At 38.5% G+C, this 109,576-nt stretch overlaps 1 protein-coding gene, 1 non-coding gene and 2 pseudogenes across 9 annotated transcripts; 1 reads left to right on the top strand and 3 right to left on the bottom strand.

Moving 5' to 3' along the window:
* Positions 1-8,179: 8,179 nt before the first annotated feature.
* LOC118528808 (EKC/KEOPS complex subunit TPRKB pseudogene) lies at positions 8,180-8,768 on the bottom strand (annotated as a pseudogene).
* Positions 8,769-25,463: 16,695 nt separating this feature from the next.
* On the bottom strand, positions 25,464-25,657 carry LOC118528819 (U2 spliceosomal RNA). The gene has a single exon (XR_004913813.1). It is a non-coding gene; the product is annotated as a U2 spliceosomal RNA (small nuclear RNA).
* A 2,680-nt stretch (positions 25,658-28,337) lies between these two features.
* GUCY1A1 (guanylate cyclase 1 soluble subunit alpha 1) lies at positions 28,338-89,541 on the bottom strand. Of its 8 annotated transcripts, none has more exons than XM_078069350.1 (10): positions 89,346-89,540; positions 88,894-88,967; positions 57,640-58,008; positions 53,997-54,058; positions 49,664-49,722; positions 47,620-48,329; positions 45,781-46,317; positions 42,089-42,232; positions 38,602-38,756; positions 28,338-30,074 (listed from the first exon to the last, which is right to left on the bottom strand). In XM_078069350.1, exons 3-10 carry the CDS (start codon positions 57,892-57,894, stop codon positions 29,873-29,875), a joined length of 2,124 nt encoding a protein of 707 aa, XP_077925476.1. In that variant the 5' UTR covers positions 57,895-58,008; positions 88,894-88,967; positions 89,346-89,540; the 3' UTR covers positions 28,338-29,872. The 8 variants fall into 8 exon arrangements, with proteins under 8 accessions (XP_077925476.1, XP_077925483.1, XP_077925477.1 ...); XM_078069357.1 differs by having other exon boundaries at positions 45,781-46,266; positions 89,346-89,537; XM_078069351.1 differs by lacking the exon at positions 89,346-89,540 and adding an exon at positions 89,110-89,286.
* A 19,916-nt stretch (positions 89,542-109,457) lies between these two features.
* Positions 109,458-109,576, top strand: part of LOC118528805 (ragulator complex protein LAMTOR3 pseudogene) — a 521-nt pseudogene continuing 402 nt past the window's right edge.

Below are 109,576 nucleotides of genomic sequence, written 5' to 3'. Positions count from 1 at the left end.
TCTAAAACCCTCAGTTTGTTTCTCAGAGTCCATAGTCTCTCATGGTTCATCTCTCCCTCCAATTCCCCCCCCCATTTTTCCCTTCCTTCTCCTAATGTCCTCCATGCTATTCCTTATGTTCCACAAATAAGTGAAACCATATGATAATTGACTTTCTCTGCTTGACTTATTTCACTTAGCATAATCTCCTCCAGTCCCAACCATGTTAATGTAAAAGTTGGTATTCATCATTTCTGATGGCTGAGTAATATTCCATTGTATATATGGACCACATCTTCTTTATCCATTCATCTGTTGAAGGGCATCTCGGCTCTTTCCACAGTTTGGCTATTGTGGACATGGCTGCTATGAACATTGGTGTGCATATGGCCCTTCTTTCCACTACATCTGTGTCTTTGGGGTAAATACCCAGGAGTGTAATTGGTGGGTCATAAGGTAGCTCTATTTTTAATTTTTTGAGACACCTCCACACTGTTTTCCAAAGTGGCTGTACCAACTTGCATTCCCACCAACAGTGTAAGAGGGTTCCCCTTTCTCCACAACCTCTCCAACATTTGTTGTTTCTTGCCTTGTCAAATTTTGCCATTCTAACTGGTGTAAGGTGGTATCTCAGTGTGGTTTTGATTTGAATTTCCCTGATGGCTAAAGATGATGAACATTTTTTCATGTGTCTTAGCCATTTGTATGACTTCTTCGGAGAAGTGTCTGTTCATATCTTCTGCCCATTTTTTGACTTGATTATTTGTTTTTTGGGTGTTGAGTTTGAGAAGTTCTTTATAGATCTTGGATACCAGCCCTTTATCTGTAGTGTCATTTGCAAATATCTTCTCCCATTCTGTGGGTTGCCTCTTTGTTTTGTTGACTGTTTCCTTTGCTGTGCAGAAGCTTTTTATCTTGATGAAGTCTCAAAAGTTCATTTTTGCTTCACATAGAAGTTTTTCTTTCATCTTGTTCTATGTCCTAAAAGCTTGGTTTTTTCACCAGTAAGAATATTCTCTTTGGTCTACACCCTTCCGAGAATGCACTTATTAGGGTGCACTTTGATGGCCAGTCCAATGGACTGGGGCTTGGGGTCTCTCTGTCCTGCTGTGCCAGCTCTTAGGGGAGTGTCTCAGGAGAGGCAGGAGCCCATAGGAACCTTTGTCGTCTCAACCTTCACTGTTTGTTGGTGCTGGAAAATTTTCATCTCACTAACACCAGCCTGGTGTCACAGATTAGTGGACCTGTGACCAGACATGTCTCATGTTTTCATGGAAAACCAGAGATACACCATCCTTGTTGTCTTATTAGTATAATGTCTAATCTTAGGGACTCCCTTGACAAGATAAAAGAACAAAAATCAAACTTAGGACAAAAATAAGTGTCCTTATCCAATGTAAAATCCCCTTCTTAAAATCCAGCCTCACTTCCCTAGAAAATTTACAGAGATCACTTGGGCCTAATCTCTAGGTATAAAGTATACAGGTTGTTCATGTAAATGCTGAAAGCCAGAAATGAATTTAACAAAAGCACCCAGACTGGCCATAGGGCTTGCTTTGTGCCTACCTTCCAGGGCTCTTGCAATCAGGCTCTGCCAATTTCAGACATTATTACTATGCAATATCCTTTATAGGTGTATCCTAGACCCCCACCGCAAAATAATTTGTGTCCCCTGGACAGCAGCAGATCTTTTAAATTATAAAGCCCTTTTACCTCTACTTTCAAAAGATTCTACCAGATTTAGAAAGATTATTTGGCTCTATTCACAACCTTCCCTTCAGAGAGGAAACAAGATGACCAAAATTTTTCATAGGTTCTCCTACAAATGGTCAGTGGAAGGCCAATATTCAGGAGCTGATAGAAGCCAAGATTGAATTATGTACCTAGAAAAAAAAGGCTTTTGTTAAAATACATTATACAGACTTCATAAAGGCATAGATCTTTTGGTTCCTATTTTATTTAAAAATTCTCCCTGATATAAAGAAGCAAATTCTGTTAAAAAGACTAGTTTGTCTCTTGATACTTAGGCTGTAATCCAATTCTTTGGGGAATTAGAAACAACTGTTTTTGTCTTACAAATTTATGCAAAACCAGAACCGCAGCTCTAGAAGCAAGTCAAAACCCACCTATCTTTATCAATCATTAAAGCTCACCTATTCCTATCAAAATGTTTGTGGATATTATAAAAGATCAGGATATTGGAACAAAATTGTTCTGTACTTAAAAAAAAAAAAAAAAAGGTAAATTTTAAATAGCAATTACCCTGAAACTCTAGGGAAAAATTTTTTAAATTACATTCTTTCTCTGTCCCTTCAAATTATAAATCTTACTGTATCTTTTAAATGTAAACACAGCCCACAGTTGCCTGAGACTGAAGAAAGGAAAAAAAAAAAAAGAGAGAGAGAGAGAGGAAGAGGCCTTTTTAAAATACAAACTACAGAGTCTAACACCTCAGATAATGGACAGATATATTCCAAATATCCACCTTGGCAAAATCTTGGGTAGTCTGTCTATGCTTTTGTGATGTAAATTTTCTACCCCCACATTCTCTAGGAACTAGAACCTTTCTTTGAAATGCAAACTTAAGGGAGAAGTTTTTCATCAGAAAAAAAAAAAAAAGAGTAAGGTTTTTTGAAAATTGAGCCTATAATATCCTCTGCACAAATATTAGTAAAAACAAAAGCTGTAAGATTTTGTTTGCATCTTGTCTGTGTATTTTTAAAATGTGTGTCCATGTATGTTGTAAATGTGAGATATTTTTTCTACCTCTGGATGGTGTTGCTAAAATTAATTGTAAAAGGGCTCTATTTAATCAGTTTAAAGGCAAGCCCTTGTAAGAATTGGGTATTCTAAAACTCAGAAAGATAAGAGCTAACCCAGATGTTTTCAGGTTCACATGATCTGGGAAAATATTTGGTATCATAGTTAAGTTAACGTCTTTGGTTTAATTAAGATATACATGTCTATCTTTAGAATTATCAGCATTAAATATAAAACTTTTATTCTGCTTGTGTTGACTGAAAGTCAAATAAGGTCATGATATCCCTGTTGCAATTTTTTTTTAGAAAAAAAAGCTTAGAATGGCTGAATGTGTTTAGTGCCTCATTAAGTTTTATTGGTAGTCTAAACATAATTGTTAAGAACAAATAAACTAAATAGATGTAAATAAATGAAAAGATTTGTGGATAAACTTTTAAATAGCTCCCAAAATATTTGGTAATCTAAAACAAAGTTCTGTTAAGTTAAATGATGAGTCAAGTTAAATTTGTTGACTATCTAGGTCATTTCCAAATGAGATAAAATAATGAAGCATTAAGTACTAAACCTGGGTTTATCTACTTTTGTCTTATTACAGAAAAACTAAAGATAAATTTGGGTCTTTTCGTAAATATGCTTTATGCTTTATTGAAAAATTATACTGTGAAAAAGTTTCTAAAATTATGAAATATATTAACAGCTTTGCCAATCTAAAGAACTCTTGTTGGGGCAGCTGGGTGGCTCAGTCGGTTAAGCATCTGCCATCTGCTCAGGTCATGATCCAGAATCCTGGGACAGAGTCCCATGGTAGGCTCCCTGTTCAGCGGGGAGTCTGCTTCTCTGCACCTCCCCGGGCTCCTGCGCATTCAATCTCTCTCTCTCTCTCTCAAATGAATAAATAAAATGTTTTTTTAAAAAAAGAACTCTTGTGTAACAGACAGTTCACAATTGCTCATTACTCAGCTTTCACGAGAAAATAAGGTTTCTAACCATTACAAAATCTAATCGATATAATGAAGACTACTGGAAATGATAAGGGAAACAACTTTCCATGCAAGGAAAGTAAGATTTGTGATTTCAGTAAGAAAAAGTATAAAGAATAAGAATATGGTTCTGTTTGGGGGAAAAGAAAGTGGTTTTGTCCTAAAGTGAGGCTGGTTATTTGGGGAGGGAAGACTGAGGACAAAGTCTGAATGTAAACAGTTTGCAGGTTTGCGGAGAGGGAATCTTTAGAGAGGAGTTACATGTGTGATCAATGTTTGCTACGATTAAGATAAATTTAAGTAAGCAAATGAGTTCTAATACCAAAAGCACACTAGTGCAGGGGCCCCTGGGTGGCAGAGTCAGTTAAGCATCTGACTCTTGGCTTCAGCTCAGGTCATGATCTCAGGTTCCTGAGATGGAGCCCCACATGGGGCTGTGCTCAGCCCTGTATCTACTTGGGTTTATCCCTCCCTCTCCCTCTGCTCCCCCACCTCTAAAATAAACAAATAAATCTTAAAAAAAAAAGTACACTAGTGCAAAATATTTGTGTTCTCTTTATTAAAAGGACAAAGATTTCTTGAATATTGGTTTGCTCTTAATAAGAAAATATAAACGAAAGTTTTTCTTTACCTTTTAAGTTATCTACCTAAGAAAAAAGGATTCCATGTTTTGCCAAAATAATTTGCTATGTTCATTATATATAATTTATTGTTATATGTTTGCCCTTGATTACGTAGGAAAACTGAGTGCTGATATTGAAAGAGCTAAGTTTTGCTCACAACTATGTAACCTACTGTATTTGCCTTTGAAATCTTTTATTGTCACTTTGATTAAATGTATACTTCAATATTGTTTCATAATGATTTCTGTTCATATTTAATCAAATATTCAAACCTTTTGATATTTTTTGACATACTTCCCAAAATCAAATTCTAAAATAAGGCCTTTGGACCACAATCTAACTGAAATTTTCCAGCGGGCCCTTGAAACATTTCCAAAAAATAACATTGTGAGAAATTAAACTAATTAGGCTTATTTCATATGTTAAACTACATGGGAAGAATAAGTGATATTAAACCCTCTTAGATTCTATTTCTAGAGATACGTTATTAAAATAAGTTTTCTAAAAATTGTACAAAACTCCTAGAAACTAATGATAATAATCAGGTATGTTTTTATCTTGAGGTGGTGTGTGTTCAAAATAATCAGATTTCCTTATCAACTGCATTGTAATTAATTCGAATCAGCTCTTTAAGCATGGCCATTTTTAAGTCTTTTCTCATTTACAGACAGTTACACTGTTACTCAGATGCTCTTGTAAGAGCTTCCTGAAGATGTGTTTCAACTTCAGTGAGATTCATGGAAAGAACTCTGAGTACAGGTTTCTGATAGCCTTAAGATCATAAAACTGAACTAGGTAAAAATCTCTGGTTTGACTAGAAAAACTGAATTCAAGCAGAACAAGAATTAATATCATGGGACTTGAATAAACTAAGGAAGATAATTACAAATTTTACAACTTATTGTTTGTAACATTGCTGACTTTTTAAAAATGCTTTGTTTTTCTTGATTTAAGAAAACTTTTTATTTTAAGCAAACTGACAGTGATTTGATAAAATATACCTTTGTGAATAAATTGAAACATTTATGTTGCTCCCTGCCTGAACCCTCTAGAACTCAAAAACTCTCAGGTAGTATTCTTAAATTTTTATGGCAAAATATTTATTTGCATAAGTTCAATAAGAATCCATATTTCTTATGACAGGACACACCTGAACTCATTGGTTATATTACTAAAGCTTTGACTGGAACGTGTTATTTGAGAGAGACATGCATACACTCAGATATGACCAGCTTTGAGGAACTCAGGTTGGCTTTATGGAGTCAATAAAGCCCCTTGGAAATAAGAGCCTGGTACCTTGCTTACAGACTTCCCAGAGCCTTGCCAGGTAAGTAAAGAAGGTCATTCCTAGCAGGTGCAGGAGACAATACTTTGAGGACCTCGAGAAGAAAGGAATTCACCCAAATCTATAGGTATTGTAGGCATAGTCTGATGACAAGTATTTGGCTTGGGTTCCGGCCTTCAGAGGCTGTTAAAAGTTCAGTCTAGAGATTCCTAATGAAAATTCCAGTAGAGTAGTTTTTAAAGAATCTATATGGTTATTGCAAGACTTATGAAAATCATCAGGCCAAGTTTTGTTTTTGTTTTTTGAAACTAGCCTTATTTTGCAAATAGTGTTAATTTGGCTATCTTTGGTAGAAATGAGAGCGATTATAGAGAGAAAATTTGTTTCAATAGTGCATTTTTGTAGATATTTGATGTGGATACTATTCATTATAAACTGGACTAAATCCTGGTTTATTCTAGTCCTCCAATGCCTGGTTACAACTCTCTAAACTAACATTTGATTGTTTTCCCCCATCTTTTGACTTAGAATCATTTGAGAGCTAATACTACCCTTTTTTCTAAATCCCTTCAAACTGAATATAAACAACTTGATGTAAACTGCAGAGAAATTACCACAATAGTTGATGTATAGATGATCTTTGTGTCTATTGCTCTGTGGGCCACTCCAAAAGATCCCCAGACATTTAAACTACAAACCAGGACAATCGCTCAGATTGTCACTGCTTGCCCTCACTCTATCTGCAGATGCTTGGGGCCTGACATCTAGAAATCTTGACTGGCTACCTTTGAGAACTCAGAAACAAGTTTATAATTTGATCCAATCATTAACTGTTGTTTTTCTTTTGTTTCCATAGAAATACTTTTCATTTAATGCCTGACTACTGGAACCATAAGCCTAACTTTTAGAACACAACTGCATCACTTCCTCATGAAATGAACTTAACTGAACTGACCTATTGTTGGGAGTAAGGGACTAGTTCAAGGACATGAAACAGTATACCAGGTCACCTTCCCTGAAGTTTCAGAGGAGGGAACTGTAAGGCCCAAGGGCAGGCTGCCCCTAGATGAGCCACGTGGCATGCAGACTATTTGAGCTGAAGGCAATTGAGACCCTACAGTTTCCTGAGAAATTTTTCTCCTCCCTTAACTGCATGGAAGAATCTAAATTGGGGATTTTTTCCAGATTAAGGATTAATAGCAGACATAAATATTATCTGAGTGACCCATCTGTATGGCAGGGCAAACATCTAATTATGAAACATCTGCTCTTCTTATTACCCTGTGAATTGTATTCCTTTCCTCTCAAGTTCCAGACCAATACCCCCCCCCCCCCTTAGTTCAGGATGACAAATATTCCTCATTTTCCTGACTGTCTTTGGAATTCCTATGTCTGTGTAGATTTCCTGTACATACTATTAAATTTGAATATCTCCTGTTAATCTGTCTCATGTCAATTTGACTCTTGGTCCAGCTACAAGGATTCTTGAAGGGGAAAGGAATTCTTGCTCCCTGATACCCTTTTCTCTGTATTCCCCATGCTGAAAAGAATTGGTTATGTAGGAATAGGAGGAGCTTAAGGAATTGCTTAGCCAGCCCTAAAGTTAACACTGTTTGAAGATCAGTTCAATTCATGAAAAATAAATAAATAAGAAGGCAGTATGTGGCTTTCAGAAATATCAGCTGAAATGACTGACAATAAGTTAGTTTAGTAAGTTAAATATTAAATGTATTTTAACCACTGTTTTCAAGGCTTTTCCAGAGATGTGAAAATAATAAACCTTAGGTTGGTGATAAAAAGAAACACATTTTTGGAGGATGTTCTCAGGTCTGTGCATGTGTTTTTCAAGTTTTGGTGTTTAGCCAGTTTTTCCTACCATGGAATCAGGGTTTCTATTTTGGATCATTTCATGGAGCAGTATGTTCTTTAATTTCAACAATTCTGATTTGATTTATATTTGTATGCTTCTTAATCTGCATGGTTCAGAGCCCAATTAATATTTCTTCGTGGAGCCTCTGGTACTTGAGCTACATGTATCCATTCCAAAACAGTTCACTATTCTTAAAAGCCTCTACATATTTCTAGTCTATGTTCAGTTACATGACTGAGTATTACTGATACAAAAGGAAATAGGAGAGAATGAGCTACTAATTCATTTGTTTGAATACTTCTCTTTTTATCTTTTCTTTATTAAAAAAAAAACAACAACGATTAAAGTCAACCCTGAGGACAATATGGTAAAGTAGTTAATTGCATAGATTCTTCAGTCACACTGCTTTTCTCTCATGATTTAGTAGTGGTGTAAACATTGGACAAGTCACTTGAGTTCTTTGAATACAGTTTCATCACTTATAAAATCGGAAAAATAGTAGGTCAATACACTCCAGTGTTGAGAAGATTAGAAATAGTACCTACCTCATAGGTTTATTGTGAATAGCAAATTGTTAATACAAATGTGATGCTTAAAACAAGAGTGGCACCCATTATGCACTGAGAAATTATCAGCTAATATTATTTTTGAGGTTGTTGCTGTTATTGCTCTTTTTTTTGTTTTGTTTTTTTAATAAATGCTTAAAATTTTTAATACTTCTGTCATTTCACAAAACATCTTTTGTTGACATTCTACAAATGATACCATCCAATAATGTTCCAATACTTTCTTCTTCTGAATATAGTTTATATATCTTTTTGACTTCTGTAATATTTGTTATGTCAGGAAGGTTTTTTAGAGAAACTTGATGAGCTTCAACCTGAGATATGAGGTCTTCTTGATTTCTTTGTTTTTCTCCCTCTTCAGTGTAAACAATAAGAATTGAAGAATCATTTGCTGAGATACCAAATTTTTTCAAAGCTGAAATATTGTTATTTGGGGAAAGGTTGAAAATAATTTCAGTTGATAGAGTTCTTGTCTTTATTTTTCCCAATTTGTAGAGATGAACTTCTTTGTTTGCTGCCACAAGTATCTGAAATGGATCGACAATCACCTTAGGGTTTATTAATGAACCATCAATAGCACCTTCCATGGCCTTTTTTCTCAAGTCTCCAGCATTTTTTACATCTTTAAATAACAGAAGGGTCACCCTGCATTCGGGAAATAGGTCCAGCTGATATGTTAACTGCATTTCATAGACAAGTAGGATTCAGGGCGCCCAGGGCCCCAGGTCCAGGTCCCTCTAAGACGCGCTCTTCGGCCCTTTCACGACTTCAGGGAGCAGGCGCCTGGCCCTGCTGTGCTGCGTTCCGGGGCTGGCCTTCCAGGCCTCTGCTGTTATTGCTGTTTTTACAATCAACCTTTAACCTGACTAAACCCCTTGAGTACCCCCTACAGAAATGTAGGCTTAGCCAGCCCTAAAGTTACCTGGCAACCACTGGCAATGAATGCATAGCGAAAAGAGCAAAAACACAGCAATTGGAAGATCTGGATCAGACTTGTCAGTTACTGCTTGGCAAGTTAACCTGAGTCCCAAATTCCCCATTTTACAATGGTGATAACATTGCCTGGCCCACTTTCCTAAACTAAGGTACTAGGAGAATCAAATGAGACATGTTTGAAGGCTTCTCTTTTAAACCTTAAAGAGCTACCCCACTCTGTTACTAATTGTATGGAATTAACAATTGAATAAACCAAAGACTCATGTAAGAAGCATTGAGTGACAAGTGACAACTATCTCTTGGCTATGTAGGGGCCAAGGGCAGGCTGCCCCAAGATGGGCCCCTTTGGTGTAAACATTGTTTTGAGTTACAAGCAAACACAGCCCAGCAGATTCAGAAAAAGCTTTCTAGGCTCCCCCTCAACTGCCTGCAGGTACCAGGACGAGAACTATTAACAGAGATTCCTCTTTATCCAAGAGACTTGTTTGTATAATAGTATGCAAACTATTTGTTTTGTCTTCCAAACATCTCCATTCACCCTCCTCCTAATGGTCTTTCTCCTCTATATCCTCAGATTCTTACCCCTTTCCTTAGCTCATATAAGCCTCATGTTGCTTCACTGTCTTTGGAATTTCATGTCTATGTGGATTCCCTATGTGTATGAAATTCAGTTTGATTTCCTCCTGTTAATCTCTCTCATGTCAATTTGATTCTTAGTCCAGCTAGAAGGATCTTGAGGGCATAGGAAATTCTTTCTTCCCAACAGCTGCATCTACCTTTGACATTCATATCGCTGTTCTTTTCTTTTTTGTTGAAAATAAAATCCAAACATAACTAAATGATACAATAATGTTATGCATTTTCTAACACGAGTAAAAATAATGAAAAGGAAGTAAATTGTCCATTGATCCATTTGCATAGAGCATGAGGTTCTTTTTTTCTGAATGGGAACTTTATCAGCAACATAAAAAATTAAAATTAGCCCATGCCAATATGATAAAATAATACTCATTTCCAATGACATTTACAGCAAAACAATTTCATTGAATGTAATCATGAATATGTTTACAAAACATAAGTATTTAATAAAATGTCATTTAGAATGCATTTTGAAGGATCTTTATGATTTCTGCTGTCTCTATATGATGGCTCCCCACATGGCAAAAAACATCAAACTGGAATGCAGAAACAAAAAGTCCTAAACTGGTTTAACCAGATTCAAAGAGCTGGTAATGAGGTTTCACTTGAGAAGCATCAATACCCTATTGAAAAGATTAGAGTGTGAAACAACATTTGCTCTACTAGAATGATTTTAATGCTGTTCAGTTAAAAAAAAAATCTTGCCTCTAAATAACTTTTGCAGTTTACCAAGTACTTTCATACATGTCATCCCCTTGTTTATGAGGGAGAGGGTTTTGCTTATTTTAGATGTGGGGACCCAAGGCTCAGAGGAGTGAGGGACTCATACAATGATAAGGGTCATGGCTCTACTCATTCACCCAGGAGCAGATCATTAGATTCCAAACCTATAGCTCCTTCCTTAAGACATCATTCTTTTCCTTTATGTGTCTGGAGAAATCAACAGTTGGTGTTTGTTTATTATAATGCATGATAGAATAAAAAGATATCAAAATAGAAGTTATCTGTAATGAGCTATGTAAATCGGAGGGAATTGACATAATCTTCACTTTTCTTGTCTTTAAACCAAAGACATTATAGATAGTAACTTTTATACCTTCTGTAGGGTTTTGGTAAGGATCAAGTGAGTAGATACATATAAATGTATTTTATGTACAGTACAACTTAATGTACATTGGATTTGCTATCTTTATTATATGGTTTTCTGTCTGAATTATATGAATTGTGAATGTTCTTGTGAGAAAATATCACAAAGGAGATATGAGAGTGAGCTACATAAGACTTTTGACCTTTGGCCCTACTATGACAAGCTACTGAACTGTCTAAACCTGTGAAAGTAAGGCAACTGTAAAGAAAAAATATGATAATTTATGTAAATGACATAGTACAGTGTTTGACACACAGTAAACACTCATCAAATGTGAATTTACAATCTATTTAAGAAATGTATTCATAAAAATGTAAATAGTCCACTTTAACATGAGGTAAGATAACACTTGAATCTTAAATGACATTATAGAGAATAGAAGCCATGGTTTCCTGATCCCTTCCTCTATCACTCCAGCCCCACAGATAGGAGCTAAAGTCAACAGAATAAAGCAGCTCTAGATTCATTCCATTTTATTATCCTAAGGGAATGAAAATCAAACCACCCAGGGCTATGTTTTTATTTATCTGCCAAAATAATGTGCATTCATTTTATTGAACTCATCTTCCTTCCTTCTTTTCTTCCCTCTTCCCTCCTTTCTTCCCTCTTCCCTCCTTTCTTCCCTCTTCCCTCCTTTCTTTTTCTTTCTTTCTTTCTTTCTTTCTTTCTTTCTTTCTTTCTTTCTTTCTTTCTTTCTTTCTTTCTTTCTTTCTTTCTTTCTTTCTTTCTTTCTTTCTTTCTTTCTTCTTTCTTCTTTCTTCTTTCCTTTCATTTTCACCTCTGCCAAGAGACCCATTAAAAAAAGGCCATAAATAAATGGCCATAATTTCCAAGACTACTCAGACCTACTTTCTTGGCCTTCTTTGGAAATCTGTGGTTTCTCCAGTGTAACTTGGGTAAAGGTGATTTTAGTGAAGCCAAGAGTTGTCCCATATGAAAAAAAAGTGGTACAGTAGTGTAGTGAGAACTATGAACTAAATAGGGAGTCCTGAGCTGTGATGTGGCTGTTCTCACATATGTAACATTTGATATGTTGTGGTGGACAGAATCATACCCTCCCCTCCCCATCCTCTTCCTCTCCTTGAGATGTTTATGTCCTAATCCCCAGAGCCTGTGAATATGGCAAAAGGGACTTTGTACACATGATCAAGTTAAGGATATTGGTATGTGGACAGTATCTTGGATTTTCTGAATAGGCCTGATATAATCATAGAGGTTCTTATAAGAGAGAGACAAGAGTATCAAAGTCAGAGAAGATGTGGTGATAGAGGCAGAGGTGGGAGTGATTCAAGGAAGGAGCCATGATCCAAGGAATGCAGGTGGCCTCTAAATACTGAAATAGGCAAGAGAATGGATTCTTCTCTAGAACCGCTAGGAGGAATGCAGCCCTGCTGACACCTTGATTTTAGGACTTCTGACCTTCAGAACTGTAAGGTAATAACCTTTTGTTTTAAGCCACTAAATTTTTGGTAATTTGTTATAGCAGCAATAAGATACTAATACAGTTTTCTCAGTATCCTTTCTTTTCAAATTCTGAGGTCTCTTGAAGACATTGTTAAGGACTGAATATTTATGTCCCCTAAAATCCATATGTTGAAGCCTTTTCCAATTCCCAATGTGACAGTATTAGGGCCCTTGGTAGGTGATTAGGTTTAGGTGAAGTCATAAGGGTGGGTCCCTAAGAGGGGATTAGTGTCCTTATAAGAAGAGGAAGAGGCCAGCCATGTGAGGGTACAGCAAGAAAACAGACATCTATAAGCCAAGAAGAGGGCCCTCTTCAGGAACTGAATCTGTCACCACCTTAATCTTAGACTTTCTAGCCTTTAGAGCTGTGAGAACTAAATGTCTGATATTTAAGCCACCAGTCTATGGTATTTTGTTATAATAGCCCAAGCTAAGACAGACCTATAAATTATATTTCTTTTTTTTCTTTTTAAATTTTTATTTAAATTCTAGCTAGTTAACATACAGTGCAATATTGGTTTCAGCAGTAGAATTCAGTGATTCATCACTTACATACAACACCCAGTGCTCATCATAACAAGTACCCTCCTTAATACCCATCACCCATCTAGCCCATCCCCCACTCACCTCCCTCCATCAACCCTCAGTTTGTCCTCTATTGTTAAGTCTCTTATGAATTTGTTTCCCTCTCTCTCTCTCTTTTTTATAAATTATATTTCTATGCTAATCTTTCAGAGATGTCAGTAATAGTAGCAAATCTCCCACTCTATTCCTTGCATATCCTATTACTATATGTATCGATCTCTTCTCCTGTTGGCTCTGTTGTGTTTCACTGAGAAAAGGATCACACTGACATAGCTTATAATTAATCTAGGATCACGGGCCCCCCTCCCATGGTTAGCCACAGCCTTCTTTGAAAGAATGATCTTTCCCCAGAATTAATTGACACAGAAATTGTTGGTCTCTCCATCAGTCAAAGTTCTGCATTGCAAGCAACAGAAACTAGCTGTGGCTGACTTAAACACAAAAGGAAACATATGAATACTGAGTAATTCACAGAATCACAAAGAAGACAGGAAAAATAGTGGGAAAAACATCAATTACATGTAATTCTATTTATTTCCTGCATGAGAAGTGATCCAAAAGCTATTGATTTGAGTCAGTTGTAAATATTACATAAGTATGTAGATTTGGGGAGTTTTCCTTTTTACAAGAAGATAGATGGCATTATTTTACAGTTTTTGACTTGGGGAACTAAAAAATTATCTTTGCTTTTTGTTCTGGTAGGTGCCTTACAGGGTCTGCAGGTTTTTCCTGCCAGTCTTCTCAGAGCTAGAAACCTTCCTTCCACCATTACCAAAATATTTGGTCTGTTTCCCAACACTAATTAATTTTTCTATTTTTTAAATTGCATTTCAACATCAGGAATACATAGAGAGAGGTAGTTCACCCTGAGAATTGAGAATGAGGCTTGAGAAAAAGCCAGCAGTGAAACTAGAAGGCTGGGAAAAGAAAAGGGGAGCAACATATGAAACTAATCATCTTGGGGTAGGGAAAAATTCTGGAGATGAGTCACATTTCAGTGATGAGTGTGTGAATAAAAATCAAAAGGTTATTTATCAGGGATTACACTAAACATACTGATTATACATTTGAGAATAAATGCAGTGAAACCCCTATAAACCAATTGATTGGCTTTTATAGGTCTGAATTCTACCATTTTATCTTCTGGTTCATGGTTTCCTTGGCACAGATTCTTAGTAACTGTCATTTAGTCTTTGTCACAGATGTAACCCTGTGTATGGTGTATGGTCTGGCATTTTGGGGTCTCTTTTACTCTAGACTCAGTGTACTAGACCGTGCATATCATCTCCCTAACCTACTGAACCTTGGAGAGCTAGGAATAAGCAAGATAGAAGGAATCCAAGGAAGCTGCATGCTCCTTGCCTCGGTAAATCACTATGGTACAGGAAGTAGGGGACCTGTGGGTTGAAATGCTTACCAAGCAATCCATGTGGTTAGAAAAATATTAGTTGTTAGCACATCTTGCCACCCAGGGGTAAACCTTAACAGTTACCCCAACCCTTTGGGAAGAACTATAATAGATCACTGGGATTGAAAATGCTGATAAAAATTTCTTGAGAATTTTGTGCAAAATGCAGATCCCTGGGCCCCAACCCTGCTATTCTAATTGTTAGGTCTGTGATTGTTTCCCTGGGATTCTGCAATTTTAACAAGCATCCCATTCCTCCAATGATTCTAAAGCAAGTGGTCCACATTTAGAGGTCCACTGTCTGGTTCCCAGGTGAAGTCTAATGCATGGTACTCTTGGGCTCCTCTCACTTGGTATCAGGGTTTAAAAAGGAATGACACCTAATGCTCAGGGAACACCCTGTAAATAACTACAAGAGATTCTCATGCAGGTTGCTTCAGCTGCAAGAAAATTCTGTACAGACTCTTTCCAGCTCCGGCGGCAATGAGCTCCTATTAACAGATGTTCTGCAAGATTTCTGCTCTTAGTGCAAAACTTGTCCTGGAAAAAAATTGCGCTCAGTGTGCAATTGGTTGGGTGGGAAGCAGCCAGCATGCAAGATATGATTGGCCAGAGCATCTGATTAAAGGAGAATGAACCCCTCCAGCATTCCTTCATAACCCATACTGTAGCCAAAGAGTGGTGATGCCCACTATCCACATAAGAAATCTATGGATCAGAGACATTTCCTTGCCTTTGCTAGGTTATAATAAGACTTATTATTATTACTATTTCTTTTTTAAGGTTCCTTACCTCCCTCACCTGGGAACCCCCCAGTTTATAATAGGGAGGGTGTTTTTTGCTCTTCACTCAGATGCATTTCATCTTTCCCTGGAGATAAACGGTTCTGGGCCTTGGTCCAGTAGGTTCAGCAGATGATGGACAAAATCCAGAGAGCATAATCAACATTGTCCTGTTCTGAGAGAGGGGAGAGGGTACATCGTGCTCTTCCCCTGGAGGCTTACATGCGTTGCCACATTAAGATTCTACCTTCATTGCAAATGGCAAGATTTCATTTTTTTAATGGCTGCTATGGTGAGCGCTGTGAATTGTGTAAGACTGTTGAATCATAGACCCGTACCTCTGAAACAAATAATACATTATATGTTTAAAAAAAAAAAGATAGCAGGAAGGGAAAAATGAGAGGGGGGAAATCGGAGGGGGAGACCAACCATGAGAGACTATGGACTCTGAGAAACAAACTGAGGGTTTTAGAGGGGAGGAGGGTGGGGGCATGGGTTAGCCTGGTGATGGGTATTAAAGAGGGCATGTATTGAATGGAGCACTGGGTGTTATACGCAAACAATGAATCATGGAACACTACATCAAAAACTAATGATGTAATGTATGGTGATTAACATAACATAATAAAATAAAATTAAAGAAAAAAAAAGATTCTACCTTCATTGTCACCTACTCTCAGTGCCACATTGCTTCCAGACCTGAAGATGGGCCTGATGAGGCCAAAAACATTCAATCTCCTGACCATGTGGGACTGCCAAATAACTGGTGGCACAAAGCGCAGAACACTGCCCAGTACTAAGTATGTCCTCAATGAATCGTTATGCCGGGAACTGCGCTGGTCACTCATGTGATCAATTTCTTCCCCTTCCTTGCAGTGAGGCTAGCCATGTCACTTAGTTGAAGCTAACAAAGTGTGAACAGAAAGGACACATGTCACCTCTAAGCCCGAACATAACAACGTGCCGTACAAACATTCCCATTTTCTTTCCCCTTCTGCCCAATGGGTATCTATGCTTAGGGTGTTGCTGAAGATGAGAGTTTTGTCTGTCCAGGCCCTGAATGACTAATGAAAAGTCACCCCGCCTCCCACCCCCCATTTTGTAAAAGATAAACAGCTCACGCGGGCTACTAACACTTTGGGTTTTGTTTATTTGAGGGTTAGCCTACCTTAAATAACACAGTACGAGCTGAGGGTTTGCAGATTGCATTGTTCGCGTTAGTAATACTTCTGCCTCCTGTACCATGTACCACCTTTGCAGGACAGGAAGCTGAGGACATTATTTGCCCTATACTCTGTCCATCCAAATGGGTGTGGGACTCTGGCTTGCCCTTGTGTTAAGAATCCAGTTTTCCAGTTAAGAGGATTACTGTTTCCGTAAACAGGAAGCAAAGGTGTAATCTGGGACTTTATCTGGTCTCAAAATCATCAGGCAGAAAGTTTGCCATGAGTCATAATGTTCGAGTTATTGACACAACCACTCTCTGGGGACTGAACCCAAAACTATTAATGTCTGTACTACTGGGCCAGCTCCAGGATGCAAACCTACCACCCTGTGCCATCTACAATTTAAATAATGACACACAGCTATCTCATATCAGAAGTATGAGAGCAACAGTACTAACGTAAATCTCACTTTATAGAAACTGTATTCTTGACAACTACATAACAGTTCTGAAGATCATAAATCAGATCACTTTTAGATGTATCAAGGGTAGATATTTAATGAAATCCTAATATGAGCTATGAGTTATAAAGGAAAGACTCTTTTGATACAGCGAACATTCCATTTTATCATAATTTTCATAAAGCAGGTTTGCTATCCTAGAGAAATACGTAAGAGCCACAATCTCTAAAGCCCACTGGGTTGGGTAGGTAATAGAAGAGTGATGAAACAGATTGGGTACATTTAAGACAAAAGGGAGTGTTGGGGAATGCAGTGAGCCAGTGAATATTTTCCCAGCCCAAATGAATATTTTTCCAGCCTTTCATTGACAGGATAGATTGTGGGCCAGTAATGCTAAGTACACTGAAATTCCTTAGTGAGATCTATGATCTGAATTTCTATGCAGAATCATCTAATTTTTAAATTTTGGCATTCTGTCCTAACATTTTCCTACTTGCAAGCTAAAAAGTTAGCCTGAGGCAGTTCCAAGGGTGCTGGCAGAAAATGTCAGACTCTTGGGACAGTGACTTAAGGACTGTATTACTCACAACAATAGCAATAGCCAGTTTCCTGAGTCCCAATTCCCACAGGATAATGCAAAGTGGGCCAGGAGGCACCTGTGCATGCAGTGGGTTATATTATAACCTAGAAACCTTGACCTTAGGGAACCTGAGTCTTTTATCCTGGACTGTAGGTATGCCTTCCTTTGCTCCAGAGGGAGATACTACCTGTATCTTCCAAGGTAGTTTGCTATACAAACATCCTTGAAAAAGATAGCGTGGGAAAAAGGCAGTCAGAGACTCTAGTCGTAAGACATGCATAAATATGAGGTGTCCATGGAAAATTATTTCCCAACAATATTCATCACTAATTTTACGCCATCTTGGCTTCTGGTGAATTTTACAAGTATAGCACCCTGATTAATCTGATTGAAAGAACTGAGTCCAAATCTGTTCAATTTGGCTCATACAGCATTTAATTATAGCTAGTATCAACAGCACTCTGGGCAGCAGAATGAAGCCATGCTGAATACTGACCTCAACCTTGCCCCAGAATCCCAGACCCAAACAGCTGAACAAGCCCCATAAACCACCAGGTTTAATTTCGAAGGCCAGGTGGCTTTCTCCTCAAGTTTCTGTAGTGACTTCTGCCCTTGGTCAGGTTAGAGATTGCATAGACTCCACCTTGACCTGCAAGGGGAAAGTCTAGGGCAATTTTATCATCATTCATAATCACCCAGACCAGCAAACTGAAGCTGGGTGTGAAGCCTTCGAGGGCTTATATGGTGACTTTGACTTCAGCTAAAGTTGGGGGAAATTTTATTGCACCTTAGTCTAACCGTATGACTCCCATCACCAGGACATCTGCTTGCAGTGTATGCATAAATAATTAGTCAGTTATCCCTCCAGGAAGCTTCCCTGGGTAATCAAGGATGATCCCACTCTGGAGAGATCTCTGTACTCCTCTGCAGGCGTCTACGCTTGGCATTGCATTAGACATTTGAAGGTGTCATATTCCTTCCTTATTACTCCATACCCTTACAGTACAAGTCACTGAGTTTTCAGAATGAAGAAAAATTAATGCTGTGCTTCCACACAAGGAGTATAGTCCCAGGTGGCATGTGGTGCCCCAGAAAGAAAATCGTTCTGTTTACCATTCTTGGGATCTCTCAAGTAGAACCTACTTTAGTCAGGGGCAACAGGTTGATAATGCCTCCTCTGTTGCTTCCCAGAAAGCTAGTAGACAGTGGGGTTCCCAGTTCAATTTGAATACATGAGTCTATTGTTTGTTTGTGGAAGCACTGAGTACAGTTGGCCCAACCTGTCCTAAAGATCCATGCCACCAGCCAATGGTACTTATTAGGTCCACGGAATGACTGAGCAACAGCTATAGGAAGGGGGTGGGAAAAATAGTTTGTGTAGGATACACATGTGCTGGAGCCATCCCGTGTCTGATAGATTCAGTAATGCTGAGGGAGTGGTAATTAATTCACGTTCAGAGTTGTCTCATCGGAAATGGCAGGCCAGTGGTCAGCAAAATTTAAGGCATTTAATACAGTTTGGAACCAAACTAAAGCATCTTCTTTTATGAGGAAGGATCCAGGGATGATAAAGATATTAATACTCTCCCCTCTGCCACATTTCCTGGCGGTCAATATGTTTCCTCTCCAGGGGCCAGGGTTGTTGCTTCTCCTTCATCACCATGAATCTGTTTTAGTAGCTGTAACTTCACTTTTTTTGTAAATTTTCCCCTATTTTCACCCAGACCATTCACCTACAAAGGCTAGATGGTGAAAGACAAGGGCATTTTTATTTAATTTAAAAAAAAAATTTTTTTAAAAGATTTTATTTATTTATTTGAGAGGGAGAGTGAGCGAGCAGAGGGAGGAGCAGAGGGAGAGGGAGATGTATACTCCTCACTGAGCAGGGAGCCGGATGTGGGGCTCGATCCCAGGACTCTGGGATCATGACCTGAGCCAAAGGCAGATGCTTAACCGACTGAGCCACCCAGGTGCCCTGACAAGAGCATTTTTAAATAAAATGCAGAAAAATTGATTGAATTCCTCCCTTTGGCCTATGTGGGGACTTGGTAAAAATTATACTCAATCAAGAGATCATTTTATGATTTAGGACCGTGTTAACCCAACAAGGGAATCCAAGCGGCAAATTAAGTCTGCATTTTCTAGGTCCCATGGTATCTGGGCTGCCAACCCAGAGGCTGGAAAGCCATGCTGGCCTGGGATTTCTGTTATGAACAGAAAGAAGATCATGCCCAGGAAAAGTCAGAGCAAAGTCCTGAAGTTTTAAATTAGGTCTATTTGGCAGCTCCTTATCCCTTTCATTCTGTTCATTACTCAAGAAGCAGCCTAGAAGAGATGATTCCTTTCTTGAGACAACTGCATTCAGTAATCAAACTTCTTTATTAAGGTGTGTAAACCAAGAAGAGGTGATGGGAGTAGAGTCAAAAAAATTTTAGTCAATTTTTGAGAAGTTCATTCTAGTGGTCAATGATACAAGTACTTGAGGATGCTAGGAAGCATGGAGTTGAATAATTTGAGTATCAGCACATTGTTGAGTAGCTTTTGCAATTAAACGTACACCATTGTTAGACTGTAAATGTTCCAAGAAAGCTAAAACAATACAGAGTTTATTTCCAAGGGCTACAATAATGTAACAGCAATGAGCTGATCCAGCTGGAATGCAACACTGTGATCCAAAAAAAGTGTCAACATTGGTGATGTACCACTGATAGTTTCACGAAGGGGTCAAAGGTCTGAACCAGATTGTGGTGCCTGGCCTGTGATGGTGAGTGTGTTGCTATGTTCACCACAATGATGGATCCAGGGTAGTGACGGTGGAAATGTGAATGGTGCAGTTTCATCCAGTCTCTGCATTCCATTCCATATCTTTAGAGAACAGGTCCTTATCGCAGGCGTTTACATGAATCATTCAGCAATTGTGATTTGTTCTGACTGTTCATGGCCCCAGAGAGGGGTATCTTTAGTTTGCTAATATGTAATTGTTCAAAGAGCTAGGACATTAGCAACAACCCAGGAATAAGTAAAACTATACTAGGGCACCACTGGGTTTTAGTTTGGCTGAACTGTCAGTGAGCCAGGCTCGGACATGGAGGAAACCTCTGTGGACCAAGGCTCCGCAGAGCCGGGAGCTGTGCTGTAAGCAGCAGAGTAGGGGATGAAGTTTCTCTACAGTGATAGCTGCCACTTTCCCATGGAAAGCTGAGATGCCACTGGGGTTAGGCTGGCTGCAAGCTTGAACATCCTGTTTCTATTTACCAAGTGAGGCTTGTGAGCCATTCCCACCTTGTTAATCACTGAGTCTGAGTCAACCTAGTCTGAAGTGGGAATATCAGGCTGGACGGTCTCAAGACCGTCATGGGTAAGGCATTCAGTCTGACAAGAGCCTAGTGGCAGACTAATAAAGGTTTGATAGTAAGAGTTGTTTAGTAGCTCTTTCAGGGAGGCAATAAGTCTAAACCTCAAAGAGGACTTCTGGGGAAGGCTGACTTCTCTTACCAGAGGCTGTAATCACTAAAACTATCAGAGGAGAGACTTGTAGCTCAGAGATGTGGGTAAAGTTGCAGGGCACCAAAGTTACTAGCATTTACCTACATGCTGCTCTTACTGATCAGGAGAATTCCTTCTGGCATTTAGGGAACAGGGGAATATGAGCATATAACACATCAGTTCCTAATATACATTCAGATATTGATGTGACAACAATGCACTGAATTAACCTAAAAGGCCCTAAACACAAGGCACATTTGCTTCCCTTCTCCACTATGATTCCTGCCTAAATTCTATTAATTGAATTCACTGCCCCATTCCAACAAGGCCACGTAGGATGGTGACTTGTGTACAACATAGGTATAACATTCTGATTTCCTTCCTTACCCCTCCCCAAAGGTCCCCACCCCTCCAACATTTAGATAGGTGCTTATGACCTTTGATTCTCCATGGGTGCAGGGAGACCTTGGTGTCACTCGTAATTGTCTTTCTCCTTAAAGCTGCTGAGGTCAGAGTAGAGAAGAAAGGATGGGTAAAGGGGTAAAGAGAGCAAGAATGGCTCTAATCCACTAAGCAAGGAGCATTTGCTTTTAGTTTGTTGCACATAGCGGCATCTCATGGTTTAACAAAATGGGCTTCCGAAGTCTGACCTGCACAACACTAGCAGGTGGGGATACCCTGACTCAGCAGACATAGCAACACTGTATTCCAACTGGGGGCATGGGGTTTGCTCACCTTAGCTGACAAGCGATTGACGTGGACAGCAGCAACTTCTTTTTAAGGAGATCACTTTAATCTGGGGCCAATTGTTTCACCATTACTAAGAAAATATCCTTAAATTCTTGCCTAATTTAAGTGCAAAGTCTAGAGGAGTTTTCTGGGGCTGCACGTCTGACTTCAATAATTCCTCTATGTCAGCCTCTCATTTTCCAGTGAGCCACTTTGGTCAACAATGTAAATCTAATTCAGGGTAAAGGTCCCAATATAGGTTAATGCCTATATTAGTTGCTAGGATTGTTGAAACAAGTATCTAGGTGGCTTAAACAGCAGAAATTTATTGTCTCCCAGTACAGAAGACTAGAAGTCCAAGATCAAGGTGTCAGCAGGGTTAGTTCCTTATGAGACTGTGAGGAAGAATCCGTCCCATGACTCTCACTTAGTTTCTAGTTTTTCTTGTCAATAACTTGTATCCCTTGACCTGTAAAAGTATCACCTCTATTTCTGCCTTCATCTTCATATGGCATTTTCCCTGTCTGTATCCAAATTTCCCCTTTTTATAAGGATATCAGTCATATTGATTAGGGGTCTATCTGCTCCAATAGGACCTCATTTTAACTAATTATATCTGCTCTGACCTTTTTCCCAAATAAGGTCACATTCTGATGTACTGGGACTAGGACTTCAACAGATGAATTTAGGGTAACACATTCAACCTGTAACACTGTTTTACTATGGTTTCCCATGAGAGTTTGTCTGTTTCAGGGAAATCCCCCCAAAAGAACCAAGCTCCCCTATGGCAGCCAAGACTATTGAAAAGAACTTCAAGAACTTTAACCGTCATCTCTGAGAAGATCTCAGGTTAGCATGAAAGCCTGTAGGAAGGGCTAAGTCTTAAGACTTCCCAGCAGCTGCCATTCTACCTTAACAAGCATTGTGCATCTAGCACACTCATCTCCCAAGTGAACTAACTGAAATTTTAATGATTCACCTGATTCATGCTCATAGGGCATGCAGATTTCTTTCCTTTGCTTTGAATGTAAATGTACACCTCTGTAACTATTGTCTAAAGAGGGTTGTAAATTTCCTTTAACCCAGGACTGATCTTTGCATCAGTTTGGATAATGAGGTAGACTTGAGGCTGGCAGCCTGATTGGGAAAGTCTTCTCACTTGGAGGAGTACAAGCAACAACTAAGCCACTGTTCAGGCAACTGGCTTTGAACCTCCTTTCTGATACTTGACATGAAAAATCCCTCCCTAATTCTTCCTCACTAGCAAAACAACAAAATGGAGGACCATTTATCACCCTGCTGAACATATGATTTGGTCACCATGCTTGTCACCGATTCCCACAGACTCTTCCCTCAAATCCTGTTAATCAGCCCACAAGACCTTCATAATCCTTCTTCCAGGAAGCCATGTCTCTGTCAGCATCCCATTCTCATTGCCAAAACTGTCAATAACTATGAGGAGTGAGATTTTACTTCAGTTGCAAATTAACAAGTTAAACTGCCACAATTTCATGGATGCTGGTAGAAGACACAAAATTCCTGGGTCAGAGATTAAAGACTTCATTTCTCACAACTATGATAGCAGACAGAGAGTATCAGCTTGATCTTGCACTGGTTCCCTGGGCCCCAATTTCTTTCTTTCTTTTTTTTTTTAAGATTTTATTTATTTGAGAGAGAGAGCGAGAGCTTGAGAGAGAGAGCACAGAGGGAGAGGGAGAAGCAGACTCCCCACTGAACAGGGAGCCCAATGCAGGGCTCCATCCCAGGACCCTGAGATCATGACCCATGCCAAAGGCAGACACTTAACTGACTGAGCCACCCAGGCACCACTGGGCCCCAATTGCTGCACAACAACGTGAAGAGAACCAAGTGACCCCTGCACATAAAATGGGTCTCATAGGAAAGAAGCCCTGAGTTTAGGAACACAGATTTTTATAATGGTCACTAAATATGCCTGCCTTTTTGCTCAAGGGAAACGTCATCTTGATTTTCTAAAGTGGTTTCCTATACAAACATCCTGAAAAGATAGTGTAGACCAAAGGCAGTCCGTACTCCTGTTTCTCTACAAAATACAAAGGCAGTGATGGAAAATTGCTTTTTTAGTAGAATGTAGCTGAGACAAATTGTCCCCAGAGCTTGTACTACTAACCATTACACTTGGATAGGCAGAATGCAGTTTTATTCTTGTTTAGGTTATTTTAAAAAAAATTTTGACTTCATGGGTGATTTGAAAACCTTGGATATGAGTCTTATTGAAAATAGGAGCTTTACATATCTAAAGAAATGTATTTTGGTTATGTTAGTGCCGTATTTGACAGTAATTTTTGAAGAGGGATAACAGTTGTTGGTCCTGTTTTTCCACACTGTTGTGTTGGAGGTTTCTTATATCGGTAGCAGCGAGACCTACAGCAGAACAAATGTGTTTGCATGACTTGGAACAACATTGCTTTTACTTGACTCGACAGTTCATTTTTTTTCTTTTTAAACAGCACTCATTTTAAATTTTAAAAAGATTTTTATTAACACTTTTATTACAATATTTCTGTGGCAGCAATATCTAACAAGCTTAGACACAGGATAACTTTTTGATAGATTTTGCAACTCTGCCAGAAGCAGAACTCAAAATAAATGTGTTATTTAAAGCAACTGTGACAGTAATAATGAAAGGAGTGTTGTTAGTATCAAGGAAGTTTTCAATGCAAGGTCCAACAGCTGATTCTATTTTACATAGAAGAAAAATGAAAAGAAATATTTAAATTAGAAAAAAAATGAGATACCTGTAGCAATGCACATTGACCAAAAACTGGAGAAAAATAGGTTGATATGTTAAAAATTTGCCGAAAAGAAAACTTTAGTTGCCTGGATGCGAAGCCCCATGAATCATTCCAGAGAGTAGGACCAAATAAACTAATTCCCTTTATTCCTCAAAAATCAAAAATGGTTACACCTAAAGCAAAAGTTACTGATTTTTCCCAGTTATACACTTTGCATTTCAAATAGTATTTACATTTTTTCCTCTCTTGATAATAAGTTCTGAAGTTTGAGGGTTATGCTACTGCCCTGGGGTGTTCTAGCACTAGAATCCAGGGAGGCTCCGAAACTCTGGAAATACAGATAAGTCTTAGGGTATAAGGTCATATGCACATTTTAGGATGGGTGATGCTTTGTACTTTCATCTTTTATCCAGTTTTTATAGTGATATGTGAAGTGAAAATGAAGACCCACTAGCTTATTGTAGCAGTTTTCAAAGTAAAATATAAAGATGATTCACTGGGGCTAAGTGAAGAAAATACTAGAATTTTTATTTATATTCGTGCTCATTTAAAAAATAAAATAAGTTTTACCACTATATCATAGTATATTAGATTGAGGGCAGCACATTTTATTTATCATAAACCTTAATAATATTTACATTTATGCTTATGTATTTATAATAGAGTGTCAGTGTGTTAAAATATTTTACTAATGGTGTGCAGGAATCCAAAGATTGAAGAACACTGCTCTAGATGAGTGAATATCAAGTTGCCATAAGATTTTGCAAGCCATCTTTAATTAACATGTGGGAGGAGGTGAAGGAACAGTACATTCTCAAATACTAATATATTTTTATTCACTTCAACTTTCCAAGACACTATTTATTTGGGGAAGAAGGCAGCTAATTGTGATTGAACAGTGCCTAGATGCTGCATATCCCTGCTTCACTGGGCATCACTATTACTGAATGCATAGAATTCCGTGACCACTATCACTATAACTTTCCAGAAGGCTTCAGTTTTGCCTCCTTTATTCTTGCTGTGTAATACATCGGATTGTCCAGCTGCTGTAGCAACATTTTTGTTTCGCTTTGTTTTAATTTTCTGTGAGACTACCTCAGAGTTCTTTCTTTGATACAAATGGATTTGGCAACATTTCAGACCAAACAACCATCTTAGCAGATACTTTAAGATTTGGACATTATGCAAAGTCATTTCTTGCCAAGCAAATTTCTTCACAATCTGTAAGGTTTATTTGCAAGGTAATATTTTGACATTAAATACTAAAAAATTGAAAGGCAGCACCACCTTACCCAAAATCTTCACCAGAATACCTGGGAAGTCCTAGATCTGCCATCTAAATTTTGTCCTGATTTTTATCCCAGTGTTTAAATCCAAAATATTAAACTGATAAGAACAGATACTACACTTGATCTTAGCCAAAAGGCCGAGAAGCGATATTAACCTTTTCCTGAAACAAAGTTCATTATAGTGGAAAAAGAGTCTGCTCTGATGATAAAAGGAGCCTGGCTTTTAGAATATCACCTTTTTTCTCTGTTTGCTTAGTTTATTTTTATTTTTATTATTTTTTGAAATGAGAATCTATGCATTTATGATCCTATGCTATTTAAAAAAAATAGTATTTATTTATTTATTTTTGCAGGCACTGAATAGAAGAATTGGGCATAGGTAAGAGAATAGCTCTGGATGAAAAAGAGTAGATTGTGTGAGATACAGTCAGAACAGATGCAGGTGTGGCAGGTTAAGAGCAAAGCTGCTTCACAGGAAATCTATAGATGGCAACAAAATGTAAAATGTTTGAAGTGGATGAAAGTAAGAATACCAAATGAGTGCATATCATCAACATAATAAAAGGAGCACTTAAAAGGAAGCTGCACTTTGTCTAAAATCTGGAAGCAAACATACTAAGAGCAAAAGGAATCTGAGCGCAACAAAGACGATGAAGGACTAATTACTTCCATAAGCTTATGCTCTTCAGGACAGGAGTGATTCTTCCCTGTAAACTTTGATTAAAGTATATTTTAGTGTTCTCAGCTTAATAAAGCGAGCTGGCCCTGCTTTTAGCTTGTATTTAGACAAGGGGATTGCACTTCTCTATGGTCTCTGCAGCATTGTGTTCTTGCTTTGCAGAGGATGGTAAGTCCGTCAACATAGGAATTGTAACACCTCTGGCCTAGCTCCTTCCAGTGACCGCCCTCCCATCTCACACACCCATCATATCCCCCAATCCTTCTACCTTTCAAATCTGCCTTTATTTAACTTTCCAGGTCCAGCATCTAAAGAGTGAAGTAGCACTAAAGTGTGCAGTCAGGCAAAACACACTTTATGCTTTATTATTCAGTAAAGGTTCACGATCCATCAAGCCACCCCAATGAGGATGTGTGAGAGATTCCTTTTCACTTTTTAATAATGATTTATCCAGGTAAAATCCATGCACTTAAAACTACTACAATAATTCATTAACCCATTCTTTTTGGGACTATTAACTGTTGTTTTAACAGCAATTTGAAAGTTACTTTAAAGCATTATATAGCCCCAGACTTCACTGGGGCTCTGCGTGTAAAGCTCCAGTTGGGCACTTTCCCATTTGGGGAGTCTCAGGGAGCCATGTCTAACCCCCAGACCCACTATGTGGAGTAAACAGTCCCCTTTGTTCACCTCATTCACTTGCTAGACCCGCCATAGAACACCCTTCCCCATTCTATGACTGCTTCTGACCTAACCATAGGACATGCTTCGAAGGGTCTGCCTGGGCATGACTGGCAATATGAAGTATTTGGAGGAAAGGTTAGTAAAACGTTAAAGCAACTTTTCCTTCCTTCCCACCAAAGGATCTGAAGGACTAATGGCCTTTAGATAATATGAAATTCCAATACCAGATACGCCACCTTTATGTTCATATCTGTGTGTTCAAACTCAGGAAATAGCACGAATCATTTTCTTTTGAGATATAGAAGGAACAAGAAGCCATGGATGGAAACAATAAGACCAGAACAGAAGGAACAGTTCCTGGAATTCCGGGGAATTAGGAAAAACAGGCTGATTGGGAAGCACTCTTGGGACCCACATTACTTTTTCAAAAAGTTAACCTGGCAACAATATTCAGAACCCTCAGCCCCCAACCCTGTCATACACCCTCCCTGTCCATTCTTTCCTCCATCCTCAATTTCACTCCTAACTTCAGAGCTGCTGGTTTGATCTCTTACTTTCCTTGAAAACTTACCCTCTAGGCTCTCTGTCCCTGGCTACCATCAGTGGTCTGGATCTGAAAATGTCTCCATAATTGCTACCCTCCAAAGTGGATAAGCTAGAGAGAAAAAAGGGTTTCCTTAATTTTCTTAGCATCCACACTGTCAATTTTGAATACATTCTATCATGGAAATGTATGTTCATTGTAAGATCCCTAAAGTATTCCATAATTAATGAGCCTTTGTAGGCTGGCCTAGAGTATCTATCACAGAAGATTTAATTTCTCTGTGAAATTACATTTTTGGTAACTTTTATTTAGGTAAGATTTCAAACTTATGGAATAGTTACAGCAATAGTACAAGGAGTTCCTATATACCTTTTACTCATGTTTACATTTTCTTCCATTGGTTCCGTATGTGTGTATACAGAGAAAATATTTTTTGAATCTTAATTAACTTACAAACTTAGAAGACAAATTATTATCAAACGGGGTCTGTTTAAATATTTGATAAAGAGACATTGTGTTTTATGCTTTTTAATTTCCTTTAATTCATATCATTTTTGTTGTAATAAGGGTTCAGTTCCAGAAAGAAAAATGTATTTAAGTCTTTATTTTTCTTTAAAATGTTTTTATTAACTTCATATAATTGTGAGACTATAACTCTATTTTCCCAAGGCCTATGGTACTTTCCAATGATAGGATTGGTATTTAATAAGATACAATCAGTGCTTCAAGAGGTTGGGATATCATTCACTAAATTGTTGTATCTGTCATAGTAAACTTGGGATACTAGAGGACAATCAGTAATCACTTTTTATTCCTGAGGTCACCAGGCTGGTGTATCTATGACTCTGCTAATACTGATTTAAAAATTATAATGTTCATCTTTCTCCTCTTTTGAAATGGAGCTCTTTTTAAAATCAGATCCTTTTTTTTTTTAAAGATTTTATTTATTTAACAGAGAGAGACACAGTTAGAGAGGGAACACAAGCAGGGGGAATGGGAGAGAGACAAGCAGGCTTCCCGCCGAGCAGGGAGCCTGATGCGGGACTCGATCCCAGGACCCTGGGATCATGACCTGAGCCAAAGGCAGATGCTTAACAACTGAGCCACCCAGGTGCCCCTAAAATCAGATCCTTATCCCAAACCAAACTCTGTAGGTTATTTAGTTCTTCAGAGAGCTTACACTAATATCATTAAAAATAGAAGTTCCAGCTCCAAAAAATGTTTGAGAATTTTCTTAATGAAATCATAGCATCATTTTCTTCATCAATACTAACATTCTCTTTAAAAAATATCATTGAGATCATTCAACTAGAATAAAAACATTCACAAATGTGTACTTAATTAGAGAAAAAAACTTGATGATTCTTAAGACATATATACACACCAAAGTGTCCAACACAAATATTTAAAAATAAGCTATTAGCCAGAAGAACAAGTCTTAATTCCCACTTCTGAACTTAGATTTTCTTATTGGAACTTTATACGGCTCAGCATGGCAATGCAGGATGTCTGCTGAAATAGATCTAAATTTCTGTGTGTGTGTTTAAATGTTTTACTTCTGGACATTATGGTATATCCCCTGGATTCTTTCTCTCATGTTGCTTCTATAAATTAAATTAGAACGATATTATTGCATTTTAATATAGGCTGTAACCCTCTTTTATCCTGAATGTTATGATACAAAAATGAATTAATAGGAATTAAATTGTTAATATGAATTAAAATAGCCTTTACCAAAGTGCAGAATAGAAAAATGTCAAACAAAAGGCAGTATTTATTGATATGACACATTACGTTATGGCAGATATTTTTATAAAACAATCTTTGATATTTATAGAAGAACTACTTTATATTCATATTGCATCTAACCCATAATTGCTTATTTTCTTAAAAAAAAAGAAAAAGAAAAAGTGCAACAGAAAAAATATTCAACCTATTTTGTTATATACACCAACAGTGAAATGAAGAAATGTAATAAAATGCAGAGCTGAAAGGTTCAAAGAGCTTATGGTATCAAAGACTCTAATTTCTATTTGAAAAGCTTTTTGGAGGTCACACTATCACAAATGCACTTTTACAACCATGGCATTCCACCATGACACAAGACTGCGCGGGTCATTCCATCAGGCTGTGCGGGTCAGGACACTGCAATTACCTGATAGATGTACATGTGCTGAATTGTGAGTACAGATAATAAGTGTAGTGGGTATAGTAACAGAAATAAACCCCAAATGCCATTTTTGAGGTTTCTTTCCTTTTTTTTTTCCCCTCTAAAGACTTGAGTATCGAAGTAAATACATTTTTGTCATGTTAAGTGGAAGAAAAAGTAGGTCGTGACTTAGCTCCTGAAATTTTAATACTGTTCTTAGTCATCTGCAATCGTAAAGTGCTTTTAGAGATTCCACCCATGCTCACAGGAGTCAAAACTCAAGGACTAATAATCAGATATATATTTTGCTAATCTATTCCTGAGGCTTTGCCTAAGAAATTGGCATTGCCATCTTCAACCTCTTTCTTCTGGAACCATGGTTTTGAATTTGTTACTGGTTGATAAGCTTCCAGGAAATGACAGATTCCAGGAATTTCACTGGGGAAGTTTGGTGGAAGTTCTTCCCTTGATCGAGGGGTAAACACAAAACCAGGGCAGTCTTTGAGTAATCTGAAAAGATTAAAATAAAAATATTAATAAAGATTAAAATAAAAATATTAATATTAAAATTTAATACTGATATAACTGTCTATGCAAGAAAAAACAACCAACTAAATCAATATTCCTGAGAATACAGATCTTCCTTGACTTATGATGGGGTTACATATTAATAAGTTGAAAATACCATAAGTTGAAAATGCATTTAACACACCTAACCATGTAACCTACGGAACATCATAGCTTGACCTGGCCTGTCTTAATGTGCTCAGAACACTTAAAGTAGCCTTCAGTTGGGCAAAATCCTCTAACACACAGACTACTTTATAATAAAATGTTTAATATCTCATATAATTTATTCAATATTTTATTGAAAGTGAAAAACAGAATGGTTGTAAGTGTATTGGTTGTTTATTCCCCTGATTGCGAATAAGAGTGTCATGTGGCATATCTCTAGTTAGGGAAAAGATCAAAAATTAGAATTCAAACTATGGTTTCTACTGAATGTATAGTTTTCCCACCATTGTAAAGTTGAAAAATCATTAAGTTAATCATCAAAAGCTGGGGAATCTCTGTATTAATAAACCAATCATTTTCAGTGTGATTGACAGAACGATCATAATGATTTTTAAAAAAATCTTTACAGAAGAACAATGAAGAATCAATTCACAATAACAAAAAAAATTCTACCAAATAATATATTTCACTCATATTAGGAAAAAAATTTATAAAATATTTTTGTAAAGATATAACCAATAATTCATATAACAGTAAATTCACAATAGTGGGGAAAAAACCAAAATAATCCCAAACTCTAATAATAGCAAAAGACCCCCAAACCCATGCATAAACATAGTTTTATAGAATAAGGCTTCCTAAGTTGAAAGAGAAAAGACATTGTCCATTTATTGATTCATTTATTTCATAAATATTATGGAGAAGTAGTCAAGGGCAAGAAGTTGTAAAAGAGAAGTTCTATATAAGATATATAGATATAGATATATATCAATAAGATATATATATATAATCAAAGAATAACATTTGAATCTCTCAATAGAATTTTTAAGAATTCTAGGTTAGTATGACTAAAAGGAGATTTAATTGTACAAATTGACACTCTTCTTACTATCTGGTATTTGAAATATTTCTTCTTAAATGTATCTGTTTACCGCATTTTATTATCTGCTACTAACTATGTATCCATTATAGTAAACTCATTTTATTGTATTTATTTTTAGTTTATTTTTAAAGTTTTTATTTATATCCCAGTTAGTTAACATACAGTGTGATATTAGGTTCAACATTTCCATCGGTGCTCATCACAAGTGCCCTCCTTAATCCCCTCCACCTATTTCACCCATCCTCCACCCTCCTCCCCTCTGGTGACCATCAGTTTGTTCTCTGCGGTTAAGGGTCTATGTCTTGGTTTGCCTGTCTCTCTCTCTCTTTTTCCCCCTTTGCTCGTTTGTTTTGTTTCTTAAATTCCACATATGAGTTAAATTCATTTTAAGTTCCAATCCTACTGATGAAGTTACTGGCTCTTCTTTCTATTTGCTTCCCTAGCTTTCTGTCAAATGCAAACTTAATAAGCATTTCTCTAACCTATTATTCAGGTATATGTATTCAGGATGGAAAATGTTGACAGTTCTGGGCACTAAACCAGCTTCCCCAGAAAACCACTTATATCTGCCCAACCAGACCATGGCCTCCGACTCATCTGTTTGTGATGTCATGCCTAAATGTAATAGAATGATGGTGCTGCATTATATTTGGTACCGAGACACCTCTCTATGTACTGGAGAAACCAAAAGAATAGAAATCCAGGTTTCAAAAATGACAGACCTCAAGTAGAAAAGAACATGTGAATATTCAATTAGCTAATTTTTAAAAACTCATCAGTAAATATGTAATCTGCAAAATAATTAATGAAATGATGCTTTAGTCATGATCCATAAATATCTGAGTGTCTGTTATTTATAAGGCATAATATTGGGTAATATATAATGAGAAGTTACAGAATTCCATAGTATTAAAATTATAAGCTTCAAAGTCTGGTAGATCTAGGCTGGAATAGCAGCAAAGATGTCAGTTTTCTAGCTTTTAAGATGGAGTAATAATAGTACAGGTCTCTTCGGACAGCTGTGAAGATGAAGTAAATAGATTAAACATGATTGGTTAAGCATCAATTAATTATCAGTTAACACTCATCATATTGGTAACATTTAGGGAATAGAAACCTTCATATACTGTTGGTGGGGTATAAATTGGTAAGACCAATTTGGACAGCTAATTGATGCTTAGTAAAGCTAAACTGGATATTGCCTGTGATCTGGGAATACCATTTGTAGGTATCTTATAGATATACATGGCTTATTCATACTCTAGAATACATTTTATATCACATGCACATATAGTGAATGCTAGACCTGGCTCATACTGGCTTATGAGAGCCAACAGCTAAACATTCAGGAATTTTATGAGCCAGTTAACTCCATCTGTAGCTAAAACCTGCTGTGGTGGGAGTACGTACACCATAGAAATCGGTAAATGCAAAAAATCAAAGATTCTCCACTTTACTCCCAATGCTGGTTTACCTGCACGCCGCTGCATTAGGAATAGTTTAAATAAATGAACTAGGTTTCCAATTCATCAAAAAAAAAAAAAATCTCAAAAACATAATATGCAGCAGATTTAAGGCAAGTCGGGAAAGGATATGGATAGGTTGAATGGACATCTATTTTTCTCTGGTGGAACCTAAATGAGAGTTACACTCTTGGCTTCTCTCTGCCCACTTTCTTTCCTGGTAGTGAGTTTGGGAGAAGCTGCTGAGCATGCTCTTCTCAGTGCCTTCCTGCCTCTCTTTGGGAGCCTGCTTGTCTGCGGGAAATGTATGTTCTCAGCTACTCCTACAAACCCTAAGGGGCATAGAGTCCAACATGTCAGACAGTTGGGGGGGCTAGAATATTTTATTTTTTTTTTATAAAATAGGGATCTGAAACAAAAATGGTAATATACTGACATTTATTAAATATTAGTATTGGCCACATGGGTGTCACATTTTCTTTGATTTTTTTTCTGTAGGTTTAAAATGTTTAAAAATTAATTATAAAAATGCATAAAACTATAAAGCTTTGATAAATAACAATAATAAAATTATAGGTAATTAAGATCTTTCTTTTTTCTGTCCACATCAACCCAGCATCTTCTATCGAATATGGTAATTACAATATTAACCTTACATTTGAGTTTATATAAAATATTCAGCACTTAGAAGTGGCCTTAAAGTATACCATTTGAATTGAGGTGCCTTGCTCACGAAGGCACATCTGGAGAGCTGTGTTTAGCTGTACAGCATGTCTTCTGAATACAAATTCTATGCTTTAAGAAACTTACAGATAAACACAATTAGAGTATCATGAAGTTAGAAATGTTCATTAAATCATCTTCAAGAAAAAATCAGATTTTTAAAAAAGATTATTTATTTGAGTGACAGAGAGCATGCAGGGAGGAAGGGCAGAGGGAGAAAAGAATCTTAGGCAGACTCTTTGCTGAGTGGGAGCCTGACGCGGGGCTCAGTCTGACGACTCAGATCACCACCCTGAGATCACAACCCGAGCTGAAACTAAGAGTCAGACGCTTAACCGACTGTGCCACCCAGGTGTCCCAAAAAGATCAGAATTTTTAAGGAAAACGGGTTGGAAAAATAATACCATTTAGATAAAAGCCTGATGGAGGTCAGACCCAAGAAAAGCAACAGTCTCAGGGCAGATGTCCACATATGGTGGGAGTTTTTCTTTACTCTCTCTCAACCCAATACCATTTTCCCCAAATTGTTGCATTAACTCTCCTTTTTTCTGTCATCTCTCCATATTCTCTTTCTTTTCTCTGTTCCTTCCCCTTATAGAATCCAAGTCCTGTTTCTCTGTTACTAGGTTCTCAGATGTTTCTTGCAAACAGGAGTTCCTGGGTCTACTTCCCCACCCACACTGGGCAGTATCCATTTATATCCCCCACGAGCCATTTTTGTCTTTAATGATCCCTGGATCACCACATACATCTGTCTTATTAATCCACTGACCTGGAACTTGGACAATACTTAGTCTCGTCTCTGTTTTCTGCACTGCAGTAAGATCAAACAAGAAGGCAGAACATTGTCCCCGAAAATAAAATTCCTCATGACATTTAGAATAAAGGAATGTATAACTGTCATGACACAGCAACATTCTAAATTACTGATTAGAATTGGAAGTGAAAGGCAAGGTTTGAAGTTAAGGATTTTTTGTGCGCGTGGGGTATGTATTCTGTGTCCTGAATTTACAAGTGTTTTGTAAGTATATCAGGGATGTTACGTTTGATATTCTTTTATTTTTTGAGAAATGTCACCCTAGGTTTCAATGTATTACTAGTAAAGTTCTCCAAAGAAATAATTAGGTTTTATATTTGTACAATTTCTAATAGAGTCTACTGTTTGTCCCAAACTTTGACAGAACTGGAATTATGTCTCTATTTTACAATCCAGTTGTTAAATTTCATAAAGCATGGATTTTTGATTCAATTTAAATTATCTATTCTCTTTTAAATTTTCCTATTATTTGGAAAAAAATAAAGTAGTTTTTAAAAGAAAGCCTTTTAAAATGTGGTTAAACATATTTCACATTAAATACTTATTTCTTGCCTAAATAAAGCATTTTAACTACCACTTGCCCTTTAGAGAAGACATAAGTATTTCCTATATGAGAGTAAGAGGTAAGTAAATTGAAAAAGGAAAAAACAAATAAACCATACCATATTTGTTTACAAAAGATAGAAATAAATTTAGCAAATGCATTGATGTTCAGTATCGATTAAATTTTCATTATCATTTACATATGTGCATAAAAACACATACTAAGAAATAATGAAAAAAACACAAAAATGTGAATAGTTACTGTCTCTGGATCGTGAGATTGAGTTATTTTTACTTCCTTCATAACTTTCAGATATTGTAAATTTTCTAAAATAAGCATATATTACTATTATAATCAAAAATAATTGATTAAAAAAAAAGGTGACATTATGTATGGTGTAAAATCCTGTACGTGCATGCTTAGTAACATTGCCTATATGTCATCATATTAATAAATCCTTAGAGGATATTTTTTGTGGTGTCACAAAAAATAATAATAAATCTAAGGATTTAAGCTATGAGCCTTCTCCGGTTGCTGAAAATGTATATCAAAGTGTCATGATCCTCTGTTGGAAGACACGAGATCCTAAATAACATTTGGGGAGTAAAATGAGTAGCTGATATCAATGTCTCCTATCAAGATTTAAGACAACCAGACTTTGAGATATGAAACAAAGGAAAAATTTGGAAAAGTTTTGTCTTATACTGTCTGAAAACAATTAAAATAGAAGAAACAGAAAATACACTTTTTTTTATGCAAAGGTTTGGTTTTAAGGATAGATACACAGCCAAGGACTCCTCATGGTGCTCATGCATATATATTATGTTATTGAACGCGCAACAGCAATGAATGGATTAGCAAACACTCTTACTAATTATTACTCTCACATCTTCCAGAGAGCAGAGTCATATCCTCTAAGGATTTGAGTTCTTATCCCTGCCTGGCATATGTGGGAAGACTCCAGGGCTATTACCATTACAACACTCTCCAAGGACTTTTCCAATTCTCTCGCTGTCGTGACTCATTTTCAGATCAAAGAGTGGACTGTCAATCAATCCATCCTTATTGCTTTCCTACTGTGTTCCAGGCACTGATCTGGGAAGTGGGGCTATAAAACGTATATGCAGGAGGCTGACACTCTACAAGGGGAGGCAGGCAGCAAACACATAAAGAAAACACCGTTTCAGACACAGGTGTGAGCTAAGAAGATGAAAAAATAAAATAATGTGAGGTGTGTGGGACGAAAGTTGTTCCTCTAGCTACGGCTGTTAACTGACTAGTGTGTCTTTGAAGAGGTGACATTTGACTTAAGGTCTAATTCTGAGAAAGAGGAAGACGCAGGATGATCCAGGGAAGAAGTGGAAAGCAGAGGAACAGCCAGTATCCTTGATTCAAGAATGGGTTTAGCAAGTCTGACGAAAAAAAGGAAGGCCAGGGTGGCAGGGTATCAGCGAGCGAAGGAGAAAGTGGAAGAAAATAAAGTGACACAGGTTGTTGGCAGGACACTGATCAAAGAGGACATTTTAGTCTGTGGTGACATACTTAAATTTTATTCTGGCTGCAGTGGGAAGCCATTGGAGGGGTTTTAAGGCAGGAGTGACGAGATCGGATTTATACTTTCGAGAGACAATCTGGCTACTGTGTGGCGCGGATGGACGGTGGGGAGGAGGTGTACAAGAAAGCAAGCAGAAGGGTGAGGATGATCCTGGGTTGGCTCCGGTGGGACAGAGGAGGGAGCCTTGCCTTGGGGTGCAGTCCTGAAGGAAGTGAAAAAAGATGTATTCAGGATATAATTTGTAGGTGGATGTGGTAAGTTGTGGGGGGGGAGAAAGCAATGATCACTCTGAGATTTAGAGTCGAAGGAATGCGGTAGATGGTGGTGCCATTTTAAGAAGGTTGATAAAGCTAGTCTGGATGGGGGTAGTGGATATTTCATCAGGCTCTGGTATATGGGAAATCATTTGTTCTAAGATGATCGTGTTAATTTTAATTTGTCAATTAGTCATCCGAATAGAAATATAGAATAAGATACACAAGTCTGTAGCTCAGTGAAGAATTGTGGGATGGGCTAGAGATTAAAAAAAAAAAAAAACAAAAACGTGAGTCAATAAAGTCCAGACATAGAAGACAATGGGGACAGAGCTCCGGGCACTTTGAAGGTTTGGTAGGGAAAGAGTAACAACACAAAACACTGAGACGGTGAAGTCACGGGGTAATGAGAAAACCAGGTGAGTGTGGTGTCACAAAAGCCTAAGAAGAAAACGTTCAACAGAGAGAGTGGTCAAGCTATTCAGTTACCATTGAGATGTTGAGGAAGATAAGGGGAGAGAACTGACCATGATTTTCGCAAGGGACACCGATGACCCTGATAAGAGCCATTTCAATGGAGTGCAAGGGACACATGCCGATCGGTGTGAGTCAGAGAGCCAATGGGAGGTAAAAAAAAAAAATAGAGACGGTGAGCATGAACTACTCTTGCAACGAGTTTTGCTGGAAAAAGGAATAGAAATATAGGGGGGTAGCTAAGATACACTTGGAAACAAGGAATATACTATTTTAAGAGGTCTGATAGTAAGATATGTCTGTATTCTGATGGGAATAATCGTTTCACCAGAGAAATTAATCGTAGAGGTAGAGCAGGTATTTTCAGGAGACAAGTTTTTGAGAAAGCGAGCGATGTGGCAGCACTCAGAGCAAACCTGGGGGGATCGTCTGGAAGAGGAGCAGCGCGGAGGGCGGCACTGTCACCCCAACAAGAGCCTAAGACCAAGGCCCCCGGGGGAGCTAGGTTAATGGGGTCTGCCCTGGAGAAGGTGGTGATGTGCTTATCTGATGCATTTTTGTCTTCTCCTGTGAAATATGAAGTGAAGTTATTGACTTAGAGCGAGGGGTGTAAAGGAAAGGCTGGGGAGTTTTTTTTTTTTCCAAAGATTTTTATTTATTTATTTGAGAGAGAGAGAGAGCATGAGAGGGGGGAGGGTCAGAGGGAGAAGCAGACTCCCCGCTGAGCAGGGAGCCCGATGTGGGACTCGATCCTGGGACTGCAGGATCATGACCTGAGCCGAAGGCAGTCGCTTAACCAACTGAGCCACCTAGGCGCCCAAGGCTGTGGAGTTTTAAGGAGAAAGAAGATGCTATAAAATAGCTGTCTCTGAGAACAAGAACGATAACTTGCTTGGTACAGTTTGGTACATTAGCTACCACACGTATCTGGAACACGTTTTGTTATTCAAGCATTTCCGTTGTAATTGGATTCTTATTTTTTTTAAAGATTTTATTTATTTATTTGACAGAGAGAGACACAGCGAGAGAGAGAACACAAGCAGGGGGAGCTGGAGAGGGAGAAGCAGGCTCCCCGCTGAGCAGGGAGCCCGACCAAGACTCGATGCCAGGACCCTGGGATCGTGACCCGAGCCGAAGGCAGACGCTTAACGACTGAGCCGCCCAGGCGCCCTATAACTGGATTCTTAAAATGAGATGAAACGTCTCCCTGTCTGGCACTTGAGCTAAGGGCATGTTGAGGACCATGCCCTATAACTTGTGGGGACCATGCTAAGTCTGGGTGGCTAGTGCCAGGATGGTTCTGCTGTCAGAATAACCATCAAACTATGGAGAGCATTAATACGTGCTTTGAAAAGAATATTAGTGGGGGAAAATAGGATGTGTGTTAAGGGTTGCACCTGGGCTACAAATATCTCAGAGTCGTTCTCATGATGCTGAGTAATTTTAAAAAAGGTGAGGATAATAAAATTATTGCTTTTCTCTTTCTTGTCAGATTATCTAAGCAAGAAAATGTTATGGACGATAATATAAACATGACAACTGTGTTTAAATGAAAAGAAGAGATTTCAGGCACTCAATGCAAGCCGTACCTGTACGTTGTTGGGCTGACATTGATTTTCCGTGGTACACTGCAGGACTCAAATTTGTTCGCCAAGGTGACATTGTTTCCAAAAAGACAGTAACGAGGCATTTTAACGCCAACGACTCCAGCAAAAACTGACCCAGAGTGCAGTCCAATTCGCATCTGAAAGCCAAAAGTAACACAATGTCCTCGTCACTGGCAAAATACTTCGCGCTCGCTCGTCAGTACTGTATGAATGCCCTTTACAAGATTTTACCCTTCACTGTCACTACACCATTCCACGCTTCCACAAGACCTCCTGCCAACTTCCCTCTACTCGCATCCAATTAAAAATTACTAGTACAAAATCAGTCACACCTCTTAACTCTTCTCCACTATGCACTTAGGTCTGTTCCACAAAGCACCTTTGTTTCAGCTGTCTTCAATGTCTGAAACACATTTCCATGCATCCCTATCACAGTCACCAGAGTGACAAGGCGAAGCGTCTGTGGGCTGTTTACATGAACCTGCTCTGTCCATCAAGGGAGAAGAATTCCTGGCCCCCAGGGGTTGCTTCCCAACGCACTGTCAGAGAAGGGCAGGAGAAGCCGGCTTTTAGAATATAAAGGATAAAAAGAACTTTATGACAGATACTTCCCCGCTCTTCAATGACGAATGTGAAAGGAGAAAGGAACTGTGATGTTTAAGTAGAACACATCACAGACAGAGGAAGCAGAGCTGGGGTTGCTTAGACCTGCATCGCAATGACCACATAGACACTTTTGTTAAACCCACCCGAACGCAGGGAAAACCAGAGCGGTGCCATTATCTAGATATAAGGTGTGGTCTGGGATATGCTGGGGTAAAAGTTTAGGAATTCTGAAGGTTACCAGTGATTTGGAGAACAATTAAAACAATATTTTAAACTGGCATCTTCTATAAGATCTGAATTCTTGATGATCTCAGGGGATGTACAAATTCTGAAATTGCTGTTACAATACAGTAAGTTAAAGATACAGTAAGTTAAATTTAAAGTCACATATTTTATATGACAATCGGGCACCATGTTCATTCTTTTCAAGTCCTCTGTTCAGTTGACCATTTAAAAAAAGTTTCATTAGATATATGCATTTTAAACAAAGGCTAAGTACTCAATGATTTAATGTTGTTCAGAATTCAGAAGACTCCAGTTTAGCTTAGTTTTACAACTGATTTTAGGTATCTGCTAACAATGTTCCAGAATCATTTGCTTATAAGATGTCAAATCATGAATTTTGCACAATTTTCAAACAAAAGCACTATAGTATGAATCAGGAGACCTGCATTCGCAACCAAACTCTGTTAACAATGGATAGTCTGACTTTCTGTGAGTCTCTTTATGTCCCGTTCATTATTTCCTCATCTATAAAATACAGGATTGAATTAGTTTTAGAGTCCCTTCTTTGTCACATTTTCATTTTAATCAGCAAAGCTTAGTTATCCGTTATATCTGGTATTTTTTTCTTTAGGAAAATGTGGTTTTGCACATATACCATCTGATCAATATGAGCAAAAGGCTATCTTCTCTGTATAAATATCAAACACAATTTTAGCACGTAAGTTAGATCAGGCTGCTCTCTTTGGGCACTCCCCTGGTTAAACCCGTTTCTCTCTCTGTACTTAGTTATTCTAGCTTTGTCTCTGATAAATTTATGATAAAATTTTTTCTATTTCATAATCAGTCAGTCAATCAATCAATCAATCCAAACAAGGCAGATAAAGTAAATGCCCCTTGGTTCCTCCCATGCTGCTCTCCCTCCCTCTCTTCCCTTTTCCAGTTCTGAATTTCGCTCTCAACTCCACAGCTTTCTTATCAGGGAACTTTTCAAATTCACCAGCAAATTCACAAATTTCGTTTCGAATTCATAAGAAAATGATCCAAAGTTTAAGATGCGCAGCACGCCCTGAATGGAAACCTGCTGGGGAAGTCTTCCATTTGGGGACCACGTTTGCCACAGCACGTGTCTCATCATAGACGCCTTGGGAATTTCAGGAAGGAGGGTAACAGAAGTCTGTTTCCAAGTTCAGTTTGCGCTTACTGACTTTCCCTGCCACATTCAGCCCTCTGGTTTCTATCAACACTCCACCTGCAGCTTTCTAAGTCGGAGTGGGTGGATGCTAGTAAGGAAATCAGCAGTGATAGATGATTTATACATATGGCATGTTGGAGAAACACATAGAGCTTGAAAAAAAAGGAAATATTTCCTATTCTTTCACTTTGATTCTATTCCACTGGGTAGCAGGGTAAGAAGGAGAAAAAGGCTGGGCTCAACATATGGCTTCTATTATGAAGAGAGCCAAGGCTATGCTTCTAAGTATTATAGTTTTGTATTTTACATTTTTTTCTCTCATTTCTCTATTATTTTATAGCATGCCAGATAGGATTCTATATGACTTCAAAGTCCCACTTCTTTTTTTTTTTTAAGATTTTATTTATTTGAGAGAGAGTGAGAGAGAGAGCATGAGCAGGGGGGAGAGGAAGAAGCAGGCTTCCCGCTGAGCAAGGAGCCTGATGCGGGGCTCGATCCCAGGACCCTGGGATCATGACCTGACCTGAAGGCAGACGTCCAACCGACTGAGCCACCCAGGTGCCCCTCAAAGTCCCATTTCTGAAGATCATCAATTGAGAACTGTTCTATAAAAATTAAGTAGCAGATTCACTCAATTAGGACAAATAAAGGTAATCTTCTTGTATTCTATTAAACTATAATGCCTAGTAATTTTATCTTCTCATCTGTAATAAGACGTTATTCTGAGATAATCTAGAAATTTTAGAGTATTATGTGCTTTGGAAAATATTGGGGTGGATTAGCAGTCAATTTTCATTATAGTGTAATGTCCTCCCCTGCAGGGATTGGAAGACTAAAAATGACGTGTTCCAAACTCCCTTGCATTTTCTAGGTGCATTTCGGTTTGGTGAATCAGATACACTTGCAAGCGGTTTGGAAGCCAGGCTTTCGGCTATGACTGCACCTCTGCGGCTTCCAAGAGCAAGCAGCATGGTGGCAGCCTCTGGGTTTTCTACGGCATGCTTAGCAGAGAGCCCAGTTTCCCGTCCCTCATCTTGTGGAGGTCACGATGCGGGATTTCCATGTTACTGATTCAAATTATAAGTGTCGTTTTGTTCTGCAGTCAATAATAGAGGCAGCAGCTTTCTGAACATAGCAGTTTCCTGACTGCGGCTGAGGTGGTAGAGTTCTGGAGCCAACTGCTTGATCTTGGAAAAAAAACAAGGGCTCTGAAGAGCAGCTTTGGGAGCCATTTTTTGAAGGTTTCATTTATAGATGGCTTCGTTTGTCCTCTTGGTGATTCTGTGAGCCACTGGAGACCCAATCGTAAATGTTTCCCGGCTTCCACCACTTAAGAGATTTTGCTCTCTGCAACCAGACCCCGACTGATGCACTATTCTTTGGATAACTAATTAATAAGCATGTACTCTCCATGACATTTGCTGGGCAGTATATGATCTGTCTTACCTTGATAGGTTCTCCGTGGGGAGACATAACTTCATCAGAGAGCTCCATCATCTTCAGGGCCATCAGTGCTATCTGAACAGCATGGGTGTCACTTTCTTTGTGTAATCCCCCAGCCACACAGTATGCGTCGCCAATGGTCTCCACCTGCACATAACAGATTTTCCGTATTACAAATACAAGTTCGGAAAGAAGGAGAGTGAAGGTCATTAGAGCAGAAACCGCAGGGGTCAAGCCTTCTGGAAAATCAGAGTAAATCAGACACTCTCAGAAATGGCTTTCTCTTTCATGAAATTCATCAAGTTTAGACGCCTTTACATCAGGCGCTGCTCTGGAGGACAGTGTGGTCCTGTGAGCAAACGTCAGGAGGTGGCTTCTACTCCCAGACTAGCTGCTGACTCAACACAGCATTTCACCTTTTTTTCCCCCCCACCATGTAAAGTGGCTCTGTAGAGGCCAATGATGTAATGTAAATGATATCTTGTGTTTATAACAAATTGCTTAAAGATATCGGAATCACTTGCTGATTTTATATCCTCTTTGCGTGCAGTGTTTTAAACAGTCCCTGCTCAATCAATGTCATATGAAGTTAGCAAGAATGTGTGATATGAAACTAAGACATTATAGTTTTTCAAAAGGATTTGGGGATTCTCAGAGCAACTATAAGTAGGTCTCCATGAATATCAGTCACGAAGTATAGAAATCAAGATGTCAAACAAGGGTGCTTGGAAGGCTATTGAAAATCAAGCTGTTCTACAAATTCCAAGTGTTAATCATTGTCATTACATTGTTGTAACGGGATTTTTATCTATCCGTGATGCTGATGACAAAGCTACTGGTTAATTTAAATCCACAAATAATCCACCAAATCTTCATCATTGCATGTTTCTTCTCCTCTAAATATTTATTTTAACTTATTAGATCATATCACTCCTCTTATCCAAACCTTCTAGTATGGAGGGAGATGAGAAAGGAAAAAAGAAAGGGAGACAAACCTTCAGTGATTCTCCATTTCACTCAGAATCAATGCTGAAACTCTTAAAATGCCTCCAAAGTTCTTCTGACCTTTCTGCTAATCTCTGATTTTATTTCTTCATCCTCTCTCTTGCTCACTTTGTCCCAGTGCCATTGGCCTCCTGTTATCCCTCAAACGTACCAAACATGTTCCCATTTGCTATTCCTTTGGCTGGAACAATCTCCCGCAGAGAGCCACTTGGCGTGTCCCTCATTTCTTCCAGTGTCTGCTAAAACATCCCCACGTGAGAAACGCCTCTCGCAACTACCCTCTATAAAACAGCAATCACCCTTACCTTCTGCACTTCTCCTCCTCAGCTTTATCCAGAATAGCACACCAGTTGGAATGCTATAAATTTACTCATTGGTTCACGTTCCTTCTTTTCCCCAGTAGAATGTTAGCTCTCAGTTTGCCTGTTTTACTAACTCCTAACAGTGCCCAGTATATTTGCTACCAAGTGAACCAGGTGGCATGCCTCTTAGAAGATTTTCCTCAGCAACGAATATATAAGAAGTGCCTAAAATAATGGCTAACATATCTCATGTGCCCAATAAGTGTTACTTAATTAGAAGAAGTGGCGCCCTCACTCCTACTTGGTGTTAGATGCCTATTCTCTACGCTATCACAGAAGCCTGTGTTCTCAATCAGGCTTTCACCTTGTCATATGGAAATCTGGCAGTGGTCGGCCCCTCCCTCCTCTACCCCCACATATGAGATCTTTCCATTCATGCTGGCCAACCCTGGCTGACAGTAAAAATGCGCTAAAACAATCAATAAATGAATACTGAATAAATTGAAAAATGAACAAAAGACTAAAAGACAACAAGAAAATGAAATTAAATAAAGTCGTGGTACAAACAGGTCCTGGGAGGAAAAAGAAGCTAGACTGTTCCTTGGAAGCCACCACACTCACAGGCGAGCAAATGATTACACATTCTGTGCATCTTACATTTATCTCCTGGTGAAGACCCTTCCTGATTTATTCATAGCTATCTCCAGGTATTTTCATGCAAAATCAGAAGTGAAGAGAAGGTGGGAATAAGGACAGAGCAGATGATTCACTATCTAGCTTGGGTTGTGGACGGATTAACCACGGAACTGTGGCTACTATCCATGTGGTAAGGAGCACAGATTCTGAATACTTGTTGGAATAACTGAATTGTTTTAGTTTCAACAAGTAGAAATTTGTAGAAGAAGCCTACCGCCTCTGCTAGCAAGCACAGCAGCTGCAAGCGAGAGCGAGACTTTCTTCTTACAATTCCCAGAAGAGACAATGTCAAGATAGAAACTATCTACAAACAAATATAGTAAATTCCACAAGAGGCCATCAAGTTTAACCTAACGAAAGCCAATTATTTTATCAGTAATTATACATGGACCTCTTTTTTCCCCCCCCCCCAGGGGGATCATGGCTCTGTCTGGAATTTCCTGCTGGAAATTCTTAAAAGGAAGGTTTTATTTCGAGCGGCTAGATTGGAACAAAGCAGAGGCTTATGTATTCCCATAAATAATATTTGTCTTTTCCTCAATAATGTATTTATTTCATGTTGGGTGAATCTCTGAAACGCCAGATTGTATGCGACAAACTAAAAGGTGATTCAAGCCACACAGGGTGCTTTATTCTTAATGAGAAGGGTGCTTTATTCTTAATGCCAGTGGCGAGAATAATGTGAAAGACTTTAAATTAGTAAAAAATAGGCTTTAATTCTAGAAACACAGAACACAAAATCACTTCATTAGTTCTCTTATGGCTAATTGAGTTACATTTTAAAAAAAAAAGGGCTAGTACTCGTTAGAGACAATTACTGAGCCTCCCTGTGCCTAGAATGATGCCCAGTACGTGGTAGACACTCAGTAAACCCTGCTACATCATGAATAACAGATATTATTTACCATCATCTTGGTAATAGGCCTGTTCATGAAACATAATGTATGTTAGTCATGCATCTAAATTGTGTAGGTGGATATTACTTTCTGTTTTAGAAATGAGAAAGGCTATTCCACTTTCTCACCTTACAAAGCAAGTAGAGAACAAGATTTGAAGACAGGCCTCTCTTTGCACGGATGTCTCTGCCCTTGGCCTCCCTTCAATAATGCCTTAAGTCAGTGTTTTTTTCCTCTTAATCAGCCATACTAAGTATCACGTTAACTCCATCTTGAGTTAACCTATTTGAAGATAGTTTGTATACTCCTCTATGAAAAGATAGTTTGCATACTCCTACTATGAAAAGTAGTATTACTCCTCATGTTTCTTCTGTACTTTTACAGAGGATAACTTTTCCCCATGCAAGTCATACCTGGAATTATCTCATGCTTGATAATTCAACTCAGTTGCCACAGTCCAGTGTCACGTTCACTGACTTTTAAACTGTACCCGTTCACGGATCCTACACCCCATCCTCCACTCAGCCTATCACCCCTCCATTCTATGCTTATTCTTTGAGAAGACAATGGGGCAGTTCTTTCATGGAATCATTATCTCTGTTTCTGAGCAGATTCGGAGCTATTTCTGGCTAGAGCACACCCACATGGTTAACACACAATGCCTGCTCCCAGGACGTGGCTTGCAGAGAAAGCCTTTCATCTGCGCGGTAACTCAGTAACTCGGGGGTCCTGGCGGCCGTGCTTTTCCTCAGTGTCTTTTGCCTGTCAAATGGGCCTTGCCCTCCTCCACCCCTACCTTGTAGACATCCAGCTCGCCGCACTGCTGGTCAAAGCGAGTGTAGAGTGCATTGAGCATGGTGATGACCTGCAGCGGTGAGCACTGGGAGCAGATGGCCGTGAACCCCACGATGTCTGAGAAAAGCATGGTGACGTCACTGAACCTCTTGGCTTGCACAACTTGCCCTTGCCACAGCTGCTGCGCAACCTCGCAGGGAAATATGGAGCACAGGAGATCCACCGTCTTCTTCTTCTCCTCCTCCAGGGCTTGGTGGGCTTGCTCAAGGGTGGCCTTCAGCTTGCCCAGCCTCTTCTTCAGGCCATCTTGCGCTCTGGCTTGCTCCCCTATCAAGACTACATCCCTCAGCGCATTGTGAATTGGGATGTCTGAGAGGTAGAGCCCTCGTCCCGTAAAATCTTCTAATCTGTCCACACAGGGTGACCCCAAGAACAAGATTGCACTGGATTCAACAATGTAGATCATTTGGCCTTTGAGGTCCATAACCTGGGAAGCAAAGGCAAACCAATTGTCGTGGTTTATTTCAGTTTCCAACACCTTTTTGAGACAAAAGGAAAGGCAGAAGATACAGTTGTGATTCCTTTGTGTCTAAATGGTTTTTTTCTACCTGCTGAAAAGGAACAATATGCTTTCTTATAGTTCCAATGTACTGTGCATTCTAAAATGCACGTGGGCATTTGAAGAACGGACAGATTGGAATAACTCTACATAGAGATCATGATTTTCAATAAACAATGCAAAAAATTATTGCCTCAAGGCTTTCTCACTAGGGGGAATGCTGATGCTTCTGCTATTATATTCTTTTCATAGTAGCAGATAGCATAAAGGATTGTACCTAGGAAGCCTTGAGAGACGTGAGGCTGTAGGTGATCATCCTGGTTTACTGTATGAGTGAGAACAAATACGTATAAGTGTGTTCCCTGCAGCAAAGAGTAAAATCAACCCCAATGTCCTTAGGTAGGAGACAAGCATACAATGGGATTCTATACAGTCTTTGGAAAAAGGAAATAGGCCTATACCTCACGACATGGAAATGTGTTGTTTAGTGAGAAAAAGGAAGTTGCAAGTAGTATTTTGTTATGTTTCACACACAAAAAAATGTATCTAACTAACGTCTTTGATTTTTTGGCTGCAGTGAACATCTTTAAGTATTACCTATTTTGAGCATTTAGCTACATTGCTTTTATGATAAAAAGTGGTAAAACTGTTTTCATTTTGGGAACAAACTGCACATCTCCTGGAATTATGCACGTTTAAAAGTTATATGCATATAAGCCTGAATATTAGCTTTGCTTGTACCATCAACTATGATTTTGCAAACTCTTTCCTTGGACTAAATAATTACCCAAATTCTCTACCATAAGAACAACCCCCACAACATTCTCTAACAATTAAAAAGTTCTTGATTTTCCATGTCTATTAAATATTGATTAAAAAGTCCATTTAGTTGTCTCCTCTAAGAAACAAGTAGTTTTTGTTTGTTGCAGAATAATGCCTCTTGTTACTCCAAACTGCCAGCTATTTGATGATGATCGAAAGCATATTTTTATATAAATATTTATCTACTTTGGCTTATAAAATACTCTGAGAGGATTTTAAAAGGTAGACCGCATCCAATAAATATTTGTGAAGTAACGAATCAAGTAAGCAAGCAAATGAATGAAAGGATTTTGTTTTAAATTATGTCAGCCTTAAAATTATATTAGAATTGTCTCAAACATACCGGTGTTTCATCAAAACGTTTGAAGTGATGCCTATCTTCCTACCTTTTTGTTTCTAGTCCTTAAACAAGAAATAAAATCATTTCTCATATTCCAACTACTATGACATTTTCCTTACCCTTGAAGATTTCTTCACAGAGTTGTCCCACCTCCTCACTCGGATGACAAACTGCATGTTCAACATAGCCATGATTCCACTAAACGTTTGGTTGATTCTGGGAGTCAGAATCTCAAAGTACTCTTCAAAATTCGGCTTTCCTTGAAAGTCTCTCCTGTTCATCAGCCTTCGAATGCCATGGCCAAACTGCAGAATCGTCAAGTCCTTGTCAAACATGAAATGGAAAGGAAAGGTCTTACAGAAGAGGGAAGCGGGGATCACCAGTGAGGACTGGGGTTTGCCCGGGGACAGGGATGGTTTGGTGCTTTTGACGTGAAGGGAATACAACAGATAGGGCTGATTGACGAACTCGCTGCAATCATTTCGGAAGCAGGGAGGCAGGAGAGACACTTCGACTTCGGTTTCGTACAACACGCGCGCAGCAGCCTTAATGATGCCAGGAAGAATCAGGGACGTGATTTTCTTAGGGAAAAAATAGTATACATTTAAGAAATCCTGATCTTTATCCAGGCACAGAATGGAAGCGTCCTCAAACCCGCCTCTCTTTTCTGCTCCTTGGTAGTGGCCGCTCTGTTTCAGAAGGGTGCTGAAGCTATTTAAAAAATCTTTGAGGGTTCCTCCAACCACACCCAGGATGTGTTCGTCTTCCTCGTAACATATTTTGAAAAGCTCTTCCCCGAGAGATTCTTTGACGATTTCCACTGGAACTCCTGAAAGCAAAGAATACCTTTTCTGCCATATCAACTCTATCATTCCTGGAAGAGCTCTAGTACAGTTAACTACTATTTTTAACACCATTTGATGGGATGATCTGGTCCCCTTTATGTCTGGTAACAAGAGTTTCCACCAAAATTAGCCATCTATATTCAGATTATCTATGTCGGTGAGTTTCTACAATTCTGGAAACGCCAAATAAAAATTCCCCATCAGTTAATTACAAAAGAATGATAAATTAAGTATACTATACGACTTTTAATCTCCCTGAAGAGACCGTTCTTACAAAAGAACAATCAGTATTACAGAATCAGGTTCATTTCAGAAAAAGCTCTCCCGTCATTCTGTTAATGACAAACACAGTACATCTTGGCGAAGGGGCACTGTCCCCACTTGGAGGGCCTCCAGCAGTAGGAATGTCAAACAGGAATGAATTTAAAGTCACCAGTCATGAAACTCAATTTTGTCATTTTTTTCTTTAGAGATGATATAAAGTCATTTTTAATTTTTTTTTTTTAAGCAAAACAGCATTCTTGTTGTTTAATGTTACCTGAATATTTGTTTGGAATTTACTTCCTGTAACTTCTCCTTCCCTAATCTCCTTTATTCTTTAAAGTTTGTGTATCATTTTTTCTCTCATCTGTAATTTGGAAGAACAATAGTGCCCTTTCCATTGCACTGTTGTGATGTGGAGAGACTATGTTTAAAATAGTGCCCAGCTCCCAGGAAGGGCTCAGTATGTCAGCCATCACCATTATCATTAAATTCTTAGTATCTTGTATCTTCAGAAAGATTTAACCCATTGGTCCGTGTCCTCCAACTTTGAAAAGGACAGTACGACAAAGTTACTCATCTACTTGCTTCCCTCAAACTAATCATTAATATGAGAACTCTGCTAACCCTTTTTCCCAGGATTGCTTCCAACCTTCAAAAAAATTCTTTATTTTACTTTGTTGAATAAAATTTTTCATGAATAAATGAAGAATACTTAGTTAAGTTCAAGGCCAAAGCATGTAAATGTCTATGAGTCAGCTTCCCATGCAGCCTTATCTATGTCTTAGCAAATAAACATTATAAAGAAGAGGAAATGTTTTCGGTCAAACAAAAATACACAGCATGAAAAAAGAATTACTCTTTATGTTAACACAATACATAATACTGAATACTTCACACTGGAAGTCACCAAAAAATAAATATGAATATTTTAGGAGAAAATTTTAGTTCTACAGGTAAATGTTCCTACTAATAGCAAATATTAGTTTATAGGTAAAATATTAGTTCTGTAAGAATAATTACTCCCTAATTACATATACTTAAACAATTCTATTACCTGCTGCAATTGCGTGGTCTGTAATTATTTTTTCCAAGTCTTCTCTTTCCAAAGATATCCTGAAAATATGTCAACATCTTAAATTATAAACTGACAAATGAATGCTGCAACTTCTGATTATAACATACAGACATGACGACAGAAAATAGTTTGAGCTGCCTTTTCTGTAGAGGCAAATCGTGACTATCAAGTTTACAAGAAAGGAGCAATGACATGTGCAACCCCAAAATATACCTGATTTGTAGTGTTTCCTCATTTTTTTGAAGCATATATACCTTGTAAGTTAACTTTACCTAGGCTAATACTGTAGAGGTTTACACTGGCAGGGAACCAGTGTATGAAATGGGCAAGTAAGGATGGTAATAAAGCCGCCCAGGGTTTTTCTTTTTTTTTTTTTTAAAGATTTTATTTATTTATTTGAGAGAGAGAGAGAGGATAAGAGAGACAGCACGAGAGGGGGAGGGTCAGAGGGAGAAGCAGACTCCCTGCTGAACAGGGAGCCCGATGTGGGACTTGATCCCGGGACTCCAGGATCGTGACCTGAGCCGAAGGCAGTTGCTCAACCAACTGAGGCACCCAGGCACCCCCAGGGTTTTTCTGATAACACAACCAAGAAGAAAAATTTACATACTGATGGATTTCACTTTTTAAGTTCCACTATCTTTTTTCTTTTCTTTTTTTTTTTAATTTTATTTATTTATTTGACAGAGACAGTGAGAGAAAGAGAGAGAGAGAGGGCACAAGCAGGGAGAGCAGCAGGCAGAGGGAGAAGGACACTCCTTGTTGAACAGAGAGTCCGACTTGGGGTTCCATTCCAGGACCCTGGGATCATGACCTGAGCTGAAGGCAGTCGCTTAAGGGACTGAGCCACCCAGGTGCCCCCACTATCTTTTTTCTAAAACAAATACGTAGCATATCTTGCTTCTGAGTTTAAGGTTCTATATATTTAACTCTCCAGCATTATTACATTGAGCTATGTGTATAAAAATTAGTAACTAAAGAAATCTATTCTTTATTCAATTACTGCATTGGTTTTTACAGCACAGAAGTTGATAATATAATAGCATACATTTTGACTGATAAAAAGTTTTGGTAATTTGAGTAGATGACTTATTGATTCATGTTTGCCTATTTGTTTTTTGATGATTTCTGATAGTGATGACTTGTTATGACCAAATTACTAACACATGTTAAAAGACACCTAAGGTTCTATTTGTAGTTCAATTTACCATTAGATAAGCCAAGTTTACAAACAGGCAAAAATCTAAATTTTAAACAGGTTTCAATAAAACACAATACATGTAGAGAAGTTTCAAAACGAAATATTTTCAAGAAGGAAAACTGCTCAGTCCACTACTTTATCACATAAAGGTACATTGCTTATAACTGTTTAAAATGCTAGGTAGAAATATTTCCTTATCTAAATTGGTTGAGGTTCACTATCTAATTTTATATTTAGTGTGAGTCTAGATATCCCCAAACTTCTTGTTATATATTATTTTATGTTAATCTTCTTCAAATTTGCTTATTTTTCTCATTTAAGCAATTCCTGTTTTGTTTTCCTAAAGAATGAGAGCATTTCTGCTCAGAGAACCCTAATTCTGCCAATTCCCTGCACCCATGATATGAGATGTGAGCAAAACTGAGTGCAAACAGCACATAATGCAAATAAAAATAAGTTCTCTGTCTTGACCTTTAGAAAAAGAGACTAAACCTGCATATGTGCCCGCAAATGTGTGTGTGTGCTTGTACACACACACACATACACACACACATATACACATACACACACTCACACACACATACCAGCCATGCACAGATATGCTGATGTGATCAGAAGATCCCAGGAAGGGGCGCCTGGGTGGCTCAGATGGTTAAGCGTCTGCCTTCAGCTCAGGTCATGATCCCAGGGTCCTGGGATCGAACCCCGCATCCGGCTCCTGGCTCAGCGGGGAGCCTGCTTCTCCCTCTGCCTCTGCCTCTCCCCTCTCATGCTCTCTCTCTCTATCTCTGTGTCTCAAATGAATAAATAAAATCTTTAAAAAAAAAAAAAAAAGAAGATTCCCAGGAAAAGAAACAAAGCAAAAGCTCTCTGTGAAACCAACCCAGAGAGATATCACAATGACTGTATTAAAATTCATTCACTTAAAAGGTGGGGAGCAGAGGGCTCCAGTCTTCATTTAGGGACAGTTTATTGTTTAATATCTTGATTTTTTCTTTTCAAATCATATAAGATAATAAATAGTCCAAAAAAAGAGTTATGTTCAGTGGTTGGCAGGCTGAGAGCAGTAGAAATGGCAGCTGACTTTCCAAAATGAAGATGGGGGGAAAAAGGAAACAAAAAATATATCCAAGAACTAAAAAAAAGCAAAGCAGAAGAAGCCATTTAGCCTATCAGCAGGCAGTCATGAGAAAAAAGGTTTGTCATCTTATTTCAACAACTGAATAATTATCATTAGCACAATTTAAAAGTATGATCAGCTCTTTAAGAAATCAAGGAAACGGTAAAAAAAAGCTTTTCAGATTTCCAAATAAAATGATTTTTTTTTTTAAGTTTTGAGGTATTTTTAAAGAGATACACCACTGGGAATACATCCTAACTGAACCCCTGCAGCCTCTGGCTTGGAACATTTCAGAACACAAAGCCCTGAGAATCAATTTTGAGGCAACTGGCTGCCAAGGACTTAAGCAGACAGACACAGTAGCTAGCTACAATGACTGGTGGCTATCTTATCAGCTTGACTGAGAATTGAGGTCAGAGGCATTCTGGAATGCTTTTCCTATCACTTGTGTAAACAAAGCTTCTGTCAGACACAGAGATTCACACTCTCTCCTTCTGGACCCCTCCTGACCCGTTCTGGCTTGCCCGCTGTCTGCAGTCTGGGACCAGTTAGTCAACAGGGAAAATGAAGGACAGATAACCCACTCATGAGAAATAGGCAGATGAATGAATGTATAACATATTCCCGACAACGGTGTTGGTTTGCAAAGCTGCAATGTTCAATTCTGCAAATTTGAACCCAAGTATTTATTCTATTATTTACAAATGAAATAATCCTCGAGATTCCAAGGAATCAAAAACAAGGCCAATCAAATTCCACGCCAGCAGTAAATGTGCCAAGATGTATTTGAAAAAATTAACTCTAGAAAGCGGCTTAAAAAAAAAAAAAACGAACCATCTTATATATTAATCCTTTAAACCCTTTCTTTAAACAAATTTCAAAGACAGAGTTCAAGAAAAAAGTATAGGGGCGCCTGGGTGGCTCAGTTGGTTAAGCGACTGCCTTCGGCTCAGGTCATGATCCTGGAGTCCCGGGATCGAGTCCCACATCAGGCTCCCTGCTCGGTAGGGAGTCTGCTTCTCCCTCTGACCCTCTCATGCTCTCTCTATCTCATTCTCTCTCTCAAATAAATAAATAAAATCTTTAAAAAAAAAAAAAAAAAAAAGAAAAAAGTATAGATGGAACTGATACTCAGCCAGTGCCCACAAATATAACCAAAGGGGTTACAAAAATGTGGAAACACTTCCCTTAGGACTGATAAACAGCTGTTGCCTCAAGCCCCCTGAGTCAACCTCTCCCTTTCATTTATTTATTTTTAAAGATTTTATTTATTTATTTGACAGAGAGAGACACAGCGAGAGAGGGAACACAAGCAGGGGGAGTGGCAGAGGGAGAAGCAGGCTTCCCGCGGAGCAGGGAGCCCGATGCGGGGCTCGATCCCAGGACCCTGGGACCATGACCTGAGCCGAAGGCAGACGCTTAACGACTGAGCCACCCAGGCGCCCCAACCCCTCCCTTTCAACCACCCTCCCAACTTTGATTCTTTTTCAATCTCCTCCTGCTGCAGCAGCTGAAAGTTTGACGTGTGCGGGAGGTGCCCCCCTCCCCCCTCCCCTGCACTGGGACCCTGCTCCACCTTTTGACAGGAGTCTGTACTGATCATCTGGGATCCCTGCCTTACCTGTGAAGTATTGACATTACCTCTAGTAGGAAAGAATAGGCTTTATAGCTTGTTAAAAGCAGCAGTATATGGCAACATAGTTAAAATCATGGGCTCCTGAAAAACTCAGGCTTGAAACTCAGTTCTACCTTTTCCTGAACAGCTGTAAAATCCTAAACATTTTATATAAATCTGAGCTCAGGGATGTATTCAATGTGAAAAATAAATGCACTTACTTTCAGATTAGTGGCAGTTAAAACACTTAGTCCAGTTTCTCGAATACCACAGTGATTCGAAAAATGTCGACGCATTCACTGAGTGGTGTCTATTTGCAGTGATTATCAGTTAAGTGTAATGGGAGGTTCACACAACCTAAAGTGGTTCAGTTTACCTGCTTTCTTTTAGTTTGTGTTTCGCCAGTGTCCTCTGAAGTGCAAGGTTCAGCCGCTCCAACTAAAAATTGAGAAGAAAAGTTTTAAACGTTCCCTTCAACAATTTACTTGAAGATAGATATTTTAAACATTTGTCCTGGAAGTTTTTCTATCAAGCAGAAACATGATTACTTTACTGATGAGTGCGGTGAATTTACGCTTTGTAAACGGAGACTGATTTTCCATAAATTTCTCAACCCTGGGAAGAAACAATGAGCTTTGACTAATTTGAGTTTGGATGATGTGGACTGTGGCTCCCAGGCTTCGCACTTTGTGGGTGGTCTCACTGACAGCCACAAAACAAGGTCAGCCTGAATCGGAATCCAAATAGAAGACTCCAGTTGGTAATGCCAGGTCTTCCACGAAGGAATTGTGAGCACCACTTCCGCTGGGTCAGGAAATCCTCTTGGATGTGCTGCCAACGCTTCAATCTCAGCGTGGCTCGAGCCAAGCAAATTCCTGTTCTCTTCACAAAACCTACACCCGGCCCCCCTGCTGATTTTCTCAACTACAAATGCGAATTTATGTTTCATATTTCATTTACATGTCCTGGCCTAGAAAACTCTGGAGCTATCTCTGTCTTTCCCCTTTCTCTAATACCTTAAATCCAAGCTTTCACCAAGGTCAGTTGATCCCTGATTTGAAACAAATCTTGCATTTACCCAAACTTGTACTAATCTCCTTTCTTTGAACTAATTATTTTCATCAAATACTTACACGTTTACTCTCTTTTATTGATTTCTGAGTATTTCATGAGTTTTTCCACATTGTAAGTTATTTGTATATATTGCTTATATTTGTATATAAGCCTCCATACTTCATAAATACTTGACGATCTATTAATCTCTGTTAACAGCTTATTTTCTCTAACTAGTTGGTAAGTAGGACTTAGAGCGTTGGTTAGCAGGGCTGCCAATGTTTTGCATTCCATATAAAAACCATATGTATCTATAAGTGTATATATAACTGTTGATTCTTTCTATGGTTTGCCCAGAGGAAAGTAAAGAATTTTCTGGTTATGTTCCAAGTTGGGAAATTCCTTTTTCCCTAAGAACTATTTATATCCCTCTTACAGTTCCCACTGGTCAAGTGAGGCAGTGGAGTTAAGCAAAATAGAGCAAGCTTCTGTTTTAATAAAATGAGTTATGGAAAGAATTTTTAGTTTTAAAGTGCATATAGAGCTTAGGGAAAAAATCTGGAATTTATTGGAAAAAACAGAAATGAAAAGTTTGCATTGGATGAGCAATAACACCTTTTCAGGCCCTTTTATTCCACTACTCTGGAATGACATCTCCCCACTCTAAATCTTCTAAGGATACTTGCCCCCTCCCCTGCCAAAAAAAACCCAAACAAACCCAAAACACCATGACTGCAGAGTTAAATCTAATTATCTAAAACAAGAACTATAATGCTGTCAAATGCCGTTCTGAGTCTCTCCTTTAGGTTGCTGATAGAATTGAAACTAAACAGTAGGCTAAGCATTAAATCTGTCCACATAAAAAAGAATCAGTGAAAAAAAAAAGTTGTATTTGATCAAAGACATGCTGATGTTTGGACAGTTGATGAAGTGATCTACACTCATCACTACATAGTCCAAATGCATCCAGCAAGTACTGTTATAAGGCAAATGGTCTCAGTTGTCAGAGTTCTAGTCATTAATGCCAAATGTACCCCTTTTACCCCCTAGAGTTCCTACAGCTTTGCCTTCCCTGCTACATGACGCTCTAGTCAAATTTTGATGTTTATTCCTATGAGTTCACGAACAACACAGATTATTCCAAATGAAGAAAAAGAAAAAAAGGTAAAATATCATTTAGAATTGGTATTCAGAATGTTTTTAATATTTTTTTTTAATTTTTTGAAGACTTTATTTATTTATTTGAGAGAGAGCATGCACAAGCAGGGGGAGCAGCAGGCAGAGGGAGAAGCAGGCTTCCCACTGAGCAGGGAGCCCGATGCGGGGCTCGATCCTGAGATCACGACCCGAGCCAAAGGCAGACGCCCAACCGACTGAGCCACCCAGGCGCCCCCAGAATGTTTTTAAAAGAGATTCTGACGTGTATCTGACTTCAATGGCAGGAATTCAAAATTTATCTAACACAATAATGAAGCCAACATGGTAATGACAGGACCCAGGGAAGGCATGGGAGCCCTCCAGCTTTCCCATCCTCACCATCTGTTCATCTCTGTGTGTCTCACTCTGTTCTTGGAAATGAGAGTCCCAACCACTTCCCAGACGATGATGCCAACCAACTCCCTATGAAGTATGATGTCGCCCATCCCAGCCAAAGCTGGTTGCCCAGTAACTGGGGTGGGGTGAGAATAATGAAATATTTCCATGTCAAAGGCCATTAACCAAAGTCCTATTGTGTTAAAACTGTATTTGAAGTAAGTTCCCTCAACTCTCTGTTGATTCTAATTTCTCCATCTTGAAGCTTCAGTGCTAGTCCCTTCTTTCTCAGTCACCCTAGCCATACTGTTGACAGGAGTAATGCTCTGCCCTTCGGAAGATGTGTGACTTTAGTCAAGTCGTTTAACCTCCCTAAGTCCTTCCTGGAAATGAAACAAGATTACCTTTGAAGTTCCTTTAAGTTTTAAAAGTCAGCAGTCTGTGCTTCTTCAGTGCTCCACACAAAGCAAAGGGTGGGTGTTGGGTGAATTAAAAATGTTCAGTGGATTATTATAGCTGGAGTCAGATTAGATCAATGTCCAATCTCTCAGATTAAGTGAGTTTATATAAAACTGTGAACACTGCCAGAGGGAAGAAGACATCATGAAGACTTGTCAGCTGCTCTTCTTGTTAGCCCTGCAGGGGGAGAGGAGCTCTCCACATATCCCTCTATTCCTAAGATATGTGACTTCATTAGGTACGTGCCCTGTCCCCAGAATTCTCTTATAGGTGGATTAACAGAAGGTGCTCCAGATCTCAAAGGGGCATGAGGCTACACAGCTCACAGAGCTAGATCAAGAAGTGTCCGAGCTAATGTGCAAGCATGGGGCCATGACTCTGACTCAAGGAAACAGGTCAAGCCTGGCTTGTGCAGAGACTTCAGACGCAGAGCCGGAGGAGGAAAAGGGAGATTTTCCCACCTCAACAAATGGCAGGGAACATACGATGCTTTTTGGAATTAGAAGAAAATGAGTAGAAGATAAGTTATTCTTCAAGGAATTTAATTTTAAGATAATAGCTAACAACTAACAGGCACTTATGGTATGGCAAGAGTCATGGATTAAGTCCCTTCGCGCTCATCAAAACTCTAGGGAGTAGGTACTGTTATTACCACCATTTCACAGATAAGGAAGCTGAGGATAAGAGGGGCTAAGTGGTTACTCAAAGTCATAAAGCTCATCAGAGTGCAGGATCCTGTTGAAAAGAATTCAAGATCTTAAACATTGATTAAGATTAAGCATAATTTAAGAACATGATTGCTTTCAAGAAATGGTTTTATACGTTTTCAGGAAATGGTTTTATACGTTTCCAGGAAATAGTCCACATTTCTTATAGCCTTGCAAGTGAGAAAGCAAGGGTTAACATTTTCCTTAAAAAATATTCTTTTACAATTTTCAAAATATCAGTAAAATCTCAAAAGGGCAAGCACTCACCTCGGGAAAAATCAGTTTACAAATACTCTCCGCTAACGTATGAAGATAGACTCGGCTCCTACTGGTCTTTCTTTGAGGAAGACTTCTTTGTACATTCTTCTCAGGGACATCCTGACAGATGGGCAGAGTTGCTTTGCCACTCTCTGAGCTTCCTGCTATCTCTTCCCCCGGCTCCTTGGGAACCTGCCCAGGTGCCAGTAAGGACAAAGGGCATTCCCCTGTGATCTTGAGATCCTTCAGCTTTGTGCAGAACATGGTGTTAGTAGCCTCTCACCCTGCTGCAGAGCACCTCTGGGTGAGCCGTTCTTCTTATGTGGGACTGAGCAGCGGAAGCCACTAGCAGATCAAGGATACTGGTGACTGGGGTGTCTATGGGTAGTAGAAAGTCAGAACAGAAAGACACGTGATTTTGTATACTTACAAAAACAGAAAAAGAGAGGTGTAAAAAAGCAAAGACCATACATTCATATGTCATTTTCAAGTAAGAAGAAAATTCTGGTGGACATGTCAGTTCCAAAATGGATGAACCATTTGGTAAAGGTCTTTATTTGCTATGTGTGCATTTTAGTATCCTAGTAAAATACTTGGTTTTAATATTTTTCGAATGGAGCATAATTTTCTCCCAAATGTCCCTACCACAAATGACTGATTTCCATTTTTATAGCCCATTCGGGCTAGTTTGATTCCACAAGAGTGGAACTTAATGGTTTTATGACAAAAGCCAAGTATAAATCTATGTCTTAGGGCTAAGTACTACATTCTCATTATGCTCTCCTTTCTGAAAAATCAGAATAGCAGAAACCAGTGTCTCCCAATATTTAAAGGAAAAAAAAAAAAAAATATATATATATATATATGTAGTGATGCTCAAGTACATGTTTTTGGATCTGAAATACTGAGTTTCAGATGAAAAAAGATTAATTGAAATGATTACTGCAAAAGAAGATACTTGTTTCTATAAATAGCAAAATAATTTTAAAATATCATCAAAATGAAAAACAAATAATTTTTTTTTCGAAGAACTCCTCTAAGATCATGCCATGGGATTTGCAGGGGCCTCTGGATCTGAATCTAGATGACACTGGAGTAAACCAAGAAGTTGCTGCTACTCTCTACTTAAAGTCCTCCCCCAAATCTGTGATCACATGTAATTTATGAATCTTCAAGAAGATACAAGGAAGATCCTATCTATTCACGAGCAGAAGACATTTTCTGCCAGAATAGAATAGGGAGTTCTCTCAGCAGGCTACTGAGTGACCCAAAGGTAATTTGGTGATAGAGGGAATGGTTACTTGGAGTCCTAGAAATCCCAGGCTCTCAACCACATTTATTTTATGATTCAATTCTGAGAAAATAGATGTTACTCAGTCTTTAATGCATCTGAACGTAACTATTACTCACTAACTTCCATTCTCATACATGCTTTAGATCAGTGGACAGTAGACCTTTCTGTAAAAGGCCAGAGAGTAGATAATTTCAGCTTTGTGGGTTTCTATCAGTGACTTAACTCCTGCCATTGCAGCATGAATGCAACCACAGCTGATATACAAAGGAATGGAATGGATGTGTTCCAATAAAACTTTATTTGCAAAAACAATTTGCTGTGGATTTGGCCCTCAGATTCACCCTATCGATTTGGATCAGCCATAGCTTGCTGACCTCTGGTAATAGAAAGCTGAGCAGGTTAACTGAAGCATTTTAATCCAAACAGAATTCTGCCTGTAGGACCAGAGTTACTTCCTCATCTCCTCTACCCACCCCACCTCCAAAATATAGCAGCCTATGTGGATCCAGTTTTGTACAACTTGAAAGTAAAAAAAGGCAGCATAGTAGATAATATTAAATAACTATAAAAATTACAATACCATTATTTTATATTAATTTTCAGGAAAAAGAGCTATATTAACTGAATGCCATGATTTCAGTTATATCAAAAGATAATTATAATAACTAGAAGAAGAGAGTACTCAAAAAAAAAAGGAAAGCAACAAAAAAAATAAATTTTAGATTGGATCTGATGAAGGAATAGAACTTTTCCTTAAAATAAGTTATTCTGGTAGTACATATCAGAATTTTAGTTTGGGACTTAGGGGTTTGACATAATACAGTTTATGATAAAGTCTCCCACTAAGTTTAACCTTCTCATTAATGTTGGATTTCAACCCTTGTTCCCAAACCCAATATTTTGATTCTCAGCCTCCTATTCAATCTCGCTGCAGAAGAATAAAACCGACCAGTCAACCTTGAAATTCTTTCTTCTCCTATATTGCACAGCACTATAATTTCCAGAAAATGTGTCTAACACTGTTTTTTATTAAGTAAAAACAGCAACAGGAAACAAGTTGTGCTTACTTTAAGATCAGTTAAGTGTTTAGTCTCATTAAATCACATATGTGTAAACAAGCTAATTAGCATTCTTCATCTGCTCAACTGATGAAATTACATTACGAAACAGATGCACTCAGTGCTGATACCTTGGAAACCTATGTTTGTCTTGTGTTTGCCTGCTAGGAATACAGAATACGTTCTTCAACTAAACAAGTGATGATTTTCATGTGTAACATTAGCAGTGACTGGAAATGGTTTGGTCAGTGGCTGAACTCAGTACATAGATGGTTGTAGAAATGCGAGTAACATGGTAAGGGAAAAACAAATTAATTAAAGTAATAAACTTGGTGACAAGGCCTTGGCGAGCAGTGGGATATATGTTCTCAGAAACTCGGAGAGGTATTTGCCATCCCCGAGGTTGATGATTAAACAGCCTTCAAATGTATTGAATGCTCTCTCCCTTTTACTAGTAAGTGATTAACTCTGCTATGGTGAGAATAATGACCCAGCTACTGGCCTCATATTAATAACCAGGATGCATGATTGTTCAGGTAAGGGGGCTGTCCATCATTTCAACTCTAGAGTTACACACAAAATCTTGTTTTCTACTTATACCAAGATCTGAGAGAAAATACCCCATAAGGACTTTGACACAGAAAACCTCTTTTACGACAGCAGGTCTTAAAGAGCAGATTTCAAATTAGAAATTGGGATGGTGGGAGGAGCCTAAGAACTAAGTCTCTATAGTGAAAGCAAATAGTTATAGTCAATGTCCAATTTCAGGCCTAGCACCTAGCCATGCCAAAATCTGTGGTTAAAGAGATGTAAGTGTTTTAAGATCAAATTCCAAAGTTGAAATTTTTAAGAGTAGCTGAAAGGAGAAGAGAACTTAGAAACAAAAAGTGCCTTAGTGAGGATAAAGTTTGCATACAGCAGCACAGACTCATCACCATTTTCATAAATCGGTGTCAAGCTTAATTTTCAGGTAGACCAGAAATCTAAAAAGTCTTTCTTCTTCAAAAATAAAAAAAAATTAAATAAAACTCCATAAATCAGCCTTTCATAATGTGTTTCTTTTCATTTTTCAGTGGGAAATATTTGTAGAACTTTCTCCTGTGATCTATCAGGAAACCAGGACAAAGTACTAGAAAAACTGGTAAGAATGTCCAAGTCACTCCAGTACTAAGTTTAAAAAAAAAAAAAAGCAAGCCAATGTCAGACTGTTTCATCTCATCCCTGTTCCCCCTTATGGTCACACTTCTTGAAAGATGAGGCCTTAGGTGCTGTGTTCACTTCCTTAAAAAATAATTTATTCCTAAGTCTACAATTCCCTGGCTTTTGCTTCCACTGAGTTACTGACACCCTGACACGATAACCTCTGAAAAGTTAAAGATCATGAACCTTCTGGCTTTTAACATAGTTGACGAATTCTCAAGTGCCATTTGCCTTTTCTTTTTCATAATCTCCACTCCCACAGATTCTTTGATACTTCTACGTCATTCACTTTTCATTCTGTTCAACAGGTATTTGCGGTGGCCTATACTATGTGTCAGGCCTTCTTCCAGGCACAGGGACAAAGAAGTGAAAAAAGGACATTGCCTGCCCTCTTGGAGTTCACAATCTGGCAGCAGAACTATTTCTGACATATCAGTTCCACGTGTGATCCATGCTACATAAAGGAGAAGGGCAAGTGAGTGCTCTCAGAGTGCAAATCAGGGATCCAAACCCAGTCCCAGGAGGAAGAGACATCTGAGCGGAGCTGTGACCCTGAACCAGGTCAAGAGAGTTCCAAACAGAACAGCATGCTTGGGGGCCAAGACAGACCTAGCTATGTTCTAGGAACTGAAATAATTCCAGCATGGCTAGAGCATGGGCTCAGGGAGAGCAAGATGATGGTGGAGGTAGCTGAGACAGGCAGAGGGCAAGATTGTGGAGGGCTCTCTAAATCTTGTTAAACAAAGAAAAACTATTCTATGAGCAACCACCTGAAAGACTAAGATGTAAGAATGTGAATAGGTTAGATTGTACTTTTAAAGGATTATTTGGAATGGAGAATGAGAAATGTGTTAGAGTTGGACAGGTGGCTGATCTGGGTTGGACTAAAATAATGACCTTAGCATGAAAGAGTGGATCAATTCCAGAGTATTTCAAGTAGAAATCTACAGCCCTTAGCTATTGACTGGATATGGGAGCTGAAGGACAGTGAAGACATATTCCTCTGACTTTACTTCTCAATACCACAGTGAAGAAAAGACTCTAGGGCCCATGGAGAGCAGTCAAAAGGGTCCATGATCCATTTCCTATGACTTTGGTTATTCAATCATAACTGAGCCCAGAATTTGGGTTTTCACTATTACATAACACCTTGTGGGAGTCAGTGTGCTCCAATTCTCTTGCTAAAATCTCCTTTTGGAAAGTAATTTCTCCTTCTTCAAAAGCCCAGATGTGGGAAAGCTGACTCCAGTTTATGTTATAGAACAGAGCATTCACCTTCCAAGACTGCATCCGCGTGCAAGTGTAAGGTGTTTCCAGCTATCTTTAAGAAGAGTGTAGGGTACTTACTTTGAATTTTTGTAACTGGAGAGCCCATACAGTCAACCTTCCCAAAACAAAGAAGTCAACTCTAAGGGCAATGGCAACCTCAGTTCTAGAGACCAAAATGCCAGAAATCCCCCCTCGCCTGATGGCAACTGCCTCACCAAAGCTACAGTATCCATACAGCTTATGTTTAATAATAATTATGACAATAATTTTATTTAATACTGATAATTCTAGTTTAACAAACGGTATTTTCTTTTTTTTATGATTTATGTATTTATTTGAGAGAGAGAGAGAGAAAGTGTGAGGAGACGGGCAGAGAGAGGGAGAGAAGCGGACTCCCCTGAGCACAGAGACCCACATGGGGCTCAATCTCAGGACCCCGCGATCACGACCCGAGCCAAAATTAAGAGTCAGATGCTCAATCGACTGAGGCACCCAGGTGCCCCAAACTGTATTAATTCTCCATTAAAAATAAGGTGGGTATGATTCACAATCTTTTTTCATTAGAATTGGGGGCAATTCTCTGACATCTTTGAAGTAATAGCAGAGTTTAGTATAGTCTATAGTAGGGAGATTTTAACTCTGAGATTCTCAGTTTTTATATCAAAATGTTTACAGAATGTTTTATGTGATTCTCAGCTTTTGTATCAAAATGTTTACAGAATGTTTTATAACTAAAGAACTAAACCTTTGGGACTATAAATCCTAAATCTCTATGTTTAAGACTTTCTAGTGTGACTATCACTGAAATTTGAATACATGCAGTTAGTATGTCTTCAAATTAAATATCATTACCACTTACAGTAAGTCATGTAGGTCATAAGGAAATCAGATAAATATTTCAATATTTTGCTCCTGAAATATATAAAACAATTTCCTGTAGCTATTTCTGTGATTCCCATCATTGTTTTATTACTAAAATAGTTCCTTAGAGACTTAGTCATTTAAAAATATATTTACTGAACATATAACAATTAGCATGAAAGGAGTTACATGCGAAATGGAATTCCTTTTTACACCATAAAAAGCCATTTTGTTTTTATCTATTTTCAGATAAATCCTGTGTATTTCTGTGATGTAAACTGGCTCATATGCAGTCATAAAGAGGGGAATAATGTTTGTATAAAGTAGCAGTTATGCTGGATCTCCAACCACTCCACCTTCTTCCTCCCAGCTCAGCTGACCTCACGTCGCGTCTTGGAAGTACTTACCACCGTTTTCCTCTATTTTCTTCCTCAGCTCCATAGCTCAGCAGGCTCAGAACTTCCTTATAGTTCCTTCCGATCAAACTACTTTCACCTTTTCCCCTAATGTCAGGCCCATTGTTAATTGCAGTAGCGCAGTATTCCTTAGAATTCCTTAGAATGCAACCAGTCTTTTTACCTAAGCTGGTATAGCTTTTATGATTGTTATTGCTTTTGTTGGTGCTCATCGTGCCAACTGGTTTCACCCTAACACATTTTCTTCCCACAAGTCCTTTTATTTTTAGTGCAGTTTTGCAGCATATGAGGTTTTTCAGGAACGCATACATGGTGTTGTTTTAGAAATGCCTGTACTCCCAACAATGTTTGGTTTAAATTTGCAAGTAAGGCAAAAAGCTGACTTAACTACCTAGAAAAGACACTCAGTAAGGTCACATTCTTGAAGAGTCTACAGAGTCCATTATGATATAGGTAATACAGCCTGATGAACCTTTTAAAATGAAAACAAGTCCATGATGATTAAACAATTGGGCTGATTGATACATTTCAGTTAAGTAGCAAGATAAAACTAATGACCATCTAACATCAGAACTTCTCCATTTTCTTTTCTTTTTAATTTCGGCCAATCAGGAAGACCTGGAAACACATCTTGGATTTCATATACATGTGTACATACACATACACACTTATTTGCCCTCTTGTGCAATGATGACTTTTTTAAGTGTCTGAGATTATATATTTATATCTATATCTCTGAAGATGATTAGTATGAGAGAGACTTCATGCTTGGAGAGATCAGTTCACACAAATGTTGGGGCCATGCAGAGTCGTGCCCTGAGGTAGTACGGTTAGTATAGAATGACCTAGCTCAGGCTCTGGGACCAGAGAGTCTGTGTCTGCTCCTTGCCTCTACCATCTACCAGCTCTGTGACCTTGGTTAAGTTCTTAACTTCCACCTCCGCTTTCTCCATCTGGAAAACAGGGATGCTAAAAGCAACTGTCTCATAAATATGTTATGAAAGTAAACAAATTGATAAATGTAAAGCACTTAGACAAGTACCTGCGGCCAACATGTAATGACTAATGTTGACTATCACAATTCCTACTTAGCAGTAGTGCAACACTGGACAGGTTTCTTAATTTCACTGAGTTTCTGTTACCTCAACTCTAAAATGGTAAAATGGTGATGAAACAGGGATGTATGAAGGATTAGAAAAAAATCTATGCAAAGACATTGTACAAGAGAATCATGCTAAAAGAAGTCACTAAATAAAAGATTGACAAATTTATTCTATTTCCTCAGAAAGATCAAGTCATGTCTTATACCTATGACACCTTTCCTATTTCCTTTCAAAGCCAGTTTAAGGGAACTCTAATATATAGCAGGTGCTTGGTACTCTACAAATTTGGAAAATATCCTCCACTTGAAGAACATTAATGCATACCAAGAAAATAATATCTACGTCAGTAATTAGGGTTTCTTTTATTGGATTACAAAATAATAGAGTTTACAGCATAGCCCAGAAGAGTAAGATTCTAATTTGGTCTTATCTTATATAATTCCATTAGCTAGTAAGTTGCATGCCAAATTTCTTTAATAAAATATTAGAATAAATTGATGGACTATGTTAGATTTTAAATCTGTTTTTCCACTCATGAAACCAAGCCTGTGATATAAATCAAGCAAACCTTACATCACTGAAGTACATATTATTTTCTGTAAATCCACATTATTCCTAATGTGGAAAAATTTTTAAACAAAATAAACCTGTAACTGAAATAGAAATTCTGTGGTATCTGATTTTCTTTTCCTAGAATGCTAGGTTGACAATTGATTCGTATTGTTATACAAACAATCTTGCCTTCAATCACTGCTTTCATAAGCTAACTGTTCTCAATATTGATTCAGCGTTAACCCTTTTATGTACTTAACTTCTCAGTGTGTACTTATTTGGTAGAAAGATTTAAGAGATGGGTAGGGAGAGATTAATTAGCATGTTAATTTTAGGATATTTGTGAAATCAAATTAAGTCACCCAGAGTCTGATTAAAATAGGAGATGCCGAGGTTTCTAACAAGAATAAAGTGGATTCCGGTTTTGACTGTCACATCTGTGGAGCATTTGAATTAACATTTTAACAATGAGGAGATATCAAAGTGGCCTCATCTTTGATGGGAAGAAAGGGGTGACTGGACTAGCACAGAATTCACCCTCTGGTAGAGGAAAATAGAATTATCTGGGCTTTAACCTGTCATATTTGGAAAGGAGACTCTGGAAGACACAATAATGACCCTCATGAGTCTTCTAACCCAGCCTTTGACACTTTTCTCAAGATCCTTGAGAAAAAGGGCTCCAAACTACAAAGCCATGAAAACTTAAGACTTGTAAGCACCTTCTCTCAACAAAGAGAAAAAACAAGAACAGGAACAAATATATCAATAGTAGAGGCACAAGCAGTGAAGGCGATGCCTACACTGGGCCAGGACTAGGAAGGTCAGATAAAGCTAAACCCCACACTCAGGAAAACACTAGACTTTCAGGAAACCCCCCCCCCACTTTTTAGGAGAAAGAAAGTGTGTGAGAGTGGGGGGGGGCAGGGTGGGCAGAGAGAATCTCAAACAGACAAGACTCCATGCCAGCGTGGAGCCCGATGGGGGAGGAGGGGCTCAATCTCACGACCCTGAGATCATGACCTGAGCTGAAATCAAGAGTCAGATGCTCAACTGACTGAGCCGCCCAGGCGCCCTTCTTGGGGCCTTTTAAAGCAGGGGTTGGCAAACAATGGCGAAATCCAACCTGCTGCCTGTTCTTGTTCTGCCCTAGAGCTAAGATGGTCTTTATGTTACTAAGTGGTTGAATAAATCCAAAGAATACTTCATGATACATGTACACTATATGAGATTCAAATTGCAGGGTCCATAAATAAAGTTTCATTGGAACATAGCCACGCTATGACAGAATAAGAAATATATATTTGGCTTCTGCCTGCTGTTTCCTGGCACACAACTGCTGAAACCTAAGGAATCTCCAAAGTGATAAGGCTCCTGGATAGCTTCGGGATGGGGCCTGGTTGCCGGGGGAACCAACCATGTGATTAGAGGGTTGGAATTCTCTCTCCCTTCCTGGGCGCTGGAAAGCAGAGAGAGTCTGAAGGTAGAGTTAATCACTGATGGTCAATGATCTCATCAATCATGCCTAGCTCATGAAGCCTCCATAAAAAATCCTAACCAAAGGGGTTTTGGAGAGCTTCTGGGATGGTGAACATGTGAAGGTGCTAGGTGGGTAACACGCCCGGAGAAGGTATGTAAAGGTTGTGTTTTGAAAAAGACCTCCTTCTTCTACAATTTACAATTCACCCAAAAATCCCACCCTGGAGACCCCAGGAAAGATGTTTCTCTGGAAGCTCCTGGGGACATCATGGGTAGTAAGGGGCCTTCCTGGGTTCTCAGTTCAATAGCAGAGCTCTTCTGATTCATGAGACAGAAAATGACCTTCTTGGGCGCCTGGGTGGCTCAGTTGGTTAAGCGACTGCCTTCGGCTCAGGTCATGATCCTGGAGTCCTGGGATCGAGTCCCGCATCGGGCTCCCTGCTCTGCAGGGAGTCTGCTCCTCCCTCTGAACCTCCCCCCTCTCATGTGCTCTCATTCTCTCTCTCTCAAATAAATAAATAAAGCCTTTAAAAAAAAAAAAAAAGAAAGAAAATGACCTTCTGTCACCAACAGTGGGATACAGATCCTTGATGCTCATGTGGGAACCAGGCCAGCAAAAGAAATGCAGCAGGGTCCAGCACAAATTCCATTCTTTCTGAACTTTTACATAATGATTAAATTAAAAGAAATCATTACCAGAAGTAAATTTTGGCTTCTGGATGTGTCTTTTGCAGGTATATATTTGGATACTCACAAAGTAACATGTTGAGAAAGGCCCAGTTCTTTCCCATTAAATCCAAAACCACAACTATATTATTTTAATGCCTTTTTACATCTAATTGATTCAAAATGGGAAAAGTTAAAAGAAGCCTTCCTGTTCATAGTAAACCCCAAGCAATTTTTCTTCTCCATTTCAGTATCTCCTACGTAAAAGTGAACATAAAGACACAGGCATTTGCATGACAGAAGTTTTGAACTAGCAAAGATGTTAGAGACTGTGTATTGTAACCCTTCCTACTTGCAGATGGCAGAACAGAAGTCAGATTTCAATGACTTGGCCCAAATCCCAAAGTTACTGAGGTGTATGAGTCAGTTGGGAACTCAGGCAGATGGACTACAAGCAGCCCAGAATTTACTCCAATATACAGCTGAACTTTGAAAAACATGAATTTGAACGGCACTGGTCCACTTATACACAGATTTGTTTTTCAATAAATACAGTACAGTACTGTCCATGTATTTTCCTTATGATTTTCTTAATAACATTTTCTTTCCTCTAACTTAGTTATTGTAAAAATACAGTATATAATACATGTGACACACGAACTATGTGTTAACTGACTGTTTATTCTATTGCTAAGGCTTCAGGTCAACAGTATGCTCTTAGTAGCTAAGTTTTAGGGGTCAAAAGTCATGTGGATTTTCAACTGTGCAAGGGTCAGTGTCCCTAACCCCCACATTGTTCAAGAATCAACTATACTCTGATCACCCCTTCACCCGAAATGCAGAAAAGCTCTCCTCCTTTTGTGGACGTCCAACAACTGCAGGGACGGCTTTGAGAAAAATTTAACACTTAGTAATTTTATTTTTCATTTATTTTTATTTATTTTTAACAGTATTTTTTAAAAGATTTTATTTATTTATCTGAGAAAGAGAGTACAAGCAGGGGGAACAGCAGAGGGAGAGAGATAAGCAGGCTCCCCGCTGATCAGGGAGCCCGATTCCGGACTCGATTCCAGGACCCTGGGATCATGACCTGAGCCAAAGGTAGCCGCTTAACCAACTGAGTCACCCAGGAGCCCCTTTTTAACGATAATTTTAGTTCAAGTTCCACCCTTAAGAATTTTTTTTAAAGATTTTATTTATTTATTTGACATAGAGAGAGAGACAGCTAGAGAGGGAACACAAGCAGGGGGCAGCGGGAGAGGGAGAAGCAGGCTCCCAGCTGAGCAGGGAGCCTGATGCAGGGCTCGATCCCAGGACCCTGGGATCATGACCTGAACCGAAGGCAGGCACTTAATGACTGAGCCACCCAGGTGCCCCCCACCCTTAATAATTTGAGAGTTAAAAATACTTCAGCTTAAAAAAAAAATACTTTAGCTTAGTCTAATCAGAGGCTTACATTTCATCCATACATCATTATTAATAATATTAATGAATTAATATTAATACATGCCATCAGATTGCTCTGGCTGTCTGTAGTTTCTACAGTATTTCCCCAGACTCTTTTTCATGATTTTCTCATCATCTTTTGCACTTTCTCAAGAAGCTATCTTTAGTCCTTTTTTAATTCTCTAAAAATATTTTCTAAATAACCTTACTCATGATCCAATCTTTGCCACTTAATTGAAAGTAGGTATGGGGGTGTCTGGGTGGCTCAGTCGGTTGAGTATCCAACTCTTATTTTCAGGTCAGGTTGTGATCTCAGGGTTATCATATCGAGCCCCACCTCGGCTCAGCGCTCAGCATGGAATCTGCTTGAGATTCTCCTCCCACCCACTGCTCTCTCTCTCTCTCTAAAATAAATAAAAAAATAAAATCTTTTTTTAAAGATTTTATTTATTTATTTGAGATAGAGAGAGAGCAAAAGAGAGAGAGCATGAGCACGAGTGGGGGATGGGGCTGTGGGGGAGGGGCAGAGGGAGAGGGAGAAGCAGGCTTTTGGCTGAGCATGAAGCCTGATGTGGGGCTCAATCCCAGGACCCTGGGATCATGACCTGAGCCGAAGGCAGACGCTTAACCGACTGAGCCACCCAGGCACCCCAAAATCTTTAAAAAAAAATAAAAAGAAAGTAGGTATGTTTTCAGACTTAATCTAACTAGCCAATGTAGATCGCAATTTATTCAATTTTGGACTTCCAATGAGGTTTTTTTTTTAATTATTTTTTAAAATATTTTATTTATTTGTCAGAGAGAGAGAGAGCACAAGCTGGGCAGGGAGCATGGGGAATGGCAGGCAGAGGGAGAAGTAGTCTCCCCGCTGAGCAAGGAGCCCCATGTGGGACTTGATCCCAGGATCCGGGGATCATGACCTGAGCAGAAGGCAGACGCTTAACCGACTAAGCCACCCAGGTGTCCCTCCAATGAGTTATTTTATGCTGTAATTAAATGACAGAACGACTGGCTTGAACTCATCTGTTATAAACATGGAAGGGGTTAGGGTAGCTTAAATCCTTATTATCAAATTCACTCAATCTTTTCATTTTATTTTCACTGGATCTTGTGTATGTGCAGACACAAATACATATATATATGTGTGTGTGTGTATATGTATATATATATATATATAAATGGCATACAGTTTGAGAAGAAAAATGTTTCAAAATGTTTTCCTATATATTTTCCTTTTCCATTTGATTATTCTGTATTTACCGTGTTATTTATTTTTTATTATTTCTTCCCTTTTCTCTTTTTTTATTTATTGTTTACCTTTTTTGGAAAGGAGAAATCTTGTTATAGATAAAAATTTCTGAAGTTTACTAAAGTGTGACAAAGAAGCCAACAAGGCTCAGGTAGTCACCTATCCTCTTTTTCCACTTCCTGTGAAATTAGCTAAGTGAAAAACCATACATGTTTCCTACAGTTCATTGCTTTGTCAGAAGCACTGAGCACAGCATCTTATATTATTTGGTATTCAATAAATATGAGCTAATGTCAATAAAATATACTAATATTAGGCTATTATTATAACCAATATAAAAGACAAAACAGTCAAAAAGGTATAAAATAGAAGTAAAATGAGGCTAAATTGGAGCCTATAAAATGTGTTGCTTCTTTTTTTTTTTTTAAAGATTTTATTTATTTATTTGACAGAGAGAGAATGAGAGAGAGAGCACATGAGAGGGGGGAGGGTCAGAGGGAGAAGAAGACTCCCTGCCGAGCAGGGAGCCTGATGCGGGACTCGATCCAGGGACTCCAGGATCATGACCTGAGCCGAAGGCAGTCGCTTAACCAACTGAGCCACCCAGGCGCCCCAAAATGTGTTGCTTCTTGAAAACAAGTTTTATAATGAGTTCTTAATAAATGAACTCATAGTTCAATCAATATTTACTGAGTTTCTGAAAAAGATAAAATGATTCCTTTCTTTAATTTTCTTCAAAGTCTAGAATGGGTGATATATATTTTTGTAAATGGCTATAATAAAAAGTGGAGGATAGGTAGAGACAGAAAGTTAATGATGTTTATAAGAAACATTGCTTTAAGGTAGTGGTAGCAGAAAGGTGATCAGGGATACCTTCTTGGAATGCATGGAATTTGAGCTTAGTTTTGAAAATGACTAAGGTTTGGCCATAAAGTCATCAGCAAAAACTCATGCCAAAGAGGGAGAACAGTGTAAGTGAATGGGGGGAGTGAAGGAAGCTGTGGGAAGGGGCAGGAAAGGATGGGTGCTAGAGATATTACAAAATTAAAGTTGACATCACGTGGCAAATGACTAGATCTGAGGAACAAGATGACTTTGAGGTTTGTCTGGAAAGATAATGGTACCATTTATAGAAAGAGGTAACACAAGTAGGCTTGAGAGAAGGGATACTGAATTCCGTTTTGTACACATGGATCTTGAACTATTAGCAGGACATCTAGGTAGAGATATATTTGAAAATTGGAATTTTTAATTAAGCATTAGAGACATGAGTGTGTGGTCCTCCACACTGAGGAAGCTCTTAAAGTTGACTTTAATTCAAACTGTTTGATGTCAAAGGGCTGCAAGTAGAGAGAGAAAACAGCCAAATTCTTTACTCTGGGGGAATATTCATATTTCAGAGTTGGAAAAGGATCGTTATAACTAAGATGGAGAAGCAGAAATCAGAAAACTATGATGAGAATGGAAACAGAAGAGGACACATGTTCAAAAAGAAGTGTATTTTGCATGTCTGAAGAGGGTAAGGGGGTCTATTAGTCAGCTCAGTCCGATGTTAACAAAATACCATAGACTGGGTGGCTTAAACAGTCAATATTCATTTTCCACAGTTCTAGAAGCTGAAAGTTCCAGATCAGGTGCCAACATGGTTGGATTTGGTAAAAGCTCTCTTCCTGGCTTGTGGATGGCTACTTTCTCACTGTATCCTAACATGGTGCAAGGAGAGAGAGAAAGACCAAGTTCTCTGCTGTCTCTTCTTATAAGGGCACTAATCCCATCATGAGGGTCTCACCTTCATGACCTCATCTTATACCCAATTATCTCCCAAAGGCCCCTGCCTCCAAATGCATTGGGGATTTTTAGAGCTTCAACATATGAATTTGGGTGGGGACACAATTCAGTCCATAGCAGGAGCACTGAAAAAATATCATCTGATTTTTACATTAGAAAGACATTTATAGCTTTTATGAGACAAATTTCAATAAGAATAGTAGAGTAAAAGTGAAAGGAAACAAGGAGTTATAGTGAGGAAATATTATAGTGTGATTGATTACAGATTACATTGAGAAACAGCAAGTTTGAAGGAAGGATTTTGAGAATGGGAAATCTCTTGTTCTTTATGTATACTGGTAGTTTTCTATAAATAGAAATACTTAACCACATCTGTATCAAGTTAGCTTAAAGTCAAAGTACAGAGTCTTCACTTCTGATTAGATTATAGAAAATCACAAGAAACTCCTACTCCAGTCCCAAGAATGAGAACTAGCTAGATAAACTACATAATCATAGTTTTAAAAAATCTATCAGAGGACGTCTATATAAACTACAGTAAAAGTCATACCCAAAATTAAAGACTTACTACTTTCTACTATGATCAGAAATAAGGCAAAGATGCCACCACACCTAATCAATTGCATTAAAGTTAGATCCTAATCATTGCAATAAGAAAGAGAAATAAAAGACACAAAGATTGGAAAAAGAGAAGTGAAACTATCCCTGTTTGTTGTATGTATATATAATTGTTCATGTAGGAATTCCCGAGGGATCTACCAAATATAAGCATATCTCAGAGATATTGCAAGTTTAGTTCCAAACAATGGCAATAAAGCAAAATTGCAATAAAGTGAGTCAAGTGAATTTTAGGTGCAAATAAAAGTTATGTTTATACCATACTATAATCTATTAAGTGTATAATAGCATTATGTCTAAAAAAATGTACATACCTTAATTGAAAAGTACTTTATTTTTTTTAAAAAAATTATTTATTTATTTTAGAGAGAGCGAGCGAGCGAGAGGGTGGGGGCGGGGGCAAGGAGGGGTGGAAGGAGAGGGAGAGAGAGAATCCCAAGCAGACTCCCTGCTGAGCGCAGAGCCCCCAGACACAGGGTCTGATCCCACCACCCCAAGTTCATGACTAGAGCCGAAATCAAGAGTTGGCGGCCTAACCGATTCAGCTATCCAGGCGCCCCTGAAAAGTACTTTATTGCTAAAAAATGCTAACCAACATCTGAGCTTTCAGTGAGTTGTAATCATTGATCACAGATCACCATAACAAATGAAAAACTTTCGAATACCGTGATCATTCCAAAATGTGACATCGAGACAAAGTGAGCAAATGCTGTTGGAAAAATGGCCCTAGGAGACTTGCTGGATTCGGGGTTCCAACAAACTTTCAATTTGGAAAAACACAGTATCTGTGAAGCACAATAAAGTGAAACCTGCCTGTGACAGCTAGAACTAAGATGTGAATTTAGCAAGGTTGCAAATACAACTATGTATGTATGTGTGCTAATCTACAAAAATCTGTTGTAATTTCTGTACTAATAGTAAACAGCTGGGTAATAATATTTTTAAAAATCCATATATAATAATATCAATAAATATGAAATACTTAGGAATAAATCTAACCAAAGGTTTGCAAGACCTCTATACTGAAAACTACAAATAGCGGTAAGATAAAATAAGGAAGGTCAAAGAAATGCAGAAGTATATCATGCTTAATACTGTTAATGTACCAATTTTTCCCAAATAGTCTATAAATTCAAAGCAATCCCAATTAAAATCCCAGTTATCATTTTAGGAGATATTGAAAAGATGATACTAAGATTTAATAGAAGACATAGAATGGCTAAGTCAATACTAAAGAAGAAAAATAACACTGAAAGATATATATACCTTATTTAAAAATTATTATAAAACTAAAGTAATCAAAAGAGTTTGATACTGGTTTGAAAGGAGTAACATAGAGATCAATGGACTAACGAGCCCCAAAACAGATCCAGATTTGTGTGTTCAATTATACAACCAACATATCAAGGCAATTCAATGAGGAAAAAAAAAGTTTTTTCAATAAATGATGTTGGAACAACTGGATATGCATATGGAAAAAATGAACATTGATCCATATTTCATACCACATACAAAAATTAATTCTATATGGATCACAGCCATAAATGTAGATGTTAAAATGATAATACTTATAGAAGAAAACAGGAGAAAATCTTTGTGACCTTGTATGAAGCAAAGATGTTCAAAGAGAAAAAACAAATCATGAAACATCAAAGAAAATAATAAATTAGACTTCATCAAAATTTTAAATCTTTTGCTCTTCAAAAGACGTCATTAAATAAACAGAAAGATAAGTCACATACTGGGAGAAAACATTTGCCACACATAAATCAGCAAAGTAATTAAATCCAGAATATATAAATTTTACTGCTAAATAAGAAAGCAAACAATTCAATTAAAAGTGGGCAAGAGACCTGAATAGATATTTCATTAAAAAAATACATGACTAGCCCATAAATATCTCTTCCTATGTTCAATAATACTAATTATGAGGCAAAAACCCATTGGAATGTCTACAACTTAAAAGTTTGACAATGCCAAGACTTAGTGATGATGTGGGATAACTGGAATTTTTTATATGCTGTTGGTGGGAATGTAAAAAGGAACTACCACTTTGTAAAACAGTTGGTGGTTTCTTAAAACGTTAAACATGCCTTCTCATACCACCCAGTTATTCCATTTCTAAGTATTTACCCAAAAAGAAAGGTAAACATATTTTCAAACAAAGACTTGAATGCAAACGTTCACAGCAGGTTTTTTTGTTTTTTTGTTTTTTGGGATTTTTTTGGTAGTAGTCAACACCTGGAAATAATTTAAATGTCTCTGATCATGGAAACAAATAAAAAGAGATGTTGTATAGCCACACATGTAAAGGACTATTACTCAGCTCATATAGGCAACAAGGAAGATAAATCTCAAACTGTGAATGAGACCACACATACAAGAATACATTACTTTTCCATAAGATCTAGATACTGCAAACAAATCTGTAAGTACAGAAAGCAGATCAATGATTGCCTGGGGGACAAAGGAGTGGGCAATTGATCGGAAAAAGACACAAGAAAACTTTTAAGGGGTGATGGGGATCTTTTTTATGTTGATGATGGTGGTGGTTTCACAGGTGTATACATCCGTCAAATCATATCCAACTGTGTATTTTACATACGTGAGATTTTACATAAGTTACACATTGGCTAAGTTGTTTAAAAAAAACTCAGTGGAGAACTCAAAGAAATCTAAATGAAATAGATTTCAAAATAAATAAATAAATAAAAATAACAGGCAGTGGGAGAGATGAGACTCATGGCTATTTTCATCCCAGATGAAGTGGTGGAAGGTGACAGAATCTCCCCCGGGGCAGGGGTCAAGAAAAGCTGGTTAAATGTTTATAAACCTTTTGACTGCTGCAAGATAGATTAGAACCCAGTGATGCCCCACAATTTATATTGACTCAGTCTTCCACACTTGCAGCTTAATATATATGTGTGCATGTGTAAATAGAGAGCATCCATTGAGAAATGGCAAGCAAAGAAAATGAAATAATTGGAAATGCTAAAAATGAAAACTACAATACCAGCAATAAAGAATTCCATTTAATTGGCTTAACATCAGAGGAAGGGATCAGTGAACTTGAAGTCAGGTTAATAGAAACAACCCCAACAGAATCACAAAGAGAATAAACAGCAAAAAACAAACAAACAAACAAACAAAAAAACCAAAAGAGCACCTGAAATCTATAGAACAATATCAAAAGGTCTAACATACATGTATTTAGAGTCCTGGGTGGGGGGGACGGTGAGGGGATGCAGGAAGAAGAAATATTTGAAATGGCTGGGAATAGTCCATATTTGATAATAGCTTTAACTCACAGATCCAAGAAGTTCAGCAAATCCCCATGCATGATAAATACAAAGAAAATCACACCTAAGCATTTAGTTACCAACTTCTGAAATTCAAAGATAAAAAGAAAAAAAAAAAGCCAGAGAATCATGGAAACTAGCAAATAATGAAACAAAAAATTAAGGACTGAAGAAAGGAAACAAACCAATCTGTTTCCCTTAAATTATATATCCAACAAAATATTCTTTAAGGAGCTAACACATATGAAGAATAGAGTTGCCTAAACACTGCAATCATAACAACTTTAGACTGGTGGAAAATTTAAAGATATTTTATTTTAATTTAACTGAATTTCTTTTTTGTTTTGTTTTGTTTTAAAGATTTATTTATTGGGGTGCCTGGGTGGCTCAGTCGTTAAGTGTCTGCCTTCGGCTCAGGTCATGATCCCACGGTCCTGGGATCGAGCCCCGCATCGGGCTCCCTGATCAGCGGGAAGCCTGCTTCTCCCTCTCCCACTCCCCCTGCTTGTGTTCCCTCTCTCGCTGTGTCTCTCTCTGTCAAATTAATAAATAAAAATCTAAAAAAAAAAAAATTATTTATTTATTTTTAGAGTGAGTGGGGTGGGATGGGCAGAGGGAGAAGGAGAGAGTCTTTTTTTTTTAAGATTTATTTATTTATTTATTTGTCAGAGAGAGAGTAAGAGAGAGAGCCAGGCAGAAGGAGATGTGGGCTCGCAGCCCAATGCAGGACTCGATCCCAGGGCCCCTGGGATCATAACCTGATCAGAAGGCAGACGCTTAACCAACTGAGCCACCCAGGCATCCCTAATTTAACTGAATTTCTATCAAAATTCTTTCAAATGCATTAATTATCTCGTTTCATACATTTTATTTGAAAGTTCACAGGTCTTTGAAACCTAACTCTAGAGTTTAAGTTGACTACTATATAAGCAAATATGTTATTGATCATTTGGAAAATAATTTACAAACCACCAGAAACCTTTTCTATAGCCAGGAAAGGTGGTAAAACATAGTATTTAAGAGGATGGACGCTGCCTAACTACAAACACTGGTTCCACCACTAACAGAAGGTATGACAGTAAGGCAAATTACTTTTCTGCTCTTGACTCCGTTTCCTCATCTGTACATTTAAGTGATAAGGTAGAACATTTCTCAAGGGGTTCAATAATGCTTTAATTTTAATTCAGTTTTAACAATGCTTGGAATATAATATGTGCTTAATAAACGTTGACTCCTAGGGGCGCCTGGGTGGCTCAGTCGGTTAAGCGTCTGCCTTCAGCGCAGGTCATGATCCCAGGGTCCTGGGATCGAGCCCCGCATCGAGCTCCCTGCTCTGCGGGAAGCCTGCTTCTCCCTCTCCCACTCCCTCTGCTTGCGTTCCCTCTCTTGCTGTGTCCCTCTCTCTGTCAAATAAATAAATAAAATTTTTAGAAAAAATAAAAATAAAAAAAATAAACGTTGACTCCTAGTTTCTGAAATTAGGTATAAAATTATTCTAGCGCCTGTAAGTTACATTGTTTGAGGCTTGGTTGACCTAAAGCAGTAGTTGTCAACGTGTCATCTGCAAGTTCTTGGCGATGCCCTGAGGCCCTTTAAAGGATATGCAACATCACAACTATTTTCATAACAGTACTGAGATACCAAGTGCCCTTTTCATTCTCATTCTCTAAAGGTATTGAGTGCAGCTTTCCAGAAGCTATACGACATCTAATCATCTAACAATGTCCTAATTTTATCAGCCAATGGAATCTGTGCTTGCGTAGAACTTTCTAAGGTAGTAGATTTCATGTATAAATGTATGTATGCTAGGGACTAACTCAGTTTGTTCTCAGAACTTCTGCTGTGCTCTTCCCAGAAATCACTGGATATACTTGCTATTATCTCTGTAACCTCATCATTGTTCAATAAAGCATCATTTTGAAATTCCCGAGTTTTTCTTACACCTCCATGTAAATACAAAAAATAACTACACTTTGCTATTTTGTTTTGCAGTAATATTAAATTATGTTAAGTTTTCTAAATTGCAAATTTTTCACTTAAGCTGCTATGTTAGAATTTAATAATATTTATTCCAATTGAAAGGAAAATTTATTTCTATTTTTCATATATTTATGGATGGGTTATTGGCTTGAAAAGATGAGACTGGGAGACTTTCTCAGCCATCACACCATACCACAGCTGGACCTTCTACATCTGCCATGGTGAACTCGACAGCTTCCCAATACTTAAAAATTTTTCCGGAGGAGATCCAAGGTGATATTGATGAACGCGATTTTTTGATACTACATGATAAAATGTAGAGTGCATCCACCTTTGTTAGACCTGGCAAAGCTCAGTGAACCAGTATTTTCCAATGACCATGATGTTACAAAATCGTGCATTAATAAAGATCCATTCACAGAACACAGATTTTAATGGTTTCTTATCCCATACTGCAAGTAACCTTTAGGTTATGATCATGTTTCAAATTTTGAAATTTTTATACCAGAAAAATCTATAATTATCTGAAAATACTATTAAATCACTCCTCCCTTTTCAACTGTGTATCAGAGTAAGGCTGGGATTTTTTCATAGACTTCAACCAAAACAACCTGAATTTGTTAAATGTTAAAAAAATATATTACTTTTGGGGCGCCTGGGTGGCTCAGTTGGTTAAGCATTGACTCTTTTTTTTTTTTTTAAAGATTTTATTTATTTATTTGACAGAGAGAGACACAGCAAGAGAGGGAACACAAGCAGGGGGAGTGGGAGAGGGAGAAGCAGGCTTCCCGCGGAGCAGGGAGCCCGATGCGGGGCTCAGTCCCAAGACCCCGAGATCATGACCTGCGCTGAAGGCAGATGCTTAACCGACTGAGCCACCCAGGCGCCCCTTAAGCGTCGACTCTTGATTTCCACTCAGGTCACGATCTCAGGGTCCTGGGATCGAGCCCTGAGTCAGTCTCATGCTCAGGGAGAAGCCTGCTTAAGAGTCTCTCTTTCCCTCTCCTTCTGACCCACCTCCCGCTCACACTCTTTCTCTCTCTCTAAAATAAATAAATAAAAAAAAATATTTTAAAAAAGAAAAAAAATATTACTTTTTACTTCAAACAAGTATATAATGATTGTGGGTTCTTTATCAAATGCATAGTTAGTGCTTTCAATTAATATACTTTAGGTTTATATCTCACAAATCATTTGGGTAATGCCACTGCTCTCTTCCACAGCATTTACCTTAACATCACACTAATTCTGTATCCACCAATGTATACTTCTTTCTGATATTGGACAAGACAATGTATTTCCTCTTCAAAGTCTATATACTGCTCTGGACTCCCATCACAACATGCTTTCTCCAGGACCTTTCTTTATAATTACTCTACCTAATCTTCCCTTAAAATATTCCCCTTTCTTCTACCTGAATTCCTCAATTTATCCATCCATCCATCCATTCATTCATTTGTTCATATATCCTAGAAATATTAAGCATCTATGACTACTTTCTAAGAGATGAGGTTTCAGAAAACAAAAACAAAAAGAAATAAAAACAAAGCAGCACTAGACCCTTAAGGAATGTTTCATGTAGGGAATGGGGTGTGGACAGACTAAAAGCACACACATTCAGTTAAAGTGTGATCTCTCATGACATGTGATGGGAAGACAGAAAATCTGCATCTAAACCTGACTTGGTACACTGGTAAATGCTTCCTCGAAAAAAGACTCAAGTTGAAGCTTCTAGAATAAGTAAGAAATAACAAGGCATAGAAAACAAGAAAGGTATTCTAAGGAGCAGAAAAAGATGTGCAAAAGACAATGACAGAAACAAACAAACAAAAAGAGCTTGGTGACCAAGTACAGTAAAGACAATATGTCCATAACACAGAATCAAGTAAGAGAATAACCAAGACATTGGCCAGCAGAGTTAGACAGTAAAGTAAGGCTGGCAGACTACTTGAAATTATGAACACTGCATGATCTCTACAACACTGAAAATCATTTTTAACACATGGCATGCAGCAAATTCTTGCTACTCATACAATGACCAGTGATATTTATCAAGGACAGTTAATGTAAAGAAACGTAGCCAAACACCATTTTACCGTGTGTAAAACAGACTACGACAACCTACAGCTACCAATTTCCACTATGTACTGAAACAGATCCAATATTAAGATAAATATAACTAAATTGATGTTACCCTGGTTTGATTTAGATAGATAATCAAGACCACAACATGCTGGTGAGGAAAATGTTCTAACCATCCCCAGTTAGGATAGGGAACAAAAATGTGAAGAAACAACTCTTTTCAGGACCTTAAACTTTTTTAACCTTCCTCTTTCTGTCTGAACACCATACTGTCACCCAAATGTACCCTACTTGTATCTACCTTTCTCATTTATGTCCTACATGCTAGGTCTTTCAGTTTTCTTTTTCTCTTACATTTAAACGTCTACGGTCCAAGAAACCATACTCTTGCTTGAAGGTATAAGGCAACATAATAAATGTGACTTTTGCTATTGGGCAAAAAAGGTTATGCTGTTCTTCTGAGTAAAACAGTTATTCCAGGGCCTCCTAGAGATAAAATCCACACTTGATCTTAGCCAAAAGGCCGAGAAGCGATTAGAGATAAAATCCAAAGGACCACAGCAATCCAAAGGAGTTGTCCCTAGGAGAGGACCAGTGGAAGAAAAACTTTTGTGGTAGATGGCCTTATGAAACTCCTCAAATACAACCTTCTTGCCCTTGGCCAAGCCATGAGATGAGTTGCAGGTGGTAATCCAGTCTAAATCAGGATAAATTCTTATAGCTTCAAAGGGTGGCAAAGAAAGAGGGGATGGGGAAAGCTAGCAAATTCAGTTTGGATAATTTGCTATCTACCCAAGGAACAGACTTTCTCAAGAAAGATCACAGCTCTCCTATATACCACTGCTGATTTTTTTAAGCATAAGACAACACAACACAAACGTAAGAATTACTGTAAGCCAGTCACTAGAGAAAAGAACCAGAAATAGATGCATGGGGTATTAAATTGTTATTTGGGGTAGAGGTGGACAAAGAGGAATGTTACTTACAATTAATGACTGCGAATATTTTAAAACACTTAAAAAATGGAATTTTACCCAAAGAGTCTTCACTGGGAAAAGTGTGTTTTCCTAATCACATTTACAAATGAATACTAATCCACTGTAAGAATATCTTGTTTTAAATATTGGACATATCAAGTACTGACAATGTTAATGTGCTTATCCAAATCTCTTCCATATTAGAGTTGTAATCCCCTAAATATTCCACCTATTGTGCTATCTTTGTTAAACTTTATGCTCACAAATATATGACTTAAAAGTTTATATTATACCAATGGAACATTGAAATTCCTTGCCCTGTGTGTTATTAACTTAATAATATAAACCACATAACATTTAAATATTTATAATAGCATCGGAAGCCGCAAAATGATTGAAAATTGAGAACAATCAGCAGCTAATAACTTCAGTATCCTACAAATAAAATTAGACTAGTAAAATAACAAAACTTCTTTAACAAAACGAATAGCATTAAAGTTATGGGGGCTTCTCAACCTCACAGATGGAAACACCTGATGCAAGGTAAGGAGCCAAATAATTTCCTCATTAAATCTAGAAAAGCATATCAAATTTTGAATGGTTTGAATTGATTTACAAAGGTCTAATTAAAAGTCATGCATGTGCCGTATCCTGTCCCTAAACTAAAAAAACAAGATAGTTCTACATTACCTAATAAAGCAAAAACTCAGCCTGGCATCCTGGTCTTTTGTAATCTAACCTCTCTTTACCTTAAATCTTTTTATAAATATGCCCCAACATAACCTCATCACTCCAAGCACGCCTGTATCATATCACACATTTTTACTGAGTGCTTAGGATCCATGGGACACTTCTATTAGGTGTCTATGAATAGAATGAGAACTAGACAGAAATGGTACCTCCTGCCACCGAATAGGAGTATACTGGTGAAAACAGACAATTCAGCAAGCAATTACAGGGTAGTATAATAATATGATGGGGGAAGCACAGGGCATTGAAGAAAAACATAACAGAGCACTTAACACAGGCTGGAAAGGTCAGGGAAAGTTTCTGAGAAGTAGAGCCTAATTTGAGACGAAAAGGTTGAGTAGGTATGGGCCTCTCGAAAACTGAGCAAAGGGAAAAGAAATCTAGAAATGGAGGGGGGGGTAGTAGTATTTCACACAAAGAAATACTTCAAAGGTATTCTTGAGGAGACTTGCTGTTGCCCCTTCTCCCTCCATACCCTAGTTCCTCATAGACATGCACGCACGTGGATGCACACACGCACACCCCACTCACCCGCTTCCTGTTCGGCGCCTTTCCTATTCTCTGCCCAGAACACCCTTCCCACTCTTCTCTATATTTAAATCCTGCAGGTCCTGCAAAGTCCCACATCAGTCCTCTTTTAAAATCTCAACTAAGAGCCAGATCTTCCCTAGAGAGCCTTCAGTATTTCCACCCTGCAAAGCTCTCTCCTTTAAGTTCTTCAGACCACCACTAATATTAAGTTCATTGATAAGTGCTGATGTGTGTAATTCTGAGACTACTTCTGGGTTCTGTTATTTCTACATGCAGACTTTAAATTCCCTCAAGTCAGGGACTGTGTCATGAACTGTGTTGTACGTCGCTCAGTGACGAACATAATCCTTAATAAACCTTATTGCGTGAAGTACACAAAAGTGACTGAGCCTCTGAGAAGAGTGTCATAAAATATAAAATAAGCCGAAGCTTTCAAAAATTACAAATTCAAAAAAAAGTTCTTTTAATTCTTTTAATTTATCTTTCAGATAAAGTGGAGATAATGGCATTTATACTGGTATAGGAAGAGTTCAAGGACTTGAGGGGGATGTGAGGAAATTCAAATGATGGCACAGGACTGGTCAAGCAGAATTACTCTATTTTTGTTTTGTTTCATCTCCATTCCTCAAGAAAATAATATTCATACTGGCAAAAGTAAGACCAAAATCAAAATAACAAATTTAAGGCCCAAGGTATAGAATGATATTAAATATTCTAAATGAGTTTAAATCCATTCATGTGAAGAAACTACATGACGAAGTACTGAAAGCATTTGCGGATGAAATAAGGGAATAGTTACAATCATCTTTAAAAATATTACAATGAAGAGAAGGGTTGATAGAGAAGGAAGCATCCAGTCATTGTCTCAATTTTCAAAATAGAGAAGGTGATTCCATCAACTCCAGCCTAGAGAGCTTGACATTCATTCCAGGCATGATTCCCAAGAGATCTGTAACACTATGGTATGTGAGTATTCAAAATGTGATGTGTTGTTACCTACAAGCTAGTGAAGGTCGCAGGGAGCATATTATTATATAAAAATAATAACTTGGTATCTATTCTGCAGAAAGTAGAAATGCATTTTCCCAAGGAATTTGACCAAGTCTGTCACAGTATATTCCTGGGCTACACAAAGGAATGTAAACTCCAAAGAAAGAGATATTGATGATATATTTGGCTGGACATCCTCATAAAGAGGACTACTAATTCATAGACTAATGTAAAGCAAGAAGAAAGTGTCTAGGATCTAGGATTGTGCCAGATGTCCTTCCAGTTCAGCATTTTGCAGTTACTTGGATGAAGATCTTAATTGTATCCTAATCAAATCTATTAATGTTGCTAAATTGGGAAGAATGGCTAATCTTTATCAAGGAATCAGAATCCAAAAATACCTTGACCTTCTGGAACAATAGACTAACTAAAGGTAAAGATTATATTTAATTGCAGTAAGTATTTTTAGAAGTCCCAACTCAAGTGGCCAAATGTACAACTGAGGAGAAATATATCTGCAGAAGAGTACGGACAAAAGGATGCATAATTAAACAATGTAGTGTGGATGCAAAAAAAAAAAAAAAGTGGGGGAAAAACAGACTAGATTTTAGGATGATTTACTATACGATATCCAGAGGACTTAGCCACATATATCTAATGATAGCAGTCCGCTCATCTATGTTCAGCTCTAGGGCCCACACTTTAAGAAAAACAGGAGTGCATCCAAAAGAGAAGTTCCCTGATGATAATGAGACTTCCAAGTCATGTCAAATAAGGATGAGTTGAAGGAACTGGATAGAACCAATAGAGACACAAGAGTTGTCATATATAAAAGCATTTTGTGTAAGTACTCTAAGAGGTAATAATCAGGATATGAATATTACAGAGATTAGTAATATTCATATATTCATATATAGTATTGTTCTATATAAGAAAAGAGTCCCTATGCTCAAGATGGGTCAAATAAAGAAATGCCTCCTAAGTTCCAGATGAATCTTGATAAATGATTTGCCTAAATTGGTCTTAATATTCTCTGTGAATACGGAAATAAGGTCATCTGCTAAGAATGAAAAGAGTAAGGCTAATGTGGGCAGACGGAAAACCTAGAAAAATCTGGAACAAGTATTATGAGGAGACTTGCTCATACTATGAGAGAATTTGATATGGAATTATCCAAGAGAGGATAAACTAACTTCTTAGCACTGTTAACCATCTCTTAAGCTGAAGTTAGAGTGAATCAGATTCTGGTAGCTCTAGTGGCAAGAGATCTGAAGTCTGAAGCAGAGTTGACGTTGCTGTTCAAGACGAGTGTGGTAAGTAAAGAGGAAAACATGAGAAAATTGGGGGCGGCCAATGAACAGTAATGGGAGAGAAGGGTGTTGGGTAGTGATGAGTGAGTGGAATTAGGGGAGGGATAAGAGGTTGTTGGTAAGAAAGACTATGAAATGCTTAGTTTTTTGTTCAGCCAGGGCAATCCTGAGTGATGAGAAGGCCCAAGTGGGTGAATACCAGCGGACTCCCAGAGGGAGGTCGAGCAGGTTATGGTCCTGTGAAAGCCGAATCCGTAGATGTTGAATGAAGCCCTGGACAATGACAGCTGATGAAAAACCTCCATTATTTTAGATTCCCAAGGAAAGTCGAATGTTCAGGAGGTCAAAAAGCACTGGTAGTGGGGGCAGGGTAACACAAGTGAAAGATGTAAATTTAAAAAAACAAAGGGTAATTGGACGATGGTGAAAGAAGTAACAGTTTACAAGCAGTTCTGAACAGGCTGAAAGCCACATGAGAGAAGAGCACAGCAATGTCTCTGGATGATCAAGACCATAATATTCCATAGAGCATCAGTGCAAAACAAATATTTCTTTAAAAAATCGTATTCTTGAACAGAATAATTTATAGTATCAAGGCATAAAAAAACCCTTAATTCAGTAATTACAAAGACAACACAATTAGTCTTATTAGACACCTACTATGGGCCAGGTACTGTGGATCCAGTGATGAGTATCCTGAAAGAGATCTGAGTTCGGTAGGCAATCTAGACATATTTACAGGTATTTTTAATGTAATGCCACATAGAGAAAGGAGACATGTAGATAGGTCAGACCTGGAAAAAAAATTCAGGATTAAGAAGTTTTTTTTGGTCTGCCCAACTTCCTTTCCCCCGGGTGTTCACTCCCAAAGCCATTGTCTTCTGTTGGCTTCTTGCTAATTCCTACTGTGGTGCGTAGGAGGTGGTGGTATGTGGGGAGTTAATTAAATTGAGTTGCCTTTGATTTTCTGAAAGGGAGGGTTCATATTATAGAACAAGTATTAATTGCCAGAAAGCATTCCGGGTAAGTGATATGAGTAACTACAAGCAGTGAAAATCACATTTTTGTGGGAAGCGGTAATCATGCCCCAGAGACCCTCAAGTTTTATAAGGTAATCATTCTTTCCTACTGTAGGTTGAGGAGGGAGCTTACCTAAAGCTCTTCACTCCTTGCAAATAATTCTATTCATACTCTATAACCCTCATGACTACAGGAAGATAAAATCTGTTGGCCTGAACCCAGGAGAGAGAAAAAAATATGAAATAGGTCAGACACTTCTAAACGGTTTGAGAGAAATAAAACAAGCAAATGTGATTCAGGATAGCCAAACATTATTCCAACCCCAAATAAGTCAAGTAGTCCATGGACAGCCAAATTTGTTCATATGAAAACCTAAAAATTGTCAAAAACCCTTCTCGTATCAGGTCAAGGTAGAAATACTCAAAACTATTGCATAGGCACCTAACAAATACCTACTAAGTAAATCCAGATGGTCTAGAGACTAAAAACTAAATTTATTTATCTTTCTACAAATATACAGAAAAGTAATTAGTAGTATTTAAGAAAAGTAGCTTGGGTGAATATCTATAATTAAATGGTATAAAAATCAGTGCCATAAAAGTTATTTATCCCAGCAAAAAAAGAAGAGAAGCTAAGCAACTTGCTGGCAAATCTGACATATGGAAAATATTCTCAATAACTAATTTCCTCCAAAAAATTTTCCCATCAGTAACATATTTTTTGATTTACTCAAATACTGTTTTAGCTTTCTACTTCTCCTTACATGGAGAAATTAATTCTTAAGGCTAATTTGATTTTTAACCAGAGATTTTTTGGGTACTGATACTATTAAAAAAATAAATATTCTCCCCCCTACAGTCATTATTAATTGTTAGCAAATGTGATCTACAAATGTAAATATAGGATTTAATTTCCCTGATATGAATTCTGACAAAATTCAAGGTTATCCAATCTTAATTTATAAAAAACAAACAAACCTGGCATTAACTAAAAATTTAAGTCTTTTTGTTTGAAAAATATCTATGACATAACAGTTGACATTTAGGCACAAAAATATTTTATTGATGTATTCATAATAGAAATAATTTCATTTCAGTTATCATTTCTTTAGTTTTTAGTGCAATATTAAAACAGTTTTTCAAAATAATGCCTTAAAATAAGATTGTTTCATAAACCATAGTTGTAAGAAATATAAGGACTAAGACTTATGAAGTTTCCCACATTTCTTTTTCCTTTGGTGTTGCCAGATATAAGTCAAATACCTTTATATTTTCTTCCACATTCTCTAAATGACAGAAAACTATCTTAGATATACTGTACCTGGACATCTAAAAACATGGCCTTTAAGGGATAATTTATATTCACACACTTTGAAACACCATACCAAGTATAAGTACTTTATATTTCTGTTGGGTTTCAAATAGTGAAAAATAAAATTTTTATTTTCTGTGTCCTACTAGAAAGAGATCTTACAGCAGAAGAAACAGAATGTACCTATGTATTCATCACAAATTTCTACTAAATAAAGTTCCCCTACCTAAGTTTCCTGATACATTTAAAAACATACAAGTGGGCCTATCTTATATGAAATGTTTAATTATTATAACATGAGTTATTCTAGAATTTTTCCTACCATTTTATGTCTGCAGGCTTTATGTAGAAAGCCTATTGTTTTGACAAGAAAAAGTAAAGCTCATATATTTTAACTTTGTGGTTATTTTTCTGTTGGGTCAAAGATCCCTTTGGATATCTGAGAACTCTGGACTATCGCCCTAAAAATGCAGCGACTCAAATGTTTAAATACAATATCAGGGGCTTCATGACTCCTTGAAGAAGATCTACCGACCCAGTTGTTTAATAACTTAGCAGAACACAGACTACTCAGACAATCTCACTCAAAGAGTAATAAAGCTTATACAGCTTTTTGACAAATTAAAGTTTGCTTTGGAATCTTAGATTTTCATATTGTTGTTATATTTTTATTGTTACTGATTTTTTACCACTCTTCATAGTATAGCATCTGACATGACCCCTCCTGAAGAGAAATATAGCCATTTTAGGAAAAGCAACAGATTACTTCCACATTATGAACTAAGATATAAAAGTCTCTATCATTAAGTGCTTCGACGTTTATGTATGTAACCAGAGGGTTAATGATGTTCCCACCAAGACCAGTTCAAGTAAGTAGGTAGACATTTAATGATATCACCATCGGGAGACTGACCCTGAAAAATCACTACTGATACAAAATAAATGCACGCACACACACACACACACACACAATGGCCTGTTGTATTTAAAACTCAGACGAGTTTTCAGTATGTTGGAAACAAGGTGACTCTGACCGGTTACCATTAAGGGAGAGGTTCAACCTGGATTACTTCAGAAGATACAAACTTCATCCAGTGCAAAATGAAGAACCGTAGGAAATAAGTGAGCAAAAGAAAGACGCACGAAATCCATAGCCTGAAATCACATGACTACGATGCACGGCAGCCCCTCACACAAGTGCCACTGTGAGGCTGCTCAGCTCAGCAAGCACAGGCTGCAGTCACAGACGCGACGCGCAGAGACGGTTGTGATCCTTTGCTCACCATCTCCCCAAGTGCTGCAGTCATAATGAGAACAGAAAAATGGTCTGCCAAATTAGACCGCGCGCGTACACACACACACACACACGCACGCACGCACACACACACACACACACCCCGCGCGTACACACACACACACACACACACTTACTCTTGGGTCCAGCCCCGAGCAGCCCTGCTGGAAGTTTGCTGGATGCTTTCTCTAAGCAATCGAGCGATCTCAGCTGTTTGCTCCCTACAAGGGCGAATGGTTCGCCCACGCAGCAGCCGGCGGGGTGAAGTTGCGGTGAAGCCGGGGCGCGGCCTCGAGCCCCGGCCGGCTCTCAGGTCCCGGCGGCCCTTTGCTGCCGCAGCTGGCCCTCGCGTGCGCCCGAGGCCCCGGCGCCCCGGCCGTGGGAGAGCAGCGGCCCCAGCGCGCCCCGCGCGTTCTCACGCCCCGGCTCTCCGAGCGCCACCGCGGGCGCTGCGCGGCCCGGCGCCCACCCCCGTCAGTCCTCTTCCCTCGGGCCCCGCAGCTCCCCCGGGCCCTGAGCCGGGCCCCCGGGCGCCGTCTCCTTTGCTCCCTCGCTCCTCCCCGCCGTGGGAACCGGGCCCCGGCCCCCAGGGGCTGAGCAGCTGGGAGCACGCGGAAGTCTTCCCAGGGAGGGGAAGGGGGATGAGCCCAGGCCAGGGGCCCGGGGAGAAGGACTGCCTCTCTGGGGAGCCCCGAGCCGCGTGGGCACTCAGAGACCACTTACTCGCTGGCTTCGCAGACCTCGCGGCTGCGTTTCCGGATCTCCGGCAGCTCCAGGGTGCGCCTGGCAAATCCCCACTGCGAACGCAGAGAGAGTGGGCGTCAGGGACAGGAGGGTGAGCGGGAGAGGGACCCTGCAGCCGCACCTGTCAGTCGGGGCGCGAGTGCAGCCACCAAACACGCGACCGCGGTATTCACACTTGGGCTCACTCCGGTCTACCTGCTCAACAGGCTGGGCGGGACGCGACGTGCCTCGCAAACCGGATTCCCCGCTCTGCTCCCAAACACTCAATCAGCTCTGGCCGTGGTCCCTCCCTGTCTCCGTATCTCTCTCTCTTCTGATGACTCCAAAGGATCCCTCATAATCCCTTTCCCTACGGCATTCAAGTTCTTTTCAGAATCCTTCCCCTTCCCAGCACCGAAAGACTGAAAAAGAAAGTAGCGACTAAAACGCACCATGGTGAGGTCACTCAGGGTCTGGGTCCCGCCGATGCTCGTGACGCTCCCCGCCCCCTCTCCCTCCGCAGGTGTCGGTCGCCTGGGGCGGCTCCCCGGCTGCTCTTTGCCTTTTGCCTCGGGTTTAGCGCAGCCAAAGTGTTGGAAAACTGCATAGAAACCTGCTTTGGGAAATCAGCTCTCTGTGTTGGAGTCCCACCCACAACGCCCAGACTAGGGCAGGGGAACTGAGTCCTGGCCTCTCCAGCCGCCCAATCGCCATCCCAGCAGTTACTGTGTGGAGACAGGGAGAAGGGACAGGGACAAAGGAAGAGAAACAAACAAACAAACAAAAAAAAGGGGGAGGGAACTCAAGGAAAATTTGGCTCACTTAGAAAAAAGAAAAAAATCTCCACTACATACTGGTCCAGAAAAACTGTCGTTTACAGTAGTTAAAACTCCCAACATTTCTGCTCAGAAGTTAATACGGCACGGACGGTTTTCTTGTCCTGGTTTACAGGTTTAAAACCAATCTACGCCTTTGCAAATGCAATTCTGCGATTGCAAAACTTACACATCTTTCCAGTAAAGTCCTGATTCTGCTTGGTTCAGTGCATTCATTTCTATTGCTTGTGTGTGTGTCTGTGTGTGTGTGTGAGAGAGAGAATTCCAGCACAGAAAAATAAGTTCTGACACTGATTTTGAGTCAGTTTCCTGACTTAAAAAAATCTCATTATGCTGTTTCATTGTGAATTCATAATTAATCCTGATTATTATGTGATCCTTCTTCAAACCCAGGAACTCTGAAACAAATCGTTCATGGTTATCTGCAATTCTTATATTTCTCCCAACATCCAGCACATGATCTAGTCCCATGTTAGACTCACCACATTTGCAAAATTTTCTCCCAGCCTTGTGCACTATGTTCTCCTCATGGCAAACATGAGTGAGAATAAGCAAAGAAGGGGGAAAAAAGACATTTAAATTAAAAAAAAAAAAAAGCATTTAAGGGGATGCCTGGGTGGCCCAGTCTGTTAAGCGACCGCCTTTGGCTCAGGGAGTCCTTCATTGGGCTCCCTGCTCTTTGGGGAGCCTGCTTCTCCTTCTGCCTGCCACTCCCCCTGTTCATGCTCTTTCTCTCTTTCTCTGACAAATAAATAAATAAATCTTTTAAAAAAAAAGCATTTAAGTAAACTTTGCCTTAGTATCAGGCAAAAGTTCAGGGCTATAAATTGGCATTTTTTGGTTCTGCCATCTCTGAAACATTCTCCTCCTCTACACCCAACCCATGTTAATGTCTTAAGTCAGTAGGACGTTTGTCCTCACAGCTCTTAGAATTTAAGACCTAGAATAAAAAGTAAAAATAAATACCCAGTGATGCACTGTGCACTAAAACTGCAGTAGGTGACTATGTCAGCCTTGTGTGATTGTCTCAGGTGATCTCAAGGAGAAATCAAGAACAAGAAGAACTGGAAAATCAGTTAAGTAGAGGCATGCATACAATATTTTTAAACAATCAGATATAATAGAAACATAATGTATTAAGATGACCTAAGGGTCTTTCTTGTGTCTATTTAGAAAGCAGAAAAACCATTATTTTTAACACTGTATTATAATTACAACTGTATTACATTTTACAACTGTATATATATTTTTACAACTGAATTATACCTTGTGATGTGCAAGTATTTGGAGAACAAAGGGTATGTACCCTTTCCCTTTTGTATCTATAATCCCCTGTAGCTCACAAGCTTTAAAGCAGTTCTTCAGAGCAATCTGAAACACTGTCCCAGGCTATAGTCCTCAGGGAGACAATGAATAAGGCATTGACTAACCTACCATGAGGTTGGCTTTCTTTCAGTGGACAGCATAATTGAAAGAGGATCTCTTACTATTTTTTAAAAATAAATTCAATGGTGTGAAAGCTCAGAAGAAGAAGGATATCTTCTGATAGGAGAAATACTTTATAATGGAGCAGCATTAGAGTTAGTTCTTAAAAATTTGGTCATTACAAAAAGATGAAATAGAGGAGATTTTTCTGTTTTTTTAAAAAAAATTTTAAATTAAATTCAATTAATTAAAATATGATGTATTATTGGTTTCTTTTTTTTTGTTGTTGTTGTTGTCTTTTTGTTTTTTTTTTTTATTTATTTATTTTTATTGTTATGTTAATCCCCATACATTACATCATTAGTTTTAGATATAGTGTTCCATGATTCATTGTTTGTGCATAACACCCAGTGCTCCATGCAGAACGTGCCCTCCTCAATACCCATCACCAGGCTAACCCATCCTCCCAACCCCCTCCCCTCTAGAACCCCCAGTTTGTTTTTCAGAGTCCATCGTCTCTCATGGTTCTTCTCCCCCTCCGATTTCCCCCCCTTCATTCTTCCCCTCCTGCTACATTCTTCTTCTTTTTTTCTTTCTTAACATATATTGCATTATTTGTTTCAGAGGTACAGATCTGAGATTCAACAGTCCTGCACAATTCACAGCGCTTACCAGAACACATACCCTCCCCAGTGTCCATCACCCAGTCACCCCATCCCTCCCACCCCACCCCCCACTCCAGCAACCCTCAGTTTGTTTCCTGAGATTAAGAATTCCTCATATCAGTGAGGTCATATGATACATGTCTTTCTCTGTTTGACTTATTTCGCTCAGCATAATACCCTCCAGTTCCATCCACGTCGTTGCAAATGGCAAGATCTTATTCCTTTTGATGGCTGCATAATATTCCATTGCATATATATACCACATCTTCTTTATCCATTCATCTGTTGATGGACACCTTGGCTCTTTCCACAGTTTGGCTATTGTGGACATTGCTGCTATAAACATCGGGGTGCACGTAGCCTTTCGGGTCCCTACTTTTGTATCTTTGGGGTAAATACCCAGTAGTGCAATTGCTGGATCATATGGTAGCTCTATTTTCAACTTTTTGAGGAACCTCCATACTGTTTTCCAGAGTGGCTGCACCAGCTTGCATTCCCACCAACAGTGTAGGAGGGTTCCCCTTTCTCCGCATCCCCGCCAACATCTGTCATTTCCTGACTTGTTAATTTTAGCCATTCTGACTGGTGTGAGGTGGTATCTCATTGAGGTTTTGATTTGGATTTCCCTGATGCCGAGCGATATTGAACACTTTTTCATGTGTCTGTTGGCCATTTGGATGTCTTCTTTGGAGAAATGTCTGTTCATGTCTTCTGCCCATTTCTTGATTGGATTCTTTGTTCTTTTGGTGTTGAGTTTGATGAGTTCTTTATAGATTTTGGATACTAGCCCTTTATCTGATATGTCATTTGCAAATATCTTCTCCCATTCTGTCAGTTGTCTTTTGGTTTTGTTGACTGTTTCCTTTGCTTTGCAAAAGCTTTTTATCTTGATGAAGTCCCAATAGTTCATTTTTGCCCTTGCTTCCCTTGCCTTTGGCGATGTTTCTAGGAAGAAGTTGCTGCGGCTGAGGTCGAAGAGGTTGCTGCCTGTGTTCTCCTTTAGGATTTTGATGGACTCCTGTCTCACATTGAGGTCTTTCAACCATTTGGAGTCTATTTTTGTGTGTGGTGTAAGGAAATGGTCCAGTTTCATTCTTCTGCATGTGGCTGTCCAATTTTCCCAACACCATTTGTTGAAGAGACTGTCTTTTTTCCATTGGACATTCTTTCCTGCTTTGTCGAAGATTAGTTGACCATAGAGTTGAGGGTCCATTTCTGGGCTCTCTATTCTGTTCCATTGATCTATGTGTCTGTTTTTGTGCCAGTACCATACTGTCTTGATGATGACAGCTTTGTAGTAGAGCTGGAAGTCTGGAATTGTGATGCCGCCGGCTTTGCTTTTCTTTTTCAACATTCCTCTGGCTATGCGGGGTCTTTTCTGGTTCCATACAAATTTTAGGATTATTTGTTCCATTTCTTTGAAGAAAGTGGATGGTATTTTGATGGGAATTGCATTGAATGTGTAGATTGCTCTAGGTAGGATTGACATCTTCACAATATTTGTTCTTCCAATCCATGAGCATGGAACGTTTTTCCATTTCTTTGTGTCTTCCTCAATTTCTTTCATGAGTATTTTATAGTTTTCTGAGTACAGATCCTTTGCCTCTTTGGTTAGATTTATTCCTAGGTATCTTATGGTTTTGGGTGCAATTGTAAATGGGATCGACTCCTTAATTTCTCTTTCTTCTGACTTGTTGTTGGTGTATAGGAATGCCACTGACTTCTGTGCATTGATTTTATATCCTGCCACTTGACTGAATTCCTGTATGAGTTCTAGCAGTTTTGGGGTGGAGTCTTTGGGATTTTCCACATAAAGTATCATATCATCTGCAAAGAGTGAGAGTTTGACTTCTTCTTTGCCAATTTGGATGCCTTTGATTTCTTTTTGTTGTCTGATTGCTGTGGCTAGGACTTCCAATACTATGTTGAATAGCAGTGGTGATAGTGGACATCCCTGCCGCGTTCCTGACCTTAGGGGGAAAGCTCTCAGTTTTTCCCCATTGAGAATGATATTCGCTGTAGGTTTTTCATAAATGGCTTTTATGATATTGAGGTATGTACCCTCTATCCCTATACTCTGAAGAGTTTTGATCAAGAAAGGATGCTGTACTTTGTCAAATGCTTTTTCTGCATCTATTGAGAGGATCATGTGATTCTTGTTTTTTCTTTTGTTAATGTATTGTATCACATTGATTGATTTGCGGATGTTGAACCAACCTTGCAGCCCAGGGATAAATCCGACTTGGTCGTGGTGAATAATCCTTTTAATGTACTGTTGGATCCTATTGGCTAGTATTTTGGTGAGAATTTTTGCATCCATGTTCATCAGGGATATTGGTCTGTAATTCTCCTTTTTAATGGGGTCTTTGTCTGGTTTTGGGATCAAGGTAATGCTGGCCTCATAAAATGAGTTTGGAAGTTTTCCTTCCATTTCTATTTTTTGGAACAGTTTCAGAAGGATAGGTATTAATTCTTCTTGAAATGTTTGGTAGAATTCCCCTGGGAAGCCATCTGGCCCTGGGCTTTTGTGTTTTGGGAGATTTTTGATGACTGCTTCTATTTCCTTAGTGGTTATAGGTCTGTTCAGGTGTTCTATTTCTTCCTGGTTCAGTTTTGGTAGTTGATACATCTCTAGGAATGCATCCATTACTTCCAGGTTATCTAATTTGTTGGCATAGAGTTGCTCATAATATGTTCTTATAATTGTTTGTATTTCTTTGGTGTTGGTTGTGATTTCTCCTCTTTCATTCATGATTTTGTTGATTTGGGTCATTTCTCTTTTCTTTTTGATAAGTCTGGCCAGGGGCTTATCAATCTTGTTAATTCTTTCAAAGAACCAGCTCCTAGTTTCGTTGATCTGTTCTACTGTTCTTTTGGTTTCTATTTCATTGATTTCTGCTCTGATCTTTATTATTTCTCTTCTCCTGCTGGGTTTAGGCTTTATTTGCTGTTCTTTCTCCAGCTCCTTTAGGTGTAGGGTTAGGTTGTGTACTTGAGACCTTTCTTGTTTCTTGAGAAAGGCTTGTATTGCTATATACTTTCCTCTTAGGACTGCCTTTGCTGTATCCCAAAGATTTTGAATAGTTGTGTTTTCATTTTCATTGGTTTCCATGAATTTTTTTAATTCTTCTTTAATTTCCTGGTTGACCCATTCATTCTTCAGTAGGATGCTCTTTAGCCTCCATGTATTTGAGTTCTTTCTGACTTTCCTCTTGTGATTGAGTTCTAGTTTCAAAGCATTGTGGTCTGAAAATAGGCAGGGGATGATCCCAATCTTCTGGTACCGGTTGAGACCTGATTTATGACCTAGGATGTGATCTATTCTGGAGAATGTTCCATGGGCACTAGAGAAGAATGTGTATTCCGTTGCTTTGGGATGGAATGTTCTGAATATGTCTGTGAAGTCCATTTGGTCCAGTGTGTCATTTAAAGTCTTTATTTCCTTGTTGATCTTTTGCTTAGACGATCTGTCCATTTCAGTGAGGGGGGTGTTAAAGTCCCCCACTATTATTGTATTGTTGTCGATGTGTTTCTTTGCTTTTGTTATTAATTGCCTTATATAATTGGCTGCTCCCATGTTAGGGGCATAGATATTTACAATTGTTAGATCTTCTTGTTGGATAGACCCTTTAAGTATGATATAGTGTCCTTCCTCATCTCTTATTACAGTCTTTGGTTTAAAATCTAATTTGTCTGATATAAGGATTGCCACCCCAGCTTTCTTTTGGTGTCCATTAGCATGGTAAATGGTTTTCCACCCCCTCACTTTCAATCTGGGGGTGTCTTTGGGTCTAAAATGAGTCTCTTGCAGACAGCATATCGATGGGTCTTGTTTTTTAATCCAATCTGATAGCCTGTGTCTTTTGATTGGGGCATTTAGCCCATTTACATTACATTCAGGGTAACTATTGAAAGATAGGAGTTCAGTGCCATTGTATTGCCTGTAAAGTGACTGTTACTGTATATTGTTTGTGTTCCTTTCTGGTCTATGTTGCTTTTAGGCTCTCTCTTTGCTTAGAGGACCCCTTTCAATATTTGTTGTAGGGCTGGTTTCGTGTTTGCAAATTCCTTTAGTTTTTGTTTGTCCTGGAAGCTTTTTATCTCTCCTTCAATTTTCAATGACAGCCTAGCTGGATATAGTATTCTTGGCTGCATATTTTTCTCATTTAGTGCTCTGAATATGTCCTGCCAGTCCTTTCTGGCCTGCCAGGTCTCTGTGGATAAGTCTGTTGCCAATCTAATGTTTCTACCATTGTAGGTTACATATCTCTTCTCCCGAGCTGCTTTCAGGATTTTCTCTTTGTCTCTGAGACTCGTAAGTTTTACTATTAGATGTCGGGGTGTTGACCTATTTTTATTGATTTTGAGAGGGGTTCTCTGTGCTTCCTGGATTTTGATGCCTGTTTCCTTCCCCAAATTAGGGAAGTTCTCTGCTATAATTTGCTCCATTATACCTTCTGCCCCTCTCTCTCTTTCTTCTTCTTCTGGGATCCCAATTATTCTAATGTTGTTTCGTCTTATGGTATCGTTTATCTCTCGAATTCTGCCCTCATGATCCAGTAGTTGTTTATCTCTCTTTTTCTCAGCTTCTTTATTTTATTATTGGTTTCAAAGGTAGAGATCAGGGATTCATCAGTCTCATATAATACCCAGTGCTCATTACATTGCGTGCCTTCCTTATTGTCCTTCATCCAGTTACCCCATCCCCCCACCTCTCTCCCCTCCAGCAACCCTCAGTTTGTTTCCTATGATTAAAAGTCTCTTATGGTTTGTCTCCCACTCTGATTTCATCTTGTTTAATTTTTTCCTGTCTTCCCCTATGATCCTCTGTTTTGTTTCTTAAATTCCACACATGAGTGAGATTATATGATAATTGTCTTTCTCTAATTGACTTATTTCACTTAGCATAATTCCCTCTAGTTCCATCCACATTGTTGTAAATGGCAGGATTTCATTTTTTTGATGGCTGAGTAGTATTCCATTGTGTGTGTGTGCGTGTATATATGTATATATATATATATATATATATATATATATACCACCACCATATAAATATATACCACCTCTTCTTTATCCATTCATCTGTCAATGGATATTTGGGCTCTTTCCATAGTTTGGCTATTGTGGACATTGCTGCTATAAACATTGGGGTATAGGTGCCCCTTTGGATCACTATATTTGTATCTTTGGGGTAAATACCCAGTAGTGTAATTGCTGGGTCATAGGGTAGCTCTATTTTCAACTTTTTGAGGAGCCTCCAAACTGTTTTCCAGAGTGGCTGCACCAACTTGAATTCCCACCAACAGTATAAGAGGGTTCCCCTTTCTCATTTCCTGACTTGTTAATTTTAGCCATTCTGACTGGTGTGAGGTGGTATCTCATTGTGCTTTTGATTTGGATTTCCCTGATGCCGAGGGATGTTGAGCACTTTTTCATGTGTCCGTTGGCCATTTGGATGTCTTCTCTGGAGAAATGTCTGTTCATGTCTTCTGCCCATTTCTTGATTGGATTATTTGTTCTTTCGGTGTTGAGTTTGATAACTTCCTTATAGATTTTGGATACTAGCCCTTTATCTGAGAAGACATTTGCAAATATCTTCTCCCATTCTGTCGGTTGTCTTTTGGTTTTGTTGACTGTTTCCTTTGCTGTGCAAAAGCTTTTTATCTTGATGAAGTCCCAATAGTTCCTTTTTGCCTTTGTTTCCCTTGCCTTTGGCGATGTGTCTAGGAAGAAGTTGTTGCGGCTGAGGTCACAGCGGTTGCTGCCTGTGTTCTCCTCTAGGATTTTGATGGATTCCTGTCTCACATTTAGATCTTTCATCCATTTTGAGTTTATTTTTGTGTATGGTGTAAGAAAATGGTCCAGTTTCGTTCTTCTGCATGTGGCTGTCCAATTTTCCCACACCATTTGTTGAAGAGACCGTCTTTTTTCCACAGGATATTCTTTCCTGCTTTGTTAAAGATTAGTTGACCATAGAGTTGAGGGTCCATTTCTGGGCTCTCTATTCTGTTCCATTGATCTATGTGTCTGTTTTTGTGCCAATACCATACTGTCTTGATGATGACAGCTTTGTAGTAGAGCTTGAAGTCCGGAATTGTGATGCCGCCAGCTTTGCTTTTCTTTTTCAACATTCCTCTGGCTATTCGGGGTCTTTTCTAGTTCCATACAAATTTTAGGATTATTTGTTCCGTTCTGTGAAAAAAAGTGGATGGTATTTTGATAGGGATTGCATTGAATGTGTAGATTGCTCTAGGTAGCATAGACATTTTAACACTATTTGTTCTTCTGATCTATGAGAATGGAAGGTTTTTCCATTTCTTTGTGTCTTCCTCAATTTCTTTCATGAGTGTTCTATAGTTTTCTGAACACAGATTCTTTGCCTCTTTGGTTAGGTATATTCCTAGGTATCTTATGGTTTTGGGTGCAATTGTAAATGGGATTGACTCCTTAATCAGAGGAGATTTTTCTTTGTTTTGTTTTGTTTTCAGGCAGAGGGAAACTTGTGAACAAGGGCATGGAGGTGGGAAGGCATGAAGACCAATATTCAAAAAACAGAGGGTGATGCCAATAGATAGAAATATGAAGTAAATGAAAAACAAAAAAAGTCTAGGAAGATAAAGTGGAAAGATCAGTTGGGGCCAAATCCCCATTGGACTGTCCTCCAGTTGCATGCCATGCAGGCTTGTATAAAATCTGTGTTTTTGTTTTTGTGTTCCTTTACTCTTGTCAATATTCCTTTCATCCTGGAACATGACTTGCTTAACTCATTCATTTCTGCCTTCACCATCTTCATATCCCATAGCACACCGAAGTCCTTCACAAGTACTACATTTAACTTCAGTAATCTCTGTCCCAGGCTACTCAGTTTTACCAAGGGTAGATTCTCAGCTAGAGAGCGCTTGTATTCTCCTTCTCCCATCCTTTGTGACTGTCAGGCAATATGGTATGTGGGAAAAGTAACCAATCGAGGGTGTCGGGTGATCATGAAGCACATGTTCTAATCTGGATGTTTGATATGCCCTGAAAAAGTGCTGAGAGTTCCTTGATGTTAGAGAAGTAATCTTTGCAGCCTAAGTGCCTAGCAATGAACACAGTTCATAAGAGAAATTTGGTAAAATAACTATCGAGTGGATGAATGAATATGTGAGTATTTCATCGTCTTCCAGGTCCATTCTTCCATCTTATAGATAATGTGTGGGTTAAAACCCACTTACTTTCACTTTATTGAGAATAGGAAATTTGTCATGACAACTTAATAAAAATATTAACAAGGACAAGTATTGAGTTTAAAGCAATCCTTGGTAGTCCTGTCAGCTTTGTCAGAAAAGCTCAAGTTTTTCTTCTCAAATGCTTTGTTTTTTCCTGTGCCCACAATTGACAATGGCACAAGAAACATTCAAATGTGTATTCTTTTCACACTCGCAAATGACAATGGCAACAAGCGATGCGATCTCACTCCTTGCTACTCAGAGTGTGGTCTGCATATCGGCAGCATTGGCGTGACCTTCCTCCTGCTGGAAATATAGAGTTATGAACCTCATTCCAAATTTATGGAATCAGAATATTTATTTAACAAAATCTTCAGTTGATTCCCATGCATATTAAAGTTTCAGAAACACTGATCTAATATCAATGCATTAAGTATGCTAGACTTGGAAACAGGTTGTATGAATGTGTTTAAACCTAGAGATTTTTAGGACCAGCTTCTTTTTTGTTTTTCTGTGACGTTATTACCAAATCAGTTTACATAAAGTAATGGGACTAATAGATTCATCTCTACTGGCTTCTTGGTCTAATTCATAAACCAAACACAAATTCATAAACCAAAGGGAATTGTGAGAGAAATGAGGTTGGGAGCAATGAAGCAGGAGGGAAGATATGATAAACATTGAACATTATTGTATACTTTTTTAATATGTCAGGGACAGAACTTCACTTTATTTTTTTAGCAAACAGACAAACCACTTGACTGTACTGTTTATCAAATCGGGATAACTTGTCAAACACAAGAAAGATAACTTCATTATCTTCTTCCTCTTTATGACTTTTTTTTCCTCCTTTTCTTCTTAAGATGATTTCCTTTCAATTTGTTTTAAACACAACTAGTTAGATAAACTTTACATTGGTAACTTGTCATTACTGAGATCGTATTAGTACTCCAAAATGTCTCTTTTAGAATGTGAAGTTTCGGGATGCCTGGGTGGCTCAGTGGGTTAAGCATCTGGCTTCTGCTCAGGTCATGATCTCAAGGTCCTGGGATCGAGCTCCGCATCAGGCTCCTTGCTCAGCAGAGAACCTGCTTCTCTCTCTGCCTTCTGCTCCCCCTGCTTGTGGGCTCTCTCTCTCTGACAAATAAATAAATAAAATCTTAAAAAAAAAAAAGAATGTGAAGTTTCAATTAGGAAAAGCAGACCATGTAGGGTTGGGGTCCCTGAATTTCTCATCCTGGTATCCTGGTATCGATATTTATGAAGCAGTTTGAACTCTATAATCCATTATATATACTATATACAATAGTACATTAGAAGAGATTCTAATGATGACAGAAATGTTCACTATGTTTTCTCAAACTGATGGTGTTTGTTATCAGTAAATAGAATAATGTGCCCTCCCTGCCCCAAGGTGCCCATGCCACCCCTGAAAACTATGACTATGTTATGTTACGAGGCACATGGCAAGGGGAAGTTAAGGTTGCACACAGAATTAGGATTGCTAATCAACTGACCTTGAGATGGGGAAGATTACCCCAGATTATCCATATGGGCACATTGTAATCACAAGAGTCATTATAAACGAAAAATGGAGGCAAGAGATTCAGGGTCAGAGTCAGAGTCATGCGACGTGAGAAAGACTTGACCAGGAATCACTGGCTTGGAGGATGCAAAGGTCTTACCAAAGCATGTGTGCAGCCTCTAGAAACTGGATAAGGCTGGAAAACCTATTCTCCCTGAGAGCCTCCAGAAAAGAAGCAGCCCTGCCAACACTTTGATTTTAATCTCGTGAGACTCATTTCAGAGTCTCAGTTTGTGTTGCTTTAAGCAACTAGGTTCGCGGTTGTTTGTTACAGCAGCAATGGGAAATGAATACAGATTTTGGTACTGGAGCGTGAGGTGCTATTGTAACAAATACCTAGAAATGTGAAGGTAGCTTTAAATGGGGCAATGGCAAAGCCTGGAAGAATTTTGTGGAGCACGGTTTTTAAAAAGCCTAGGTTGCTTTGAATGCACTGTCAGTGAACATATGTATGTTAACTCTGTTAGCGAGGACTCCAAAACGTGGTAGAGAAGTGGACGCATGGTAGAGAGAGCCTGTATCATTCTAGAGAATACTTAATATGTCATGATCTGACTGCTAGTTGAATTATGATGTTAAAAGTGCTGCCAGGGACGACATAGCTGGAAATGAGGAATCTGTTACTGGAAACTGGAGGAAAAGCAATATGGCAGGAAACTTAGCTGAATTATAGCCTGCAGGTACCAGAAAGGAGGAATCTGGATATTGAAGTAAGCACTATTACTATATAAACAAAGTGTTGGAAGGCGTGGCTTGGGTTTTTCTTGCCGCTTACTATAAAATGTGAGAAGAAAGAGAAATTGAAAGGAAGAACCATTAAACAAAAACAGAATCAGGATTGGTGATTTAGGAAATCTTCAGTTTATCCAGACTGCGAAAGATGCCATGCCATCCTTTTCCAGGTAAACGTAGTGTCCTTATACTTGGGTGAAAATGGAGGGCTTTATCAATTCTTGTGTTTGAAAAATCTGCAGAACATACTGATATGGCAGATCCCCATATTTTAATTTTATGTCCTAAAGTACTATAGTCATATTGACTCTTTTAGCCCCAATATCATTACACAGCACCAGTAGTATTCCAAGAATTGTGCTTTGAAAGGAGGCCAAAGTGGTAGTCTATAGACCTCAATATATTTACTGCTGTTGACTTCAGGAAATCGAAAAGAAAATGTAGAATGGAGACATTGACATGGAAGTCCTTAAGATGAATGGGTTAGGATACTGCAAAAGAAAGACTTGAAAAACTTACTAAAGGTATCTATTGAGTGTAACTCTAACCAGTAAAAAATATTTCCCATGAGTAAAAATTGACACATTTAAAAGGAACAGTTCAGCCCTACAAAGATATGATGTCTATAAAAACAAAACAAAAAGTCCATAGCTATGGTTAATCTCTCATTATAACTTAGTTCAAAACACACTTAGTTTTCACTATTGCTGTTTCTACTCTAGCTTAGTCCCCTCCCCCTACCCTGTTTTTACAAGATTTCTAGGCTTTCCAAAATAATTAGCCATATAGAGACAGATTCTGTTTTCTGGGTCTTTTACTTTTCTATTTTTTAAATAGGAAAACTAATGCCAGCTTCCAAAAAGGTTATTTGCACTATTTGTAATAGCCCCAAACAGGAAACAACTCAAATATCCAGCAGCAGGTGAATGGATGAGCAAATTATGGTATATTCATATAATGGAATACCACTCAGCAGTAGAAAAGAAGAAACTGCTAATACGTGGAATCACAAGGATGAACCTCAAAAACATTGTGCTGGGGGGAAAAAAAGACATAAAAGTATACATACTGCATGATTCCATTTATATGCAATTCGAGAAAGGGCAAAACTAATCTGTAATGACGGAGGGAAGAATAGCAGTTGCTGGGAGCCAGGATAGGAAGACGCCAGCAAAGGGGTACATTTTTGGGTGATAAAAATGTTCTATTTCATGATTGTGGTGGTGGTTATGAGGGTTTATACATGTATTAAAACTCATTGAACTACACACTTAAAATGAGTGTATTTTATTGTATGTAAATTTATCTCAGTGAAGTTGATTTCAAAAAACATCCACAATCAAAGGCACTAAAAGAAGGATGAATGACTTCTTTTCTGGAATTCTAACATTTTAATGGTCAAGAAGAATCATAATAGTTGGGATGGTAGGATGTTAAAGTTAAATATGTGCCAAACAGTTCTAAGTACTATGAGCATTAGGTCATTCGTTTCTTCCAGTAATCCTTTGAGGTAAGCACTATTATTATATTTGCTTAACACATGAAAAAAATGGAGGTATAGGAAGATTAAGTAACTTTCCCAAAAGCATACAGCTAGCAAGTGGCAAAAACAAGACTCAGACTCAGGCCATCTGGCTCGTAATCCTGAGGTATGAATCACTCTGGTTATCCTGCAAAGAGCTTCTTAATTTTGTAAAGTAAAGAGTCCTAGTGCAAACATATTAAATCAAACTCTTGGGGTACCGGTACATCCCAGGAACCTGCATTTTAACAAGCACCTGTAGATCATTCTGGTGGTTGAGTATGAGAAACAGATATTTCAAGGTAGTAAAATTTTCTTATTGAGAATTCCTTGGACGGGTACCTATTCCTGACAGTTATGTAATAGGTTTGGGTTTTCAACACTTGCACTTCAAACTGTTTATATATTCTCTTAAATTCTTTGCTTGACATGAGTTTAAGCTGCCAAGTAAGGAGCGGAGAACATGAGTTTCAATAGCTTTAGTTTTTAATAGAATGGTTAACTAAATAGGGGTAATATGTTTCCATTTAATTATGTATTTATAGAAAGTAAAAGAAAGACACAAAGAAAAGGAGGGAAGGAAGGGAAGGACAAAGCTAGGCAGATTACTGAAGAGGTAGGCAAAGCATTGGAATTATATTCAACAAAGCACCTTACAGAAGAAACTATTAGGGAAAATACACTCAGGTAATTTTCTACCAATTCTTCAAACGTCATAAAGGTTGAGTTGTTCCTACTTCCTTTCACGGCAGGGCATGTTAAAAAGTAATCATTGATTAAACGAATGCCTTATACAAAGAGTTGGAAATTCTTTAACACTTTTTATGTCTAGGCACTGAACGTAGAAACGACCCCAGAGCTCCTGTGGTTGAAGCTCCCAAGAATCTTCCTCGACAGGATGACAATACTATTTCAGGGTGTTCCTGTAGAGCTGAGTTAAAATAGAGTTTAAAAATAACACCGTCTTAATAGAATATAATTTGTAAAGGAAAACATTTAATCAAAATGAGAATTTTTATATGCAAATATAAATATGTGAACATCTAGCCGCCCTTAAATCTTAAAAGAAATATTCCAAGGCAGCATTACCTACTGACCTATAGAAAAGAGAGCTCTCTGCATGCAAAGCCATGTTTGTAATTTTTCTTTTATTTTTTAAAATTTATTTATTTGACAAAGAAAGAGTGAGCACAAGTAGGGGGAACAACAGGCAGAGGAAGAGGGAAAAGCAGGCTCATGTAGGACTCGATCCCAGGATCCCGGATCATGACCTGAGCCGAAGGCAGATGCTTAACGACTGAGCCACCAAGACACACCCATGTTTGTAATTTTTCAAATAATGGCAAATGAAATGAAAAGTCAGTAAAGCACCCTCTCTCCTTTTAAATATCGTAACACATAAAACCTTGTCTTGCTTCCTCTGTTACTCTTTTATAACTTAAACCTGCAAAATATGATGTGAGAAAAATAATACGCCTCTCACTAAGCAGCCCAGTGAGAGCATGGCCTGGTAGTTTTCCTAAGTCTAACACAGGACACTCACCAACTGGGGATTTGTTATGCTAATGAGCTATGAGTGTGTGTGTCAGAAACATCTAATGAATGGGTATCAATTTTGCTTTTGGTTTTCGATTTACTTCCGAAGCCAAGATGTTTTCTTTGAGCTTTGCTTATAGGAGTGTTTCATGTATCCTTCTCCTTCTGGGAAAAGTGAAGCACATAGATCTCACAACTAGAAAAAACAGCCAGAGAGCCCGAGATGTTCTTAAAAGATAGTCCCACCAGACGGGGCCAAAAGGTATGTGCTGTGCCATGGATTAAAAAAAAAGAAACTGATTCCAGATTCAAAGTAAAGAGAATTCTGTTTTGGCATTAAAAAAAAAGGCAAATTATGCACAGGCAGACTAGTTAAAATCTCATTTGATGAAAATGACAGTTATGGCTGTGCTTTTATATTTATAAAATAATTTCTTTAAATAGTTGGCAATATTACCTAAGGGAAATGATGTCTTACCAAATCCCTTTCTTCTTACTTTTTAAAGTATTCTATTTTGGTCAGGTTATAAAAGTAATGCAAGTAATAAAAAGAGGCCTTCCCCTTCCAACACCATAGCAGATGTGCCTAGAAACCCTTCCCAAAACAGAATACTGGACGATGCTAGAGAAAAAATTAAACATGATTTTCGCGCTTAACCAGGCTGGATGTCCAGAAAGGGTAACAAGCTGAAACCAGACGCAGTGAGAAAGAAAGATTTCCCTGGTAGGCAAGCACGGTAGTTGGCAATTGTTTTGAGGTCATGAGCCTATTCACGGTAGGCCAGAACCTGGGTTATGGAGCAACATGTGCAGGGCACCGAGAAGCCAAAACCAAACGCAAGTAGGAAGTGATAACACATGTAATAGGAATCTTGAAGGTGGAGTTTTCACAGGGAACTTTTTCTCTCATTAGATATTGACTCAGAATGGAGCAGGGGGTAGAAAACAGATCCCTCCTAAGGATTCCTGTTCCGAAGCCTGAACTTCCACAGTTTGGGATTGGAAATGAATACAGATTTGGTGGCTTGAACATCTGCAGGCAGAACCTTTAGTTTAAAGTGATGGTGCATACTGAGTATTTACCCCAAAGATACAAATGTAGGGATCCAAAGGGGCAAGTGCACCCCAATGTTTATAGCAGCAGTGTCCACAATAGCCAAACTATGGAAAGAGCCTAGATGTCCATCAACAGATGAATGGATAAAGAAGAAGTGGTATATATATATATATATATATATATATATATATATATATACATACAATGGAATATTATGCAGCCATCAAAAATTGAAATCTTGCCATTTGCAATGACATGGACAGAACTAGAGGGTATTATGCTAACTGAAATAAGTCAATCAGAGAAAGACAAGTATATGATCTCACTGATAGGAGGAATTTGAGAAACAAGACAGAGGATCATAGGGGAAGGGAGGGGAAAATGAAACAAAATGAAACCAGAGAGGGAGACAAAACATAAGAGACTCTTAATCCCAAGAAACAAACTGAGAGTTGCTGGAGTGGAGGGGGGTGGGAGGGATGGGGTGGCTGGGTGATGGACACTGGGGAGGGTATGTGCTGTGGTGAGTGCTGTGAATTGTGTAAGACTGATGAATCACAGATCTGTACCCCTGAAACAAATAATACATTGTATGTTAATAAAAAAATAAATAAATAAAATGGTAGTGCATTGGGAAGGCTGCAGGAACCTGGCAGAAGCAAGCTCAAATCCTCAGTGGGGGGAATCCACTTTGAAGAAAGTCTTCAAATAATTTCTACAGATAAAGTCCCAGGAAAAATGAGCCTATAATAAGGAAGTCACCAAATACATGAGGGAAAATGCAACCATAAGTGATAGAGAGAACTCAATAAATGAGAAGTCAGACTACAAAAAGACTTCAAAAGTAGAAATTATTCAAAGAAGAATATAAAATAAGTATGTTTAATATATATATATATATATATTTAGATTTTATTTATTTATTTCAGAAAGGGAGAGAGCACAAGGTGGGGGGGGACAGGGAGAGGGAGAAGCAGACTCCCCGCTGAGCAGGGAGCCCAATGCGGGACTCGATCCCAGGATACTACCAAGAAGGAGCAGAGAGTTAGTAGAAGGTGATATTAAAAGGGACAACTGCTAAGGTTTTCCAGAATTTAATTCAGTCACCCATCTTCTTCTTAGTCTAACAATTCAAAAAGGATAAATACAATTTTAAAAAATCTGTTCATAAAGCATTTGATAAAACGACTAAACCAAAGATAAAGAGATCTTCAAAGGGACCAGAAAAAAATCTGGATCATCCACAATGGAATGACAATTAGGTTGACTGCCAATTTTGCTAGTTTCTTCACAGAAACAATTGAGGGTAGCATAAAATAGGTTATTACCTTCAAGGTGCTAGAAAGTGCTGAGAGAAAAAGAGCTGCCAATTTAGAATTGTATATTCAACAAAATCATCTTGCGAGAACTGGCAATAGGGTGAGAAGAGGAAGATTTTACAGCCGTCATCTTATCTATCAAAGAATTTCTAAAGGTGTATTCCATTTTTAAAATATATTTATTAATTTGTTTGTTTGTTTGGGCGTGGAGCCCCACAGGATGCTTGAACTCACAACCCTCATATCAAGACCTGACCTGAGCTCTAGAGTATAACCAACTGAGTCACCGGGGCACCCCGGGTATACTCCATTTTTAATAGACAACATTTTGGAAAACACAGTATTTCCAGTCAGATGATCTGAAAGCAAGACAGAAGAGTGAACAAAAGAAAAATAGTAAACATGTAATATGTTTAAGGCAAATGTGAACAAAGGAATTGATAGCTAAGCTTTATTTTTAATTTAAGAACTTCCTTTCATCAGAGACACTATAAAGAGAGTAAAGAGACAAGACATAAACAAACTGAAGTTATTTGCAACACAATTAAAAATGGATGAATGACTTTGTAAATAAAAATCATTTGTTCACAGGCCTTATATTTTTCTCTATTCATTGCCAGGAATTTGGGTCCTAGAAAATGAGTCATTTTATGCTTATTAATGTCACTTGCCAGATCATTTCATAAGTTTTAATCAATTTATAATGTGAATTTTATATAAAGGATATCCCACCTGCTTGCTATTAATTTAAATAGATTTAGGGCACCTGGGTGGCTCAGTCGTTAAGCGTCTGCCTTCGGCTCAGGTCATGATCCCAGGTTCCTGGGATCGAGCCCCGCATCGGGCTCCCCGCTCCGCCGGAAGCCTGCTTCTCCCTCTCTGACTTCCCCTGCTTGTGTTCCCTCTCTCACTGTGTCTCTCTCGGTCAAATAAATAAATAAAATCCTTAAAAAAAAAATTAAGTAGATTTATTTCATGTTAAACATTTTCATGGAAAGCGAATCTCAGATTATATTAGTTTCATAAATGATTTTAAATATCTTAGGTACTTATTTGGTCATTATTACTACCACTATCCCTTATTTTTTGAAATGTCAGTTTATGCCCTTTGCCTTTGGTTAAGGTATTAATGTTTTTTTCCTAATTCATTTGAAGGAACTGCTTATGTATTTAGAATATTCAGCTGAAATATCAAAATCATCAACCCCCAAATTGAATTCTTCTTGATTAAAATTACAAGCAACTATAGATCACAATGGAATTTAATGATAAATCATGGGAGAGAATACTATTCAGTGCCGGGCTGATTTTTACCCTTTTCAAGTTAGTTAAGACTTATGGTGACCACAGTAGGACAATGAAGGAAGAACACAGCTGGAGGACTAGTCAAATAGAACAAAGACTTATTTAAAATGAAATATGCATGCTCCGTTTCTTCTTACCGTAATTAGAGCCTGCCCTTTTTTTCTGCTTACTGACATTCAGGAAAAACGAAAAAATATTTTCTCAGGTTCATTCATTCATTAAAATATTTTTATTGAGTAACAATCATACAAAAGGCACTGCTCTAGAAACTGGGGACTCGGCAGGATGATAAACAAGGATCCTTGTTGTCATGCCACTTTTACTATGATGGGCAGTTAAAAAGATTAACAAGGGCGCCTGGTAGGCTCAGTTGGTTAAGCACCCAACTCTTGATTTCAGCTCAGGTCATGATTCAGGGACGTGGGATGGAGCGGGCTCTGTGCTGGGTGTGGGGCCTGCTTAACATACTCTCTCCCTCTCCTTCTGCCCCTCCCCCAACCCAAAGAGAGAGAAAAAGAAAAAAAAGATTAACAAATAAAATATATAGGGTGTCAGACAGTGATTTGTGATGTAGGGAAAAATAGAGAAGGATGATGGAGGTGAGGTGGTAAGGAGGAGTTTCAACTCTTCAAATTCAACCAATACGTTGTTTTTTGTTTTTTTTTTTTTCGTATCTCCGCTATTGAATATTTAGGTTTTATTATAACCACTATATCAGAATCTTTTTCTTCAGGAAAACGGAAATCACGTTATGCATTTCAAACAGAAAGATGCTAAGAGAACTATTGGAAGGCCTTGAGGAGGAATGTACGATCAGAGGAAGTATGATCCTACTGATGATGTTAGCTGCCTTCAGGGGGCACCTGGCTGATGCAAATCTTATGAGTCCCTTTATCAGTGCAGGCGCCTGCGGCTGCCAGAGGGAAATAGCACTTCTCTTTTTCTCTGCTATCTGAAGATCACACATTCAAACTAAATCCTGCTGGTGAGAGATTCTGGGAACTGTAGTTTCCATGCTCCGGCTTGCATTCCAAGAATATAGGAAGGGGCTGAGCTGAGGCTCAGTGGACAAGACTATCTAGTCTAACAACAGAGTTTGAAATAAATTTTATTATTGCAAATACTGCATAAGTGTGTTTTTGATCAATTAGCCCATATAATATATTTGCTATAGGATATTGAATTTACTCATCTAAGGTATAAATAAACCCACCAGTTTTGAGTTAATTAGCCAGAAGTTCAGAGCACAGAGATGGTATTAGAAAAAGAGCACGTCACTCGTGTCTCAGAGGAAGGGCTTCCTGGAGCACAGAGGAAATACAAATCATGCGAGGATGGCTTTCAGAGGAGACTGTCCTTGAAGCTGTCCCTGAATTGACAGGTGAGAGAACATGGCAGCCCAGAAAACCAGGCATGGAGATAGATCCTGTGGGAGAAAGGGGTTCATCATGGCAGATGACCTAAATCAATTTCTGTATAAAATATTACCAAGT

This window comes from Halichoerus grypus, chromosome 3 (assembly GCF_964656455.1).
Source record: "Halichoerus grypus chromosome 3, mHalGry1.hap1.1, whole genome shotgun sequence".
Lineage (NCBI taxonomy): Eukaryota > Metazoa > Chordata > Mammalia > Carnivora > Phocidae > Halichoerus > Halichoerus grypus.
Note: the sequence above shows the minus strand (reverse complement) of the source record. Positions and strands in the feature narration are given on the sequence as shown.

Excerpts from the sequence above, each read along its gene's own strand:
- GUCY1A1 (XM_078069355.1), bottom strand. The coding sequence starts at position 57,894 with ATGTTCTGCACAAAGCTGAAGGATCTCAAGATCACAGGGGAATGCCCT. Across the intron at positions 46,318-47,619 it reads CTGTGAAGAAATCTTCAAGG|GTGTTGGAAACTGAAATAAA; the intron begins GTAAGGAAAATG and ends TGTCTCAAAAAG. Across the intron at positions 42,233-45,780 it reads GCGAGCTGGATGTCTACAAG|GTGGAGACCATTGGCGACGC; the intron begins GTAGGGGTGGAG and ends TGTTATGTGCAG.